This window comes from Pipistrellus hanaki, assembly GCF_964339955.1.
Source record: "Pipistrellus hanaki genome assembly, chromosome: 4".
NCBI classification, from domain to species: Eukaryota; Metazoa; Chordata; class Mammalia; order Chiroptera; family Vespertilionidae; genus Pipistrellus; species Pipistrellus hanaki.
The window spans coordinates 1,559,206-1,700,835 of NC_140506.1; the positions used below are offsets into that span (position 1 = coordinate 1,559,206).

The following is a 141,630-nucleotide window of genomic DNA, read 5'->3' on the forward strand; positions in this document are numbered from 1 at the left end:
TGCGAAGCAGCCCGTGTTCTAATGAACAAACTCGGGGAGTCACGCGTCTGATCATGATCCTGTCGCCATGCCCTCATGGAGCGGTGCTTGGAGCAGGACAGGTGCTGAGGACCTGTCCCTGGACAGCAAAGTCACTCAAGGACGGTCGAGAGAACTTGAACTTCAACACGCCCCTTCCCGTAGCCGGCCGGAGGCTGGGGTTTTACAGCATTGCACTGCTGTTCCTCACATGTGGTGAGTGTAATCACGGCCAAAACGCCACACCTTGGCACCCAAAACACACAGCCCGCAGCTCTTTCCTGCTTTCTTATCTGCCACTGACGAGCGCCACTTGCTAATCCTGACACACACACTGCAGGACTTTCCCTGGCTGTCTGCGTGCTCACCTGCTGACTAAGACCCCAGCATGACCGACCTGTGAGCTCCTGAGTGGCCTCTCGCTCACCCCAACACCCGCCCAGCCTCCCCAGGAAGCCAGCGGCCGGGGATGAGTGTCTGTCTGCTTCCTCCTGACTCACTGCAGTGTGAGGAGTGTTTGGGAGGCAGGAGAGTCTCTCCTTGGGGCACAGGGACTTCTGCTTTTATTGGGTGCCGGACAGGAAAAGGTCCCCCCCTTTTTGCTTAGAATTGGACAAATGAACAGGCTGCCTGCAGAACAAAAGAAATCCGAAGTTATGTTTTTCCAGAACAGGCGAAATTTTCAACTTTTAAGAAAGAAAGAGCTGGCTCCTGCTCCGCATTCATTTTAAGAGTGTGAAGGGTTCCTGAGACAAACCAGTTTGAGAACACCCGCTCTAAAATTCTTAGGAACTGCCCTGCCTTGGCCTAACTATGCTGGACCCCGCGTTCTGAGCAGGAAATAGCCAGATTAGGAGGGATTCCCAAAGTATTTATATATCCGATATAATAAAAGTGTCCGGTTGTCCAGTCGTCCGTTCAACCAATCAACACGTAATATGCTAAGGCCGTTCAACCGTTCCCTATGACGTGCACTGACCACCAGGGGGCAGACATTCTGACCAGTAGGTCAGCTTGCCTTTGGGGTCGAACTTATCCAGACTGAGTGAGACAGGCAGGACATGCCCTGGCGCTCTCCTGCGGGCCCTCCCCAGCTGGCCAACCCCCTGCATCCTCCCCGGTCCCTCAGCCTGGCCTGCACCCTCTCGCCATTGGGGCATGTCAGAGAGCTGGTTTCAACCTGATCGGCAGGCCAGGCCGAGGGACCCCACTGGTACATGAAAAATGGAAACAGATACACGTCCCAACATTTATGCGTTAATTCCATAAAATAACAATAAGGACATTAGATGTTAACATAAACACATATTTTATGTAACATAATTTTATTTCCCAAAATAAAACTATTCATGAGAAGAATTGCACTGTTTCAGAGTTTTGCCAATCTTTTAAAAAATTATTTATTTATTTGAGAGAGAGAGAGAGAGAGAAAGAGAGAGAGAGAAAGAGAGAGAGAGAGAGGGAAAGAGAGAGAGAGAGAGGAACACATTCATTTGTTGAACCCGTTATTTATGCACTCATTGGTTGCTTCCTATATGTATCCTGACTGGAGATTGAACCCAAAACCTTGACATATCTGGATGACACTGTAACCATTAAGCTATCCAGCCAGGGCCTGCCAATCTTTTTAATGTAAGTGCTTAGATGTTCACGTCTGCTTCTGCACTCAGTCTGTGTGATGTGTGGTTTCGGTGAGATTGTACCGATGAAGCTGGTAGGACACAGGTGTGCAGCGGGAGAAACAGGGCACAGCTGGATCTCCGCACCCACCCGCAGTCCTCAGGGTGTGCATGGCGTTCTCCATGGGGCTCAGTCACCAATCCCGTCCTGTGGTCTCAGTGACGCACCCCTCCCTCGGGGCGGAGTCCTCGCAGTGGCCCCGAGCGTGGGGACGTGGGCAGGGGGACGTGTCACAGACAGGAGAGCCCTGGCCGCAGTCAGGCTCCCGGAGGACCTCCGGCATCTGGCGTGTGCCAGTCCATCAGCCTATTGAGTGCCGTGACCGGCTCCCTGACCACGAGATCTGTCCCCTCACGTGGGGGTTGTTAACAGAAAAAAAACCATTGAAACCTGTAAAGAATTCTTTTATGAGTTTATTTGAGCCAAAACTGTCGACATATGCCGGGAAGCAGAATCTCAACGGATTGAGATAATGCTCCGAAGAATGGCGGGTTACATTTTTCTATTTATACACCGAAATCAAAGGAGGGACAGAGGTGGGTTACATGAAATTCATTGGCGATGGAGTAAGAAGGCGGGAGAAAGCAAAGCGGTGGGAAACCCCTGGGATTGGATAAAAAGTAAAATGATGGAGGTGTACTCAGGTGAGTGCAGGAACAATTAACATGATAACGAAGGAATTTGAGGCATCTGTCCTGGCGCCCACCACATCTGGTTGTGCCCCAGGGGCTCCGGAAAAAGGGAAGTTACACGTTACCCAGACATCTCACAGATATGTTATCTTAGAGGCAAAAAGGCAAACGGGCTCAGTAAAAAGATCAAAGTTGATCTTTGTCTGGGAAAACATCTGGGACATGACTACCTACTATAACCTGTTAGATATTTAATTTTCAAACCATCTTTTGTGGTTATCTTAGGTCTCTGGGTTTGCAAGACTGCCACGCAGGCCTTCCCTGAGCTGGTCAGGTCAGCATGTGGCTCTTTTCTTTCACAGGGTCCTCTGGAAACATCGCTTCACTGAGTGACACCGATCTTCCGATGGCCGACCCGCTCCACGGCACAGTATTAAATCTCCGCATCACGGCCCGTCTCACCAGGGAGTCTTTCCATCGAGGGAAACTGTCAAACTCACGCTGGCGGACACACATTTTCCAAATTCTCATTTCCATGGGAGACCTTGAACGGCAGCACTGGCCGCGCACAGGGTCTGTTGTTTTGCTTTAAAGGAAAATCCTGCTTTGTCTGTTGCTGAGAAACGCCGTCCAACACCTCACCGCGCTCTCCCTCACACTCAGAACACACCGCTGCCGATTGCTCCCGTCCACGGACTGAGCCCACACCCCCGAGGCTCACACTCCGAGTGGGCCCTGACCCGGCTCCACAGGCTCTCTCCCCGTTCACACCGCCGGACCCCACACTCGGGCCACATCCCCCTCCTCCTCCATCTCCCGCTCTTCTCCGCTAACCCCTTACCCGTTTCCATGCCCAGTCAGGCTTTCTCCTCCACCTCGGAAGTCTGCCTCCAGGCTCCCGAGGAATTTTACACCAGCTGCTGGACTTTGCTATCGCCTCTATCAGAACCAGTTTTTCTTCTTTCTTGGCTCCTGGCTCCCCTCCATCAGTAAAAACCTCTCTTTTGTTATATCAGGGTGTGGCATGCGTTTAATTATAGGTATAGTAGAGGCCTGTTGCCCGAAGTTCCTGCACTCGGGTGTGTGTGGGGGTCCCTAGCCTGGCCTGTGCCCTGTCACAGTGCGGGAGCCCACAGTTACTTACCCCAAAGAGGTAAGCCCCACCCACCCCTCCGGGCTCCTCGATGGATTGCCCCAAAGAGGTAGGCCAGAGCTGGGGGTCCCGTCTCCGCACTGCATGGAGCCGGGGGTGAGACCCAGAACCCCCAGGCAGGCTCCTTGTTGGGCACGCATCAAGCCCAGCCCCGCCCACCTGCACATGCCCGCTGTGCGCACAGCCATCTTGTGATGGCATGATGACCACGTAGGCTTTTATTAGGAAGGGTACTTGGCTCCTCAGTCAAATGCTGGATCTGAAATTTTAGGTGTTTGTGTCACAAGAGCTCACCCTGCACCTGGGAAATGAGTTCCTACTTCCTAACTGCGATGAGCTGTGTCCCGGGCCCCAGCCCTCTGCCTGGACCTGAGCGGTGGTGCCTGCGGACTTCCATATAAGTCCTGGGCCTGTGGAGGTGAGGTCACGGTGACTCCTCCGCCATCGCACCGTAAATCACACCGTAAATCACCGGAAGGCTGAGTGCCTCTCAGAACCCTGCGCCTGACTCACCGGCTCCGGGCGCCGGCAGAGTTGCATAACGTCCAACAGTGAGAGGAAGCCTCCACTCAAACACCAACGAAACAAACAGATGTCAGACCTGGCCCCGGGTCCCTGGACTTACCCGGCACCCCAGTGCCACTCAGCCTTGCTGGCACAGTAGCCAGGGGCACTGTCCTGTTGGCGCTGCTGTCCTCAGTGTGTGTGGCAGACATGCACCCCGGCTGCCCCATCTGCCCACAGGCCAGGCTGGGCTCCGATTCCCTCCCCCGGGCCCTGAGGCGTGGCCAGCCTCCCGGCCACGCGGATGTATCCCCCAAGCCGGGCCCTCAGCTCTTCTCCCCGGGGTTTGCATTCAAGGCCAGCGAGAGCAGAGTCCTTGCCGGCCACAGGGACTAGGGATCCGCGTTCACGTGGGCCACTTGCTTTAATGAGCATAGAAAACGCCAACCTGCGGCCGTTCAGACAAAACAGAGACGGGGAAACTGAGGCAGACGTGTGGAAGGGAGGGAGGAGGGAGAGAGGGGGAGGGAGGGAGCCCCACTTTTCTTTCTTTATGTTCTGCTTCCAGCCGTTTGTGGACCTGCTACCTTCTCCACCTTGCCTTCCAGAGATGCCTGTCTCCTCCTAATATTTCCCCTTTTTCTTTCCATCGGACGCAGGTTTCCGTTCCTTGCACGAGCGTGCCTTTCAGACGGGTGTGTTTCTCCTGCGGGAACCCTGGGGACAGGGAGCACACCTCACTGGGGTCTGCCACGCAGGACTGGCCCAGACTCCGGGCTCAGGGTGCTGGCTGCAGCGATGACTGAGCCTGCTGATTCCGCTCACAGCTGACATCCCCACTTCGCAGGAGGAGCCAGAGAGAAGTGTCCCTTACAGCAGGGAAAGCTCACGGAAGGGCGAGCAGTGTTCACATGGATTTTTAAAAATATATATCTTATAGATTTTTTTACAGAGAGGAAGGGAGAGGGATGGAGAGTTAGAAACATCCATGAGAGTGAAACATTGACCAGCTGCTTCCTGCACACCTCCTACTGGGGATGTGCCCAAAACCAAGGTGCATGCCCTTGACCGGAATCGAACCCGGGACCCTTGAATCCGCAGGCCGACACTCTATCCACTGAGCCACACCGGTTAGGACTCACCGGGGGTTTAGATGTTATTTCTGTGAGAAACGCGTCATGCGATGGATCAGCCAGCCTGAGGCTCTCTCTGCTTTCCTCCTGGGGAAAGCGTTCCCGGTTCTGTAGAGACCAGCCCTGCTTACCCCGGTCCTTAAACTGCCGAGGCCCAAGATGGCTCACGGGGAGGCTGCGAGGATGTCAGAGCACCCGAGGCGGGAGCACAGCCTGGCCAGGACATCAGCGGAGGCAGGGGCGGTCCCGCTGCGGGGCGGGGAGACCTGGCAGGAGCTCGCTCTGCTTCCCGGGCAGGCGCGCCTGCTCCATCTCCCCCTGCAGACCCACCTCCTCTCACCCTCACCTCCCCCTGCAGACCCACCTCCTCTCACCCTCACCTCCCCCTGCAGACCCACCTCCTCTCACCCTCACCTCCCCCTGCAGACCCACCTCCTCTCTCACCCTCACCTCCTCCTGCAGACCCACCTCCTCTCTCACCCTCACACCCTCTACAGACCCACCTCCTCTCACCCTCACTACCCCCTGCAGACCCACCTCCTCTCTCACCCTCACCTCCCCCTGCAGACCCACCTCCTCTCACCCTCACCTCCCCCTGCAGACCCACCTCCTCTCTCACCCTCACCTCCTCCTGCAGACCCACCTCCTCTCTCACCCTCACACCCTCTACAGACCCACCTCCTCTCACCCTCACCTCCCCCTGCAGACCCACCTCCTCACTCACCCTCACCTCCCCCTGCAGACCCACCTCCTCTCACCCTCACCTCCCCCTGCAGACCCACCTCCTCTCACCCTCACCTCCCCCTGCAGACCCACCTCCTCTCTCACCCTCACACCCTCTACAGACCCACCTCCTCTCACCCTCACCTCCCCCTGCAGACCCACCTCCTCTCTCACCCTCACCTCCCCCTGCAGACCCACCTCCCCTCTCACCCTCACCTCCCCCTGCAGACCCACCTCCTCTCTCACCCTCACACCCACTACAGACCCACCTCCTCTCTCACCCTCACCTCCCACTACAGACCCACCTCCTCTCTCACCCTCACCTCCTCCTGCAGACCCACCTCCTCTCTCACCCTCACACCCACTACAGACCCACCTCCTCTCTCACCCTCACACCCACTACAGACCCACCTCCCCTCTCACCCTCACCTCCCCCTACAGACCCACCTCCTCTCTCACCCTCACACCCACTACAGACCCACCTCCTCTCTCACCCTCACCTCCCCCTGCAGACCCACCTCCCCTCTCACCCTCACCTCCCCCTGCAGACCCACCTCCTCTCTCACCCTCACCTCCCCCTGCAGACACACCTCCTCTCACCCTCACCTCCCCCTGCAGACCCATCTCCTCTCACCCTCACCTCCCCCTGCAGACCCACCTCCTCTCACCCTCACCTCCCCCTGCAGACCCACCTCCTCTCACCCTCACCTCCCCCTGCAGACCCACCTCCTCTCACCCTCAACTCCCCCTGCAGACCCACCTCCTCTCTCACCCTCACCTCCCCCTGCAGACCCACCTCCTCTCACCCTCACCTACCCCTGCAGACCCACCTCCTCTCTCACCCTCACCTCCCCCTGCAGACCCACCTCCTCTCTCACCCTCACCTCCCCCTGCAGACCCACCTCCTCTCTCACCCTCACACCCACTACAGACCCACCTCCCCTCTCACCCTCACCTCCCCCTGCAGACCCACCTCCTCTCTCATCCTCACACCCACTACAGACCCACCTCCTCTCTCACCCTCACCTCCCACTACAGACCCACCTCCTCTCTCACCCTTACCTCCCCCTGCAGACCCACCTCCCCTCTCACCCTCACCTCCCCCTGCAGACCCACCTCCTCTCTCACCCTCACACCCACTACAGACCCACCTCCTCTCTCACCCTCACCTCCCCCTGCAGACCCACCTCCCCTCTCACCCTCACCTCCCCCTGCAGACCCACCTCCTCTCTCACCCTCACCTCCCCCTGCAGACCCACCTCCTCTCTCACCCTCACCTCCCCCTGCAGACCCACCTCCTCTCACCCTCACCTCCCCCTGCAGACCCACCTCCTCTCTCACCCTCACCTCCCCCTGCAGACCCACCTCCTCTCTCACCCTCACCTCCCCCTGCAGACCCACCTCCTCTCAGTCTCACCTCCCCCTGCAGACCCACCTCCTCTCTCACCCTCACCTCCCCCTGCAGACCCACCTCCTCTCTCACCCTCACGTCCCCCTGCAGACTCACCTCCTCTCTCACCCTCACCTCCTCCTGCAGACCCACCTCCTCTCTCACCCTCACCTTCCCCTGCAGACCCACCTCCTCTCTCACCCTCACCTCCCCCTGCAGACCCACCTCCTCTCTCACCCTCACCTCCCCCTGCAGACCCACCTCCTCTCTCACCCTCACCTCCCCCTGCAGACCCACCTCCTCTCTCACCCTCACCTCCCCCTGCAGACCCATCTCCTCTCTCACCCTCACCTCCCCCTGCAGACCCACCTCCTCTCTCACCCTCACCTCCCCCTGCAGACCCACCTCCTCTCTCACCCTCACCTCCCCCTGCAGACCCACCTCCTCTCTCACCCTCACCTCCTCCTGCAGACCCACCTCCTCTCTCACCCTCACCTCCCCCTGCAGACCCACCTCCTCTCACCCTCACCTCCCCCTGCAGACCCACCTCCTCTCACCCTCACCTCCCCCTGCAGACCCACCTCCTCTCACCCTCACCTCCCCCTGCAGACCCACCTCCTCTCTCACCCTCACCTCCTCCTGCAGACCCACCTCCTCTCACCCTCACCTCCTCCTGCAGACCCACCTCCTCTCACCCTCACCTCCCCCTGCAGACCCACCTCCTCTCACCCTCACCTTCCCCTGCAGACCCACCTCCTCTCACCCTCACCTTCCCCTGCAGACCCACCTCCTCTCTCACCCTCACCTCCCCCTGCAGACCCACCTCCTCTCTCACCCTCACCTCCCCCTGCAGACCCATCTCCTCTCTCACCCTCACCTCCCCCTGCAGACCCACCTCCTCTCACCCTCACCTCCCCCTGCAGACCCACCTCCTCTCACCCTCACCTCCCCCTGCAGACCCACCTCCTCTCACCCTCACCTCCCCCTGCAGACCCACCTCCTCTCACCCTCACCTCCCCCTGCAGACCCACCTCCTCTCACCCTCACCTCCCCCTGCAGACCCACCTCCTCTCTCACCCTCACCTCCCCCTGCAGACCCACCTCCTCTCTCACCCTCACCTCCCCCTGCAGACCCACCTCCTCTCACCCTCACCTCCCCCTGCAGACCCACCTCCTCTCACCCTCACCTCCCCCTGCAGACCCATCTCCTCTCACCCTCACCTCCCCCTGCAGACCCACCTCCTCTCTCACCCTCACCTCCCCCTGCAGACCCACCTCCTCTCACCCTCACCTCCCCCTGCAGACCCACCTCCTCTCACCCTCACCTCCCCCTGCAGACCCACCTCCTCTCTCACCCTCACCTCCCCCTGCAGACCCACCTCCTCTCACCCTCACCTCCCCCTGCAGACCCACCTCCTCTCTCACCCTCACCTCCCCCTGCAGACCCACCTCCTCTCACCCTCACCTCCCCCTGCAGACCCACCTCCTCTCTCACCCTCACCTCCCCCTGCAGACCCACCTCCTCTCACCCTCACCTCCCCCTGCAGACCCACCTCCTCTCACCCTCACCTCCCCCTGCAGACCCACCTCCTCTCACCCTCACCTCCCCCTGCAGACCCACCTCCTCTCTCACCCTCACCTCCCCCTGCAGACCCACCTCCTCTCTCACCCTCACCTCCCCCTGCAGACCCACCTCCTCTCTCACCCTCACCTCCCCCTGCAGACCCACCTCCTCTCACCCTCACCTCCCCCTGCAGACCCACCTCCTCTCACCCTCACCTCCCCCTGCAGACCCACCTCCTCTCACCCTCACCTCCCCCTGCAGACCCACCTCCTCTCACCCTCACCTCCCCCTGCAGACCCACCTCCTCTCTCACCCTCACCTCCCCCTGCAGACCCACCTCCTCTCTCACCCTCACCTCCCCCTGCAGACCCACCTCCTCTCACCCTCACCTCCCCCTGCAGACCCACCTCCTCTCACCCTCACCTCCCCCTGCAGACCCACCTCCTCTCACCCTCACCTCCCCCTGCAGACCCACCTCCTCTCTCACCCTCACCTCCCCCTGCAGACCCACCTCCTCTCTCACCCTCACCTCCCCCTGCAGACCCACCTCCTCTCACCCTCACCTCCCCCTGCAGACCCACCTCCTCTCTCACCCTCACCTCCTCCTGCAGACCCACCTCCTCTCTCACCCTCACACCCACTACAGACCCACCTCCTCTCTCACCCTCACACCCACTACAGACCCACCTCCCCTCTCACCCTCACCTCCCCCTACAGACCCACCTCCTCTCTCACCCTCACACCCACTACAGACCCACATCCTCTCTCACCCTCACCTCCCCCTGCAGACCCACCTCCCCTCTCACCCTCACCTCCCCCTGCAGACCCACCTCCTCTCTCACCCTCACCTCCCCCTGCAGACACACCTCCTCTCACCCTCACCTCCCCCTGCAGACCCATCTCCTCTCACCCTCACCTCCCCCTGCAGACCCACCTCCTCTCACCCTCACCTCCCCCTGCAGACCCACCTCCTCTCACCCTCACCTCCCCCTGCAGACCCACCTCCTCTCACCCTCACCTCCCCCTGCAGACCCACCTCCTCTCTCACCCTCACCTCCCCCTGCAGACCCACCTCCTCTCACCCTCACCTCCCCCTGCAGACCCACCTCCTCTCTCACCCTCACCTCCCCCTGCAGACCCACCTCCTCTCTCACCCTCACCTCCCCCTGCAGACCCACCTCCTCTCTCACCCTCACCTCCCCCTGCAGACCCACCTCCTCTCTCACCCTCACACCCACTACAGACCCACCTCCTCTCTCACCCTCACCTCCCACTACAGACCCACCTCCTCTCTCACCCTTACCTCCCCCTGCAGACCCACCTCCCCTCTCACCCTCACCTCCCCCTGCAGACCCACCTCCTCTCTCACCCTCACACCCACTACAGACCCACCTCCTCTCTCACCCTCACCTCCCCCTGCAGACCCACCTCCTCTCTCACCCTCACCTCCCCCTGCAGACCCACCTCCCCTCTCACCCTCACCTCCCCCTGCAGACCCACCTCCTCTCTCACCCTCACCTCCCCCTGCAGACCCACCTCCTCTCTCACCCTCACCTCCCCCTGCAGACCCACCTCCTCTCACCCTCACCTCCCCCTGCAGACCCACCTCCTCTCTCACCCTCACCTCCCCCTGCAGACCCACCTCCTCTCTCACCCTCACCTCCCCCTGCAGACCCACCTCCTCTCAGTCTCACCTCCCCCTGCAGACCCACCTCCTCTCTCACCCTCACCTCCCCCTGCAGACCCACCTCCTCTCTCACCCTCACGTCCCCCTGCAGACTCACCTCCTCTCTCACCCTCACCTCCTCCTGCAGACCCACCTCCTCTCTCACCCTCACCTTCCCCTGCAGACCCACCTCCTCTCTCACCCTCACCTCCCCCTGCAGACCCACCTCCTCTCTCACCCTCACCTCCCCCTGCAGACCCACCTCCTCTCTCACCCTCACCTCCCCCTGCAGACCCACCTCCTCTCTCACCCTCACCTCCCCCTGCAGACCCATCTCCTCTCTCACCCTCACCTCCCCCTGCAGACCCACCTCCTCTCTCACCCTCACCTCCCCCTGCAGACCCACCTCCTCTCTCACCCTCACCTCCCCCTGCAGACCCACCTCCTCTCTCACCCTCACCTCCTCCTGCAGACCCACCTCCTCTCTCACCCTCACCTCCCCCTGCAGACCCACCTCCTCTCACCCTCACCTCCCCCTGCAGACCCACCTCCTCTCACCCTCACCTCCCCCTGCAGACCCACCTCCTCTCACCCTCACCTCCCCCTGCAGACCCACCTCCTCTCTCACCCTCACCTCCTCCTGCAGACCCACCTCCTCTCACCCTCACCTCCTCCTGCAGACCCACCTCCTCTCACCCTCACCTCCCCCTGCAGACCCACCTCCTCTCACCCTCACCTTCCCCTGCAGACCCACCTCCTCTCACCCTCACCTTCCCCTGCAGACCCACCTCCTCTCTCACCCTCACCTCCCCCTGCAGACCCACCTCCTCTCTCACCCTCACCTCCCCCTGCAGACCCATCTCCTCTCTCACCCTCACCTCCCCCTGCAGACCCACCTCCTCTCACCCTCACCTCCCCCTGCAGACCCACCTCCTCTCACCCTCACCTCCCCCTGCAGACCCACCTCCTCTCACCCTCACCTCCCCCTGCAGACCCACCTCCTCTCACCCTCACCTCCCCCTGCAGACCCACCTCCTCTCACCCTCACCTCCCCCTGCAGACCCACCTCCTCTCTCACCCTCACCTCCCCCTGCAGACCCACCTCCTCTCTCACCCTCACCTCCCCCTGCAGACCCACCTCCTCTCTCACCCTCACCTCCCCCTGCAGACCCACCTCCTCTCTCACCCTCACCTCCTCCTGCAGACCCACCTCCTCTCTCACCCTCACCTCCCCCTGCAGACCCACCTCCTCTCACCCTCACCTCCCCCTGCAGACCCACCTCCTCTCACCCTCACCTCCCCCTGTAGACCCACCTCCTCTCACCCTCACCTCCCCCTGCAGACCCACCTCCTCTCTCACCCTCACCTCCTCCTGCAGACCCACCTCCTCTCACCCTCACCTCCTCCTGCAGACCCACCTCCTCTCACCCTCACCTCCCCCTGCAGACCCACCTCCTCTCACCCTCACCTTCCCCTGCAGACCCACCTCCTCTCACCCTCACCTTCCCCTGCAGACCCACCTCCTCTCTCACCCTCACCTCCCCCTGCAGACCCACCTCCTCTCTCACCCTCACCTCCCCCTGCAGACCCATCTCCTCTCTCACCCTCACCTCCCCCTGCAGACCCACCTCCTCTCACCCTCACCTCCCCCTGCAGACCCACCTCCTCTCACCCTCACCTCCCCCTGCAGACCCACCTCCTCTCACCCTCACCTCCCCCTGCAGACCCACCTCCTCTCACCCTCACCTCCCCCTGCAGACCCACCTCCTCTCACCCTCACCTCCCCCTGCAGACCCACCTCCTCTCTCACCCTCACCTCCCCCTGCAGACCCACCTCCTCTCTCACCCTCACCTCCCCCTGCAGACCCACCTCCTCTCACCCTCACCTCCCCCTGCAGACCCACCTCCTCTCACCCTCACCTCCCCCTGCAGACCCATCTCCTCTCACCCTCACCTCCCCCTGCAGACCCACCTCCTCTCTCACCCTCACCTCCCCCTGCAGACCCACCTCCTCTCACCCTCACCTCCCCCTGCAGACCCACCTCCTCTCACCCTCACCTCCCCCTGCAGACCCACCTCCTCTCTCACCCTCACCTCCCCCTGCAGACCCACCTCCTCTCACCCTCACCTCCCCCTGCAGACCCACCTCCTCTCTCACCCTCACCTCCCCCTGCAGACCCACCTCCTCTCACCCTCACCTCCCCCTGCAGACCCACCTCCTCTCTCACCCTCACCTCCCCCTGCAGACCCACCTCCTCTCACCCTCACCTCCCCCTGCAGACCCACCTCCTCTCACCCTCACCTCCCCCTGCAGACCCACCTCCTCTCACCCTCACCTCCCCCTGCAGACCCACCTCCTCTCTCACCCTCACCTCCCCCTGCAGACCCACCTCCTCTCTCACCCTCACCTCCCCCTGCAGACCCACCTCCTCTCTCACCCTCACCTCCCCCTGCAGACCCACCTCCTCTCACCCTCACCTCCCCCTGCAGACCCACCTCCTCTCACCCTCACCTCCCCCTGCAGACCCACCTCCTCTCACCCTCACCTCCCCCTGCAGACCCACCTCCTCTCACCCTCACCTCCCCCTGCAGACCCACCTCCTCTCACCCTCACCTCCCCCTGCAGACCCACCTCCTCTCTCACCCTCACCTCCCCCTGCAGACCCACCTCCTCTCACCCTCACCTCCCCCTGCAGACCCACCTCCTCTCTCACCCTCACCTCCCACTACAGACCCACCTCCTCTCTCACCCTCACCTCCCCCTGCGGACCCACCTCCTCTCTCACCCTCACCTCCCCCTGCAGACCCACCTCCTCTCACCCTCACCTCCCCCTGCAGACCCACCTCCTCTCACCCTCACCTCCCCCTGCAGACCCACCTCCTCTCACCCTCACCTCCCCCTGCAGACCCACCTCCTCTCACCCTCACCTCCCCCTGCAGACCCACCTCCTCTCTCACCCTCACCTCCCCCTGCAGACCCACCTCCTCTCACCCTCACCTCCCCCTGCAGACCCACCTCCTCTCACCCTCACCTCCCCCTGCAGACCCACCTCCTCTCTCACCCTCACCTCCCCCTGCAGACCCACCTCCTCTCTCACCCTCACCTCCCCCTGCAGACCCACCTCCTCTCTCACCCTCACCTCCCCCTGCAGACCCACCTCCTCTCACCCTCACCTCCCCCTGCAGACCCACCTCCTCTCACCCTCACCTCCCCTGCAGACCCACCTCCTCTCACCCTCACCTCCCCCTGCAGACCCACCTCCTCTCACCCTCACCTCCCCCTGCAGACCCACCTCCTCTCTCACCCTCACCTCCCCCTGCAGACCCACCTCCTCTCTCACCCTCACCTCCCCCTGCAGACCCACCTCCTCTCTCACCCTCACCTCCCCCTGCAGACCCACCTCCTCTCACCCTCACCTCCCCCTGCAGACCCACCTCCTCTCACCCTCACCTCCCCCTGCAGACCCACCTCCTCTCACCCTCACCTCCCCCTGCAGACCCACCTCCTCTCACCCTCACCTCCCCCTGCAGACCCACCTCCTCTCTCACCCTCACCTCCCCCTGCAGACCCACCTCCTCTCACCCTCACCTCCCCCTGCAGACCCACCTCCTCTCTCACCCTCACCTCCCCCTGCAGACCCACCTCCTCTCTCACCCTCACCTCCCCCTGCAGACCCACCTCCTCTCTCACCCTCACCTCCCCCTGCAGACCCACCTCCTCTCTCACCCTCACCTCCCCCTGCAGACCCACCTCCTCTCTCACCCTCACCTCCCACTACAGACCCACCTCCTCTCTCACCCTCACCTCCCCCTGCAGACCCACCTCCTCTCTCACCCTCACCTCCCCCTGCAGACCCACCTCCTCTCACCCTCACCTCCCCCTGCAGACCCACCTCCTCTCTCACCCTCACCTCCCCCTGCAGACCCATCTCCTCTCTCACCCTCACCTCCCCCTGCAGACCCATCTCCTCTCTCACCCTCACCTCCCCCTGCAGACCCACCTCCTCTCACCCTCACCTCCTCCTGCAGACCCACCTCCTCTCACCCTCACCTCCCCCTGCAGACCCACCTCCTCTCTCACCCTCACCTCCCCCTGCAGACCCACCTCCTCTCTCACCCTCACACCCGCCGCCCAAGAACCTCCCCCCGCAGGTGCCGCTTGTTCCAGGCCCTGCCTGGCGGGCAGGGAGGCAGCCTGGGCAGAGCAGGGCCCATGGGCCAGCTACAGGGCACCGAGCGGGAAGCCCAGGGTGCTGAGCAACTGGCAAAGCTGGAAAGACCGGGACTGGCCCCCAGGATGCTTTTCCTCCCGCAGCACATCCTGGGATGCACGGCTTAGCCCCCCACCCCCACCCCCCCACACACACTTTCCTGTCTCCGTGATGGGGTTTCACCCTCCCTGGCCTTTCCCCCCTGGCATGCTGCTGAGCTTGTGGGTTAGACCTTAGAGGGGAGCTATGGCGGGGGAGGAGGGGGAGGTTGGGAGGGGGAGGGTAGCCGCAGGCATTGAGCTCCCAGCACAGCGAGGTTCCGGCCTGCAGGGACTTCCTCAGTGTCAGCTCCAGGCCCAGAAAAGCAGCGGGACCGGACCAGGCTGCCATTGCTGCCTCGGGACCAGCTGCATTGACCTATGACGCCTGGCGCCTGCCAATCAGCAGAGATCACACCCTGGGGGCTGATGAAGCTTCTAGAAGTCCTCCCCTGGGGCCCCTCTGAGACCCCATCCTCACAGGCGCCAGGACAGAGGCCTGCAGGCCCAGGCTCCCCACACACCCCGCCTGCCTCCCCTCCCCTCTCCTGAGCCCTCCCCTCCCCTGAGCCCTCCCCTCCCCTGAGCCCTCCCCTCCCCTGAGCCCTCCCCTCCCCTGAGCCCTCCCCTCCCCTGCCGCTGAAACTGGTCGGGTGGCCCCTTTCTCCCTGCTCACTGCTGCCTCTGGGACGTCCATCTTTCAGAGCCTCAACCCAAGCCCCGAGGCCGGCTGCGCACCCCGGGCCGGGGACCCCTGCCGCCCACAGCTGGAGGCTCAGACTGCAGGCTGCTGGGCCCGGGAGTCTCCCCGCCACCAGGCCGCCCGCCCCGCAGAGCGAGAGGGAGTTCGGCGGGGAGGCCTGCTGCTCTGTGGGCCCTGAGATCTGCCTGCGGCTCCCCCTCCCCGGGAAGCCGGAGGCCACGGAGCGGTCACCGAAGTCACCACCTGACACCCGGAGCCCTGCTCCCCCTGACCCGGCTCGGTGACCACGTCTGCCTCAGAGTTTCCCCGCGTTCCGTCTGGGTTTTCCGGGTTTTTCCATTCCCGCCTCCTCCTTCCCCAGTGCCTGATTCCACGTGACACGCGTGGCTGGCTCCCGGCTCCGGCCCAGCTCGGGCCCAGCCAGTCCCAGAGCTTCTAAGTGTGAGATTGGAACCATGATCCGGGGGTGTTCTGTCCCAGGAGCAGCTTCAAGGGGCAGCCGGCATAGAATGAGGCGCACACAGAGAAGCTGTACAGTTTGATGTCTTCACATTTCATATTTACCCTTTGAAAAACTTTAAAATAATATGAAAAAATTTTTTTAAATCTTTAATGTTGCCCGGCTGACGTGGCTCAGGGTTGAGCGTCGACCTATGAACCAGGAGGTCACGGTTTGATTCCTGGTCAGGGCACAGGCCCGGGCTATGGGCTCGGTCCCCAGTGGGGGGGAGCGGGAGGCAGCTGGTCCGTGATTCTCTCTCATCTTCGATGTCTCTGTCCCTCCCTCCCCCTCCCCTCTGACACCAATGCTACAATAATAAAAGGGTAATATGCCAGTTGGACCGATCACCTTCCGGTGAAGCTCGGCTGTGCGGGAAGCCGGGGCCCAGCTCCCAGCGGGAAGACGGTGCTGGCAGAGGGAGAAGGCTTTCCCGGCTCCCACAGGGACCACGTCTGCTGGCCTGGAGCGGAAATCCACGGGCTGAGCAGGCCCACGTGCCGGCTCCCTGTCGGACGAGGACCTGTCCCTGTCTCGTGTGGACTCGGAAACACTGGAGTGCCCTGAAGATACGAGATGTGAAATGGTCCCCTGGGCCCTCCTAGGCTACGGTGACCAGACATCCCAATTTTTAACCATTTGTCCCACGTCCTGCGGCATTTTAAAAAAGTCCTGATTTTTGGAAAGAAAAATTGGGACTTTTTAAAATGCCGCAAGAAGTGGGACAAATTGTTAAAAATCGGGACTGTCCCGCCAAAAGCAGGATGTCTGATCACCTTATCCTAGGCCCTGCAGGCACGTGGAGAAGGGATGAGTTTTCACAAAGGCCTGTGGGAGGGGTGAGCGGCAGCCCACAGGCGACCAGAGCAGTCCGGACACAGCACACGGTCCAGGTGTGGGCGAGTGAGACGGACGCCGGCCTAGAGGCTGCTCTCCCTGCCCCGTCAGCGCCAGGCACGCGGGTCAGAGAGCAGCGCCCCCGCTTGCGGACATCATCGGACGTGATTTTGCAATGAACGCGGTGCCAGACGCTCGGGCATTCTTCACGTTCTCACCCCAGGAGCGGCTGTTCACGCGAGGCTCCCACGCTCACTCAGGGCTGGACACTTGTTTTTTGTTTTTTTAAATATATTTATTGATTTTTTACAGAGAGGAAGATAGAGGGATAGAGAGCTAGAAACATCTGTGAGAGAGAATCATCGATCAGCTGCCTCCTGCACACCCCCCACTGGGGATGTGCCCGCAACCAAGGCACATGCCCTTGACTGTGACTTTTCAGTCCACAGGCCAATGCTCTATCCACTGAGCCAACCTGGTTTCGGCCAGGGCTTGACATTTGTTAATTAAAAGGTTTCTTCTTCTAAAAAAAAACAAACAAACCGTGTAAATATGTTCAATTCTTGGCATGATTCTCTCTCATCTCAGCCGATGGGAAATATAGGACAACGATCATAGAAACACAGCCCCCTCCAGCTTGCCGCAAACCCCCGTTTCAAAGAGAGGAGAGACCAGGTAACAATGACGTGGGGTCCCGGAGTCCCACTCAGCGAGGAGAGGACCGAGCAGCGGCCCAGGCGGCGCGGGGTGGGTGTGGGGTGTGGGGTGTGGGGTGTGGGGTGGGTGTGGGGCGTGGGGTGTGGGGTGTGGGGCGTGGGGTGTGGGGTGTGGGGCGTGGGGCGTGGGGTGTGGGGTGTGGGGTGTGGGGGGGACTCCCGGCCGGCACATCATGCGAAATGAGAAGAAGCAGGTTCAAAAGGCCGCACATTTACGAACCCATTGACGTGAGCTTCTGGGAAAAGCACAGCGGGAGGGACAGAGGCAGCTCAGGGCGAGGCTGGGGTGAGGGCGGGAGGGAGGGAGCCGCAGGGCGGGAGGAGACGGGGACGCTGAGGAAATCCTTGAGGCCGCCACCCTGGGGGCTCTGCATGCTTCTCGGGACCCACGTGACGGCATCCGAAAAGGATGAACGTGGCTGTGTGTAAACCATGCCTCAGTCACCGTGACCCTAAACAGCATTAACTCCAGCCCGGCGGGCGTGGCTGAACGTGGCGAGGTTGCAGGCTCGATCCCCAGCAGGGAGCGAGCAGGAGGCAGCCGGTCAATGATTCTCTCTCATCATTGATGTTCCCATCTCTCTCCCTCTCCCTTCCTGTCTGAGGTCGGTAAAAACATATTTATAAATAAATAAATAATAACGTTAAATATAAACTTAAAAGGAAGTAGAATCTGGAGACAGGGCGGGGCGGGGTGGGGACTGGGCTGCAGGGAGGAGAGGGTGGCGTGGCCTGGTAGGAAGACCAAATGCTGGTAGGATGCCCCTGCCAGGCGTGCAGGGCAGGAAAGGAGGGAGACTGATTAGTCATGTGTGGCGGCTTTAAAAGGCACTTCCCAATGAGCCCGCTGGCTGCCGACTCCAGATGGAGGGGAGAGAACACCACCTGTGTGACAGCGGGCGGAGGTGAGGCCGGCCCGGAGGCCAGGCGCCTGGGGAGCGGGGGGCTCCAGGGAGAGAGGCACCCGGCTCCCGGTGGCTCTTCCTGCCCTGCGGCCACCGGCAGGTCCAGGAAGCCCGGGCAGTGCCCTCGAAGGCCCCTCACCAGCGTTTCTGGGGAGACTGTGCGTCTGGTCCCACCAGTACCTCCAGCCAGCTCCGCAGTGAAGAAGGTGGCTCTCATCTAAGCAGGCCCGCCCCCCACCCCCAGGGGGCGCCTCGGCTCAGGAAGCAGAGGGGGTCTCCTTGGGTCAGGAGGACTTGGGGGCCGGGCCCTGCATGGACTGGACTCTGCAGGTCTGGGACAGGGTGGGAGGGTAGAGGGGTGGGATTTGCTGGGTCACTGCAGTCAGGGTCGGGGCACTTCCTGCGAGCAGAGGACACAGGAAGCAGGGCCAGGCCTCAGAGACGGACACCTTTGATGACAGACAAGCGGCTGCAGCTCCTGTCCATGTCTTACAGGGAACTTTGTGTTTCTGATTAAGAACCCCAGACAGCCCAGCGGGTGTGGCTCCGTGGATAGAGCGGCAGGTGAGATGCCCCAGGGCACAGGCCCGGGCTGCAGGCTCCAAACCCAGTAGGGGATGTGCAGGAGGCAGCCGGTCAACGGTTCTCTCTCATCCTTGATGTTTCTATCTCTCTTCTCTCTTCCTCTCTGAAATCAATAAAAATATCCCTGCCGGCCCTTCTGGAGGAGAGCACTTCAGCTGCAGCCGGACACGCACGGAGCTCCTCTTCCCGCCCCGTGTCTGTGTTTCACCGCGGTCCCGGCGGCTCCCTGCGGAGGGTCGCTGTGAAAAGCTCTCGTTGGGGGGTGTGTGCGCGCAGGGAGATGGGTCCTATGCTTTTGTCTCACGTTTGTGAAAAGCTAGCCTGTGCCCAGGGAACACCAGAGACAGACTAACCACCCCCCGGCCCCCCGGCACCTAAGGAGTAAAATAAATAGATAAATAATAGATAATAAAACGCTGCAGCTGTGAAGGAAATACGAATCCCGAGTAGAACCCTCCAACTCAGAGTCCCAGAGACCACCCCTCCTCGGAGCCCTGTGGACGTGGAGGACAGAGGCTCACTCAGGGACGGAAAACTCCGCCGATGCCCAGGACCAGAGCCCCCCGGAGGCCCTGGCCCGGCCCGGCCCGGCCCCGCGCACAGGGCGCGGCACACAGCGTGTTCCACAGCGCCCGCTCGCTCAGCTCGCTCTAACGTTACCGGTGACCTCGCTGCGGCCCGGAGCCGGGGCCCAGAGCCTGGGTGAGATCGAGCTCCCTATGAGGGCTGGTCACCGCGCCGCCCGCTTTGTTCCCGAACTCGGTCACACCGCTTCCCACGGGTCCGTCTGCGGAGAGGCTGGTGGAAACGCGGTTTGTTGAGGCACGTCACACACTGAGCACCGGGCGGCCGTGGGGCTCGGCCGTGAGCCCTGACCCAGGGACCTGGACGTCGCCAGTTTGATTCCGGTCAGGGCACAGGCCCGGGCTGCGGGCTCGGTCCCCGTAGGGGGCGTGCAGGAGGCAGCCCCTGGGCGCTGTTCCACTTCCATCCACGTCCCTCTGTCTACCCCCTTCCCCTCCCCCGCTCTGAAGACGGACACAAACACCTTTAAGAATCTGGCAGGTGCTCGCGTGGTAGGCCATGCAGGCGTTTATTGTGTGAACACGCGTGTCGGGCAGTTCCCCACACGTGCTTCCCTGTGACACCGGGGCTACAGCCCTCACACCCCCGCCCAGGACAGCGTGCACCCAGGGCGGTCACACACGCACCACGTCCCCCGAGACCGACGCTTCCGACCAGGCGCTGTCCCACCCCGAGCGGGCGGGTCTCGGGACAGACACGGAGTGCTGGGGCGCGTGGGAACCGGTGCGGCGTGAGGCAGGCTGGGCTGCGGCTGCGGCGCAGTGAGACCCCCCGGGAGAGGGGGCTCAGCCACCTGCCGTGGAGGCGCCGTGTCCGCTGTGGGCTGGGACGGGGGTCCTGGGGCTCAGTCTTTCCGGAAGAGAATGTCCACATGAGACACAGAGCGTCTCCCTCCGCCTCCTGTGTCCTCTCTCCGGGCACGATGCTCGGCGGGCAGCCCCGGCCCCTGGCTCCGCCCCCGGTGCTGAGACCCCCCCTGCAAAGCCCAGGTCCCTGGGGGTGGGGGGAGGGGGTCCCCTGTCCGCTTGGCTGGCCGTGGAGGGAAGGGGGAGCGGCCCCCTCCTTCCCCTCCCTCCCCCCTGACAGACGGGAGGCCGGGGCGTCAGCAGGGCTGCTCGGGGGGACACCCGCCTTTGGCTGAGTCACGGGGCGGCCTGCCGTTAGCACCCAGTCCCCGCGGCCGTGCGGGGCAGCTGGAGTGACCACGAGTGTCCGTCCGCCCGGCCCCTGCGTTCCCGCCGCCGAGTCTTTCTTCACGAAGAGGCGGCCTGGCCGAGGCGGGTCAGACGCAGTCCCGGCTCTGAGTGTCCGGCCCCCGGTCACGGCCCTGATTTCACAGAGGGCTCCGGGGCTCCGCAGGGGCACGCCGCCCTCAGGGCTGCGGGGCACCGGGCTTTTCCTTCTGGCGTTTACCCAGGCTGGCTTTCCCGCCGGGCCGCCTGGCGCCGGGCGGATCTGTGCCTCCCGGGAGCCGGACATGAGGTTCGTGAGAGAGAGGGTCCACGTCAGCGCCACACAGGCTCGATCCTCAGGGCAGCGAGCGTCCGTTCTGTAACACACACCTCCGCCCACAGCGGCCCTTCCACAATCACACGGGGACGCTCAGAGATGGCATGGCCAGGAGCCCTGCTCGGGGAAGGCACTCGGCTCCCCGGAGCCGCTGAGGGAGGACGGGCACATGCTGACAACGAGGACCGTCCCTGCCGCTCCCGCTCCGAGGCCCGGCGGAGGCAGGAGAGCTTTCCTGGGGGCGGGGAGCTGGGTCACGTCCGCCTCACCCACCGGCTCCAGCCGCTCCCCTCCCCTCCCCGTCCCCCCAGGTCAGAGCACTCCGCTAGCATTGTACACACCGAGCCTTACCCACCGGCTCCAGCCGCTCCCCTCCCCTCCCCGTCCCCCCAGGTCAGAGCACTCTGCTAACATTGTTCACACCGAGCCTTACCCACCGGCTCCAGCCGCTCCCCTCCCCTCCCCGTCCCCCCAGGTCAGAGCACTCTGCTAACATTGTACACACCGAGCCTTACCCACCTGGCTCCAGCCGCTCCCCTCCCCTCCCCGTCCCCCCAGGTCAGAGCACTCTGTTAACACTGTACACACCGAGCCTTACCCACCGGCTCCAGCCGCTCCCCTCCCTGTCCCCCCAGGTCAGAGCACTCTGCTAACACTGTACACACCGAAATGGACGCCCAGGGAGCTGTGGGGACGGCGTCTGCCGGGCCTGAGATCAGTAGGTGAAGCATCATTGGAACTGTGATGATTGTGCTTGCATGTGTGTCTATGTACAACATGTCACGTCTCCATGACTGTCCGCCTGTCTGTCCGTCATCATCACGGAACCTCAGTAACAGGCCGACAGCGACATCACCAGGGCCTCCGAGAGCCGGAGGGCGTCCTGCGGGGACCTGGGCCGTGGCCACGGCGGGACCACCCAGAGCCCGGAAATGGGACAGTGACGCAGCCCTCCTTCCCTTCAGAGAGGGAGCTGATAAATGATTCACCGGAGGCACGGCTCGGCCAAGAAAGGGACTTCACAGCTCATTTCACAGGGAGCGGTCGTCCGCTCAGAAAAGGAAGTAGCTGCCATTGCCATGGCTAGGAAGTTAATAAATAGGCTAAAGTCCACCTGCTTTCCCTGTGAAAGAGCTTAAAACCACATGAAGGAGTGCAGTGCATTTCTCAGTCTCGGCTGCGCTGGGACGTTCGTGGCAGGCACGGGGATCCCGGGGCCTTGTCTGGGGCAGCGCCGGGCGCTCCAGGTGAACGCCGATGGAAATGATCAGACCTTCCTTCTGGGCGGCTCCTCTGCGTTCATCTCCTGCGCACTGCCCCTGGGTGCTCCGGAGGTATTCCGTATGGAATCTGTACCTGTGTGCCTGTGCGTGTGCACTCATACACACAAACACGCATGCACACGGAGACACACATACACCTCAACAAATGATCGCATTCGGGAAATGGGGCGCCAGGTCCATGAAATGTTCTACTTAAAGCCCAGAAGGGACAGGTGTCTGACCGGCCCAGCAGCCCGTTGTCTCTCTCCGGGAAGGCCCAGAGCCCCCCTCTCCACACGCCCTGGGCGTGCAGAGCGTGAGGCCTGAGGGTGCTCACTCCCGTGCGGGGGCCGCTCTCCGGCGTCTCAGGCCGGAGTCTCTCTGAGGATGCGTGAGCCCGGGTGGAGCTGCGGCGGGCTGTGCACCGGTGACGCTGAGCCCGAGCCCGAGCTTTCCCACCAAGAAGTCGCGTTGGGCGGGAGGGTGGTTCGGGCACCGGAGGGGAGGGATGGAGGAAACTCCCGAGCGGACAGCTCTGCAGCCACAGGCGGCGGGGGAGGCCAGCTCTCCGGTCCGGAGAGGCCTCCTGCCTTTCTCCCGGCTGCGGTGACCGTGGCCCTCCCTGGGGGCCTGGCTTTGACCTTGACCATCAGGATTGGAGAGGTCCATGTGGAGAGCCATGAGGCAGGCTGACCCCGAGCCCTCAGGTAACCCCACAGAAGTCAGTTTTAAAAATGGAACCCAGGCCGCTTCATGCCTCTGCTGATCGGAGAGAAGGGGGCCAGGCCTCTGCCGGGGCCGGGGCGGCAGTCGGAGGGAAGGAGGGGAGGCGGCGGAGGCCCAGCGCATGCTCCGGCGGTGGTTCCGGCCGCCCTGCACGCATCGTCCCTGTCCCAGACGGCAGCAGCCGGGAGCCCGGCCGGGGAGTCCACGCGGTGAGGCTCCCCGAGAGCAGCCGCTCACCCCACGGGGGACGGCCTCTCCGCGGGGGAGGATCGCCGGATCCCTCGCAGGCCTGTCTGGGTCCTGTGTGCGTGCGTGGGCCGCGCTGCAGGAGCCGGCGTCCCGGTGACAGCCAGGCTGCGGGCCGCCCTCGCAGGGTCCCGGGCTGCCCCCTGCGGGTCCCCGGCGAGCGTGGACAGGGAGGCCTTCAGAAACCAAGCTGGCATACTCCTCCGGGGGCCGCACCAGGAGTCCCCGGGCCCCTCAGGTGCGGAGCGAGGACCCGTGCCACGTCCCGCTCAGCATCCACGTCAGCGGGCCCCACGCACACGTGGCTTTCCACGAGGAACTGCGGCGGACGCGAGCCCGCGCTCAGGGAGGCGGTGTGTCTGGGCTCGGGAGCACCGGGGACACGCACTCCGCGGGGAGCTGGCGTGGAAGGGGGAGCTTTCGAGCTCGAGGCCAGAGGAGGCTGTTCGGTCGGAGCTCCGGGAGTCCGTGGGCGCGCTGGCTGTCCTCCTCCACTTCCCACGGACGGGATCTCCGCGCAATCGCACGCGTGTCCAAGCGCCCTGGACAGAGAACCTCCCAGGAGCTGGGTCCCAGACAAAGCCACGTCATGCGTGGTTCTCGGCGGCTTAATCCCAATTCGTCCACAACAGCCTCCACCGGGGAGATTCTCATCATCTGAATCAGGGGGAGGGATCTTCTTCAGTCAATTTCTTTCTCAGCATTTACCAGTGCTGACTCATGCTGATGCATATTGATGAGGAATCAATAAAAAAAGCTTAAATGTTCTGAACGTAAATGTTTCAATGATCATAAAAATATTTCTATGCATTTCTTAAATATTTTGGTGATTTCATATATAAACATATTTCTACAGGTTGTTCTTCATCTTCAAAAAACACTAATTTTGCTTAAATACTCAACAAAAATGAGTAATTATTTAAAAATACTTTTTATCATTTTATAAAATATATATATATATATATGGTATTGCTTCTGGATCTTGCTTGATCTCTTCATTTTCCAAGTGATTAACCCTGATGGATTATATAAACTTATGTGACTGTCTTTAATCATATTTATAAATTTCTTGTCACATATTTGAGGCAAACCTGAGGATAGATCATTGAATAGTTATTTTTTTCTCTTGTAAAATGTTTCATTTCTCCATTTTCTTCTTTAGTGGTCTTTTGAAGAATCCAATCTGTTGAGGAAACACCCAACATAACACAATTAATAACTTGAACTTAAGTAATAAAATACTAATCTCCTTGAGTAGAAATTAATTTAATACTATGTTAACAATTCTGGGCCTTCAAATAATTAAACATATTGAGAGGGCCTTTTTCTCACTGACCTATTGAGAAATACTGAATGCCACAAAACGAAGTCACATGACTAAGTCCTTGCTAACCTTCCAGTGGGTTACATCCATCACCATGTAACCTGAGTGGACAGCGAGTGAGCACAGTGCAGTCAGGAAGTGACCGGGGCTCAGGAGCATCTGGGCACCGTACGCTGCAGTGCGTGGGCCCGGTCTCCATCTGCCCTGCCTTCCCCCATGGACACGGCAGAGAAATTCCTCTAAAGCCACCCAGGCCCCTGCAGAGCCGGGAACCAGGGACACAGTGAGGGAACCGGGAGTAACCGGCTCTCTCCCTCCAGGAGTGTGTAAGCCAAGGAACCCCATTCCATGGCAAGTGTGACCATGACACCACTGAGCCGGGCCTTGGGCGCCACCTTGTGGCCACACCAGGCATTACATGCAGAGCAGGGCTGGATCTCTCTCTCTCTCTCTCTCTCTCTCACACACACACACACACACACACACACACACACACACGTTCCCTATAATCCCAACCATCCCAACCGCTGGAGCAGGGATGGGGAGCGTCCAGCCCGCGGGCCACAGAAGGCCTGAGAAATCACTGGGCCTGGCCCTGCCGGGTGAGTTAATTTCATGTTGGACATTGGATGGGCTAATGTGTAAGCTGATCCTTTGACCGGCCCCCGGGGGACGTCATGGCCATCCCCACGGCCCCTGGCAGAGAGGAGGTCCCTCCTGCTCCAAAGGGAGCCTCCGTGATGTTTGGAAACGGGACGTGAGACACACTCTTTCTCCTGCGCCCCGGCCGTGCTCCGGGGTCTCCCATGCCGCGTGGCACCACGGGGGCGGCCTCGGAGTGGGGGCCGCAGTGGGGGCGGGCGCTCACCTTCCACAGGCCCAGGATGAGCAGCAGCAGCAGCAGCAGCCCGGCGAAGGCGCTCAGCAGGATGACCCAGAGCGGCACGCGGCCTGGCACCCCATCCTTGGACACCTGGATGGCGAGCTGGAGGGGCGGCGCGGGTGTGGGCGCGGGGTGTGGGCACGGGTGTGGGCGCGGGGACCCTCCCGGACCCCCAGGCCGAGCCCCCGCGGTCCTTCCCCTCCGCAGGCGTGCTCCGCTCAGCTGGCGCGTTAATGGCACACGCCATGGCCCCTCCTGCCCCCTCCCCGCCCTCCCTACCCCCACTCACACTTAGGGCGGATCAAGTACAATTTGAAGCAATAGTGTCAGTCGCCTCCTGGGGGCAGGACTAGTCACTGACGGGCTCTGAGCAACCAGACCCCAGGCCCCCACGCTGGCGGGAGGACAGCGCCCAGCCCAGGCCCACCTCTCTCTGCCGGCTGCCGGGGCTCAGCACCAGCGACGCGTTCTCGCTCCGCAGCTCCGCCCGGACGGTGAGGTTCAGGCTGGAGAAGCCCATCTGCAAAGAGACGGGCTCCTTGCAACACACGTGTTACGCTCGTCGGGCTGGGGGTGCATGCCTACTTATTTAGGTATCGCTACAGACAGGGAGATGGCCTGATTTAATACAACCGATGTGTGGCCAGATTCTGGTGATCTCTGACTGGCCAGTTTATGGTGATCTCTCAACACATAATAATCTGGCCACTCAGCGTCTATCCTATAGAATAAAAGGCTAATATGCAAATTGTCCCCTCCACCGGGAGTTCGACCAGCAGGCAGGCCAGCCAACTGCCCATGTCCCCTCCTGCTGGCCAGGCTGGCTGGACCCCACCCATGCACGAATTCATGCATCTGGCCTCTAATACACACACACACACACACACACACACACACACACACATACATATACACACTGAGTGGCCAGATTATTATGCGTTCAGAGATCATAATAATCTGGCCGCTATGTTAGTGTATGTTAGCGCTATTCTTTGATAACATGTCAAGGACTGTCTCTCTAGAACCCTTTGACCTGAGCTGCGTTCTAAACTGCTGAGAAACGGTGCTACAAGGCGCTTGTCTTCTGAGATGCAGAGAAGGAGGATGAGGAGGTTGGGAAACGCATACAGGGACAGGGCCCTGCAGGAAGTCACAGACAGGAGAGCGAGGCCGGTGGCTGGTGAGCAGAGCCGGGCCGGGCCACGTGCTTAAACTCCCCACCTGAGGGCTTTCCACAGAAGCCCCGCGGTGCACACGCTAAGGGAGGCCCGCCGTGCACACGCTAAGGGAGGCCCACTGTGCACACTCTAAGGAAGCCCTGCGGTGCACACGCTAAGGGAGGCCCGCTGTGCACACTCTAAGGAAGCCCTGCGGTGCACACGCTAAGGGAGGCCCGCTGTGCACACGCTCAGGGAGGCCTGGGCGTTGTCAGCAGACAGTGTCAGGGCACAGTGGGGCTCACCTTGAGGAAGGTCGGCTTCCACAGGACCAGGGACACGTTGACCTGGCTCAGGTCCGCGGGCGCCAGGCTGCAGGTGACGGTGGCCAGCCTGCAGGTGCTGCAGTCCTGCGGGGACGGGGTGCGTCAGTGCTTGCACGTTGGGAAAGAGCCGGTGTGACAGCCGTCGGGCGGGGTTTTAGTGCCCACGGACCCTCTCCCGCGGGGCGGAGGGGGGCGGGGGGCGCCTGTCTGGTTTGCGGATTTACCTGCATCGTGCCTCGCTTGAAGTCTTCGGACGTGAGTGTGATGGTCCTCCTCCCAGAGCCGAGGCCGAGCGGGTCCTGGAGGTGCGCGGGCCTGCAGTTCGCGTTCTGGGGGAGGAAGACGGGCTTTGCGGGCACCGCGCGGGCGGAGGGACGCCCCGTCGCGCGGTGACACGCAGAGGCCGCGTGGCGGCCAGGGAGTCCCTGCGCACAGGCGGCGCCTCCCTCCAGTGCGGCCGCGGCGCTGTTTCCCAGCCGCTTCTGATTGTCACAGACGGCGGCCAGGACGCCACGGAAACGGCCGGTGCTGGCAGAACTACTGTTACATACGTCGGCGATTCTCAGCCGGGGTGCCACGGCACACCCGTGTGCTGCAAGAATCGTTAAAACGTACAATACCCGCCCGGCAGGCGTGGCTCCGAGGGCGAGTGTGGACCTAGGAACCGGGACACAGGCCCGGGTTCGGGCTCCATCCCCAGTGGGGCGTGCAGGAGGCAGCCGGTCCATGATTCCCTCTCATCATGGGTGTTCTCTCTCTCCCTCTCCCTTGCTCTCTGAACTCCAAAAAACACGTATATTTAAAAAGAAGTCTCTCTTTGCTTGAGCACCTCCAATAAATGAGAGGTGTGACGGACAGTCCAGGCCGCAGCGGAAGAGGCGTTGTCGGAAACCCTCTCTGACCCACTGGCCGGTGACCCCAGAAGACACGCCCGCCCCGGCCGCTGCACGCTGGGAGGTGACCTCCTGGGAACAGGCTGACGGGGTGAATAGTGACCTCAGCTGCCATCGCCTGGATTGGGGACCCCGAACCCGCCGGCGAGCGTGCTTGTGCGGAGACAGGGGAGGGAAGATGGGGCGGGGCCCCGGTTACGCCGCCACGGGGAGGGACGCCGGGGTCGGCAGCAGCGGCCAGCATCTAGGGGAGTCAGGAAGGACCCCCCACCCTGCCTTCGGGGAGAACCAACGCTGCCCACACCCCGATGGCAGAGCCAGGCCTCCCGTGCGGAGGGGACACGTTCTGCTGTCCTGAGCCCCCAGTTCAGGGCGGTCTGTCACCCCAGCAGCTGCTCACAGGGGGGCGGGGGGGAGTTACTGTTATTTAAAATGGCCCCAGTGCCCCCCTCGCTCCTCGGGAAAGCCCTCCGTCCCCGTCACTGTGGCCGTGGCCCGTGGGGCAGAGGGCGTGCACCCCGGGGAGGGCGGCAGCCAGGGCGCCCGCGGCCGGACTTACGTCGGAGGAGGCCCAGGCGCGTGGGTACAGCACGGGGTAGCCGTCGGCCGTCAGGTTGGGGAAGGAGATGGACAGCGTGAGTTCTGGCATGGGGAAGTGCCCGCTTCTCCGGACCTGCAGGGGGGCAGAGGCGTGACCTTCCCTCCCGCAGCGGGCACCCGGCCAGCCCCGCGGACGGCGCCCTCTCCCGGCCGCCGGGTGCGGTGCTGAGTCCCGGAAGGTAGGAAGGCGGTCGGTTATGACGCTGCACAGAGAACAGCATCCCTCAGCGTGCCCACAGCGGGCGCCCGATGGCCGGCGAGCTGTACGCCAGACACAGCCGCACTCTGTCCGCACCCTCCACGCCCCTAACAGGACCCGGACTCAAGGAAAGCCAGCATTCACTTTTCCTTTGTCCTTTTCCAAGGCTATGAACAACCCCTGAAGAGCATTGTTGAAATAGAGAACATAACTTACAGAGGTGTCAGTGAGAACATAAGTGACAGTATAATACATAAAAAGAGTAGCAATGAGCACACCGAGATAAACATTTATTTATTTGTTGCATAAATGGAAATACGACCAAGACAATGTCAAATAATCACTTTCTGAAATAGCTATGGTTATTTTTTAGAAAGTGCTTTACTCAGTCATAGTTTTAAAAAAAAGTAAATATTGGAGGTAGTATCTATTTGGTTTCATAGTCTATTTTTTTCTAGAAAGTCATTCTAATTAATTGTGTCTTATTATCAGAAAATTAAAGAGTTGGGTCTTTAACACTGCCTCAGCGATAATGATCAATTTGAGGAAAAGTATTTTAAAGCACTGAAATTATAAATAAAAGTATGTTGATATGTAGAAACAATGATATATAGAACATTTGGTGAACCAAAATGTTCCTGCGTGTCTGTCAATACTTGCATTTAATGTACAAATGTACAAGTAACTCCTGGAAACACTAATGGAGGCCGGCTTCTTACCACGTAGAAGATATTAACTTCACTTCCAACGTCCTCAGTAGAATTGACAACTTCGGGCACAGTCTCGTTGGCCGTGATGGAGATGTGGTACTCACTGGCTGAGCTGGAGGGAGGGAGTAGACACAGCGAAGGTTGGCTTCTATCTGGCCGCTTTCTGCCTCTTTCTCTGATCCGGGAACCTCACCAAAAATGGTTACTGACAGAGACTTCAACTCAGAGGCAAGCGCATTCGCCCCAAACCCCAAAACGGAATCTTTGAGGGGTCAGAAGGGTTATACTTACTCTAGTTCAAGAGTCACTGATACGTCAATGGCCTTAAAATGCTAAAAAAATGTCTACAGTGTTTCCAATCAAAATCTCGTTGTTACCAAATGAAACTTGTTCATGAATTCACTGATGGCACGTTCAGTGGCTAGCCAGGCTGAACCATGGTGTTTTTGGTGTTTTGTGACTTTTAAGTAGGTTTTAAAAAGATTCAAATTCTACATTCACTGCTAAGCTTAAACATGCGATGGTCTCCATGCAGCCTTTTCACGGTGAACGTAGGGTAAAGCATAATACAGAGCTGAAGTAGCATGTCCGTTTAAAGGAGACAAATAAAAAATATTTGCAAGTATTTGCCAACATTTGTTTTTAAATAAGTGGAAACATTCTTGGGAAAAGAGTCAGGTTCCCAAGAGAAGTGAATGCAGCAAAATAGGAAAATAGCCAATGACACATGAGGCTGAGAAACCAGCAGAGGCTCCTGGATACCTGCAGGCCCCCGTTTCTGTGGTCTGTACCAGCCAGACGGAAACGCCATAGAACGGAGAAGAATACAGCGATAAGGCTTTTAAACCACATTTCTCCCTGATTCTTACGCCCTCTGCATCGTCTGCTCAGCTCAGGAACGGAGGCCTGAAAGGCAGCCGGGAGCTGTGCTGGCTGAGACCCGCCTCGGCCAGGGGCCTGTCTCCCTCGCTCAGACCTGAGGCCGGTCTCGGTGCAGCCGGGCACTGGCACCTCCTGCTTTAGTGTGCTGGCTCTCAGCCCTCAGAGCCAGGCACCCTGGAGGCTGATGCAGGTAGATGTCTGGGCCCGCCCCGGGGTTCTGAGTGGGAAGGTCTGGGGTGGGATTGCGGGGGGGGGGGGGGGGGGGCATGTAAGTTTGCCTCTCTGTAGCTTACTAGGAGACCTGGGTCAGTAGATAGGCATCAACATAAAAAGGCAGTGCATCCGGCCAGTGTGGCTCAGTGGTGGAGCACGGACCAGGGACCAGGAGGTCACGGTTAGATTCCCGGTCAGGGCACAGGCCGGGTTTCGGGCTTGATCCCCTTGTGGGACGTGCGGGAGGCAGCCGACGGGTTATCCTCTCATGGTGGATGCCTCTCTGGCCCTCCCTCTCTGACCTCAGCTCACTGCACGTCACAAAGGCGGAGCCTCCCACCTGGAGAACTGGAGTCCCGCTTCGTACTTGACGGGGAGAGCGATGCTGGCCTCGTTGTCCCAGAGCGTCTCCGGGGGCTCCTCGCTGTCACTGGAAAACACGGCGCGTCAGACAGACCCCCCTCCGGCCCCCGCCCGCCGAGCGCCTGGGAGAGCAGCCGAGGCGGTCACAATGGAAGCATAGGAGCTCAATTCCCGAATTTCCAATGGGTGAGGAGGGGGCAGAGGGACCGCAGAGCAGCCGGGGTGACAGCCACCCTGGTTCGCCCGGCTTCTCACGCTCCCGGGAGGGAACCGGCCAGAACCTGGGTCAGTCCTTAGATTCGAGGTCAGGGGCCTCCCCCCTGGGAATACGGCTTCCTCGGGCCAAGTCGGGGCCCAGAACTGCTGTGTTCACAGGTGGTTCTTGTTTGTCAGAGATGAGGCCTCACAGAGCAAATCTAGAACCTGTCTACACTCATAGTCCTTCCACAGCAGCCTCGATGCTTGAATTATCTGCTAAAAGCTTATCATTCCCTGGATTTAGTTATCATGTCAATGACAGGCTAGGTAAACAAATGCAGACATGTGTGTACACACATGTACACACACATACACCTCACAACCCCCTGTATTAAAAAAGCAGGGGTGAGTGATTTCACAGTGCCCACCGCTGGCTCTGGGCTGGCTCCGTGGGACTGTTCTTGCACATGGACACACCCGGGGCAAGTCACTGACTCTGCGCCTGGGTTTGTTCACCTAGACTCGTGGTCGGCAAACTCATCAGTCCAGAGCCAAATATCAACAGCACAACAATTGAAGTGTCTTTTGAGAGCCACATTGTTAAACTTAAACTTCTTCTAACACCACTTCTTCAAAATAGACTCGCCCAAGCCGTGGTGTTTCGTGGAAGAGCCACACTCAAGGGGCCAAAGAGCCACATGTGGCTCGCGAGCAGCAGTTTGCCAACCACTAACCTATACGATGGAGATTTTATTAAACATTTTATTGATGACTGAGGAGTGACCAGTGTAAAGTTCTGATTTGGAGGAAATCTATTAAACTGAGGGAAGGGGCCATAAAAGGAGGGATTCCGTTGAAACCGGTTTGGCTCAGCGGATAGAGCATCGACCAGTGGACTGAAGGTCCCAGGTTCAATTCTGGTCAAGGGCATGTACCTTGGTTGCGGGCACATCCCCAGTAGGGGTTGTGCAAGAGGCAGCTGATTGATGATTCTCTCTCATCGATGTTTCTAACTCTCTATCTCTCTCCTTGCCTCTCTGTAAAAAATCAATAAAATATATTTAAAAAAAAAAAAAGGAGGGATTCCGTTGACTGTGACAGGCAGCCAGTAGGAGGTTAAGTGATGGAGCCCGTGGACTTGTAAGCAGATGTCGCCACAGTTGGGCAGAGGTGAGTGACGCGATGACACCATGTTTTGCTAAACAAACGGTTTGACCCAGTTAGAGGATTAAATTGTTCCTGCCAAATAAAAGTGCCCTTATTTACTTTTTTTAAAGCGGCCTTAGTCTGCACGCACACACACACACCAACCTTGTTGCACTTAAGTGCACGGTCACATTCTCCAGGAGATAGGTCGTGTTAAATTGAAATAGTATTTTGAAAGTTACCTATGAAATAAAAGATACATCTTCAGTTTAGGGCCAGATAAAGAAAGCGTTTACTTTGATTAGAGTATCCAGTTACATAAACGATATTACCTAAACACAAATCATGAAGCTACTTAAGATGTATTATCTTCCAAAATAAAAACACATCACACCTCAAAAAATGGAACAAGATATGATGTGCACGTACTTTCAACATGAAATGCAATGTGCTTTACCTGTTGATATTGACTTTAAGCGCTTTATTACAATTATATTAATAAATATAATGTATACCACCCATAAAGCATTATACCATGAAGGGACAGCCTATTTGTTTTACTATAGTACCATAGTCTACAAGATCACAATCACACACAATGGAATTATGAGATGATCACAATTAAAGTCTCTTCAATATAAATCTTCAAATATCAGCAATTACCTACGCATGCGTACTGTAAAACAGAGGGAAAGACACTTGGTTGCTGTAGTTCCATAGAGTAAAAAGGTTCTGACCCTTTAAGGGATAACAACAACAAGGGAAAACCGAATAAAAGACGTGGCAATTTAGAGTAAGCTATTAAAAACCAGTGAGTTGTGCTTTTAAAAGTTTGCAGTTAAAATATCACCTCAGGAAAAATGGAAAATGTCTTGCTACCTGACACTCAGAGAGAGGGACTTACTGTTAAAAAATTGTGCCTGCGCAAACGGATTATGTGATGCGTGATTCTTCATAAACACCAAAAGGAAGGACCAAAAGCTAGGTTTTTTGAAGACACATGTCAACAGCAGAGTTCCCCAAAATGTTAACATAGTGGCCATACAACCCAGCAATTCCACCCCTAGACTTACACCCAGGAGAATCAAAATCATGTGTCCACACCAAAACTGTACACAGCTATTCCCAGCAGCATTATTCATGGCAGCCAAAAACAGCAACAACCTCAATGCCATAAACAACGGAATATCATCCGATAGAATAAAAGCCTAACATGTGAGTCAACTGAACGGTGGAATGACCAGTCGCTATGACGTGCACTGACCAGCAGAGGGCAGACGCTCAACACAGGAGCTGCCCCAGCCCGCAGGCCCCGGGCCGGCAGAGGTGGGTGCCATCAGGGCCCCCCCAGTTGCCCCGCTGGTTGCCCTGCAGAGGGAGGTGACTCGTGCTGGTGGCAGCACCAGGATGGCCAAGGCGGGTGCTGGCGGAAGCCTCCCCACAACCCGATTGCCCTGCTGGTCTCCCCAAAGATTGGCCCTGATCACTGTCCAGGCCTAGGGACCCTACCCGTGCTCCAATTTCCTGCATCGGGCCTCTATTTGTAAATAAAAAGGAATGAACTGTTTCTCCCTCACATCAAAGGAGCTTGAAAACATTATGTAAGTGAAAGAAGCCAGTCACAAAAGACCACATTTATATAAAATGTCAGAATAGGCACATCCATAGAGAAAGAAAATAGATTAGTGGGTGCCCAGGTTTTGAGAAGGGCTGTTGAGGAAAAAAGAGTGGCAACAGGTAACGTGTACAGGGTTATTTTGTGTGTGTGTGTGTGTGTGTGTGTGTGTGCATGTGTGTGTTGCGGGGGGAGGGAGAGGGAATGTTCTAAGATGGATTGTGGTGATGGTTGCACAGTTGCAATCTGGGAATACCCTAAAAGCCGTTGACTTGTCCACTTGAACGGACTGAATCGTATGGTATATGAATTATGTCTCAATGAGGCCGTTATTAAAGAGAGAGAGGACAGAAGTGTTTCTGTATAAAGTTCTAAACCCCCCGTTGGAGAGATGACTGCTCCCACAGGTCAGGAAAGTCTGCTACACGGGACTGCAACCCGAGGGCTTTCTAGCTCCGTGGTGCCAGGCACGCCACCCCATACGTCTGTGGTTTATCCTGGTGAGTTTGACTGTGCCAATACTGCCATTGACCTCAAGAGCTCAACATGGGGACTCAGCCCTCATCGCCAGCACCCTGGGTGCCAGGAGCAGGAACCACCTATCCGCTGTGAGCGTGCTCTTCACATCCTGTTGCCACGTGCATTGGTACGATCTGCTTACCATCTCTCCTCTCCTCAGGAACGGGTAGCCCACCTTACACGTGAGGTTATGGTTGGACTCACAGCTGTCTTTCTGGATCGCCTGGGAAGAGAAGGGAACAGAATTAGAACAGACGCACAGGAGGAATTTTCCCAGCTGTCAGGTGGGATCAGTTATACTCTATCCCATCAAATATAAAATGTCATTCAATACGTGACATCAGTCTGCCGGTGCTGCTCAGTGGTTGAGCTTTGACCTATGAACCAGGAGGTCATGTTTTCATTCCTGGTCAGAGCACAAGCAGGCTCAGTTGGTTGGAGTGTCGTCTCATGCACCAAAAGGTTGCAGGTTCGATCCTGGTCAGGGCACCTACGGGAGGCAGCTGACTGAGGTTTCTCTCTCACATCACTGTCTCTCTCTCTCTCTCTCTCTCTCTCTCAAATCAATAAACGTACCCTTGGGCGAGGATAAAAAACAAAATCAGTTCAGCGGTATGAAAAGGGGGTTCAATAAGTCCGCCATTCTGAGAATCAGCGAACAAGGACGTGAGTGTTACCTCGATCCCCGAGAAGACGAGGTTCGGGGAGTAGTGCACCGTGGTCCGCGTGTTGTAGGCGCTGTCCCCCTGGTTTCGGACCGTGAGGCTGATGTTGAACTTGTCGCTGTGGGACCGGACGACCAGCAGGTCCTTCTCCAGCGTAGACACCTCCAGGGCCACGTCCGAGATGCACCTGTCCTTGTTCCCACAGTCCTTGGCGAAGGGGATCTGCAACGGCCACAGGGCGCCCTCAGAATCAGGGGCCCCGCCGGCTAAGGGGCGTGCCTGCTGACACCGCGGCCCGGCCCCCAGGCAGGCTCTCCGCAGGCCCGCAGCGTGTCTGCCGGTTCTAGAAGGCGCAGCGGGAGCGGGAGCTTCTGCTGTGGGTACCGAGGCCCCGCCCTTAGAAGCAGGCGGTGTTCGGACGGCTTCCCCGAACCGGCTGCAGTGGAAACATTTCAGAAAACCACGCCAGGTGCACCGAGGGCGAAGACTGAGAGCAGTGTCACACTCAGCTGCGGCCGGGAGTCTTGTTAGAAAGAACCATGTCTGGCCAAAACCGGTTTGGCTCAGTGGATAGAGCGTCAGCCTGCGGACTGAAGGGTCCCAGATTCCATACCCGTCAAGGGCACCTATGTTGCTTGCAGGCACATCCCCAATAGGGGGCGTGCAGGAGGCAGCTAGTGGATGTTTCTCTCTCATTGATGTTTTTAACTCTCTATCCCTCTCTCTTCCTCTCAATAAAAAAATCAATAAAATATATTTATTTAAAAAAGAAGAAGAAGGGACCGGTGTGGCTCAGTAGATAGAGCGTTGGCCTGTGGACTGAAAGGTCCTGGGTTCGATTCCGGTCAAGGGCATGTACCTTGGTTGTGGGCACATCCCCAGTAGGGGGTGTGCAGGAGGCAGCTGGTCAATGATTCTCTCTCATCGATGTTTCTAACTCTCTATCCCTCTCTCTTCCTCTCAATAAAATATATTTTAAAAATAAAAAAATAAAAAATAAATAAAAAAGAAGAAGAAGAACCACGTCCTTAGGAGATGACAGAGCCCAGTGGGGGTGGGCATTGGTCACGCCACATACGTGGGAGTCTCCTGACCCCACACAGCCCACCCTCGCTGTCCCGCATCACCGGGACGGCCCTTCCTGCCTCCGGCCGCCGGAGTCTGACCCCACCCACCCCGTCCCGGGGGCCAGCCTCATGTCCGCCCCGAACCAAACCAACAGCTCCCGACCGGTCTCCGCACCCCGAGTGGGGCACAAGGTGTGAGGACCCGGCTCCCCCTGCGTCTCCCACCTCCGCCCATGGCCTCCCCCGCCCTTCCTCTGCAGCTGCAGGTTGGGGCCGAGGTTAGTGTAGTTCCCTCGCTGCCCCAGGACCTCTGCACGTCCCTCTGCCCGGAGCACCGCTCCCTCACTCGCCTGGACAGACAGACATCCTGTCCCACAGCTCTGGCCCCCCAAAATTAGGCAGAAGTCCCCTCCATGGCACACACCCTGCTGACCCCGCCCCTCGTTTCTGAGCCTGGTGTGTGTGCGACATTCAGTCATCGATGTGGAGTGGGGAGAGTGAGGAGGACAGGAGGCCGGGAGGGCCAGGCCCTATCCCGTGTCTCTGCTCGGTCCCACGCGGACCCCTCTGCAGGCTCTTTCTCAGGGTGGGGCCGGGACGCTGGGTGTGGGGCAGGACTGGGGGGACACAGGTCCGCGCCTCCCGCCTCCTGAGAGTGTGCCCGTGGGAAGCACACTCTCAGCCTTAGCCTCTGTCCTGCACGGGCTAGGAGGGCCCAGGAGAAGGCAGCCATGGCTGAGCGGGGGGGACCCTCTGGTTACCGGGGCCTAAGTCTGTTCAGTAGGAGGACACCCATCAGACCAGAATGGTTTCAAAGAACCAGGGCCAAGTGTTTTAATGTTTATTGGTCATAAAGGGGAGACCCATCGGCCAACCCATGTCCTTCCAATTCGTCCCGGACTCAGGAGATAACACAGGTGCCACACAAACTCCCTCAGTCCCCAGCAAGAGGACGTTCTAAAGAGTTGGGAATAGTCTACAGCAGTGTAGATTTTAAGAACTATATAATTGACTTCGTGTGTGTGTGTGTGTGTGTGTGTGTGTGTAAGCACCTGCTGGAATGACGGAATACACCGTACCTTGCCATGCACACATACATGTAACCCTAAATCAAGTGTGTGTGTTTATGTCTTTCAAGTTTTCCTTAACATTCCCACCAATAGGTATTCCACATTTTTAAGAAACGACTTACAGATTCATGCACTGAGTTTGGCAGCGAGTCATCCAGAATGGGCCCGTTTTCCGGGTCGGAAAGGTTGAAGTCCACGGTGATCCTCACCGAGTCCCGGAAGTCATGCTTGTCCTGGAGAGCGAAACAGAACACAGTCACTGGCACCGAGCCTCCGGGGGGCCCTGGCCTCGGCGTGGCGGCTTCTCCGGTCCAGCCAGCCTGGCCACGTCCTCCTGCCCCCGCTCTGACATACAACCTCCTCACACTGCCTTTTTTTTTTTTTTTTTTTTTTTTTACAGAGAGAAAGGGAGAGGGATAGGGAGTTAGAAACATTGATGAGAGAAAAACACTGATCAGCTGCCTCCTACACGCCCCCCTACTGGGGATGTGCCCGCAACCAAGGTACATGCCCTTGATTAGAATTGAACCTGGGTCCCCTCAGTCCGCAGGCCGACGCTCTATCCACTGAGACACACCAGTCAGGGCCTCACATTGCTTTGCTGGAGACGGGTGCCCTCTCTCTGGACCAGGCCACAGTGGGCAGGCAGAGGCCTCGGGGTGACCAGCTGCTCCCCCACCCTCAGAGGGGCCTGCTGGCGTGTTGAACCTCACCATGTGGGGACCTACCCCTCGGAGCTACTTCATAGCAAGGCCATTCCTCTTGCGACCGTGAGCCAGAGGCCACTATGCAATGAGACTTGCAGGAAAGTCTCCCCGAACAGAGCGGCAAACCCCCGTGAGTCCCCGTGCACCCTGAGGTGTAGGATGGTGCAGTGTGACTGATCAATAACAGTGCTGATACGATCAATACCCCTGGGACTCCCGTCAGGAGCAGCAGCACTCACGGCCCGTCCACAATGGAGAGCGTGACGCGCACGGGCCAATAGTTTACAGAGGAAACACTGAACCTCGAGGGCACTCAACTGCTTTGCCCAAGTCACCGGATGCAAACCCCGTCCTGGCTGAGTGCAGAGCAATGTCCGAGCACCCGTGAGAGCCTCCAGAATTCCGGGGGCCAGGGAGCTAGTTCAGGCCGTTACCCCTGCTGGGCGCTCAGCTTCAGAGAAACACACACGCCTGCCTCTCAGAGGCTGGAGGCAGCGCCGGCCTCACGCCTCCCCCCTCGCACCCGGTCCCCGCCCCCAGCGCTCCGTCCTGGCGGCCTCCCACGGGCCAGGGGCGGCTTTCCGGCCAGGGGCGACCTTCGGACTGACAGGACACGCTTGTTTGATAAACGTCCTGGGAATATGGACGAGAAAGTCACGGAGAAAGTCTGTGTTTCAGTATCGGTTACTCCACACTGCGTTCTCATGGCATCCATCCGCACTGCTTGTTTGTGTTTTCAGAAAATATTTCGAAAACTCTTGCCCTTCGTTGGGCATGCTCCCTGCCCAGATGGCGACCCAATAAAACACATCTGAACCGGTTCACACTAGCTGGCCAGCTGTTTCTAGAGATGAATACTGAGCTCTCCATGGCCCCGCCCCTCCACTATGATAGACAGAGACCAGCAGCACCAAACCCTCCACTTCACGTCAGGGATGAACATCAGAGCTCGGGACAAGCAGGGACCTCAGAAAGTAATGGCCCGACCGTCCCCCGGGCACCCATCACTGCCATCCACATCCACAGACAAGGCCAGTGGAGGCACATGGTTTCCACGTGAAGGAAAGGAAGGAAGGAACAAAGGAAGGAGGAAGGGTGGGAGGGGGACAGGAGGGAAAAAGAGAGGGAAGGAGGGAAGGTGGGAAGGAGGGAGGGAAAGAAGGAAGAACGGAAGGAAGGAAAGAAGAAAGAAAAGAAGGGAGGGAAGGAGGGAGGGAAGGAGGGAAGAAGGAAGAGACAGGCCGCCTACTGTGCCTGTGCCTGCTCCGTGGGACATGGCCGCCGCCCGCCGGGGAAGAGGGAGGACGGCTTATGAAGGAATGGCCGTCAGCGGGTGTGCGGAGTGGACACCGGAGACAAGGCTGGCTCCCTGAGCTCTGAGGGGAGGGGGTGACGCGGGCGGACGCTTTGCTCTAGGATTTACTTGCCAACATGTAGAAGAAGTGCTGGGCGCACCGGGCCCCGCGCACACGCAGGCTCCTCTGCGTCCTCCGCTCCTGGGTGCCCGCGAAGAAGCTGCGGGACAGCTGCCGCTGCGAGTCCAGCGTGACGCGGTACTGCAGGTCTGCGGACAGGGGCGGGTTCCACAGGACGCTCCGGGGGGGGGGGGGCTGGCCTCCTTCAGGGGCACTGGGGGGGGGCCTGGCCTCCTGCAGGGGCCCTGGGGGGTGGGGGCCTGGCCTCCTGCAAGGGCACTGGGGGGGGGGGCTGGCCTCCTGCAGGGGCACTGGGGGGGGGGGCTGGCCTCCTGCAGGGGCACTGGGGGGGGGCTGGCCTCCCGCAGGGGCACTGGGGGTGGGGGCCTGGCCTCCTGCAAGGGCACTGGGGGGGGGGCTGGCCTCCTGCAGGGGCACTGGGGGGGGGGGGCTGGCCTCCTGCAGGGGCACTGGGGGGGGGGGGCTGGCCTCCCGCAGGGGCACTGGGGGGGGGGCCTGGACTCCTGCAGGGGCACTGGGGGGGGGGGGCTGGCCTCCTGCAGGGGCACTGGGGGGGGGGCTGGCCTCCCGCAGGGGCACTGGGGGGGGCCTGGACTCCTGCAGGGGCACTGGGGGGGGCCTGGACTCCTGCAGGGGCACTGGGGGGGGGGCTGGCCTCCTGCAGGGGCACTGGGGGGGGGCTGGCCTCCCGCAGGGGCACTGGGGGGGGGGCCTGGACTCCTGCAGGGGCACTGGGGGGGGGGCTGGCCTCCTGCAGGGGCACTGGGGGGGGGGCTGGCCTCCCGCAGGGGCACTGGGGGGGGCCTGGACTCCTGCAGGGGCACTGGGGGGGGCCTGGACTCCTGCAGGGGCACTGGGGGGGGGGGCTGGCCTCCTGCAGGGGCACTGGGGGGGGGCTGGCCTCCTGCAGGGGCCCTGGGGGGGGGCTGGCCTCCTGCAGGGGCACTGGGGGGGGGGACCCACACGTTCTCAGGGGCACACGGGCTGCACAGGCCCTGCCCAGGGGGACCCGCGGGAAGCCTTTGTGCTGGACAGGGCGCCGCCCCCCCTCCCCGTCCCGCCCCCCCCCGTCCTGCCCCCTCCCCCGCCGTGAGCGGCGCTCACCAGCCTCGTAGACGGAGTCCTCCTTGGACTTGAGCTTCGCCTGGAAACACACGGTCGCGTTGATGCACACGGTCTCCTTCCCCTCCATGCGGCAGTTTTTCTTCTGGATATTCACTTTGTTCGGCTCAAAGTTCATGGTCACTTTCACCACAGCCACGTCTCGGGCCCTGGACAGACAGACCGCGGTGATCACCCCCACGGCCTCCCTGGTCCACACGCGGGGACTCAGAAACGCCCCACGGCCCCGTCTCCCTGGAGAACCTAGTCCAGACCAGGCGGCTGGTGCTCCGAGGACATGGGTGGCTTGGGAACCGCCTTGGGCCTTTGTCTGCCAAGGGCAGCAGAGATGCCAGCCCGACATGACCTTGGGGGTTCAGGGCGCGCCACCCAGACATCCTGTGACTCGTGGGTTCCTGGAGCTGCCGGCCCGGAAACAGCACCGCAGGCGGCTTCCCGACCCCCTGCCTGAGCCACTCCTCAGAGACCCCTCCCGGAGGCCCCAGCAGGAGCAGGGACTTCCCGGGAGAGGGGACAGGGCACCCAGCATGACCAGGGAGCCCTGCCCCAAACACCCAGGCCCTCTGCCTCCCCTTCCTCCGGAGGGCCAACTCCCCCTGCCGCCGGGCACTGCGCCGGACTCTGAACCCGGGGTGCCTCATCTTCCGGGTCCCCAGCTCCACGGGCTGACACGTCCCCTTAACCCAGCACTGACAGGTCAGCGAGAACAAATGCATGTTCTCTCTGCCCCCAGCTGGGGACTCCCGGCTTCAGGGCGGCGGCCCAAGGCACACCTCTGGGGGCCCAGCCAGCGCCCCAGGCTACCCTGGTTATACATCGAGTGGCCAGACATGCTGATCTCTGAATGCACCAAAATCTGGCCACGCAGTCTGTATCACTGTCACCTGCATACAGCGAGGTGCTTCACATCTGTGCACAGAGCTGTGTGTGACACCCATGCATAGTTCTATGTGTAACACCTGTATATAGTCCTATGTACAATTATACAGAGTTCTATGTACAACAACTGTACATAGTTCTATGTATTATAACAACTGTAAGTAGCTCCATGGATAGCACCTGTACATAGTTCTATGTGTAACAACTGTACATAGCTCTAGGGCTAGCACCTGTATACAGTTATACATATAGTAACTGCATATGTAGTAACATGTATAGCTAAAACACTTCTTACATAATGGTTATTATCTGTGTGTGATTTAGCATACACTTTTTATTTGACCACTAGTTGTATCTTAAATTACGACAAACTCATCGATGTTTAGGTCTCCATCCGCACTGGGTCTCTCTCGGTTTTCTTTGCTGCTCTTCCAGGCACATTCTGGGGAAATGGCCATTGAGGATTGCTTTCACCTGAATTACATTAAGCCAGGGGCCAATTTGGAAGCATCAACATGTGAACTTTCCAGCAAGGCTCATATCCTAAGTATAATTTTATTCATTAAATCTTTTCTTTATATTTCTTAATAAAGTCTTTTTAAAAAAGGTTCATACAAAATTCTCATTAATGTTATTCTTCATATATTTTAACCAGGTGTTGTTGTTTTTTTGTTTGTTTGTTTTTGTTTTCAAATAGAGCCCTTTTTGAAATTGTTTTTAACTAATTAAAACTAGGGTTATTGATGCTATTGGTAAGTTATTTTAGTAATAAACAAATACAATGACCCTATTATATGTATTTGACCATAAGCCAGAATGCATAGTTAATTAAAATTCTATAGTTAATTGGGGACGAAGGTGTTCTAAAGGCTGAGCAAATCAAGGCTGGTTCTCCTTGTTCCTTTACTGTGACTCATTGACTTCTCCAGCCACCAAACCGCGTGCTTTTTACCGGAGCAATGGCGCAGGAGGAGACAAACACTTGGTCGGATACGCCCGACCACCTCGGCTCTGGAAGGCGGTGACACGCGGACTCCGTGTGTGCGGTCCGCATACGCACCAGAAGAGGGCGGCGCCGCCGAGGCCGCCGATGGTCACGTCGGTGAGGCCGTCGCCGTTGAGGTCCATCTCCCCGTGGATGGACTGGCCGAAGAACTTCAGGGTCTCGCCGTCCCCGCCCGACGGGATGCGCTGCAGAAAGCCGGTGAGAGGCGATGTCAGAGGAGCCTCTTCAGAGCATTTGGAACACGCGGAGGACATGGCCGGGCGGACACACTCCCGCTGCGGGACCTGCGGGGACCCGCCCGCGGCCCCTCGTGGGCGCAGAGCCCTCTCTCCGCGCCCCCGAAGGACGCTCTGTCCATGGCAGGCACCTCGGGCTCCTGACACCGGAGGAGGGAAAGCCACAGGGCGTCGCCTTGTCCAGCAGCGGGGACACCTGCCATGGGGCTGCTTCCCAGCTGCTGCCAGTCCCGGGCCCGGGGAGCGGAGAGGCGCTGGGCACCGTGAAAACACGGCTCGCTCAGGCAGGAGGGAGTGGGACCCGGTCTCGGGGTCGGTCTGTTCACTAAACTTGGGGCTGGAGGCCAAGGACACATGCTCACTGTGCCACCTCCGTCTCAGCAGCTCATGTCCACTCCCGGGTGCCCACAGGGGGCGGCGCGGGGGGGGGGGGGGGGCGGACGAATGTGGGGAGTTCTCCGAGGCCGGCTGTGTGCGTCCCCACATAACACTGGCCGTGTGGACCCCCTGACTTAGCTCTGGTGGAACCCGGTGGAAGGTGACAGGACAGGCAGACCCTCCCTAACGTGGGGTCTCCTCGTCCTCCCGTTTCCTACGGAAAACCCACCAGCACCATTCTCTCCTCCGGGGACAGGCACCCTGCAGCTGCCAAGCAGCTCTGCAAAGAGGACTCGTCTGCACAGCCTGTGTGGCTCCGGGGTTGAGCACCAACCCATGAACCAAGAGGACACGGGTCCGATTCCCAGTCAGAGCACACATCAGGGTTGTGGGTTCGATCCCCGGTGGCGGGCATGCAGGAGGCAGCCAGCCGATCTCTCTCACAGTGTTCTATCTCTCCATCCCACTCCCTTCTCCTCTCTCTCAAATCAACAAAAACATGTATTTTTAAAAAGTGCTCTTTCGTTTTGTTAGTGCCGTTTTTGTTTTGTTTTGTACCATTTAAAAGATCAGGTTATGGAGACTGGCAAATAACAACAACAAAAACCAGGTAAAAGAACGAAATACAGAGTAATTCTGCTATAAAGGCAACTTAGAGGCCCCCGGCCGGCATGGCTCAGGGGTTGAGTGTCGACCTAGGAACCAGGAGGTCACGGTCCGAGTCCCGGTCAGGGCACCTGCCCGGGGGGCGGGCTCGCTCCCCAGTGTGGGGCGTGCAGGAGGCAGCCGGTCCCTGATTCCCTCCCATCATGGATGCTCTCTCTCCCTCTCCCTGCCTCTCTGAAGTCAACAACAACAGCACAAAGACAGCTGGGAAGAGAAGAGAACCCTGTCTCCGGCTCAGAAGGCAGAGATGGAGCAGTGCTGGCGGGGCAGGCGAGGCGGGGCCGGCCCCGCGGGAGAGGGCGGCGGGCGGGCCCACCTGCGCGGGCTGCCTGTGCAGCGACCGGCCGCGGCCGTGGAAGATGTACACGGCGCCCGCGTGGTCGTCCTCCAGGGGCGCCCCGACCACCACGTCGTGGAAGCCGTCCAGGTTGAGGTCGCGGACGGCGGCGATGGCCGTGCCGAAGCGGGCGCCGCACGGCTCGCGCTTGTTCCTCTTGGTGCAGGCGGCGTGCTTCCGGGCCGAGCAGCAGACCTGCGCCTCGGGCTCCAGGCTCATCTGGAACTCAAACCTGGTCTGGCGGGAGACAGGACAGGAGGTGTCTGCAGGGACCCCGGGCTGGGGGGAGGAGGGGGACTGCGAAAGGGGGTGGAGGTGGGGGGCTGCACAGGGAAGTGCCACTAGGAACACCATGTGTGCATCCCCCGTGCAGGTTGTAACATCCCTTAAACCCAGGCCGGAGAGCCGAGTGGAGGTGTCTGAGACCAGCGTGTTCAGATAGATATAGAGATAGATGGTAAATGGATAGATAGATATAGATGATAGATGATAGATAGATAGATAGATATAGATGATAGATGGATAGACAGACAGACTGACGGTGGAGAAGAAGCCGGCTGGGGTGTGAGTGGGTCCTCTCTCAATGCCTCAGGGTGAGGGGACTGCCCAATGTGTGTTCTTAAAGCAAAAGAACTGACTTTTGAAACCCTCCATCCATGTCTCCATCCCTCCTCCCCCCAATACTGTGCTCCTGTGAAAAGTCCCCGTAGAGTTCCCTCACAGAGGACCCTCTGTTCAAAAGCAAGCTTTCCCCCAGCCTCTCCGGAGAGAAGCAGCCAAAACCTCAGTACCGGCCCAGGGTGCGAGCGACAAAGAACAGAGAGGAGCATGCGTTCTTGGGGAAAAGGGGAAAACAGTGGAGGATCCCAAAATGTTGGGAGGACAAGGAAAAGAAAAAAATGGTAGAAAGGAAAATAAATCATTTGTGAATTAAATAATTAATACGGGGAGACTGAAAATCAAAAAACAAATAAATACCGACTTTGCTGTAAGCAGCAAGAAACAACAAAAACTAAAAACCAACTCTTCTGATGAATCAATCAATAGTTATTTCACCTACAAATAATGTCTAAAGTCAGAATCTCACTCCAGCCCAGTGAGGTTTTCCACAAACCACAAGTGCCGTTTGCTGCAAAGATCTGGTGTCATTGACTGCAATTCCTGACACCCTCCCCCACCCCACCCCGAAGCGACCCACACCCCAGGCCACCCACACCCCAGGCCACCCACACCCCAGGCCACCCACACCCCAGGCCACCCACACCCCAGGCCACCCACACCCCAGGCCACCCACACCTCCGGCCAGAGCTCCTGAATGGCTGGCTGTGAGCTGTATGTTTATCTTTATCCTACGTGTTCTGTTTGAAAGGAATGGTTCACGTGTTCGAAGCAGAAAACACCCAGCAGTTTGAACAGCGTCGTCGGAATTGCAGCCTCATGCAGAGAAGAGGTGGCAGCGGCCCGCACACTGTTTCTGCTCCTTTCCCCCCAGTGAGTGCGGAAGGGGAGCCACACGATCAGTTTGGGATGAACGGGAAGGAAGAGGTTGTTCATTGTTGGTTTGGGATGAACAGGAAGGAGGAGGTTGTTCATTGTTGGTTTGGGATGAACAGGAAGGAAGAGGTTGTTCATTGTTGGTTTGGGATGAACAGGAAGGAGGAGGTTGTTCATTGTTGGTTTGAGATGAGCGGGAAGGAGAAGCTGTTCATGTTGGTTTGGGATGAAGGAAGGAAGACGCTGCCCCGGCCGCCCCTTTCCTCGTCCCCGTTACCTGGTTCAGGGCGTACACGTACACCTTGCCCTGCTCCTCCTTCTCGGGCCCCATGAACATGGGCGCCCCGACCAGGAGCAGGTCCGTGTGGGAGTCTTGGTCGACGTCCACGGTGGTGAGCACGCTGCCGAAGTAGGAGCCGATCTGGGACACAGCACAGGGCAGAGCGCCGTCAGAGGAGCCTGGGCACGGGAAGCCGAGCGCCTGCCTGGCAGTGGGCACACCACCCGGCCTGGCCGGGCTCACACCAGCGCGAGGCGTGGGCGAGGCCAGAGGGCAGGGGCTGAGCTGCAGAAACGGCTCACTCAGCCCCCGGCTCTGCCCAGGCTGCTGACTAGCAGCCCCCCACCACCACCACCACCACCCCCCCCCCCGTAGCTTTCTCCCAACCTCGTTCCTCTCCACCACGTTCCTCTCCACCAGTCAGAAGAGACCAGTGATACTGCAGAGGTTACTTTTACAGAAAGAAAGGCAGCGATGGGAGCGCACACACTGAGGTACCTCTGAGGAGCTGACTGGGCAGGATTCGGGGCAGCGATTTTACCCGAGAGTCTCCACACGGGTGCAGGGACCACCCCGGCCAAACTCAGCCCTTCCAGGCCCCCGAGCGCCCAGCACAGGCCCGGCCCAGCCGCGGGGCCGAGGAGGCTCTGTTCCTGAGCTGCTGACAGCCGGCGGCTGAGTGGGACCTGCACCGAGTACGGACGGGGCCCTGCGGCCATAGCTCACCTGCTCCCCACGCAGCGCCTGCAGGATCCGGACGTCCCCGCCCTCCATCCGGTACACGAGGACCTGCCCCGTGTGGTTGTAGCGCGGCTGGCCCGCGATGTACAGCACGTCGCCCCCGGGCACCGTGGCCGAGTTCACCGTGTAGCCTGCAGAGGAGAGGCCGCAGGCATGCTCCCCTCGACTGGCACCGGCCCCCTGAGACCCCGCTCCGAGGGGAGCAGCATTTTCTTTCTTTTTTTAAATATATTTTATTGATTTTTTTTGCCCCCCCTCCCTTCCAAACATCCCCTCCCTCCCCAGAGTTTTGTGTCCATTGGTTGTACTTATATGCATGTATACAAGTCCTTCGGTTGTTCTATTATCTCCCCCAGATCTCCCTCCCCTCCCCGCTGTAATTTGACAGTCTGCTTGTTGCTTTACTGTCTCTACCAATCAGAAAGGACATATGCACCCCTATGTTCATAGCAGCACAATCTACAATAGCCAGAATTTGGAAACAGCCTAGGTGCCCGTCAGATGATTGGATCCAAAAACTATGGTACATTTACACAATGGAATACTACGCTGCCATAAAAAAGAAGGAATTCTCATCATTTGCAGCCACCTGGATGGAATTGGAGAACATCATGCTGAGTGAAATAAGCCAATCAATGAAAGAGAAACACCACATGACCTCACTCATTTGTGGATAAAAAAGAACATTATAAACTGGGAGCAGCCTTTCCACATTGCACGTGGACTCACAGAGTCAGCTTTCGTACGTGCCTGAAAGGAGATGCCAGGGCCTGCCAGGGAACACCCTGCTCCCCTCTCCCTGAAACAGGAGGAAAGGAGGAGAGAGGGACAGACTGCCTCCAGGACAGAAGGCGGCAGGAAGGAATGCCAGCGTGCTGACCTAGGAGCCCCGTGAGGCCTCCCTGCTCTTCGCCCAGCAGCCCAGCCCCGGGAGGCAGGCCTTGGACGACAGAGGGCTTCCAAGACGTGCTGAGTGCTAGGGGCTGGGAAGCACACCCCGGGGCCCTTCCCCTCCCGGGCCCTCCAGCCGTGACTGAGATGATATGACAGATAGGGGCATTCCCAGACGCCCCGGGACAGCCCTCCTGGTACTGATCTGGGGAAAGGTGGCATCAGACACGCTCCTTCTCATTCCAGACACGCCTCTGGGGAAGAGCGGATGCTGATCACTGGGTCTAAGTCCCATGTTCCTCTCACTGAACAGAGCTGTGAAAGAGGAAGCTGCATGACCAAGCAAATTAAACGTCTCTTCTCCAAAACCAGGGCCCATAGAAAGACTAAGGGTAGGAGATATCTAAGAGACTATGAGTAGTCAACAATAATAAACACTTAGAAATCGCCTAACCCAGTCAGTGTGGCTCGGGGGTTGAGTATCAACCCATGAACCAAGAGGCTACTGGTTTGATCCCCAGAGAGGGCACATGCCAGGCTGCGGGCTGGGTCCCCAGGAGGGGTCGTGCAGGAGGCAGCTGATGGATGCTTCTCTCTCATCGATGTTTCTGTCTCTCTCTCCCTCTTCCTTCCTCTCTCTCTCCCTCTATTAAAAAAACTATAAGAACATTAAAAAAAAAAAAAAAAAGGCTAAAGGAGTAAGTGGTGAGTGGTTTTTCTCACAATAAAATTAAGTAGGAGTCTGATCTGAGGGATATCAGCTGGGTTACAGTGTCTCTTTCTTGCCTCATTTCCGGTCCGCCAGGTCCCAAGGTCCTCTTGAGGTTAAAGAGTGGCAGACACAGGGAGACCTCGGAAAGCGCACACACATGGGCCGAACCCATCCCAGCCTCGCCAGCCCTCCGAGGACGCATGCCTTCCTCGTTCCGTGTTCCTGCGAGGGCCGCTCAGAGCCCGGGAACTCCCCCGGGCCCCGTCCAATAGGGACCTTGGCCGTGACCTCCGCATAGCTGTCAGGGAGCTACAGACACATCGGCAGACGATGCTAACGACGAGACACAGAAACACGACTGAAAGCCATCCCATCCTGCCAGCGACACCCCACTCACCCAGGTAGGAGGCCAGGGGCTCGTTCTTCCTGGAGGACTCCACGTTGAAGGTGGTGTTCCCGGGGATGAGGATCTGAGTGCCCTTCTGCATGACCACCGTGCCGTTCCAGTCGTAGGCGCCCACGGCCCCCAGCATGACCCAGTCCTGGCGCCGGAGGGAAAACGGGCCGGTTCACAGGAGCGGACACGCAGTCCGCAGTGCGGCGGGCACCCTCCACGGGCGTCCCACCGTGGACCCCGGGGCCTCACAGTGCCCGGGCCCTCAGTGCCCGGGGCCTCACAGTGCCCGGGCCCTCACAGTGCCCGGGGCCTCACAGTGCCCGGGGCCCTCAGTGCCCGGGGCCTCACAGTGCCCGGGGCCCTCACAGTGCCCGGGGCCCTCACAGTGCCCGGTCCCTCAGTGCCCGGGCCCTCACAGTGCCCGGGGCCCTCACAGTGCCCGGGGCCCTCACAGTGCCCGGGGCCTCACAGTGCCCGTGGCCTCACAGTGCCCGGGGCCTCACAGTGCCCGGGGCCCTCACAGTGCCCGGGGCCCTCACAGTGCCCGGGGCCTCAGAGTGCCCGGGGCCTCACAGTGCCCGTGGCCTCACAGTGCCCGGGGCCTCACAGTGCCCGGGGCCTCACAGTGCCCGGGGCCCTCAGTGCCCGGGCCCTCACAGTGCCCGTGGCCTCACAGTGCCTGGGGCCTCACAGTGCCCGGGGCCTCACAGTGCCCGGGGCCCTCAGTGCCCGGGGCCCTCAGTGCCCGGGGCCCTCAGTGCCCGGGGCCCTCAGTGCCCGGGGCCCGGCCGCCCGGAGCACCGTCTCCATTCCCAGGATCGGGGATGGCCCAGATTGGCTCTATGGCACACGGCACACAGGAGTGCCAGCCTGCCTGTCCGGGCCGCGCTGCCTCCTCCTCCATCAGCTGCAAACGATGCCATTTCTGATGCTGTGTTCTCGGTGCCAAGAACCCTGGGCCTTGAAGTGGAGCCCTGGCAGAGCCCTGGAGTGTCTAACACCGAGAGAAAGGCCCCTCCCACAGCATCGGCAGCTCTTCCAAATCAGCACTTCCCACAGCCCGATGCAGGGCCACCAAGGGGGCGCTCACGTCACGGAGTCACAGCGACCGTGCTGTGAGTGCCCTCCCTGTGGGTTAGAAATGCCACCAGGGCGTGGCGAACGGCTCAGCCACCAACCGCACCGGTGCCTGTGGCGCCCACGCTGGGTGTTGGTTTGGGAGGAAAACCTCAAAAAAACTCACGCTCTTGAACTATGACCTTGAATTGCCTTTCCCTTTCCTGGAAGGAGAGAGCCGTCCAGGGAGCCGTACCTGGGAGTAGTGCGCGCTGAAGCCGGTCTGCGACATCTCCATCTCGAAGGAGGCGGCGGCCTGGTCGGCGGTGGCTGCAGGGAGAGAGCCCTTAGCACCTCGGACAGAGGGCGCCCGGCCCAAAGTCACCGCCCTCAGGGCAGTGCCCGCCGTTTCCCCATCGGAGTGCCAACGCCGGGCGGGCAGGGCACGCTGGCAGAGGCCGGGCTCCCGTCCTGGCGTGTGGTGTGGTGGCATCGCCACACGTGCCGAGTCCTCCACACCCGCCGCTGACAGGCCTCACCGGCTCTGTCCACAGGCTGCAGCCGGAGACCTGCATGGGGGCCTCTGGCCGGCCTCTCGCCGGGATTTCTGCTGAGGTACGGACCCCACGCCCCGTGCCTTCCAGACTGAGAAAACGGCACTCCCACCCACCCCCACGTCTGGCTGAGACCCTCCCGAACCCCGTGCTGGGTGAGGCGGCAGGCATGCTGCGTCTGTATTTGCTCTGATCTCCGGCTGTGGGTGTCACTCACAGACCAGGAGGGGCTTTTAATTTAATTAAAATATATATATATATTTTATTGATTTTTTACAGAGAGGAAGGGAGAGGGATAGAGAGTTAGAAACATCGATGAAAGAGAAACATCGATCAGCTGCCTCCTGCACACCACCCACTGGGGATGTGCCCGCAACCAAGGTACATGCCCTTGACCGGAATCAAACCTGGGACCTTTCAGTCCACAGGCCGACGCTCTACCGCTGAGCCAAACCGGTTAGGGTGGAGGGGAGTTTTTGACAGGCTCTGGGCCATGTGCCATTCAATCATACATGCACACACACACGCACACACGCACGCACATGCACACACACATGCACACAGCATCCTGGGCCCAGTGCAGAGCGCCCTGTGGGAATGTGCTCCTCTCGAACCCGCACCAGCCCTGAGCCACAGCCGCGGGGCACGGAGGGGACGCTGACTCACTGGCTTCCCGGGGGGAGCTGCTGCTCTATTGGCCTCGCAGGGACGTAAAAATAGAGCAGATGTTCAGAATGTCAGCCTGCCCTCTCACGGAGGCATGGGAACAATCCCATCTGTGAATCACACTTATCTCCTCGTTATTTCCTGGCATACATGTTCACAAGTCCACCAGCAATGCCTTTTTATATGCCGGATTCGATGGGACATCCACCAAGAACCCAAATCGATCGCTTCGATCTCACCCATGACCCTCTGCTAACTGACCGAGATGCCCTGTGACCCTCACCGAGCCCCCGGCACTCAGGTGCTTTCCCCTCTCCCTTTGCCCGGTCAGCGACGGGAACGGCAGCGGAGACCTGCCGGCCCCCGCACTGCTGCTCTGCGTGGATCTGAGGACAGAGCAGGAGGCGCTGTGCCTCCCTGACTCTCGCCGCCAGCGCCTCCCTGGCTGCCAGGTGCGCGGTGACCGCTCTAACCTCCGTGGGCCTCTGGTTGGGGGATTCTGGGCGTCTCCAAGGTCCGATGGGAACGGGCCCTGAGACCACATTCTGATTTCACCGGGCACGGTGCCGGCACCCGCCCCCACCAGGTGGCGCTGTCCCAGCACGCAGGGACCTCGGAATTGCTATGGTAGTGACTGCGGAAAGGTGAATGTCACAGGGAATGCGGACTTCCCAGGTGACCGAGGACACGAAGCCCTTTCCATCTCACGATGAAAGGGAATCAGAGGGAGGGTGCCCAAACCCTCTTCTGGTTAGCCCACAGGGGGCGGCATTGTTACCCTGAGGAGCTCCTTGTAAAGTGATTTCTCTCTTAAACACAGGCCTCCGGGGTGTCTGAGCGCTCCCACGCGCGGCCTTGGAGGGGGCACCCAGGCCAGAAGCCACCTGGAAAGGTCACTCAGGAGAGGGGCCCCTCCGCCCCCCGTCTCTGGTGCGGCTTCATTCCTGTGAGCCTTGGGCCGCGGTCACTGACTCGAGGTGAGAAACAGGACTGCCCTGTGCTCTGCTCCCGCCTGCAGCTCAGGGTTTTCCTCCTAAACGCTCTTCCCGGCCTGCTCCCATCGCTCCGGATGCACGTTCGTGCGATGGCAGGCCCACCGGGACCTGGAGGGCCTCCCGGCTCCCGGGAGGAGCGCTACGCTCAGCGGCCGGGGGTCAGGGTGGCTGGTCCCGGAGCGGGGGCAGGGCGGCCTGGCTGCCCGGCCAGCGTTCTCCCGCCTCCTCTCCCCAAGGCCGCTCTGTGCCCAGCCAGTGGCCGTGAAAGAGCCAAGAAAGAACCGGAGAGAAGTGACGTCACTGCCACACACGCGTGAGGGGGGAGGGGGGAGGGGGGAGGGAGGGGGGAGGAGGGTGGGGCTGGGTGGGGGGGAGGGGGGGAAGGGAATGAACAGGGAGCAGCCGCCTGCGGACAGGCCCCTCGCTGGGAAACAAACCCGAGAAACACACCCGCCAGCGGCCCCCTCTCAGCCCGGGCCCGGGAGAGGAACAGACGCGCGGGCACATATTTGCTCCTGAACGTCCCCACGGCCACCGTCCTCATGGGCTCTCACGCCCCCACGTGTCCCCACACAGCCAGCCCCGCCCTGGGCCACGGACACGCCACACAGCGGGTCAGACTCACAGGAAGGACCACCGAGCACAGTGACGCCACCCAGCCACTGACCCACCCACAGTGACCCCCCCTCCAGCCACAGACCCCCCCACACTGACCCCCCAGCCACGGACCCCCCACAGTGACCCCCAGCCACTGACCCACCCACAGTGACCCCCAGCCACGGACCCCCCACAGTGACCCCCAGCACGGACCCCCCACAGTGACCCCCCAGCCACGGACCCCCCACAGTGACCCCCCAGCCTCGGACCCCCCACAGTGACCGCCCCGCCTCGGACCCGCCCACACTGACCCCCCAGCCTCGGACCCCCCCACACTGCCCCCCCAGCCTCGGACCCCCCACAGTGACCCCCCCTCCAGCCACGGACCCCCCACACTGACCCCCCCAGCCACGGACCCCCCACACTGACCCCCCCAGCCACGGACCCCCCCACCTTCCAGGGCGAAGATGCGCTCGCCCAGCGCCTCCACGATGGTGACCAGGGCCAGCTCGTCCGACACGTTGAAGAAGTGCTTCTCGGTGGGCGTGCTGGCGATGGACTTGATCTCCTCCACGAACTTCTCGGTGCTCCGGTTCCCGCGGTTGTAGCTGCCGAGGATCTGAGGACAGAGGAGGGGAGGGGCCTCACACGCTGTGCGGACAGGCCCCAGGCCCCGGGGGACGGACCCAGGCCCCGGGGGGACAGGCCCCAGGCCCCGGGGGACGGACCCGGGCCCCGCCAGGACCGAAGGCGGTGCGGCGTTGGGGCCAGGCGGTTCCGTGAGCGTCACCTGCTCGGAGAGGAGCGGCCGGACACGGAGGCTCCCTAAGGGAGCTGTCCCACGCCGCCATCGGGCGGGGAGATGGGTGTAGGGGCGGGCGGCGGTGCAGGGACGGTCCCTGTGCTGCGCCTGCCGGCCCCTGAGGTGACGCTGGCCGGGGCTGCCCCGCCGGCTGGCCAAGCAGGGGGGCTGCTTGACGGTGAACCCGTGGTTCTTTCCGAAAACCCTGCCCAGGGGCAGGCCCACCCACCTGCATTCTATGTGTTCATTTCTTTATTAAATATGCTTTATTGATTTTACAGAGAGAAAGGGAAAAGGATAGAGTTAGAAACATCGATGAGAGAGAAACATTGGTCAGCTGCCTCCTGCACACCCCCTACTGGGGATGTGCCCGCAACCAATGTACATGCCCTTGATCAGAATTGAACCTGGGACCCTTCAGTCCCTGGGGCCATGCTCTGCCCACTGCGCCAAAGCGGCTAGGGCTGCATGTACATTTTATTTTTTTAAATTTATTTAATTTTTTAAATTGATTTTTTAGAGAGGGAGAGGTAGAGAGAGGAGCATCAGTGATGAGAGTCATGGATCGGCTGCCCCCTGCATACTCCCTACTGGGGATCAAGCCCAAAACCCAGGCATGTGCCCTTGGCCAGAATCAAACCTGGGACCCTTCAGTCCACAGACCAATGTTCTACCCACTGGTCCACACCGGCCAGGGCTGTATGTCCATTTCAAACAGATATTGGACCGGGAGCTCTCTCACTTGGAAGTGTGGGAAATAAACAATTAGGACTTCCCGTTTGAAACCAAAGGCCCAGGCCGGGGACATTCTTTCTCTGAGAAGCGGCGGGGCTGGCGGTGTTGTGAACTGTAATTGTTTAGATGTTCCAGGAGGTGTTCTTGGACATGTGGTTCCCTTTTAAGAGAAGGGTTTATGGGTGTAATTCATAGGCGGTAAAAACCACTCTCTTTAGGTGGACAATCTGGGTTCTATGCCATCAGCCCCCCCTCCCCACGTGGAGCCATGGAATGTTCCTGTTGCCCCCAGCTCCCTCTGGCTCCTTGGTCGCCCCCCCCAACATCCACCCCCCAGCCCCTCGGGGACACGGGTCTGCCTCTGCCCTCCCAGCGGCGCTCCAGGACGTCAGCGGCCAGGCATCAGCGGGATGCGCCGCGGGCCTGGCTCCTCTCACTCTGCGTGAGGCTCTGACAGCCCTCAGGCCGCCCGCCGCGGGGGCAGCCGGTCCTTCCCGCCCGCAGCCTCCCGGCTGGGGCCCGAGGGGCGATGGCGGGGGGCGCCTGGCTGCTCCCAGGTCCCAGCGACAACGAGGGAGCTGCTAGGACAGCCAGCCAGGCCTCTGTGCACACGCTCCCTTCCTCCCGAGGGCAGACCGGGAGTGGCCGCGCCGGGGGACTCCGGTCTGTTTGGTGTCAGCAGGAATTGCCAGCCGGGCCGGCGTGGCTCAGGCCTGTGACCCAGGGGGTCAGGGTCCGGTTCCCGCTCAGGGCACAGGCCGGGGTTGCAGGCTCCATCTCCAGTAGGGGGCGTGCAGGGGGCAGCCGATCCATGATTCTCTCTATCCCTCTCCCTTCCTCTCCGACATCAATAAAAACATATATTTTTTTAAATAAGAAGAAGCTGGAGCTCACAGGGTTGAGTAACTGGCCGCTGTCAGAGGCGGGATTCAAACAAAGGTCTTTCTGACTCCAAGTCAGTGTCCTCTGCCCTCCCCGCCCGCCCTCCTCTCACCGCTCCGGGGAAGAGCCCGGACTTTCTGCTCGGATGGTGACCAGCTGTGTCTCTAGGCTGGTGTCTCTGTGCCCTGCACAGGTGTGGGGGGCGGGGAAGATGGGGGGGGGGCTCTCCTTTGGGAAGCTGTGAGGTGAGTGGCCAGTGAGAAACCGGGGCCTGGGAAGGAGAGCAGGGACAGTCGGTCATCTGATGCGTCAGGGGTGAGGGGGCCGCAGAGTCTGGAGACATGGAGACTGGGCCTGCCGCCCACAGCCATGGGCCTGCCGCCCGGGGCTCCCGTTCAGAGCGTGGGGAAAGGCCAGCTGCCCTCCTCTGGGGGCACCAGAGGGCAGGGGGCTGTGGACGCAGTATGAAAAGCTGTTGTGTGTGACAGCGTGCAGGTAAGGTCACTTCAGCGACTGTCCTGTTTGCAAAGCCTCACGTTCTGACGTCCCTCTCCACGGGGGCACCGGGACCAGCTCACTGCACGGAGCTGCTGGGGGTTAGAATGAGTCACAGGAGGAGGTGTGAGTGCTCAGGGCTCTGGCGGCCTGGGGGAGGCATGTGCTGTGTGTGTGTGTGTGTGCAGTGACTGCTCTGCATGGCCACAGTGTGCTCACAGGAGCTCTGGCCTGGGGGAGGCATGTGCTGTGTGTGTGTGTGTGTGTGTGTGTGTGTGTGTGTGCAGTGACTGCTCTGCATGGCCACAGTGTGCTCACAGGAGCGCGGGCCTGGGGGAGGCATGTGCTGTGTGTGTGTGTGTGTGTGTGTGTGTGTGTGCAGTGACTGCTCTGCATGGCCACAGTGTGCTCACAGGAGCGCGGGCCTGGGGGAGGCATGTGCTGTGTGTGCGGTGACTTCTCTGCATGGCCACAGTGTGCTCACGGGAGCGCGGGCTCTGCAGGTAACATCCCATCATCACTGCGGGCCAGAGGTTTCCCGGGAACCGAGGGACTGTCCCTGCTCCGGTCCTGGCCCCTGCCGGCCGGAGTGCGCTAACGGGGACATTTCCGTAGCTGCGGGCGCCCCTTGGCCGGGCCGTGGGGGTGTGAGTGGCCGGGCTCTACACCCGGGCCCCGGCCAGGGGGCGCCCCTCCGATGCCCGCCCTCCCGCCGCGCCGGGGAGGCAGAGCAGCCCAGGGCCACGGCGGAGAGCCCGCCCAGGCCGGCACGCACCGCGATGGAGAAGCGCTGGATGCCGTCGCCCTCGCAGTCCTGGATGACCTCGGGCAGCAGGTGGTTGTCGTGCGACTCCCCGTCCGTCACGATCACCATCACCTTCTTGACGCCCCTGCGGGCGCCGCGGGCCTCCATGAACGCCTCCTTCCTGAGGGCGGAGGAGAGCAGTGAGAGGACTAAGGGCCGGCAGGAGGCGAGGGGCCCCAGGGAGCCCCAGGTGCCGCCTCCCTCCCGGTCACGGGGGGCTGGGGTTCTCCAGCAGGGAGCGGGGACCAGGGGGGTGCGGGAGGGATGGAGGGATCTGGCCGGGGATCTTTCCTGGAAAAGGGCTGGGGCAAGCCCGACAGCTACCTCCTCCTACCTTCATGCCGCTCAGGGCACACAGAGCACTCCGCTGCACTTACACTTTCACAGTAAATTTTTCTTAAAATGTACAAGAAGAAGAAGGAGGAGGAGGAGGGGGAGAAGGAGGTGGAGGAGGAGGAGAAGGAGGAGGAAGAAGAGGAGGAGGAAGAGGAGGAAGAGAAGGAGGAGGAGGAGGAGGAGGAAGAAGAGGAAGAGGAGGAGGAGGAGGAGGAGGAGGAGAAGGAGGAGGAAGAAGAGGAGGAGGAGGAAGAGGAGGAAGAGGAGGAGGAGGAGGGGAAGGAGGAGGAAGAGGAGGAGGAGAAGGAGAAGGAGGAGGAAGAAGAGGAGGAGGAGGAGGAGGAGGAAGAAGAGAAGGAGGAGGAGGAGGAGGAGGAGAAGGAGAAGGAAGAAGAGGAGGAGGAGGAGGAGGAGGAAGAAGAGAAGGAAAAGGAGGAGGAGGAGGAGAAGGAGGAGGAGAAGAAAACACCGGCCATCGGGGAAATGCGTGCTCTGCCGGCTACGCTGGGCCGTCGGTTTTCTGGCTTCTCCCCGTGCACGAGCAGAGGGGAAACGGGTGCGAGAGGCTGGTACGTAAGCGAAGCTCATGGCCTTCTCCGGAGCCCAGCCTCCGTACAGCCCTACGCCGGAGGGTCACCACGCTGCCCACTGCCCGAGGGCAGACCCCGCCGAGGGGTGACGGCAGCCCTTCCCTGGAGCCCGCCGGGCGGTCTGAGACCAGTGGCTCCGGGTGACGGAGGAGTAGCCGCAGGCTGGCTGCCGCGGCACCTTCTCTCCGGCACCGTCAGCACGGCGCCCTGGACCCCCCGAGACTCGTCCCAGGTTCTTTCTGTAAATTAAGCCCTGACTCCCTGCATGCCTGCAAACATGGAAACATCTCAGGATCCTCTCCTTGGCATAGGACAGTGGTCAGCAAACTGCGGCTCACGAGCCACAGGTGGCTCTTTGGCCCCTTGAGTGTGGCTCTTCCACACAATACCACGGCCTGGGCGAGTCTGTGTTGAAGAAGTGGCGTTAGAAGAAGTCTAAGTTAAAAAAATTTGGCTCTCCAAAGACATTTCAATCGTTGTCCTGTTGATGTTTGGCTCTGTGGACTGATGAGTTTGCTGACCACTGGGACAGGAGGATCCAGGCCTTGTGACTAGACATGTGAGCTTACCGCGAAGGAAGGAAGCTTGGGGCAGGGATAGGAGACACACGCATTTAGAACTGGGAGACACTGGACAGGCACGTAAAGGGTTCTTACAAAACCAGAGCAGAGTCTGGCTCTGGCCCTGCCTGAGAGCCGTGACCGGCCGTCAACACACGCTCAGATGCAGCGCCGCCAGGTGGACGCGCACGGCGCTGGCATGGCCGCCGCAGACGCGGGCTGGCGGGTCTGGGTCGAGTACCTGGCCGTGTCAATGCCCAGGGCGGTCCTGGTCTGGCGGCCGCCCCGCTGGACGATCCTGTTGGCAGCCAGGAGCACGTCCTCGGTGGAGGCGTAGGTGTTGAGGTTGAACTCGTGGGTCACGTTCGCTCCGTACTGCACGATCCCCACCTGGAAGAGCAAGCCCGAGAGTCGTCCGTCAGCCACGCGCCCCAGCCCCACCTAGGGGGCAGAGACACGTGTGCTTCAACCTGTGCATCAGAGGCGGGCCCTCTGCGTCCCAGCCGAGCGTAAGCATCTATGAGAACACACACCCTGCCATTTCGACAGCAGCAGTGTCTCTGTGTACGGGCAGCCTGAGCCCAGAGGACAACGAAGGTTATTAAACTTCTCAGATGATCCGTCTGTCCCTTCGGCAGTTTCCACTGCAGACTCGAGTGGGCCCGGGGCGGGGGGGACACTGGGGACTCCCCACCCTCCGCCTCAGGCTTTGCCTTTGCTCCCACGGAGCGTATAGGCTACAAGACGGAGACCCATCACACCACCGCTCAGACACACGCCCGACTGCCAACCAGGCCCAGGCCTGGAACGCAAAAGCTGTCATTAGCGAGCTCATGAGTTAAAATGGGGCTCGGGGCAGAAAGCTCACAGGGGAGAGACCTCACTGGTGCTGTGGGGCCAGAGGCTCAGGGAGAGACCTCACTGGGTGCTGTGGGGCCAGAGGCTCAGGGAGAGACCTCACTGGGTGCTGTGGGGCCAGAGGCTCAGGGAGAGACCTCACTGGGTGCTGTGGGGCCAGAGGCTCAGGGAGAGACCTCACTGGGTGCTGTGGGGCCAGAGGCTCAGGGGGAGACCTCAGTGGTGCTGTGGGGCCAGAGGCTCAGGGAGAGACCTCACTGGGTGCTGTGGGGCCAGAGGCCGGTCCGGGGTGGAGGCTGGGAGGGAGGGCCCTTGGGAATCAGCGGGGGATGCTCTCCTGTCTTCCTCTCCAGGAATGTACAGGCGCACAGAGCGACCGGGAGTTTAAAGAAGACGGTGCTTTGTCTTCCTCATGCAGAGGGCCATCTAAGAAGGCCCCCAGCCCCGGGCTGGGCGGGAGGAGGCCGAGGCAGAGCCTCGGGCACAGAGCTGTGTACTCAGAGAACGGGCAGGAGGCTGCGGGAAGACAGGCGGGCACAGGGAGGCAGCGGGTGACGGTGACAAGAGCCTTCGGGGCCCCTGAGAGCGCGGACGCCATTCGGCAGGCAGTCACAGCGGGTCTTCATCCAGGGCAAGGCCAGGAGGTGAACGTCACTGTCTCCGTGGACAGGGAGCTCCGGGGAGTGGCCGCGGGGGAGGGCCGGAGGGAGGCGGCCCAGGGCAGGGCTAGGCTGCAGACTCACAGGATGAATCGGGCCTTGTTCCGGAGGCCTCTGGGAAGCGGCCATGGAGTGTGCAGGGAAAGACAGACCAATGGCAGTCCCGGAGTGAAATGGCGTCTCTCCCTCGCCCTGCCTGGCTCCGTGGCCTCCACCTCTGGGTGGGGGCGCCCCACACGGTCCCGTTAGCACAGTTCACTCTCACATCCGCCTCCGGAGTCACGGCCCTGTTCAGGGCAACGCACTGACGTGGCGCACTTATGTCACCCTCGTCTGTCCGGAGAGCGTGCCGGGGCGGGTACTGGGGGTCCATCCGACCCCCATCACGCTTACGCCGCCGTATTGTCCATGGCAAGCTCGGAGCGCCTGGGTTCGCCTCGGTGGAAGGCAGTTTTATGGCCTTCTCTCTGCCGTGGGTTAAAACTGGTTTACAGAAATTCCCCGACTGTTTGTAGAAGTTTTAATGGGACCACACAGAGACTCGGAGGAGACTCTGAGTAACCATGGCTGCCCCTCCTTTTCCAGGGGGACACGTCCCAGACCCCCATGGATGCTTCTCCTTCACGTACACACCGCTGGGAAGTTTATCGGTTAGGCATGGCAGGAGATTGACAATACTAACGACACAGAGCGATTAAAACAGTTTACGTCAGGAGAGTTACGTGAACGCGGCCTCTCCCCAAATACCGCCGTGTGAGAAGCGGGACAAAGCGGTGATTCACGCCCCGGGAGGGAGGGACGGAGCAGGACGGGCAGATTTTATCTCTCTGCCCAGAACGGCTCGCACTTTACAATTTATGGGATTTTCTGTTTATTTCTGGGATTTTCCATTTAATATTTCGGACCATGGCTGACCACGGTTACTGAAGCCACAGGAATCGAAATGCAGATAAGGGGGGGCTACTGCCTTCAGAATGCACGTTCCTGTCCCTGGCGCTGCACCCCAAAATGTGCACTGACCGTCCTGCCGAAGCCTCTGTGCTCGCTGGCCTGCCGCCTCCCTCCCTCCCTCCTCCCTCCCCCCTTCCCTCCTTCCCGCCTTCCCTGCTGGGGGACAGGCAGGTGCAGGGATGCCCCACCCCATGGAGCGGCCTGGCCTGTGGGGACCTGCGTCACTAAGGGACATGCTGACGGCAGAGCAGAGGCCACGGAGCCCAATTCGTCCTGCATGAATTCGTGCACCTGCCTCTAGTGTGGTAACACTGCACTAGTCAGTGCTTCTCCCACGTCAGCCTGGGCGAGAACTCCGAGGCTGCTTTTCTTAAGATGCAGGCCCGCGCTCACCCTCGGAGCTCCTGGTGCTGGAGGTTGGGGTACGGCCCAGCACTGGGCTCTGAGGAACAGTGCGGGAGTCCTGGCGGGGAAACACAGCATCACAGGTGAGCAAACCATTCTCTGTGATCGCCCGGGCCACCCAGCACGGTGGGGGGGGACCCTTGGGGAAAACAGAACGAATGCCACAGGGCAGCTGAGTTCCCGGGAGGCAGACCCCGCGGCACACACAGAGCCCTGCTCTCCAGGGAGAGGCGCCTGGGTGAACGGTGGGTGTCGAGGGCCCCGGGGTCTCCCTCCCTGTGGAAAGGGGCCAGGAGCCCGAGACTGTGACCTCACTGTCTGCCCAGGGGTCAGCCCATCAGCCCGGCCCCGCCTCGCCGGTGGCACCCCGGTCCCTGTGAATGAAGGCGTTGTTCCCTCAGGAAAGACGGGTCCAGAGCCCACCCTGGCGCTGGAATTCCTCCGAGGAGCAGAATGGCTCCTCTGTGCGTCTCTGCCGACAGGCACGCTCACTGCCTGACCGCTAGGAACAGGGACCGCACAGGCTGAGCCCGGAGACTGGGGCTGTGTGTCCCTCTGCACGGCCCGCCCTGTCCGCCCTGTCCCGCAGAGGGACCCACAGCTCCGAGCCCGTGGGCTTGCCCCCGGAGGTGGGGGAGCGGCTGCCAAGGGGGCTCAGCCCACTGGCTCTGGCACAGAGCTGCCCACAGACACGTGTTTCACAGTAAAATAGATAAGGGGATGTCAATGCCAAGTCCAATGTCCCAATGACCCAAAACATTAGGAATTTAAGTGTCTCAAGAGCCACCGGCCACCCCCCGAGGAGGCTCAGCAGCCTCTCCCAGCTCAATGCCGAGGAGAAACCTGCTGCATCCGGGAGAAGGAACGCTTTTTTATGTGAAAATGCCATTTTCTTCTTCTTTTTTTAATTGATGTTAGAGAGGAAGGGAGAGGGAGAGGCAGAGAGAGAGAAACATCAATGATGAGAGGGAGTCATGGATCGGCTGCCTCCTGAACGCCCCCTCCTGGGGACCGAGCCCACAACCGGGGCCTGTGCCCTGACCAGGAACCCAACCGTGACCTCCTGGTTCATAGGTCAACACTAAACCACTGAGCCACTCCGGCCAACCAAAATGCCACTTGCTTTGAGTGACTTCACCGAGCTCGAGCTCTCCCTTCTCCTGAAGGGCACACAGGCCCTCCCTCACCCAGCCCCGGGCACCTGCTCGCTGGGGACAGCCAGGTGGCGTCCCTGGGAGGGCTGAGGCCAGCTCGCAATCCTCCGCCTCCATTAGTTTGGGGCCATGTGTGTTTCATGCGTGTTTCATGTGTGTTGATGCATGTGGGTGGGTGCACACGCCCGGCCGCACCTGCGTCTGCTTGGGGCCGATGTCCATGCGCTCCAGTAGGTTGTTGAGGAAGGCGGTGACGCTGTCCCAGGGGTAGATGCTGTTGGAGCCGTCCAGCACGATGACGATGTCCAGCTGTGTGCCGCACTCTGCAAGACAGCAGCACCGGCCTCAGGCGGGGGGCTCTGGTGCAGGGAGGCTCCTGCCTGGGGCGCCCCAGCCCTCACCGACGGTGCACAGAGCGGAGGCGAGGCTCTCAGACCAGAAACAACAGTGAGGAGAAGCAGGAGGGACGCCCACTGCATTCCGGCACCGCGGGGTCAGAGTCTGACCGGGCAAAGCTCCTCTCCCCCTCAGGTCACTAACCCCCCCCCGGTCCCCCTGAGCCTGCCCCGGGGGGAGCGTCCCAGGCCGGTGCCCTTCCGGGCGGGTCTCACAGGAGGCCCAGCCCCCACAGGCTCAGCCTTTACATAAACCAGTGACAGCTCTCCCGGTGCTGAAACACCGCTCTGTGGAGCGTTATGTACACTAATATCAGCTCCAAAAATAGCCGCGGTTCGGCTATATGTTGGCAAAGCCAACCTTTCCCTAAATTGGCCATGCGGGTAGCGGAGCAGGCGGCTCGGGCTCTCAGGCACGCTCCTGCAGGCACCTGTCCCGCCAGCCCGGGCCGTCAGACGGGGAGCGCGGCCCGGCGGTACCTTGCACGGGGGCGATGGAGTTCACCACCTGGAACGCGGGGCTGACGTCAGCGCAGATGCCCGTCGTGTAGTGCAGGTGCCCGCACCGGTAGGCATAGAGGGGCCCGCACGCCTGGAGAAACGAAAAGGGGAAGAGCAGAGGTCACGCGGTGTCCACAGATGTGACGGCACAGGGCAGCCTCCTGGCCCAGTGGTCGGCAAACGCATCCGTCCACAGAGTCAGATATCAACAGCACAACGATTGAGATTTCTTTTCAGAGCCAAATTGTTAAACTTAAACTTCTTCTAACGCCACTTCTTTAACATAGTCTTGCCCAGGCTGTGGTATTTTGTGGAAGAGCCACACTCAAGGGGCCAAAGAGCCACACGTGGCTCGGGAGCCTCGGTTTGCCGACCACGGTCCTAGTCCGTTGACTACCACCCCTCGGGCTCTCTTACCAGGAAGCCCCCCTTGGGATTGGTGACCAGCGTGGCTCCGAAGGTCATGTTCTCCTTCACCTCCGTGACGTTGGGGATGGACGTGTTGACTGGGAACGGAACAGAAGCGGGTGAAGGAGGGAAACACAAACACGGCTTCTCATGCAGACATCCTCCGTGCCCCGCCTGTCCGAGCACCTTCTCTTCGCTCAGCGAACAGTCTCCACCGCCATCGGGGACACCGTGAGCGCGAAGGCCCCGAACTGGCTCCGTCCCAGAAGCGTTATGGGGACATTGCCCCAGTGTCTGTCTAACCCTGTGGCTGTTCTCCAGTGGATGTCTACCGCCAACGCGGGCGGAGGGGTCAGCATGCCTGTGACTGGACGCTGCCGGGGAAGAAGGATGTGGGGGGGTTGGAATACTTCTCGGGCTGCTGACATTTGTTTTCAGTGAGAACACGGGGACCGGGCCTCACCATCGGACCTTACGTACCGGGCAGGTCCAGCTTGACGCAGGGCAGGGCCTCCCCGCGGCCCACGGGGCACTTGTAGACGTCACCGGTCCTGTTCCTGGGCTGGCCCACCAGCGGGGAGCCGATGAGCACCCTGGAAGGGAAGCAGCTCGGTGAACCTTCCGGCAATAAGAATCTCTGTATGTCAGTTGTCCTGAGACTCTTCTGAGACAGTGGTCGGCAAACTCCTCAGTCCACAGAGCCAAATATCAGCAGTACCACGATTGAAATTTCTTTGGAGAGCCAAATTTTTTAAACTTCAACTTCTTCTAACACCACTTCTTCCAAATAGACTCACCCAGGCCGTGGTATTTTGTGGAAGAGCCACACTCAAGGGACCAAGGAGCCGCAGTTTGCCGACCACTGTCCTAAGACACCCGAGAGCAGTTCCCACAGATACCACCAGAGAGCGCTCTGCAAGGGTCAATGCCCTGTTACCCAGGTGAGCAGAGTGTCTTCTCCCAGCTGCAGGCCGATCTGAGTCACATGACCCAGAAAGTGTGCAGGCGAGAGGGCTCAGAATATTTCATTTTAGTGGATATGACTTAGCATACTTTTCATGGGGGCGGAAATGGTAAGTACTGGTCCAGCCTGCTGCTGTGTCAGTTTTTAAAAAGCACAAGGAAGCGCAGACGAGCTTTTTCTCACTGGGACTGAGAACCTAATGGACGGTAGGAACCACAGATCTTGGCCCCGCACAGATGTCATAGCAGCCGGTGCGGTGAGTGAGTCCTTAGAAAACAAGGACAGCTAGGAGACCCGGGCAAAGTCATTTATGTCTTTATAGGTGATGAAAAGATCATTCAGATAAAAATTAATGGACACAATATAATAAGGTGACCAGACGGTCCCGATTTTTAACAATTTGTCCCACGTCCTGCAGAATTTTAAAAAAGTCCAAAAGAGTTAAAAGATTCTTTCCAAATATCAGGACTTTTTAAAAACACCGTAGGACACGGGACAAATTGTTAAAAATCGGGACTGTCCTGCCAAAAGCGGGACATCTGGTCACCTTACAATATAATCATGATGCGCTTTAGCCCCAGCAAGCCGTGACCTGTCTCCTGAGATGTGTTCAGAAACGGGACGGGTGAATGTGGCCGATTGTGAGGCCCGGGGGGACCTCCCAGCTGCGGATTCTTTGCTGGTGACAATCTGCCCACAGACGCTGACTGTCGGGGACCCTGTCCGGGCCAACGGCTGCGCTCGGGGGCCTCGGCCCGTGTCTCTGCTCGGGTCTGAACGAAGACTCAGAAAGCACAGAGCACCTTCAAGGACATCAATATGCCCCCGCGGGCTCTCGGAAGTATCGCCACTTCCTGGGAGAAGAGACTTAAACAAACCGGTTAACAATGATGTGGAAACCGATGTCAGTAACTCCGCTGACCTGGACTCTGTCCCCGCCATCTGCACAGGATGTGGGAAACCGGACTGGGCCGTTCCTGAGAAAATACCCGAGGGGGTTCCGCTGACAGAGAGAGCCCGTGGGCCAGCGCCCAGCGCGTCCTTCAGGCCAAGACTGTGAGTGTGGCCGGAGGCTGCGCGGCGGGAAATAGATGCCCGGGCGGGCGGGCGGGCGGTGGAGGAGGCGATAACCGGCCTGCTCTCGGCCGGGAACCTCCGAGCTCACAGGCCGGAGCCACGGAATGTCCGGGGACTCGGTGACTCCGACGGCTGCAGGCCGGGAACCAGACCAGACCAGAGAGGCTGGCAGGAGTGGGTTTTCGCGGGGGGGAGGGGGGGGGGCGCGGGTGTTCAGCACCAAGAAAGAATGGCTAAAGGGGACCTGAGAGGGCTTATGGGGGGCGGGTGGATAAGGCACACATTTTAAATAATTTAAGTATTTGAAAGTCTATCATATTGAAAAGGGATGGACGTGTTTTGCATGGGCCTCTGGGAGAAGCTGGTATGAATGGAAAGACGTTTAATAACAACTGGAAAGACTGAATTGTTGACCAGACTCCATAAAACATCGTTATGACATAAGGCCTTTGCAAAGGCACTTCTGATAAGAATAAATAATCATAACAATGTTCAAGCCCTTTAACACATAATTCTTACTTCTGGGGATTTCTCCTTTAAAAAAATGACCTACATGAAGGGGGAACGTGTAATGCATAAAGATAAGGCCCCAAGTGTTATCTATAATTAAAAATAAAAGACTAAAGTAACCAACAGCCACAGTGAATTAATTACTGCAGGGTTATTCTATAGGACATTGTGCAGTCATAAAAAATAATGGGTAATAAGCCTTAGCCAGTGTAGCTCAGTGGATAGAGCATTGGCCTGCGGACGGAAGGGTCCAGAGCTCGATTCCGGTCAAGGGCACATATCTGGTTGCAGGCTCTTCCCTGGCCCAAGTCCTGGATGGGGCATGTGCAGGAGGCAACCAATCGATGTGTTTCTTTCACATCGATATCTCTCTGTCTTTCTTCCACTCTCTCGGGAAATCACAGGAAAAATATCCTCAGGTGAGGATTAAAAAATAATAATAATGGGTAATAAGATAGGTTGGTGGGATCAAAAGTTCCTTTTGACCTAATGTAAAGTAAGCCTACCTCGTTTAGTGACAACCTAAGACTTAAAGTGAAGTGTAACAAATTACATTCATTATAACAGCAATGTTGATCATTGCTAGCATTTAATGACTTCATGGCCCGGCCCAGACACTGGTCTAAGTGTTTTCTATGTAGGATGTAACATGACACATCACATTATACAGAGAGTATGTAGTATGCACATAGGAAATAAGCAGGAGCCTCGATGCTGGACTTTCTGAGTTCAAACCATAGCTTTCCCATGTGCTCAGCTGTGTGGTTTAGGACAAGTGAATTTCCTCCGGTGACTCGTTTACTTCACCTGTGAAATGGGAACAATCAGAGTAGCTACCTCGCAGGCTCCCCTTGGAAAGAAAATGCTAATGCATGTAAAATGCCTAGAAAAGTGTTTGGCTCGCAGGATGTGCTGTCTACATGTTAGTTCTTTATTGTTATTATAATCTTTTTTTTTCTTTTTCCAAATGATGGAACAGCCACCTCTATGTAAAACATAGATTGGAAGGAAGCTCACGAAAAGCATAAATTACATCAAAAAGGTTATGGTTAGGTTTTATCCTGCCCTCCCCAATCCCCCCCAATGCTTTCCAAGCCTTTGATAATGTGATTGATGACATCACTTTTACAGTGAAAAAGTCTCTACGTCGAGGCTATCAGAGATGGATTAGTGTTTATGAAGAACATTCGACAGGCTCGGCATCTTGCCAGGCCCTGGGGATAGAAAATGGATAAAACTCGATGTTCAGGCTGTCTAAGATTAGAGGGGAAGCAGAACTATACACACACCACACGGCACTGACGAGGCCTGAACTTTGGCAAAGTCTCAGAAGCGAGAAAGAACAGGGCTCTTTGGACAAGTTCAAGGAGCTCCTGTAGCTGGAGCTGGTTCTGATGCTGCGTGTTCTGATGCTGAGGGTCTGATGCTGTGGGTCTGATGCTGGTTCTATAGTCTAAGAGCTTGAGTTCCTCATGGAGACGGCGTGGTTACCGCTGAAGCTCTCCAAGGGGGATGCGACATGATCAACTCTGACTTACTATAATATTTCGTCAGCATATTAAGATTGCAGAATGTTTTCTAGAGAAGCACCCAATGAGTTCAGAAGTGAGCAGAGCATCTCCACATGGAGCTCCACGCATACTAAGCGGTGGTAACGGAGAATGTGGGTGATCATAGTGTCATTGTGACCATTCTGTTTACTCGCAGAGAAGCAGGTCTCTGACTCCCGCGATGCACGTCTGTGGTTCCTTTCTCTGTAAAAACCAGATCCTGGAGGTTGTGGCCTCGTGTTCACATTATTTCCGGACACTCTTCTCCCTAACCCTCTCCAGATGGCCACACCGTCACTGCCCGCGGCCCAGCACCCGGCTGCCGGGTGTTATCGAGTAATGAGGCGGATGGCCCTCCGGGCGGAGCCGGGCAGTGGGCTGCTAGCTGCTGTGCTCCGGACACAGTCACGGTCACGGTCATGGCAGGCAGAGTTGGGGAGGTGAGCCAAAGGAGTGACAAGCTTGGCAAAGAGAACCTGTCAACTCTGAAAGGTGTTGCAAGCATAGATGGGCGCTGTGCTCACATGTGAGCGCATTGGCCAGACGCTGAGAAGTCTTTAGCGCTGGCCGCAGGGGCTCGGCTGCGTGTGGTCCAGTGCACTGGAGGGTCTTGGGTTCGATTTCCAGTCAGAGCAATGCCCAGCTTGCGGGTTCGATTCCTGGTTGGGGTGCATACGGGAGGCAGCCAATAGCTGTTTCTTGCTCACATTTGTTTCTTTTTCTCTCCCTCTCTTTTCCTTTCTCTCTAAAAGTCAATAAAACATACCCTCAGGTGAGGATTAGAGAGAAATAAAAAAGAAAAGTCTTTGTGCCCGGAGCCGGGTTGGGCTTTGTTTAAAACATGGGCTCCTGGGACCAGGACAAGTCACTGGGCCCTCAGGGCCTTACCTGGCTGGCAGCAGGCCTGTGGGGGAGGCAGGGTCTGAGAGGGACTAGGACTGCATTTGAGCCATGAAAACCTGCCTTTAGCATCCAGGCCAAGAGGTCACTGGGCCTCAGGGGGGGGCTGTGGGTGCGGCAACGAGAAGAGGGGTGCACCTGCTGGGGGCGCGGAGCGAGAGCAACGGAGGGAGAGCCCACAGCACCCTGGCTGCCTGGCGACCGGACCTGGTTCCCCGAACCCGGAGGCTTCCAGTGCAACACACTTCAGTTTCTTCTTGTCAGAGCACGGGATTGGCCAGCCCTGCTCTCCGGGGCTTTCCTCTGCCCGCATCAGCTCTCCTCCCCTCGAAGAGCCACAGCTGGTCCCCATCGGAGGTGGAGGCGCAGCCAGTTCTGAGCCGAGAAGCGGGTCCCGAGCCAGAGGCAGGAGGGAAGTCACACTCCCATCAACTCCCCTGGGAACAGGCGCCGGCCGCCTCCCTGCTACCTTCTAGTTCTTTCTAAATGATTGAAGCGAGGCTTCGCTCACACGCAGACCACAGGCCTGGGCCGCGAGGCCTCCTGCTCCGGCCGATGCGGCCACGACGGGAGACGGGTCAGGAGGCCTTAAAAAGCTAGAGGCTGGTGACCGTCCAGAACGTGCACAGCAACAGGATTTACAAAGGCCCCACCTCCGGAGAGAAGTCACAGAGTCCGTGTCTCCCAAGCCTGCCAGCTGTCCCACAGGCTGTATAGGCTCCGGCAGGACACCCAAACACGCTTCTGAAACGTGTGTGCTTTGTGTTACCGCCCGTGCCCGGCCTCTTTGGAACGACATGCGGCCACCACGGCACCCCTGGAGGCCGGGCACGGAAGTCTGCAGTTGGCTCGCTGTTCCGTTCACTGCCCACAGTGTTGTTGCTGCCCTGGCGTCTCACGCCTTTCCCCACAAAACCAGTGTGAGCATGGGATGTCCGCGTGGAATCACGTGTCTGACGCCCGCACACAGCCACATGCTCACAAGCCTCATGCACACCCATAGGAGCGTGTGATTGTGCAAAGGCAGCGCTGTCAACTGTCACTTCTCAATAAAGTTCTGGCAGAGGAAGGGCGTCCGCTGGGTGTGGAGACTTTTCCGTTCTGGCCCTTAGTGACTACATTTCCCCGGGGGAGCCACTTTTTTTTTATTAGAAGCACTTCATTGAAATAATAATAAATATACAAAGCTTGTTATAGGACCTTGTTAAAGTGATGTCACTTTCAGGTGTGCAGCATCATATCCTTAACGTACATGTACCACTGGATGAGCTTGGAGATAAAACCATTGCAGTCTATGCCATAAACATGTCCGTCCCCTCTAAAGGTTTCCTCCTGCCCTCTTTAGTTATTATTATTATTCATTGTTATTATTATTATTATGTAGCTAGAGGCCTAGTGCATGAAAATGCATGCACTTGAGGGGTGAGGGGGTCCCTCAGTCCAGCCTGCAATCTCTCGCAGTCCGAGACCCCTCGGGGGATGTCCACCTGCCGGCTTAGGACTGCTTCCTGGGGGATCAGGCCTAAGCTGGCAGTCAGACATCCCTCTGGCAGCCTGGGAGCCCTCAGGGGAGCAGGCCTAAGCCACAGTAGGACATCCTCAGTGCTATGGAGGAGGCCCGAGAGGCTCCTGCCACCACTACTGCACTCACAGCTGTCAGCCCAGCTTCTGGTTGAGTGGAGCTCCCCTGTGGGAGCGCACAGACCACCTGGGGGGCTGCTCCTGCATTGAGTGTCTGCTCCCTGGTGGTCAGTGCATGTCATAGCGACCAGTCGTTCCTAGTCATTCCGCCATTTGCATATTACCCTTTCATTATATAGGATAAGAGCAGGACAAAGAGAACATTTCTGTGTTTACTAGAGGGGAAGAGCGTTTGGGGTGGGGAAAGGGGTGAGAGGTCAACTGCATGGCCATGGACGGTAACTAGACTTTTGGAGGCTATCATTTTTTTTTTTTTTTTTCCATTTTAGAGAGAGAAGGAGAGAGCGGGAGAGAGAGAGAAATGTCCTTTCGAGTGTGCAACATCCATGGGATGCCTTCAGCAAGCTCTCCCACCGGGGATCCAGCCCTCACCCTGGGTCTGGGCCCAGATCTGGAATGGAACGGGAACCTCCCGGTGCAGGGACAACACCTAACGCCCTGAGCCACACCGGCTGGGAGAGGCGACCATTCTGTGGTGTCTACAGATGTTGCACTATGATGCTGCACACCTGAAAGTGACATCACTTTAACAAGGTCCTACAAATCATACCTGCAGTGAATGCCACCAATCTCACGGTGCTTAAAAGCATGTGATAGAAATCCAGGAAGGCTCATTACAATTAGACTGAACTCAGCAGTTCCGCAAAGCACCCAAAACATGGGCCCGATGTTCTATCGTGGAAACAACCTTCACCTCCAAGGACATCACCTCCTCTGCCTCCAGGTCTCTCTGCTGGGTGCCAACACCTCTAAAAGAGGACAGTGGAAGTGTAGCCCCATCGTTACATGACTAAGATTGTTTCAGACAAGGACCTGTCCGGATGTCAACCCAGTTGCGTTTTCTCCCTCTCTCTCTAAGAAGGAAAAAAGAAAAAAGATCCCCCTCACTTCCTTTAATGTCGCCAATAATCATTTTCTTGCTTCACTTTGTCAGTTTCCATTACCAATCGACTCGACTGCATTTCTGGCTGTGAGCGATGCATCTGCTCAACTCTCAGTCATTAAACTGCTGAGAACCGACTCCAGCATGTAATAATTTCAAAGAGTTTTACCAAAAGGTTGGTGAAGCTAGGTGGCTCAACAAGGGTGAGCCACATGTAGTTTACCTGTTGGAAATGGCTAAATGGCACTTCCCCCAAACCTGAATAGGATTGTGAACTGCCAGATGGCTCAGGGAATTTGTTGGCCAAGCACCTGAACAGCTGTAGGCTATTCCCCAATCTGACAACGCTTCTGTATTCTACCCTTTGATACAGTACCCTTTGAAGTGTATATCTCCCCCTTACCTCGGGAAAAATTATGTTTAATAAAAGCACGGGTCCTTGGTCAAGGGAGAGTTCTTCAGCTCCCTTTAGCCTGATCCCCAATGCCTTTCAAAATTAATCTTTCGCCTTTGGACTCCTTATTGAATCTATCTTTCTCCAGAACGCTGAGCCCTTTGTAAGGCTGGGAAAAGAACCTGACATTATGACGCCCGAACGAGGGGCACCGACAAAACTGGAGCCCAGTGACGGTTCTCCTGACCTTGTTGGGAAACTCCACCACAGCAACACACCGCGCCCGGCTTACCATTTTCCTTCCTCATTTTCATACTGCTGCACAGTGTAGCCGAACAGGTCCTCCACGGGGCCGCTGAAGGTCATCGAATTCTTCACGTCCACGTTGAAGGACAGGCAGAGGCGGAGGACAACTGTGGGAGGGAAGAGAGTCAGGTGACACAGGGTTAACTGGGACCCTCTCGTTTCGAGTCACAGAAGGGCTCTTAGGAATGAGAGCCATGGCGCTCAAGATCGAGGGGCCAAGGAAGGTCTGTGAGCCTGGCCTGTGTGGCTCAGGGGTGAGTGCCTCCCTAGGAACCAGGAGGTGACAGCTCCATTCCCCATCAGGGCACATGCTGGGGTTGCAGGCTCGATCCCCAGTGGGGGGATGTGCAGGAGGCAACCCATCCCTGATGCTCTCTCATCACTGATGTTTCTGTCTCCCTCTCCCTTCCTCTCTGAAACCAATTTTAAAAAATACATATATGGAAAAGGAAAGGCCTATGATGTGAACTGTACTACTGACCAGAGGTCAATGTAATGGCTGTGAAGAGTACGCCCACCGACATTCGAGCACAGCCCCACAGTAAGGTAGCGTCTGATCACGCCCAGAGGGTGGGATTTCACTACGCGAGGGAAGCGAGCAGAAACGCGGCTCACAGTGGGCTACTCCGGGGACAGGGGGCTTCCGAAGAGCGAACCCCAGCAACCCAGGGCACCAGGGCGATGCGCACAGCTCCACGTGCCCTCCTGGCACCGGGGAGGCACGAATCACCAGCTAACACCCGGAGAGGAAGCGTTCCCGAGGGACAGCCGGCGATCCCACCGGAGGTGGCCCCTGCCCAGGCCTGCGGCTTGCCGGGTCCTTCTCCCGGCGACGCCGTGGGGGACGCTCAGCAGGTGCACCAGGCTCCTCACGTGGGGGCTGGGTGCCCACGGCCGCGGTGGAGATGACAGGTGGTTCATCTAGGCAACCTGAGCACTCTAGGCGGGCACCGAGGGCGGAGCCTCCCCCAGGCCCTGTAGTTCAGGTAAGGAAACCCTTTATGAGTGAGATTCTCTCCACAGGGTTCTGCATGGTGTTGGCCCTTTCAGTGTCTGTGAAGCGGCAGAGGACTCGGCCCTGTGTAGCTCGGAATGCTTTCCAAGAGCCTCCCTCGGAGTCAGAGCATCTGGCTCAGCCGGCGGTCACTGCACACGGCTTTGCTGAAAGCATGATGAGCTTACAGACGCCCCAGGCCTGGCTGCCGTGAGCAGCACAAAGCTGCGCTGCTCACAGAGCATGCTCCGCACACGCTTACACGTTCCACGGGCAAATCCAAGGCGCCAGCGTACCAGACGGCGGCCCAGTTTCATTGTGGGAGAGGGTTCCCCCATTCTGAGGGCTTTCGGATCTTAAACCGCGACACAGAAGTGTGATGTCAGCGGGTTCGAGGACTCATTTCCACAGCACATGTCCCGCTCCTACAGCGGCCACAACCGTGTGTATGAAGAAGGTCTGATGTGTATGAAATAGGTCTGAGGTGTATGAAGGCCTGAGATGTATGAAGGCCTGAGGTGTATGAAGGTCTGAGGTGTATGAAGGTTTGACGTGTATGAAGGTCTGACATGTATGAAGGCCTGACATGTATGAAGAAGGTCTGAAGTGTATGAAGGTCTGATGTGTATGAAGGTCTGAGGTGTATGAAGGTTTGACATATATGAAGGTCTGAGGTGTATGAAGGTCTGAGGTGTATGAAAAAGGTCTGATGTGCATGAAGGTCTCATGTATGAAGGTCTGACATGTATGAAGGTCTGACATGTGTGAAGAAGGTCTGAGGTGAGGCCCAGTTCTTGTGGCCACAGGCCTGGAGTCCCACCGCATGCCCTGAGAGCGATGCATGTTTATGATACCATCTCAGTGCTCTGGTCATAGCGAGTCCAGGCTGCTTCCCCCCCTCCCCCTAGGGACCATCTAACGATCTAAGTCTGGTCCAAGGACAGGATGCCCGCCTGCAGTGGCCCTTCCAGACTCTTCTATGTCCAGGCCTCACTAACAGGGTCACCGTCCTCAGCCACCTGAGAGTCAGAGAGTGCGCCTGGGCAGTGACCCCAAGCTGGGGAGCCCCCCAGGTGGGCCCGTGTCCCCAGACCTGGGAGAGCCCGCCCCCTGCAGCATGGAGGGAGAGAAATGCCCAGTCACCCGTGTGTGCACTATCATTGCATATTGCGATGCATCCGGTATTCCAGACTGGAGGTAAGAAAAGGTCTGGCTCCGTCACTCTCACCGTCCACAGTTCTGACCTCCACCAGCAAGTCCAGGAAAGCCAACAGTAACTCCACATTTACTGTTCTCTCCTGGGACTTCGGTGAGGCACATTTACCTCGGAGGAGCTGGAAGAAACACGCTTTGATGATGGGAGCTGTGCACGTCGGAAGCACGTTCCCTCCCTCCCCTCGTCACACGTGAGGAAGCCCTTAGAGCAGCGGCCTGCGGGCCTGGAGTCCCCATTGGCTGGAGGACTCTTACTAGGCTGAGTGGGATCTCGTGTCTGCCTTCACGGATAAAATCTGAACAAAAGCGTAACGGAATCTGGCCAAGAACACGGCGGGACGGCGGCATTCTTGTTGACTGGAGTTCCCAGATGATTATTTTACCAGAACTGCGAGCCGGAGCCGGAGAAGCCGGAGGACTGCAGCGGGGGACGCGGGAATAAACACAGGAGGGAGGGGAGACCATGCAGAGCCCGGAGCGAGGAGCCCGAGGCAGCACCGCGTTGGAAATGACATCACCACCCCCTCAGGCGTTCTCACTTTCTGGGAAAAGCACCACCCAGGCTGGGTCTCCTGCAAACAATGGGCGCTTCCCCTCTGCCCGGCCCTTATGTAAGGAGCAGCCGGCTCCATCCCTCTCGCCTTGCGGGCCTTTCATCCGCAGTGACGTCATGTGTCAGCGAGCTATCGGCCTCCGCCAGCAGGTCCGGGCAGCCAACCCAAATAAACACCTCGGGGTGCCAGGGTCCCGCCTGGGCCCGGCGCTGTCACCCGGCCCGCGGCGTGCGGGAGCCCGCTGTGTGGACTGCCAATGCCGATGCCCCGGCCCGGCTCTCACAAACGGAAGTTCACCGGGAGGGCGCCCCTGGGGGTACCTGGCGCCGGGGGCAGGGAAGGGGCCGGGACCCTGGTTCCTCGCACACAGCAGGTGCTGAATACAAGTCTGCGCTCTGGGCCAGGAGGGAACAAGCAGGGAAATGAAGGTCTCAGCATGGAGGTCACCCTGGCTGTAAGAACGTGCCCCCGGCTGGAGCTGCCCAGACACCAAACCCAAAGGCGTGTTTCCCAAACACCCTTCGTGCAAACCCCCTGGACGCGCTCTGCACCAGCGGCCCTGCCAGCCTCTATCTTCCCCTGTGGTTTCCCACATTCTCCCCCAGAGATCTCTGCCGGCCCGGCCGCTCGCTCGGACCCCTCTCCTGAGAATCCTGGTCTCAGAGCCCAGGCACCACCCCCGTTTTACAGGACGGAACAGCTGAGAACCGCAGGGTCCCGGGCTCCCACCGCGGGAAGCACGCCTGTGTGTTTGTGCAGCAACACGAGCTCAGAGCTGCTCCCCGCGGCTGGCATCCGGGCTCTGAGCTCACCAACCTCTGCGCGGCCGCCGGGCGGCACTGGAGGGCGAGAGGCCCTTTCCAGGGAGCAGGCCTGCGCCCCCCTGGGTTTCCGGGCACCCGGACACGCTGTCCTTGGTGGATGCGGCTCTAATGAAAGCTGTATTGTTGTTTTGTTTGTTTTAATTTATTATTATTTTTTTTAAATTTTTTTATTGATTTCAGAGAGGAAGGGAGAGGAAGAGAGATGGAAATATCAGTGATGAGAGAATCTTTGATCAGCTGCCTCCCACTGGGGATGGAGCCCACAGCCCAGGCATGTGCCCTGACCGGGAATCGAACCATGACCTCCTGGTTCATAGCTTGATGCTCAACCACTGAGCCATGCTGGCCAGGCAAAAGCTGTATTGTTGTTCATACAAATGTTTCCATGAGGTTTATTGGTTTACATGTGATCTCTGCTCGGTGAGACAGGAGACACTGACCGTGTTAGGGATATTTCTGTGAGCAGGCACACAGGACCTAGGAGGCCAGGAAACCAAAGACACGGCAGGCGACGGAAACAGGCGATTTCCAATCTACCCATGGCCTTCACGGCCATTTCCAGTTCCTAGCACTAGGAGACTCCATTCTTGAAGCTCTTACACTGGTTAGTAAACCATGTTTCTGTGTGGCTTGAGCGTCAGAGTTTGAAGGCCACACACGTGTCCAAGTGCAGGAGACATGGCTGCTACCTGGCGCTTCCCCGGCTCTTTGGACCTGGGGATCCAGCCAATCAGGACTGAGTAAAACGGGCCAGACACGCCCTGGAGCCCTCCTGTGGTCCTTCCTCAGCTGGCCAACTTCCCACGTCCCTCCCGGCCCTGATCATACACCAGTGGAGCCCCTCAGCCTGGCGTGCACCCTGCCGGCCCTGCTTCCTTTCTGTTGGTCGGCTGGTGGCCATGTTGAGTGCGCCCAATGCGAATAAGGACATTGGAAAGCTTTCCTATCGCTGTGTGTGGCTCTCTGCTTTCCTGGGAATGACCTGCTGTGCACACTGAAGAGAGAACCTCAGGACGGGCAACCTGCTACCCTACCCCTCCTCTATGTCACTGCGGAGAAATTACATGTAAATTTGTAAGTTAACTGACAAGACTGTTACTGAAGGTACCGCTTTTTATTCAGGTCCTTCACTGTAAGACACCAACAGACAGAGTGCATACGGCAGCTGGCCGGGATTTCACTCTGAGATTGAACCACTGGCATCTCAAAAAGGGGAGAAAAGGGATTTTCTAGTACCTACTGTACCAATAGTACAAAAGGAGCCCTTAGCCATTCTCATTGTAAAATTTGGAGTTAAAATTGTTTACGTGATATTACCCTTAGGTGTAACAAAAAAATAAATGGAAATTTAAAAAATCATAAAAATTCCAAATATGTATTTTACTTGAAACTAGAGGTCCAGTGCTCGAAATTTGTGCACTTGGGGGATGGTGGTCCCTCAGGATTGCAAGAGGTGCAGGCCAGGCTGAGGGGCTCCACTGGTGTATGATCAGGGCTGGGAGGGACACGGGAAGTTGGCCAGCTGGGGAGGGACCACAGGAGGGCTCCAGGGCGTGTCTGGCCCATTTTGCTCAGTCCTGATTGGCTGGATCCCAGCAGCAAGCTAAACTACTAGAGTGTCTTCCCCCTGGTGGTCAGTACACATCATAGTGAGCAGTTGAGCGGCCTTAGCATATCATTAGCATATTATTCTTTGATTGGTTGACTGGACGACTGGACACTTAGTATATTAGGCCTTTATTACATAGGACCATTTAATTATTGAAATTTGAGGAGTAAAAGTTTAAAGCTTTTAAAAATGTGGTCCTGTGTACTGAACTATATCACCTATAAAATATATTAGATATTCCTCCCTTAGTGAAATTCCAACAAGTGAAAAAGATATCTGTTAAATTAGGTTGTGATTATTCAGATTGAAAATGGTTGCTATCATTTTGAGTCAGCTACAGTATTTTTGCAAAGAGGGATGTGCCTAGACATTTGTTAATGTAATGATTTGTAGGCAAGGGCTTAGAAACACAATAAAATATAATAAAATGCTATTATGCAAATTGACCAAATGGCAGAATGACCAGTTGCTATGTTGTGCACTGACCACCAAGGGGCAGACACTCAACAAAGGAGCTGCCCCCTGGTGTCAGTGCACTCCAATGGGGAGAATGTCGCTCAGCCAGAAGCTGGACCCACGGCCGGTGAGTGCAGCGGCGGTGGTGAGAGCCTCTCCTGCCTCTGTGGCAGTGCTAAGGAGTCCGACTGCCGGCTTAGGCCACATGGGGAGATCCCCCAAGGGTTCCCAGACTGAGAGGGCACAGGCCAGGCTGAGGGACCCCCACCACTCTGAGTGCACGATTTTGTGCACCAGGCCTCTAGTCAACCCATACAATGAAGTCCGCCTACATTTTATTTTGCCATGGACCTTAAAGAGATAGTTGATTCACTGGGCCTTGACCTTTCTCTCTTTTATTTTTATTTGCCAGATAGCTCAGAAGCCGGAGGCAAAATATACAGACTTATAACATTCCTTTTGGATGATATATGATTATCTAAATACTTTCCGGTTTAACATGCAAGTGGTCGATCATTAACATTAGAACCACAAGGACTTCATGAAGCTTACAAAATTAAATACTGTGCCAACCGCAACCAAAAACAAAACCTGTAACAAATCTGCTCATCCTAGAGTTACCCCTGGCTTTAACTGGACATTTCAAGTGGTGCCACTATTGATTCCCCTAGACCAGTGGCCGGCAAACTCATTAGTCAACAGAGCCAAATGCCAACAGTACAACGAATGACATTTCTTTTAAGAGCCACATTTTTTTTTAAAACTTAAACTACATTGTTATTAACTTAATTAGGGTCCTCCTAATTTTGTGGAAGAGCCATACTCAAGGGGCCAAAGAGCTGCATGTGACTTGCGAGCCGCAGTTTGCTGACCAGGGCCCTATACCATAACATTCATCAGGCTAATCTTTCTGGATGGCTTAGTACTGCCCCTAATAATACACTGCCACTTAAGAATGACTTTTGTATAAGTACTTCTCCCTGCCTAGCTACTGGTGGTAGAAATTTTCCATTGCCTCATTCACTACCAAACATTCTCCTCACTCCAAAACTCTGGTGCCTCTGCCCAGTTTAAAACTTGTCCAGTTTATCAAGAGGAAGCAATGTTCCTAAATGAATATGATTTGTTATTCACAGGGAGAAAAAACATTGGAAAATAAATCAGAAAGTGTTTTAGAGGACATTGGGGTTTGTTTATAAGAGATGCAGAAAAATCTCAGTAGCCTGGAATGTTGAAATGTCTCCGAAGGCAGGGGTCAGAGCACGCTTGTTTTCCTTTCTGGGTGAGGAGACGGTCTCTGAGGCTCTCTTTCTGCTTGGGGGGAGCTCTGAACTCTGTTTCCTGAGCTCTCACGGCCGCTAAGGCCATTCTGGTCTCCTCGTGCTTAGAACAGAAGTTGGGCAGGGATGTCCTTGGCTCCGCACTGCATTTCTCTCCGGTAGCAGCATCTTTTGCATTCTTTCCGTTAGTCTACGAGGGTATCTTGAAATGGAAGTACATACAGATGTTATAGTTAATATCCCCCACACTGGCAGCCAATGTTTTTCTTAAATGGAAGCATTCTTGTACTGAACAAGTACCCTAGTGACAAAGTGCTTGTCGAAGACAAGGATCTTAAGACCCAGGCAGAGGTTACCTCAGGACTGTGGGCGAGGGAGGGAAGGTGATCGGTCCCAGAAGGAGATTTAGAAAGTGTGGCTTTAACTCTGTAAGCTTTTGGAGGACCAAGCTCCTTCCTGGTCCTGCTGCTCCCTGACGGGGGGGGGGGGGGGGGGGGGGGGCCTGCGTGCTGAAACACGCCTTGCTCTTTTCTCTCTCTGCCCTGATTTCACACTTGACCTATTGGCCAGATGAGGAGAAGCTGTGGAGCCGCCTGGTCTTCTCTCTCACTCACTTTCTCTTGGGGGCTTCTGAGCAGGTGCTGGGGAGCAAGTCAGGCCCACCCTGGGGTCAACAGGGGGAGTGTCCGTGGTCACCTGTGCTCCAGGATGGTTTTGTCATTTCCCAGCTGGTTCTGACCACAAGAGAGGGGGAAATTTGCTCATTATTTGGCTTTCTCAATAATCCTCATGGTGTTTTCTTTCTTATGAAAAAGAAACAATTGTGGGGAAATGTTTAGACTTCAGAAAACTGAGTATTGGACACATTCATGTTTGCTTTGTAGTTCCTTTAATGTTCTCGTTAGCTTGAAGTTTTTCATGATGAAAGAGATTAAATGGGTTATTTAATTATTACTATACTAGTAGCCCAGGGCACAAAATCTGTGCACGGGTTGGGGGAGGTTCCCTCAGCCCAGCCTGCACCCTCTCCAATTGGGGATCCCTTGGGGGATGTCTAATTGCCGGTTTATGCCCGATCCCAGACATTCCTCTCACAATATGAGACTGTTGGCTCCTAATTGCTCACCTGCCTGCCTGATTTCCCCTAACTGCCTCTGCCTGCCTGCCTGATCGCCCCAACTGCTCTCCCCTGCTGGCTTGATCACTCCTAACTGCCTCTGCCTCTGGCCCCACCACCAAGGCTTTGTCTGGAAGGAAGTTGGACATCCAGAAGATGGCCAGTCTACCTGGTCTAATTAGCATATTACCCTTTTATTAGTATAGATAGATTATATTGGATAAGATTGCTTAAATGGGGGAGAGAACCTTTTTCAGCAGGAGACGCTTTTGGCAGACAAAAATACATAATCCCTATATGTGGTCTGATAGCCAGCCATACACACTATACTGACAAACTGGTCAATAAAAAATTGAACCACTTTCTTACACCTTACACCAAAGAGCTGTTGCCCTTAAAACCCCTCCTCAGCCCCCATATTATGTTCTGCCTTCGCAGATTATGTTCTGATTAGTCGGTTTCTATGCTAGTCAGTGTCAAAAGGTCTGCCTCCTAGGAAGCCATTGGCTCCTCGCAGTTCACCCAGATTTGGTTCCGGTTAGTCAGTTTCTATGCCAGTCACCATCTCCAGGCCTATCTCTGGGCCTGATCAGAGAGGCACAGCTGATCAGCAGCCCCCACAGCTGCTGGGGAGGCCTGGAGAGACAGAGAGGCAAGGGATGATCAACAGCTGCCACGGAGGAAGCAGATAATACCCTGCTTCTCTCTCTGGGCCTCTCTCCAGGTCTGATCTGCAGGACTGATTTCCATTCGGTCATTTTGGACATTATGGACCCTGGCTCGTTATATGTATAAAGATGTTTGAAAATGAATGGACATGCTATAACTTGTGGAATTCTTTTTAATTTCATTAAATGCTTGCACTATTTTTATAATCCTCCACTAGCATGTTAGAGCACACACCATGCTGGGAGGCACAGAGTAAAAGAACAGCTGGGATGATCTTCGCCCCCTTCCTATGGACTACAGTCCTCTGACTTTCACTGACATTGAGAGCAAGGGGTAGGGTCAGCAGGGGATAAGGAAGCAGACTCAGACGAGGGGGAGATCTGATGATTTCCGGGCAGGCAATGTGAACAGCCTGGTGGAGACCTTTGCTACAGGGGCTGCAATCTCAGACTTGCACTCGGGTCAGCGTCACAAAGGGTGAACTCAAAGGGCAAAAATGACAAAGGGCAAAAATTTTGGAAATAAGATTAACACCACCATTAGCCAAGGATCACAATTTGCTTAAACAAATATACTGGCCTGAAAATTTACTGCCTGCTAGAATTTCCACTAGTTCCTTCCCATAATTTCCGCTGCCAAAACCAAGCCAAATCACATTTTAACTTCTTGTTTCATATCTCAGGGCTGTGCTATGTATATGGGTGGGTCAGTGCCTCTTTGAAGAAGAGCAGACAATCCGAAGCATGGAACGCAGTTACATTAAGAAAGAGGGAGCCCAGCAGGCGTGGCTCAGTGGTTGAGTGTCAACCTATGAACCAGGAGGTCACGGTTCGATTCCCAATCAGGGCACATGACTGGGTTGTGGGCTCGATTCTCAGTAGACAGTTGATCAATGATTCTCTCTCATCATTGCTGTTTCTATCTCTCTCTCTCTTTTCCTCTCTGAAATCAATAAAAATATATTGAAAGAGCCCACATTTAATTAATTATGACTTCCCAGTATTTCACTGGTGTAAGAATAAGTCACCAGATCTCAGAGCGGGAAGGTCTAGGCTAGGCCCGCTCACCTGGGGTGTGGTCGGGCCCTCCCCTCTCACCGGGGGTCAACCACTCCCTGTTGGCACCCGCCTCACTCTACTTTTCAGAAGGTGCCCCGGGATTTTCGTGTCCCTGCCACTGAGGTGGGCGAGCTGAGCAGACAGACAGAATGCTGACTTGGCTCAATGTTCCCCTCTTTTGTCCCCCGACAAAGTTGAGAAAGACAGTACGTAAGAAAGGAAAATGGAGCAGGCCTGCAGTGTATGTAATTTACCAGTACGTACATGAGTGTCTACATGTGACAGCACTATGAATGCGTGGTGCTGATTCAGCACAGACTAGCAGAAGTCCACCCATGGGAAGAGCCATGAAGACTGACAGGTGAGATCAACACCAGGCCTCCCTCAAAGAGCTCAGTCACTGCTGAGCCGCAAGTGCAACCGAAGAACTACTCCACGAGATGAACGAACAAGCAAATGCTCAAGGACCATGGCCGATGCCTGTCACTGCGATTGCTGTCACCTGGACGTCCGCCTCCCGGACCCACACCGTCCTAGGTTCCCCTCTCCGGGTTAAGCCCTGGAAGCCCTGGGCTACAGGGAACACGAGGAGATCGTGGGGAGAGTGGGACACAGCGTGGTGCCCTCTATGCGCCAGGAAGAGGGGGACACTGCTTTCAGCTCAGGGAGAGTACATACTTTTTAAACCTCCGAGAGGACTCTGCCTGCCAGCTGGGCAAGGCTTTCCCAATGCTGTCTGTGGGGAGCACGGCCAGGGCGAGGAGGAGCAGACCCAGGAATGACAGTCGCTGTCCCAGCGGGTCAGACGCTGGCCTCTGCCATGTGCAAGGGGAGCCTCGGCCGGGTCCTGCCGAGCGGGGGCCGGGGTGAGCCAGCGGGAGCAAGGGGCTCTGTGGCCGCTGGCCTGGGAGGACACAGGGCTGACCCCGGCTGGCAGCCCACCGGCCACGGTGACCCCTGCCTGGCGCCTGGGTGGGGTGTGTGCTCTGCCCCCCTCCACAGCCTGCCCCGGGGCGGCTCCTCCGGGCCCTGGGCGGCTCCCCGGGCCCTGGGGCGGCTGCTATTTTGACCCACGAGGGTGAAAGACCAGGACGGCGACCTGGGTGGCCTTTACGACTTGAAAGGTATCAAAAGAGCGTTGTGGACATTTTCACAACTTGGGTTTCCTTATGTGCAACCTTTACCAACCAGTCATGATTTTCCGGGTAAAGTCCGACCAACTGAAAAATGACTATTAGATTAAAAACAAAAAAATAGCCGTCAAATAAGGAAAAACAAAACCTTTAAAGGTGTGCTCCCTGGTGGAAATCAGGACTTATTTTAAACCTTCCTACAATCGTGCATGCGGAAGCTTCCAGACTTTAAAGACGTGTGGAGCAGTGGGGACAGTCGGAGGATGTGGTGAATCAAAGCCTTGTCGTCTGCTCCTTCACAGCGCTGTCCAGGAAGGAGCAGAGGAAAGAAGGTTCCAGAATAGCACCAGTGTCTAGAAAACTGGCTTCTAAGCTTCCCGTCTGAATGAGGCCATTGTGCGGGCGCCTCAGTCTGTATGTGCTCACAGGGAGACAGCTTTTCACCGGGCGGCTACTCCCTGCTGCCTCTTTATATTTAGGAGCTCAGAGGACTTGATTTAATATGCTGAGTTAAATGTCACTCCGGAGAAGAAAGGGCACTTCATTTGCATGTTTACTCCGCCAATGCATGGAATGATATCCCGGCAGAACTGGCGGTGAGCTCCCAGTCACCGAACACCCAGAGGCGCGGGGCCGAGTGTCAGGTACAACAGTCCTTCTCGCCCCTGGGTTCTGGCCCAGGCCGGCCCCGGCCAAACTTAGGCCTCAGGGGCCAAAGGATGGGAACCTCGGCTCCCAGCTGAGGGGAGAGCAGAAACAAGAGCTCGTCACGGGAACTGTGTGAGGAAAAGTGCTTCCTGGACATTTTCATAGAGTCCTCTTTGCGGCAATAAAAACAAACAAACAATGAAAAAAACCACCAAACTCTTTACACCACCATCAGGACCCCCCACGTCTAGAAAAAGAACATTTCCAGCAAACGGAGGCCCCCGGTGGGCACGTCTCCTTTTAAAATAAGAAGAAACTCAACAACAAAGAGGCCAACAACCCAAATAAAGAGTGGGCAAAGGATTGCAACGGACATTTCTCCAAATAAGTTACACCAGTGGCCAATAAACGCATAAGAAGATGCTCAGCGCCACTAATTATTAGGAAAAAGTAAATCAAACCGCAATGAGATGCCGCCTCACACCCAGTGGGAGGGATAGAATCAGAAAAGGAAAAGAAACCGAACTGTGGTGAGGATCTGTGGTGACGGGACCGCACTCATGGCTGATGGCATTCCCGTGGTATAGCCACTGTGGGAACCAGCCTGGCGGTTCCTGAGAAGTTAAACAGATCTCCAGTCCATGTGGTCAGAGGTTAGAGCACTGAACTGCGAACCAAAGTGTCTCGGGTTTGATTCTCAGTCAAGGGCATATACCTGGGTTGCAGGTCCAAACACAATCGATCAATGTGTTTCTCTCACCTCTGTGTTTTTCTCTCTCTCTGTCTGCCCTCCTCCCTCCCTCCCTTCCTCTCTCAAAACCAATGGGAAAAATAGGCTCAGGTGAGGATCACCAACAACAACAACAACAAGTTAAACACAGAGCTACTGCGTGACCCCATAACTCCTCCTACAGAGACTACAATTCCCCAACCATTTGAAAACACAGGTTCACATAAAAATGTGTACTTGATTGTTCACAGCACTGTCCACTGAGCCCCAAGGGGAAACAGCCCCAAAGTCCATCCATTGGTGAATGGACAGACAAAACGGGGCACAGCCACACAGAGGAATATTATGCAGCGGTAAAAAGGAATGAAGGACGGCTACATGCCACAGCATGAACGAACGTGGAAGCATAATGCTACGTGACACAAATTGGCCTATTGCAGGATCCCATCGCTATGAAGTGTAAAGAGCCGCATGTTTATGGACACGGAAAGCAGCCTGTGGTCTCCAGCCTGCGGGCAAGAGGAGTGGAAGTGATTGCTTCATGGCTGTGGTTTGTATTGAGGGTGGTGAAAATTTCATTCTGAACTAGGTGGTTGCACAACACTGTGCATGTACTTAGTGCCACCGAATTGCAACTTTAAAATGGTTAACTGGTAAAAATAAAATAAAATAAAATAAAAAATTTAAATATATATTTCAAAGACGAAGGAGGAGGGAGAGACAGAAACATCAATGATGAGAGTCAGTGATCAGCTGCCTCCTGTATGTCCCCCACTGAGGATGGAGCCCACAACACAGTTATGTGCCCTGACTAGAATTTGAACTGTAAGCTCCTGGTTCATAGGTCAATGCTCAACCACTGAGCCACACTGGCCAAACAAATGGAAACATTTTAATGTATATTTTGCCACAATGAAAAATACAAAACATGAATTACTCTAATCATTCAATAATATGCTTTTTAAAAATTAAACTTTTTATTTTGAGGCACGTTTAGATTCCCATGTAGTCCTCACTTTATTCTACTTAAAACAGTAAAATAAAAAATGCACAAACAAACACCTGGCCCTCGTGGCTAGTATAGGACTGTGTATCAGGGCTTCCCGTCACCAACACTGGGTAACAGGCAGCATGCTGTACTGGGTTACTCATCAGCCCATTGAGAGAACAACCTTCCCAAGTATTTTATCGTTAGTGGGCTATAAAAGGAAACACACATAAGGCAAGACATTGAAGTCTGGATAATGCATGTACATACTCAAATTAATTTTGATAAGTGATGTCATATATATAAAGAATACACCCTGGCTGGTTTGGCTCAGTGGATAAAGCACCGGCCTGCAGACTGAAGGGTCCCAGGTCAAGGGCACAGGCCCGGGTTGTGGGCTTGATCCCCAGTAGGGGGAATGCAGGAGGCAGCCAATCAATGATTCTCTCTCATCACTGATGATCTATCTCTCTCTCTCTCCCTCTCCCTTCCTCTCTGACATCAATAAATATATATTAAAAATAAATAAAAATAAATAAAGAACATAAATATGTTTGAGACCAGTTCTAATTGTTTTCGATGAATACTGGAGAAGATAATGATTTTCAAAATTAGTGAGAAAGTCTATAATATTCATATTACTATCAAGATCAATGCTTGATTAAAGATATTTAATCACAACATTTAAATGTATGTGTTCTAGTGAATGACTTTGAAGGCTATATATATATTCATTTATTTATTTTAACCCGTAGCACAGGCATGGTCAGGGCTGAAAGAAATTCAGTCACAGGCCATTAAGTTGGAGGCCATAAAGCAAACAGCACTTTTAAGTTAGGGGACACGTCCTTCAAATAGCTGGCCTCCAGTCTCTCCGGGGTGCAGAACATGCTAACGATACTGTTTTCCATGTGAAATAACCCGCACGTGCTGACGATATGTTCCGTGTGTTTGAAAGGCTCCTTCAGGCATATAAGAACTTACTCTCTTTTCCAAATGTGTGAGAAACATTAAAAGGAAAGGTTTAAGGCGCCATCCACCCCTTTCCTCTTCCTTTTTCCTGATTTTCTCCTCGTTTCCAAAGACCTGTTGTCTCCGCCCATGTTTCACCACTCTGTGCTGCTCTGTCTCCACGGGGACATGAAATGCCCAACCGCAGGCTAAACATTGACCAAATAAATAAACATGGAACTGGCGTGGGCTCTGCCTCCAGCGGGATCATGGGATCAGACTCCCAGGAGGAGAGAGCTCAGGAGGAGGCACCTCCAGCCCTGCGGGCATAAAGAGCTGGAAGGATCAGAGCCCTCGCTGTCCCTCCCCGGAAACACACCCAATCAAATGTCTGCGATGGAGTATCTTCAATCACGCACTGAACTTGATAGCAATGGAATATCATGGGCTTCCTCACTAATTTTGAAAATGATCATCTTCTCCACTATTTCATTCATCAGGAAGAATGAGAACTGGTCTCAAACCTGTTTATGTTCTGTATTAATAGCCCTGCCCCTTCCCCAGCTCTGGCAATGCCTTTAAGAATGCACGACCGTTTAAAATGCTAAGTACTTCGCAGGAATGGGGCTCCCATTTCCATCCTTCAGACTGCGTGCAGCCCTGGGAGCGCCCCTCCCCCCCACACACACCACCTACAGCTCCTGCAGCGGCTCCTGGGCCCCGGAGACCCCAGGAGCCCCAGGAGGCCACAGCCGGACAAGGCCAAAGCCAGGGGCCAGCCAGTTCTGAGCGGGAACCCGCTCACCAGCGATGCTCCGACACCCACCGAGCAGAGGACCCTTAGCCAGGCGAGGCCACGGTGCCCAGGGGTGGCCGTGAGGGGTGGGGATGCCACAAGCCGGTCAAACGTGAATGTGATGAACGGGACATTGCTTCAGAAGAGGTGCGCCCCATTCCCTGCCCCCGCCCCCTGAAGCTTGGAGGGGCCACCTGAGGAAGGCCGAGAGAAGCTGCTCTGCGTCCCACAGTGTGAGCCGCGGCTTATGTGAAACTCGGGGTCCCTGTGAGAGAGCGGGCACCCCCTGGGCGGGTCCTTCTAAATGCCGTGGCCGCCCTGCCCTGCTCAGCCTGCCCACCGGACGCCTGCGTGGTCTCCAGCTCTCCTCCGGCTGCATGGAAACACAAGGTTGAGCGCTGGCAGGTGTGGCTCAGTGGACAGAGCATCAGCCGATGGGTTGAAGGGTCTGGGATTTGATTCTAATCAAGGGCACAAGCCAAGGTTGCAGGGTCCTCCCCAGTGTGTGTGTGCAGGAGGCAGCCAATCAATGATTCACTCTCATCATCGAGGTTTCTCTCTCTCTCCCCCTCTCCCTTCCTCTCTGAAATCAATTAAACTATATTAAAACAACAACAACGTTTCCGCCAAGGCCCGGTGTGTGCGGGGCAGTGCACACCACCTTCCTCTCTCCCGGCTTCTCCGTCCTTCCAGAAGCAAAGGTCAGCTGGGGATAGCAGAGGTCAGAGGCCGGGGGCCAGGCGACTCAGGAAGACCCCACCCCCGCCCTTCCCTCAGCTCAGCTCCCGGGGACCCTGGCTCCCTGGAGGGCGGGGGTCCCAGGGGGGTAGAGCCGAGCGTCTCAGTGAGCCCCTCTGACCAGCTCCCAGCAGGCCGCCCTGCAGCTCTGGGCGGCCAATCAGACCCGTCCCAGTCTCTGGCCCTGAGGTGAGGACTCAGAAAAGAAAGTCAAGCACAAGGAAAAGGTACTGATGTCACGCGTTTACCGGACATGGTCGGGCACCTGTTTCCACAGCCGCAGGAAGCCTGAGAAGGCAGCGGGGGCAGGTGCTCCTGACCGACGGCAGCCCTGCTCCGAGGAGAAACGGGAGCTGAACACGGCCCCCTGGAGGGAGGCCCTGCGCCGCTGGGCCCACAGCGGCTTCTCCCAGGGGCGATGGAGCTCCTGGGCGCAGGGGGCGGAGGCGGCGGGGGCACATGGGGTGGGGGACAGGGGGGCGGAGGCAGCTGAGGCTGCTGCGCTGGGACCCGTCGGGCTGAGCCTCGGTGAGGCCGGCCCTGCCCGCGGGCACCTCCGGCCTCCTGCGTGGCCTCGCCGGGCAGCGTGGGCAGAGGCGTCTGAACAGGAGAGTGACCGCCCCGCCCCAGAGGGCGCCCTGACCCGCAAACCCTGTGACCTCAGAGGTAAGGGCTCCGGCTGCACAGCGGGGAGAGGACGAGGCCCCTCACAGCGGCCAAGGCTGAGGAGGGGCGTTTTGCTGAGCCCGGGCAGCACTGAGACCCTGTTACACCTGCTTTTACCCCTGTTTCCTATGCGCCCTCTGCCCAGACGCACCCTGCAGAGCGGGATGCCAGAGGTGTCTCCTGCCTCTTCCCATCCCCCTCCCTCCCCTCCCTCAGAGATGGTGCCAGAACGGGGCGAGGGCCCATCCCGGAGTGCCCCTCAGCCCATTCCTCTCCCCACACCAGACAGCTGCCGGGCACTGAGGCCAGAGAGCGCCGGGGCCCCTGGTCCCCTGGGCGCTGGGTGCTGGGTGCTGGGTGCTGGCGCTGGGCCTCACTGGCTGCAGCCCCCCTCTGCCCACGCACGGTGCCCGGCCCTCCCAGGGCGCTCACTTGCTTGGCAGTGGGCCCAGGCATGGTTTCGGTGTGATGCATGGGTTGAGAGCCGCTGCCTAAGTTGAAAGAACATTCTAGAAAAAGTAAAGACCTAAAGACCGGTGCTGTCCGCTTGCCTGCTTCTTTGGGACTGCAAGCCAGGTCCCTAGGGGAGGGAGGGGGCAGGCCCTGACCTTGGCCCTCCTGTGGAATGTGGCCAAGTATTCACTGCCCGGCTGTGGGGTCTCCGGCTCCTGGCACCCCCGCCAGAGCCAGAGCGGCGTGAAGGGCCTCCCCCACGCCCACGTGTGGAGGTCGCCAACCCCGCTGAGACATGGCAGGACCTGGCCCGGCACTCCACACACATGACCTCCCGTGGAATGCGCCCCGCCCCGCCCCTCCCCTCCCCTCCCTCCCCTCCCCCGCGGCCCGGCCAGCCCGGAGGCTCGGCAGCGGAGGGGCCGGTGCAAAACAGATTCCTTTTCAAACCGCGTCACCGTCACCGCTGGTTATTCTGCAGGGAAGACACGGCTTCTAAAACAGCAGGCCTGGCTGCTACCGCGCGGCATGGAGGAGGGCAGAGGGACGGGGTAAAGGCCAGGCTGTCCGAGCGTCCTGAGGAAGGAATGCGGCCCAGAGGCTGACATGCCTCCCAGCCTGGGGGGGGGGGCCGGGGGCCGCTCTCCTGCTCTCCTGGCCCGCCCAGGCCTCACGTCTGCCTCCCGGCCACAGCGGCCTCGGAGAACAGCCCCCACGGCTCCTCCCTGGTGCCCACCTGTCCCCCACATGCCATGTCCTTGCCAGGCTTATGGGAGCCTCCGGAACCGCAGCGAGCGGCTCGGTGGCACATTTAGTGTGGGGTGCACCGACCGTGCCAGCCTCAGACACACTGTGCCTCATCCTCTGACCCCAATAACGGCAGTGGCTGAAGCGCCTACGAACGTGATTGAGCTTCCCGCCACCCACACCTGCGGCCTGCGTGTCCCTGGGCGGCTCCACTGCCCGCGCCACCGGCTGCCAGGAGCGGAGAAGGCGAGAAAGGACTCGGACCCTGAGCCCCAGGCAGGCGCCCAGCGAGGGTTCAGGTGCTCACAGGTTCACCGTGAAAAGCCAAACACACACCCAGCTCACTGAATGACAACAGCCGTAGCCTCCGCTCCTCCTGCGCCCACATTCCACAGGCCCTCCTCCCCTCACTCAGGCTGAGGAGACCGTGCGCCCCACAGGGAATCCTCCCAGAAAAGACATGTCCCCTCCCCTCTGCAGAGTCCTTCCCGCCCCGCCCCACCCCGCCCCGCCCCGCCCTGGCTGCACTGCAGCACCCGGAGCGGTCCTGCTCAGTGAGCCTGTCCCCTCCCCACTGGGCACTCCCCCTCCCCAATGGGTGCTCCCCTCCCCAGTGGGCACTCCCCCTCCAAAATGGGTGCTCCCCTCCCCAGTGGGCGCTCCCCCTCCCCAGTGGGTGCTCCCCCTCCCCAATGGGTGCTCCCCTCCCCAGTGGGCGCTCCCCTCCCCAGTGGGTGCTCCCCCTCCCCAGTGGGCACTCCCCCTCCGCAATGGGTGCTCCCCTCCCCAATGGGCACTCCCCCTCCCCAATGGGTGCTCCCCTCCCCAATGGGCGCTCCCCTCCCCAGTGGGTGCTCTCCTCCCAGTGGGCGCTCCCCCTCCCCAGTGGGTGCTCCCCCTCCCCAATGGGTGCTCCCCCTCCCCAGTGGGCGCTCCCCCTCCCCAATGGGTGCTCCCCTCCCCAATGGGTGCTCCCCTCCCCAATGGGCGCTCCCCTCCCCAATGAGTGCTCCCCTCCCCAGTGGGCGCTTCCTCACACTGAGGTGTCCCACCTCTACCCTGGCGTCCTCGTTTCCAAGGATGCAATGGAGGAGGACACCACGTCCCTAACCCTCCCTCTCACTGCGACTTCCTCGCTCTCTTTCCTCGTTTGTTTTGCTGTTTGTCATGAGAGGGAAACTGGGGTTACCAAAATAGGAAGGTTCCAGAATCTTCCAGCCACCCCTGGACCACATTTCTATTCCACTGAAGCTTTGTATCGGGGCAGAGGCGGGGGCCATGTGCTCGCCCTCCTCCCTGAGGTCCTCCTCCTCAGGATGCTGGCTCTCCCTGTGGACAGGGGCACCCGCTGAGGGCTGCCGGCCCAGGCGCAGAGCAAGGAGCCACCGAGTCACGTGGGGCTGCAGGGACTGCTCAGCCCCGGGCCTCTGCCCTGCAGAGAGAGGGGGGCAGATGCTCCCACTGCCTCAGCCCCCAGGGCCCGGCAGCCCTCCCCTCCCCCTGGTCCCGTGGCTGCGTGCCCGCCCGCCCGTGGCCTTCTCCGTCCCCTGTGCGTGGCAGTGCGGGCACGGCGCAGCCCTGGCAGTGGCTGTCGGGGGAGTGGAGGCCGGAGGCGGGCTTTTGGGGCAGAAGAGAGACTCTCCTCCGAGGAAGGCGGCCACAGCTGGGCTCGGCCTCAGGGAAGGTTTAGGGTCCCCGCTGGCTCCCGATGTCCCTGTCCTCCCCCCCCCCCCACTGTGCCCTGGGTGAGAAAGTGGGTAAGAAGCCCGGGGGGTGGGTCAGATGGGAAAGTGGCCCTCCCGCCGGGCCCCGTGTGCGCCCCGGGAAGAGGGTCACACGCTCTGTGAGGCCCCGGCAGCTCCGTCCTGCTGGTCCAGTGACCAGCCTCGGGGGCCGTGTCTCTCAGACTCCCCCCTCCGCCCGGACCAGCAGCGATGCGCCACAGCCACGGTCCCTCCCTCGGGAGGGAGAAAAAGTACAAGGAGGGTCACAAGAGCAGCGAGCCGCAGCTCAGACTAAGATGTTTTCTGTCCGCAGAGCGATTCATCACCGCGACGTCAGACAGAACGTTCCCGTGGATGTTTACAGGAGGGCTCGGCGAAAAATCCCAGACGGGAAGCTTCTGGAACTCAGACTGGAACTCAGAGGACCTGCCACCTCCGAGAAAAACTCGCCCGGGGTTTTTTTCCTTAAAGAGAATTCCTGTTGCAGCGATGATCGAGTTCCCCCCCGGGGAGGCCAGGAACCGGCCGTCGGCAGCTGTCCCTCCAGCACGGCAGCTGAAGAGTGATCGCAGTAGCACTGCTTTTTGTTTGTTTTTAAATATATTTTGATTGATTTCAGAGAGGAAGAAAGAGGGAGAGAGAGAACCATCAATGATGAGAGAGCATCATGGATCCGCTGCCTCCTGCACGCCCCACACTGGGGATCTACCCTCGCCCTGGGCATGTGCCCTGACTGGGTTGTGGGCTCCATCCCAGTGCGGGGCATGCGGAGGCAGGCCATCAGTGGTCCCCTCTCACCACTGATGTTTCTCTCTCTTCCCCACCCCCCCGCTTCCTCTCCGAAATCAATAAAAACCTATTAAAAATAAATAAATAAGTACTGCTCCATAAACGGGCTGGCTGTCTTACAAGTCATTATACTGGGCAGTCTATAAAGAACCCTCTAGAACGTGGGTGAGGATGAGGAGAGACTCTGCGGAACATGCCCAGACGAGGAAGACTAAAGAAAATGCTGAGTGCGATGCCATCACCCCCGAGGCTGCTCCCTAAGTGCCTCCGGCCAAGGCTTTCTCACCGCCTCTCAGGCCTGAGACCTTCCCCAACTTGGATGGTGCCTTTTTAGGTCTAGCTGGTTTACCAGCTACTTGCTGGCTATGTTAGGTAACGCCTCTGATTGTTTTTCTTGCTGAATTCCAAGACCAGAGCATAGATCTTATCTGCCAAACTCCTCATTAGCTGCATTGCTGCCTTCTGAGTCTTTCCTAATGAGGCACCTTCACACACAAAACCCTGTACTTGCATCTCAGCTCCTGAGAGACCACGTGGGCTGGTCAGAAACACATTCAGACATCTAAACTGTCAATCTGTCAGCAACCCACACAGCCCACACAGCCCACACAGCCCCCCAGAACCCAGAACGGCCCGTTTCCCAAACACAAAACCTCTGGGGACACGCAGGCTGAATGGCAGCGCAGAGAGGCAGGAGACTCGCATCAGCGTGAAGGAAAGTATTTTTCGAGGGTTTGAAACCCTTGATCTGCAGCCTCGGTGCCTTTTTTAGCTGCCCTTCCCTACCGGGGAACTCATCTACTAAAAAATGTGCATCAACAAGGCTACGGCTGATCCAGATCAACTTATCAAACGAACATAAATAGAGCTTTGCAGAACTTATGCCAGGATTCTGAGACTTGTGGTCTGCAGGGAGGGAAAGCGGAAGTGGTGAGGGCCATGAGGGAGGCCGGAGGGGAGTGGGGGGAGGGGGGGCAGGGAGCAGGAGGCTGAGGTGCCAGCGCCAGGAACCCTGGGAATGAGTGAGACTCCTGACTATGGGAGCCCTGAGGACATTCCCTAATAAATTCAGCCATCACCCCTAATATGCCTATTTTTTTTTAACTGGAACGCTTCACACACTAAATTGGTAAATGTGCACGTATGTTAAGACCCACATTAAAAACCACATACAAAAGTAATTTGGAGTTTGCTCCAAAAGCTAGAAATTTTTTTATCCTAACAACTTTTAAAAGTTCAACTTCTAGGCAGTCGCTATTTTCACTTTTTTACATGTGTACCTCTGGCGCCCTGGGGATCTGTAAAGAATAAGTACCCAGCTGTGTTCATTGCTGAGCTACAGAAACACGCCCGCGGTGAGCGATTATAATACCGACAATGGAGTCACGTTGTATTTACAGGGACCGCGTACTCCCCTTCCCTTCCCTCCGCTCTGGGCCTGGCCCTTCCTGTCTAGTCCTACTAATTCTGGTGGATCCTTTCCCCTCCGGACCTCAGTTCTACTTATGTGCGAGCAGCTCTTGTATCATCATCCTCAGCTTGTTCCTGAACTTCAATCTGCAAGCTCAGTGCCTAAGGGACCTTCTCCTATGGATTTATTCATCCTGCCCAACGGTTTTTTGAGCATCTGTTCCGAGCTGGGAATTAATTCTCAGAGCCAGGAACCTGACAGGCCACCGTCTCCACTCTCTGCGTATGTTACAGAGACGCAAACCACCAAGATCACAGGTTAAGCTGAGGCCGGGGAAGGGCTCCTGGGAGAAGGGACACTGTCCTAAAGCTGCTTTGGGAAGGCCGCACGGAGAAGAGGACACGTGAGCACAGCCTGGAGGGAGGGAGGCAGGGAGGACACGAGGTCTGCTGGAGACCTCAAACCAGAGGCTACACGGAGGCCGTTTTCCTTGCAAGCCAGCTCTCCTGTTTCCCGTCTCCGAAGGGTGCCTCATCTATCCCAGCATCCAAATAAATAACTAACAATAAATCAAGATCCCTACACTGGATGTTGGAAGCAGCCCACTGCCTTCTCTAGCACAGAGGTGTGGACAAGGAAGCCGGAAGGCTGGTCAGCCTTGAAGCTCTGAGAGATCAGAGCCATGCACCCACAGTCTAGTGGAGACAATGGCAGCTGAAGCAGCCTCCACCTGTCAGTCTTATGTCAATCCTTGCTGATTGGCTGTTACTGGGATTGCCTGCCTAGAGGCTGTGGGTGGATCCCACAGTCTTAATAAAAGGGATGGCAAGGCCAGAGCGGGGTGGAGTCCTTCCCCTTGAGTTGGGCTCCAGCCTGGCCTCCAATATTTCCAAGTTAATATTTCCTAGTCTCTTTCATTTGCGTGCAGCCTCCTCCAGAACCCAAACCTTGAACCTGAACTCTGAACCACGCAGTACATGGGGGAGGGGGCACCCGCAACTGGACTCTTTCAGTGACTAACACTCCGCGGCCCAGGCGCCTCTGACCCCCTGGTGCCCTCTTCATCCCCACCGAGGACGGCAGTCCCTGTCTTTGTTAGGGCACCACCGCACCCTGGATCGCTCTAGCGGGCACTCCGGAGCCAACTTCCTGCCTCCAGCCCGCCCCCTGCAGCCAGGCTGGGAGGCTGTGAGGTGCAGTTTATCGCCTCCTCATGCTCCAATTCCCCTGGTTCTCCCGACGGCCAAACCCACACACTCCATCCCACAACTGCATACACCGTTTCATCTGTGGACTTTTTTTTTTTTTTTAATATATTTTATTGATTTTGTACAGAGAGGAAGGGAGAGAGATAGAAAGCTAGAAACATCGATGAGAGAGTGTGATCGATCAGCTGCCTCTTGCACACCCCCAACTGGGGATATGCCCGCAACCAAGGTACATGCCCTTGACCGGAATCGAACCCGGGTCCCTTCAGTCCCCAAGCCGACGCTCTATCCATTGAGCCAAACTGGTCTCAGCTGATCTGTGGACTTTCATTGTTAGCAACCAAGAGGGTTTCAGTTCCAGAATACCTGAACTGCAGAAACGATGACTCGTGTCTGGTACAGAGAACCTGGGGCGGACAGAACTGGGCAGAGGCGTAGAAAAGGAAACGCCCCGGAGAGGAGGAAGGTCCGACTGTCTCTAATGGAGTAATGGGAGTGACACCCAGATTTCAACCAAAACATAGCATTTCTAGTGGTGAAAGGTCCAGTCTGGGTACTGAGTTTCTGAAACTCCCAAGCAGCTAAATTTGAGAAGCTGTGGCCCAAGATGGACCGGTTAGATCCGTGGTGGGCAACCCAGGCATGAAATGAGAAAAACGTCTAACACTTAATAGCCGGCCAGGAACAGCAAAATGCCATCTGACACGTGTCAGACCCAGTGAGATGAAACAAACTTGGCAGCGCCTCACTGCTGTGCCCAGTGGGGTTCCCAATCCTCCTTCGCAGGAGCCCGTGGCCAGTGGAAATGGACAGAGCACGCGCTGTGTGGAGAGGTATGTCACCGCAGGGCTTCCATCTGCTCCACGTGGTCTTTCCCCATTCATGAGCAGCAGATGGAATTAGACTACAGAGCAGTTTCCAAAGAATTATGGTCCATTCTGCTCTTCAGAATATGATTTTAAAATTAAGCTTTTTATTTTCTATGCTCCTATCACTATTTTGACATTTCTACCTACGCATCTAGGAAAACTCATATCCTTTGGTAACGGTATAAAATGCAGCTTTTTTAAAAATAGGAATCCTTATGGATATTTTAAGTACTTTATAGACATAAAAACATGCTTTCTTTTAAAGAAGTTTTATAGTTACATATAGTAATCAACTGGAGATAGCCTTAAACTGGACTGCAATTCAGTAGAGGTAGGTGTAGGTAGAGACCTGGATTCTAATTTCTGGAACTTCCTCAGCAGATGCAGCTGGCCCATGGACCACACTTGAATATAAGGTCTGAGTCAGTGGTTCTTAGCCCTGAGGTCTATTGGAATCACTTGGAAAGCTTTAAAAAAAAAAAAAAAAAAAAAAAAAAAAAAAAAAAACCCAACCAAAACATAGCATTTCTAGTGGTGAAAGGTCCAGTCTGGGTACTGAGTTTCTGACTCCCAAGCAGCTAAATTTGAGAAGCTGTGGCCCAAGATGGACCAGTTAGATCCATGGTCGGCAAACTGTGGCTCATGAGCCACATGTGGCTCTTTGGCGCCTTGAGTATGGCTCTTCCACAAAATACCACGGCCTGGGTGAGTCTATTTTGAAGAAGTGGCATTAGAAGTTTAAAAAATTTGGCTCTCCAAAGAAATTCTAATCTCCCGTTGATATTTGGCTCTGTTGACTAATGAATTTGCCGACCACTGGGTTAGATTACCAGCAGGCTTTCTTTTCCCTGACTTCTATTTCTGGGGAGAAGAGCTCAGAATGAGCATTCTGCATAGATTATGAGAGTAACAGGTGCCCCAAATCTCCAAAACCTGAGAGTATGACTCATTGTCAGTCGAGTTTTTAAATTCATAATCTGGGTGTCTTCATTTACATACCTCTATCACAGGTCTTAAAAACGTCTTTTAAAGTTAAATATTCATGGAATTGTAATGAAACGACAATCTGATTTATTTTAAAGGAGGACGTAGGTGTGTAAAAATGTGAATTTAAAGCCTATGGAGATATCTATTCCTAATTACAAATAAAAAGCTCAGATTAGCTGGGAAGTTTTAGGAAATGATTCCCAAACCCGGTCCTCACACCAGCAGGAAGACACAGGCTCAGGAAGGAGGATGAAAGAGTTTACTTAGTGTCAGTCCCTACTTGAGGTAGGCACGTTGATCCTGGGTTACAAATGAATTATCACTTTCCTCATAAGGCTTTTCCTCGTTATTGCTAAACTGAGGATTATAAAGGGTCAAGCGATAAATTCAACAAGGCTCCCTCCTTAGTGATTAGAATTGCACATTAAAAAAAAAAAAGAAGTGACAGGATGTAGAGGAAGTCCAGTAATAATGTGAAAACACACAGACACAGCGTTAAGTGTCACTATGACAGGCCAAAAAGACAGTGTGGCAGTGCAAGCAAACGGGTCCAGCCTGGGGGGCTCCTTCCTATCGCCACTCATTGGCCATCGCCGGCCAATCAGACCCGCAGTCTCATGTGGAAAAGAGGGCGCCTGGACAGATGACCGAGAGGCCCCAGCAGACCACGCTTCGTGCGCATAAAGAACTGGTTCAGAGGCCCTCTGAAGCGACTACAATGAGCCCTAACTAAGAGACTTGTTAAGCCAATCATGTTGAAACAACTCTGGGGTTTTCTTTAAGGAAAAAAAACATGTTAAATCTGCCTTCAAAAAGGTCTACCATTTGGCTATCATTGGAAATAGCCATTTTTTTTAAAAAAGGACGGTCGGGCAAGTGGGGAGGGAGCAATCCTACACACAGGGAGCGGGACCACCGGCAGAAGCCGAATACAGAGCGTGAGTGAGGATAACGAAGCATGAGGAGCGTTTCCCGAGGAAAAGATTTCCAGGCAGGAAGCATGGGGCTTCACGATCCACCCAAGGACACACAGGATTCTTATAAATACACACAGCGTTTCCCAGTACAGCCAACAACTCAGGATTCCGAGGTCAATCATCCTCATCAATGAAAGCGGCAGTGCGTGGAGATCATTCCCTTTTAATTTATTGTTCCGCTTTAAATACCCGTCCCGCCAGCCACAGACCGCCTCGCGGGACCGGTGCGTGACCGGCCCGCGGGCACCGCACAGGCTGCTCCGCGGCTTCTGCTCCGGGGAGGTGCCGGGCAGGTGCCGGGCAGGGGGCACAGGGCTATCGAGTGCCAGCCTGCCGTCAATCCTCCTCGGAGCTGGAGTCCTCCGGGTCCGAGAGCTCGGGGACAGGGAAGCGGAGCACGGCGGCCACGCCGGTGAGCTGGCTGAGCTGCTCGCCGGACACGTGCAGGCTGGAGAAGATGCGCACGGTGCCCGCGCCCTCCCGCACGCTGTCCACCAGCCGCACGTAGCGGCCGCGGGTGGCCACGTCCTGGTGCCGGAAGAGCTCGTCGCTGATGAGCAGCGTGTCGATGGCCAGCGCCTCGTTGGCCTTCTCCACGTGCCTGAGGCCGTAGCAGGCGCGGTCGGGCTCGTGCTGCAGCATCTTGTAGAAGTCGTCCAGGGCCTTCACCTCCCCGGCGGCCTTGGTGTCCGCCAGGCGGCTGGCCACCGCGGGGTCGCACAGCGCCTCTTTCAGGGAGTACTTGTGGCCGGAGGAGGCGTGCACCTGCAACCGCAAGGACGTCAGACAGAGGCCCCCCGCAGCCATCCGCAGCCCGCGGCCGCTCTACACGCTCAGGGCCCTGGGCCTCGGTGACCGGGCACATTTGCCAGCTGTTTTCTGTCTCACTTACATCCCCGTCAATCAAAGCCTCTCTCCCCTGACACTTGCCCCAGGTCTAAAGCTTCAGGAATAGTTTCTTTGTTGTTATTATTTATTTTAATCCTCACCAGAAGATACTGTCTCCATTTTTTTTTTTTTTTTTAAGAAAGAGTGGGAGAGGGAGAGACAGAGAGAAACACCGATGTGAGAGGCACATGGATTGGCTGCCTCTCCTGGTACCTGCCCTTGATTGACGGGAATGGAACCTGGGACCCTTCGGTCCGCAGGCCGACGCTCTACCCACTGAAGCACACAGGCCGGTGCCCCAGAACAGTTCCTACCTACACCCCCTGACCTACCCCCGCTGCGCACGCTCAGCCCCCGGAGGAGGGCTCACCTGCAGGAACTTGGCCCGGTTCTCCAGCAGCACCTTGTTGTCCGTCTTCACCGCCTGCTGGAACATGTAGTCGCAGAACTGCTCGCGCACGAAGCCCGGGCTGGCCACCAGGACGCACTTGACCACGTCGAAGTGGACGTGGCGCTGGATGGCCTGCACCACCTGGTCGTAGAAGCGCTCCAGCGCGCGGTCGTGCTGGCCGCAGTGGCCGCGGCGCTTGCGCGGGATGGTGACCTCCACCTTGGCGCGCGTGAGCGTCATGCTGGGCGTGACCAGGCACACGTGCGCCAGCCCCTCCTGCATGACCACGGCCGCCACGTCGGCGCTCCAGGCCGGGTCGCAGGCCTGCTCGATGCGCTCCAGCACCACGCTGTCCCACTGCTTCTTGGCCAGCGTGAACTGGCGGTTGGGCTCCAGCTCGATGGTGTGGTAGGCGCCCATCTTGACGTACTCGTTCTCCTGCAGGTTGGTGCCCTTCACGCGCAGCTGGCAGGCCTGCGAGTCGAAGTCCACGGCCTCCACGCACAGCGTGAGCGTGGTGCGCACGCGGCTGCTGCCCACGCTGCCCGTGGCCGACTCGGTCTGCACCTTGCGGATGGTGGAGGCGCGCAGGCTGTCGCCCACCTGCACCAGGTTGTAGGTGTGCCACATGTCCTCCGGCTCCTCGGGCACCAGCGTCACCTGGCCCGCGTTGTCCTTCTCGATGTCCTTCCGCAGCAGCTTCATGGCGCGGGGTCCCCGCGCGGAGGGCGCCGCCGGCCCGCGGCCCCGCGGGACGGGGAGGGGGCGGGCCCGCCTAGGGCTCCGCGGGCGCCGCGGCGGGCAGGGAGGCCGGCGCGGGCTCGGGCGCGGGCACACTCACTCCGGCCCCGCCATCCTCGGTCCGGGCGCCGCCACCCCCGGCGCGAGAGGCCCCCCAGGAACACGGCCCGTGCGCGTCCCGGCCGCGCCGCCGCCCAGGGCTGATGCAATGAGGGCGCATGCGCAGCCGCGCCGCCCGCCGCCCCGCCCCCGCGCACGTCTGACGTCCGCCGGGGGGCGGGGCCTCAGCTGGCGGCGCGCGCAGGCGCAGTGCGCGGGCAGGCGCAGCGGCCGGGGAGCCTCCGGGACCGGCGGACGCAGTGCTTTCCCGCGAGTCCTTGGTTTTCAGGCTCCAGCGGCCCTTCCCACGCCCCCCCTCTTCCCGTTTGCGGGGAGTCTGGGGGCGCGAGGGGGAGTGGGCGCCGGTTAAAGCGGCGTGAGCTGCGGCGCTCCGTCTGCTCCCGGCGATGCCTCCCGTCAAAGCTTTCCTAAAGCGGAAAGGGGTCTCAGCGTGCGGACTGGCCCTGCGCTCGCCTCACTTGGGATGCTGCCCTGCACGCCGCCGGGGCCTGATCAGCCCGGGGTCAGAGCAGGTCCCGGGACGGAGGGGACCCCAGGACCCAGCACAAAGCACCCGGAGCCCAGAGTTCCAGAACCTGGAGCCCGGGTCCCAGCACCAGGGACCCAGCATCCAGGGTCCCGGTACCCGAAGCCCAGGGACCCAGCACCCAGGTTCCCGGAACCCAGGATCCCGGCACCCGGAGCCCAGGGACCAGGGACCCAGCACCCAGGATCCCGGCACCCGGAGCCCAGGGACTAGGGACCCAGCACTCAGGGTCCCGGCACCCAGAGCCAGGTGGCGGCCTCAGCCTGCTGCTCTGCGCGGGTGAGGGCTTTCGGGTGGGGGTTGGGTCACCGCCGAGAGCCCAGGTTTGGGAAGTGAGAAACCAGATCCACCAGGACCTGGATCTGACAGCTACAGAATTGGTTTTAAAGTGAACCCTTAAGTCCCTCAACCTTTGCTGGGGGTGGGGCGGCTGGAGAGTTGGGGATCGCCTCTTAGAAAGCCCAGCGAGTGGAAAACGCCCCGAAAGCTCCCCCTGAGTTAAGGGAGGGGCGGGGGGGGGGGGGCGTCCAGTGCACACACCCCTCAGCACCCTCCCCAACATCCTCCAGCCTGGCTTATGGCGAGTGGCACTGCCACCTGACCCTGGGAGGCAGGGCTGAAAGGAGGACTGCCTTGGGCACACATCTTAGTTCACAAGTCTCAGCGACCTTCCAAGTGTGTTTGTTTTATTCAACTCTGAGTGGATCCCCCCAGGGGCCCTGGCAGAGTCCCTGCACACAGCGGGCACTCCTGTCTGGATGCCAGAATGACAAGCTGAGCGGATCAGAGGTCACCGAGGCAGCTCTATGGCAATGCGATAAGGCACAGGCAATGCGATAAGGCACCGATATTTTCTCAACTATGGTTCATTTAATTTAACAATTTAGCCTAAAAAGTAATTCCTTTTCCTTTAAAACTGCTATAATTCTATAGCAGTCTGTGGTATGCTCATTCTTTACTGAAGTCAGCAAAAACGTGAGGACACGAGGAAAAGACCGCGATTTGGCTCTGTTCCTTTAAATTCTAATTTTACAGTAATTTATTGGCTCTTTGAAAACCTTTACGTCAGTAACTTTATATCTATTTTTTCTATAATATCTTATTTCTGTTAATCCCTCCAGAGGAAAAAACATTAGTGGTGTTATTACCTCCAAAAGTTTTCAATTTGTTGCTGTTGATACATACTTCTAGTGTCTCAAACAATAAAAAATAAATAGAATAAAAAATACGAGCTAGAAGTCAAGCTTCCTGGGTTGGAATTCTAACCCTGTCAGTTGTTTTCCTGTTTTCCTGTAACTTCTGGCAGTGCTCAGTCTCTTTGGAACTCGGCTTCTTTTCCTTAAGAGTTGAGGGGACTGAATTCAATAACTAACAACTGTTTTAATTGTAAAAACGTATGCTGCAACAGTATTTAAGAAAGTAGCACAATAGCCATAACCTCACCCTAACATTTATTTTCAGTCCTGCATGTTACCTTTTGAATTGCATTCTTGCTAAGGCCCACGGGAGCTGTAAAACACCGGTACTGAGTTTAATACTTGCACACCAAGAGTCGGCAGACCTGAGTTCTGGTCTTTTTGAGTTCGATTCCAGCAACTTGAGGTCAATTCTCCTAACCTCTGCAAACCGGATGTTTTTCACTCAAAAGTGTAAATAGGGTTATCGGTCCTGCCTTCCTCATTTGACACTTCTTTGGGGTCCTGATGAGAGGAGCCCCTGGGAACACTGCAGCGCTCTGTACCGCGGAAGGTGCCATGCCGAGTCTCTCAGCGCCTGGCTTGGAGCTAGATACCCGGATTAGGCATAGCAAGGGGTGAGTGCTCCCTCTAATGCGGCATCACCCTTCGGCTGTGGAAAACGTGGCTCAGCAAAGCTGGTGGGTGGCAGTGTGCTGGTACATTCGTTTACACCAGCCCCTCTCCTCCAGGCGGCCTGAGGCCAGTGCTGCTGCACAAAGGGGCACACACATGGGGTTACCCTCCTGCTTCCTGTACAACGGGCTCCGCGTGGCCTGTGTGACAGCAGCAGGGCGCGGGCTCCGGAGTGTGGAACTCCTGTCCAGACACCTAGGGCTTCGCACAGGCGGGGCTGCGTGCGTGTTCTGGGCTGTCCCTGGTCTGTTTCTGCACCGCTTCCCCCGCTGCACTAGACTCACCTTCCCCTCTCAGAGCACCTGGAAGGCCAGCCCCCAGAGCTTCCTTGCTCCTCTGTGGCTTCTCTCCTTTTAAGGGCACAGAGCGCCTCTGTTCATCTCTGTGCTCCTGAAGCCCAGCGAAGCACACACCTCACCGTTATGGCATGAGGCATGAAAGGACGGGTGGGTGTTAGCTGCCTCTGGTTCAGAGCTGCTAGCCTGTGGGCCACAGACATCTTACAACTAGGAAGTCACAGGCTGCTTTACAAAGTTACTTTTTGAAAAGATTACTCTTAAGGAAGGTAAGTTTCTATAAACCTGTTGCAATGTTTGAGAGACCCATGGTCAGACAAGTGAAATGATTATTTTAAACATCTTACTGAAGGGAAGCCCTTTAAAATCTCTCAGAGCGGTGTGTAACAATGGTTGCTTTTATGATACACGATTGGAAAGTGGTCTTTACAGCCAGAGCTCTGGTCATGAAAACCCAGCAGCGAGTGCCATCGCTTAACGTCAGACGGTAAGAAGGTGCCCGTGCGGCCCCCACAGCCACGCTCAGGGGCGATGGCAGTATTATTCGGCAAATTCAGTCCGAGGGGAAAGGGAAAGGGAAAGTTTACTTTGTTTAAGGAACGTGTGCTCACTGCCTACACTTCCTGCGGTTAACAATACGGACGTGCAGTTGTCACCAGACAGTACAAAGCCTCCTACCAAATAAATAAAACCGTACCCACAAGCCATGGGTCTCCTTTCCCTGGAATAGCTGGCTTTTCAGTTCATATTTCTCACTTGCTCTGTTGATGGAGATCTACTCTTTAGATAAAGCCATATTAATGTTTTAGCACTAAAGTGAATTTTTAAAAATAAATTACTTTATCGATTTCAGAGAGGAAGGGGAGAGAGAGATAGACACATCAATGATGAGAGAGAATCAGGAATCTGCCGCCTCCTGCGCGCCCCGCTTACTGGGATGGAGCCAGCAACCCAGGCCTGTGCCCTTGACCAGAATCCAGCTGTGACCTCCTGGTTCACAGGTTGACGTTCAACCGCTGAGCCATGCCAGCTGGGCTAAAGGGAACTAACACCCAGCAGCACACACTTTCTCCTCCTCCTCAGACTTCGCCGACTTCCAGTCGTCCTTGTGAATGAGAGAGGACGTTGGGTGAGAACCAGATCCCTTCGCAGGGCCCTCTGACCCTCCACCAGGACAGAAAGTCGGGGTTTGGTTATTTTCCATCCCCTCTCCCCCGGGGCTTCCTTCTGCAGGGACTGAGAGGAAGCTCTGTCAGGATCTGCTGAGGCTGCTGTGCCAGAGGAGCAATGAGCCCCGAGGCACAGACTAGCCTGGCTCCGGGGAGAACGGAGAGGACAGTGCTCACATCTGAGCGTCCAGAAGCAATGCCGTTTGTATCCAGACAGACTGTGCTTCAACCTTACCGCCGCCCTTTCTGGACACAGAGAAGAGGGCCACGCAGCCTCTGTGTGTTATTGACTGTGATGATCAGATGCACAGCCCCTGGAACCGGGGGACTCGGACCGCCTGGCAGCTCTGCCCTTCCTCAGTGGTGGTTAAACGATGGCGCATTATTCAATTGACTTTCCATTCAATTAGGTATAAATAGGGTGGGGATATAATTAAAGGAGACGATGTGATTCCTTAAGTATTTTATGAGTTTGTCTACATTCTTTCATGAATCATTCACCACGTTATTCTTAGAGGCTAAGGCTAATTAACAGAGATCCTGCCCTCACAGAACACACAGCCAGCTGGGGAGACAACCAGAGGTCCTAGGTAATGAAAGCCTAACATGCAAATCAACCGAACGGCGGAACAGCCGGCGGAACGACAGGTCGCTATGACGTGCACTGACCACCAAGGGGCAGACGCTCAAAGCAAGAGCTGCCCCCAGCCCGCAGGCCCTGGACGGGCAGAGGCGGCGGCAGAAGGCGGGGCCGGCAAGTGGGCAGCGCCAGGCCAGCCAAGGCGGGCGCCAGCAGGGGGCCCCTGGATCACCCCGCTGGTTGCCCAGCAGATTGGCCCTGATCACCAGCCAGGCCTAGGGACCCTACCCATGCACGAGAACCCTACCCTCCGTGCACCAGGCCTCTCATCTAATTATAACATGCGTGATGTGTTTCAGAAGCAAGGCCCATGGTCTCTGGGGGGGGGGGGGGGGGTGTGCAATTTAGTCCAGTGGGTTTCTTGGAAATGACATTCCCATGGGGCTTGAGCCTCACTGCAGTGTGAGTGGCTCTACACAAAGGCCCAGCGGCTTCGGAGACACCAGCACAAGCCAGGAGCAGAAAGAAGCTCAGTATCTCACCGACGGGAATATATTCGGCTCATTTCTTTATATTGATGTCAGAGAAGGAGAGAGAGAGAGAGGAGAGAGAGGGGAGAGAGAGAGAGAGAGAGAGAGAGAGAGAGAGAGAGAGAGGAGAAAGAGAGACATCAATGATGAGAGAGAATCACTGATCTGCTGCCTCTTGCACGGCCTCCCTAATGGGGATCGAGCCCGCAACCCGGGCCTGTGCCCTGACCAGGAATCAAAATGTGATTGACCTCCTGGTCCATAGGTCAACGCCCAACCACTGGCCGGGCTATTCGGCTCCTTGCCCTGTCTCGATTCTGCACTTGCTTTGAGAGCGAATACAATTCTCCAGTCAGACGCTCTGAATGGGCAGTGTATTCTGACAGTAGCATTGTGGCTACAACGCCAAATAGCTTTCTTAAGGTTTTAACGCGAATTCAAATACTCTATTTGGTGTTTCATACAACAGAAGAACAGTGTCGGGGGGGGGGGGGGAGAAGCATTTTGATCCTCAATTTTCTGAATATACAGGGTGGGGCAAAAGTGGGTTTACAGTTGTTCCTATGGGAACTAGCAGCACAAACCCTGTGAGTTTACCGCTGTCTTTACAGATGTTACAATGACTGAAAAGGCTCCCGTCTTCTGTGACTCCCCGCCGTCCACTGTGAGCCAAGGGAGCCGCCTGCTTGCTCCAGGCGATGGCTGACTTCCTCCTGTGCAGCCACCGCCCTCTGGCTTCATTCTGAACAGGAGAGCTGGCCCGGAGGACAATTCCAGAAGAAAACCTTCCCTCAGGCTCACGGAACTCTTCTGGGAAGGGGAGGCCTGTAACCTCCCGAGGGGCCACCCTAGAGTCCAGTGGTCGGCAAACTCATTAGTCATCAGATCCAAATATCAACAGGACAACGATTGACATTTCTTTGGAGAGCCACATTTTTTAAAACTTAAACTTCTTCTAACACCACTTCTTCAAAACAGACTCGCTCAGGCCGTGGTATTTTGTGGAAGAGCCACACTCAAGGGGCCAAAGAGCCGCATGTGGCTCGAGAGCCGCAGTTTGCCGACCACGGCTATAGTCATATCCTTAATGACCGGAGAGAGCACTCTCGTTGGCTTATACTCAGCGGAGGGCAAGAGGAAGACATCCTCTGAAGTCACCATGACCCTGGAAGCATGAGGACAGACTCACTCAGTCATCACTCAGATCCTTATCAGTCTTTCCCAGATTCCCATTCTGACACGTGGAGGCTGAGCGGGAAGGAGAAGGACTGACAGTCAGAGGCGGATGGCAGGTTTCTGGGCAGGAGCTGCGAGGCAGAGACCTGAGCGGAGCGCAGGACTTGCCCTTTAAACTTGTGTGACTTTGGATAAACTAATTTAACCTCTTCTGGTTCCTTCGTGTCTAAAGTATGGGTAAGAGTTCCGCGTGTTTCCCGTTTCGTAAGACTGAAATGAAGTCATACCTGCCAAGTTCCTGGTGCGGGGGCTCACGCATAACGTGCCAGTGAATATGTGCTTTGCATCTGAGGTTGTGTTATTTCTTCTCCGGTGTATGCTGGACCTTTGACCTCCGGGAGGTTGAAGTCTATTGGGCCATGGCCGGTGGGAGGGGTGGGCACAAACAGAGGGAGTGGGAGGAAAGGGGGTACTCCCTGTCCGGCCCCCGCTGTGTGCCTCCTCCCAGGGCCACAGCTCCTGTCCGGGACCCCTCCCAGAGCTGGAGTTCCAGGTGGGGCGGACAGGGAGCCGGCCTCAGGCCTGGAAGGCAGTGGCTCTTCTTGCCACCATTGTCCATCCTCGGGGGCTCCCCATCTCCTCAGTGTCTCTGTCAACAGTCCCGCTAATCAACTCCCTTCTGCTGAACCCTTCCTGCGTGCCGCCGGCCTTAGGCCGGGACTGACATACGTGAAATAACCGTGAAGACTTTACTTGGACACAAGGGAGGACATCTTTCCAAATGAATCGTTTTTCAGTGCTGGAAACTGCCAGTGCGAGGCGGTTCTAAACCCAAAGGAAACTCTCGTATCAGGATGGTGGCAGCTGGCTGTGATGGAGCCGGGCTGGGAAGGCTGGGGAGGGGGCGTGCTCAGAGGGCAGCGGCGGTGGGAGAAAGGGCGGAGTGCTTTTCTAGACGCGTACAAGGAGGCCACAGCCACGGGAGCAGCACGAGCAGGAGGGTCCTGGGGAAGTAAGGAAACGGGGCTGCTGCCGTGGGAAGTGGATGTTCAGGGTTGGTTGGTTTTTAAAAGAATTGATTTTTAGAGAGTGAAAGGAGAGAGAGAAAGAGAGAGAGAGAGAGAGAGAGAGATCCATTGGTTGCTTCCCACACGTGCCCTATTAAGGGTCAACCAGGGGATTGAACTGGCAGCCTGGGTATGTGCCCTGACCGGAGTAGAGCCCGCCACCTGGGGCCTGGGGCCTACAGGACAGGACGAGGCTCCGACCAGCTGAGCCACACCTGGCTGGGCTCTGTCAGAGATTTTAACATGCAAAACAATGCCCCAAAGATGCCATGTCCGATCCTGGGAGCCTGAGAATGTTTCCGCACAGGGCAAGAGGGACTGCAGATGTGACTCCGAGGAGCACCTTGGGATGGGAGAGGACCTGGGCCATCGGGGCCGAGGCACTGAGGAGGGGCCCGTGGGAAGGGCAATAGCTTCAGAGGGGAGGAAAGATCTGACGCGGCCACTCTGCCGGCTTGGGAGGAGGTGGAGGGGCCAGAAGCCCGGCCTGCAGGGGCCCCACAGAGGGACACAGATGCCCCTGGAGCCTCCGACCAATCACCACTGGGCTGAGCCTGGTCCCGGCCCAGGGACGGCTGACCTGCAGAGCTGGAAGGTGGGGCATGTGTCTTGTCTAAACCATCAAACCCGCGGCACTCTGTCCCAGCAGCAGCAGGAGACCGATGGGGTGGAAGGGGCTACAGGGAGCTAGGTGAGGCCACACCTGCATGGCCAGTCGAGAACGTTCTACTTTATCTGAAGACGACAAGGAACCATCTGAGCGTTCTGGCTAAACACGGAGGTATAATGAGAATTGTGAGCAGGATGGGGTAGAGGCTGGGTTAGACTGGAGACAGGAAGTGGGCCCTGCAGAAGTGCGTGCTGCGGGGAGGGGGCTGGGGCTGGGACCCAGGTTGGATGTGGACTCCATGCCTGGATGAGAAGTTTCCAAGCAACCTGACAACCTGAGGACTGATAACCTGAGGACTGACAACCTGAGGACTGACAACCTGAGGACTGACAGCCTGAGGACTGACAGCCTGAGGACTGACAACCTGAGGACTGACAGCCTGAGGTCTGACAGCCTGAGGACTGACAGCCTGAGGACTGACAGCCTGAGGACTGACAACCTGAGGACTGACGAGAAGCCAGGACAGAAAAGGAAGGAAAGTCCAACTTCAGGTCCCTGCCTTGGGAAACGGGCGTCACTATGGCCCATGCCGAAGCTGCTGATTCAGACACAGAAACTTTTCACATCCTACATTCCAATGTGACTGAGGAGCAAGTAGATGTATGCACACACACACACACACACACACACACAAAGGGAAGTAAATGTAATTATGAAATTGGAAACATCTATGCACCATTTCCCTTTCAGTCCCCTTTTGGACTTAGCCGGGCCCGTTATCCCAACAACTGCGCAACCTGCGGCTCGAGGCGGAGAGAGAAAAGCAGCGGAACCCAAAATGCTTCTCTAGGCAGCTGGATGCAGACATAGTTATCCGCATAAGTAATAAAGTTACACATCAATGAAGCTACACACAGATGAGACTGTACCGTCTTAGCCAATTTTTTCTCAAGTCCTGTCCTTGTCTTTTCGGAGGCTATGCAATATCCGCGGGCCGTTCCTGCCTCGGTGGCTGCTCGCTGGGTGACGGGAAAGGCACTATGTGAACAGTCAGTAAGCAGTTCTGATTTTGCACAACGAACATAAGCCAGTCACCCCCGAACAATCTGAGTCGGAAAAAGCACCAGAGGCCACAGTATAAAGGACAGTGACAGGAGCCGATAAGTTAAACCCTCCACCGGCTCCTAAGCGGCCAGAAGCTGCCGCTGGTGGTTTCTGTGTGGGTTGCGGACGTTTCCTGAGGAGCGGAGACCGTTCAGAGGAACCACAGCAGCTCATCCTAACTCTGCACCAGCCTCTGTGGCAAAGAGGAAGCTCTGCTCGCTGGTCCCCCGTTTCCAAGGGAACTGCATGCAGGCTAGTCCCCGGCCCTCCACCCAGGCCGCAGGGCCGGCCCCCCGTTTTGCGTGGGAAAATGCTATGGGCCCGGGCTGGGAGGACGCTGGACAACTGAACTCTGAGGATATGCCAAAGCCAGCCGGTCACTAAGCCCTTCAGCAGGTCATTTTAAAAAACACGCAAAACTGCTCCATCTGCCGTCCCGTCTTGACCATTGCTACTTTCCCTCTCCAGTCAGTCACTGGTAACGAAAAAAGAAAGCAAGAAAGCTCTGACCTCGGGTTAATCTTGGGGAAATCTGGGGAAATACGAGCGGTCCGCTTTCCCTAAGTTGGAGGGCACCTGGCATTCCCTGAGCTTGCTGAGTCCCTCCTCGGAGTCCCTCCTCAGAGCGCCCCTTTCTGCACCGCCCACTGCGCACCCCACGCCGGTGTGTGGGCGCCCCTGGGCCCCTGGCAGCCGGCCCGGGGCCGCAGGAGGGCGCGATCGGGGCGAGCCGCCTGCCCCCGCGCTCCCGGTCCCGGCGCCCGGGAAGCCGCCCGCTCGGCGGCGGGAGGAGGCGCCGCGCCGCCCGGAGCATCCCGAGGGCGGGCTCCCGGCGGCGGGCGCCCTCCGGTTACCTCCGCCGGAGGGGGCGGCGGCCCGCGCTCCGCGCCAACACACCGGGCCCGAGCGGCTCCCGCCCGAACCGCCTGCGAAGCCCACGGCCGGGCGCCAACTCCCTCCGCCCGCCCTCCAGCCGCCCGGTCCCGGCCCCGCGCCTCCCCCTCCCTCCCCGCCCGCCGCGCAGGGCGCACTCACCGCACAGCAGCCCGCAGCGCGGGACGCCGAGCCCCGGGCGCCGGGGGGCCATGGCCCGGCGCGGGCCGCGGGCAGGAGCCGCGGGACCCGGAGGAGCGGGAGCCGCGCGCAGGGCACCCCGCCGCCGCCTCCCTCCGCGCGGGGCCCGGCCGCTGTCGGTCTGTCGGTCCTGGCGGCTGTGGGTCTGTCCCGGCGGCTGTGGGTCTGTCCCGGCGGCTGTGGGTCTGTCCCGGCGGCTGTCGGTCTGTCCCGGTGGCTGTCGGTCTGCCCCGGCGGCTGTGGGTCTGTCCCGGTGGCTGTCGGTCTGTCCCGGCGGCTGTCGGTCTGTCCCGGTGGCTGTCGGTCTGCCCCGGCGGCTGTGGGTCTGTCCCGGCGGCTGTCGGTCTGTCCCGGCGGCTGTCGGTCTGTCCCGGTGGCTGTCGGTCTGCCCCGGCGGCTGTGGGTCTGTCCCGGTGGCTGTCGGTCTGTCCCGGTGGCTGTCGGTCTGCCCCGGCGGGGGTCGGTCTGTCCGGGCGGCTGTGGGTCTGTCCCGGCGGCTGTGGGTCTGTCCCGGTGGCTGTCGGTCTGTCCCGGCGGCTGTGGGTCTGTCCCGGCGGCTGTGGGTCTGTCCCGGTGGCTGTCGGTCTGTCCCGGCGGCTGTGGGTCTGTCCCGGCGGCTGTCTGAGCCGCAGAGGGTCCCCCGCGCGTCCCGGGAGGAGGCTGCCGTGCGCCCCACGCGTGTCGCTCGCAGCGCCGCCCCTCGCCCGGCCCGGAGCCTGGCGGCCGCCCAGCGGCCAGACGTGGACAAATAAAGCCAAACGGCCGCGGGGCTGAAGTCCGGGCGGACCTTAAAGGGACATCTGCTCCCGAGGGGATCCCGCCGCCCGGGGGCCGGGAGGGGCGAGGCCGGCGGAGGACGCGCCCCCGGAGGCTCCGCCTTCGCACGGCCCCGGGGCCGGGCCGGGGGTGGAGGAGGGTGGGGGGGACCGGCTGCCTTCCGGGGTCCGGCGGCTGCGGGGCCGGCGGGCTGGGCGGGGGCGGGCGGGCTCGGACCCGGCGCCCGGCGCGCACTTGGACTTGGCCGCCGCCACGGGGCGGGCGGCGGGGGCGCAACCCAGACACGCCCCCGGGCCCCGCTTCCACCCCGCGGGGCTCGCGGTGCTCCTGGAGGTGCGGGGTGACAGGGGCTCGCTCTCCGGGGGAGGACGGGGTGACGGGGAGGAGAGGAGAGAGGGGACGGGGGCAGGAGGGGGAGGAGGGGGACGGGGAGGGGGAGGAGGAGGGGGAGGGGGAGGGGGAGGAGGAGGAGGGGGAGGAGGAGGGAGAGGAGGTGAAGGAGGCAGCCCCTGGAGAGGGATGTGCTGGGCTCTGGGAGCGGGGCTGGCTGGGGGGACGCGGACAGGGAGCTGATACAGAACTCGGGGCGCCGGGCTGGGTTGGTCCTCCTCTGGACTGTCCTAAGGGAGGGCGCATGCAGCCACGTTCCTGTCCCTGTCCCTGCCCCGGTCCCCCGCGCCCCCTGCTCTGGGACCGGTCCTGGGCTGGGTCCTGCCTCCCCGGAGACGGGCACCCGGTCTGGCGGGCGGGACAACCTCCCGGAGGAGCCCGGAGCCCCGGGCAGGTGCTGGCGTCACGGAAACTGCTCTTCTTGAAGCCGCGGAGTCTGTGTTTTCTAGAATTTCAAAGAAAGGGAAGGCGTGGGTGCGTGGATAGTGTTTACAGGCGGCGGAGGTCACGGCTGCGTTCAGCTCCCTTCAGTCAGTCCCCCTCCTCCCAGAACCCAGCCTGCTGGCAGGGCCTGGCTGGCAGGGCGAGGGCGCCACCCGCAGGCGGACGGTGGCCAGAGGAATTCAGGTGCGGGTGCAGGTGACGCAGGAGGGAAGGGGAGGCCCGCCGGGAGGACTGGGCACAGGGCCCAGGTCAGGGGGTTCGGGCAACCAGAAGTGCGGGTGGAGGGGGTGGGGTGAGAGAGGAAGAGGGGGGTGCTGGGGGGAGAGGCTGAGGCCATCAGATCGCAGCTGTACCTGTGGAGGTGACTCACTCGGGGAAGCATGTCCAGAGTCCTCTTTCCCGGTCTCCAGCGTCCATTTCCTTTTCACTTCTTAGCACCGCCTTCAGAAACGCACAGAGAAGCCTCTAGAAAAGCCGCAGGTGCCGCTCACCGTTCCATGCCTCAGCTTCCCCTGGTCCCGCCGCCGCACGGCCTCCGGCGTCTCTGTCTGCAGCCAGTGCCCGGACCCAGCTTGGTTTTCCAGCCCGGCATCCTCTCTACCTCGGTGTCACCACCTGCCTCCTGCCGTGCCCGTTGGGAAGGCTTCGGGGAAGGCCTTCCTTGGGCACATCTCACCTCCCCGTCTACAGCCTCCCGCGTTCCGGGCCTCTCAGTGCGCCCCTCGGGGCTCTGCACAACCCGATATAATAAAAGCCTAAATGCAAAGTGACCGACCCCCAGAACTACCAGTCACCATGACGCACACTGACCACCAGGGGCAGACGCTCAACACAGGAGCTTCCCCCAGCCACCTGACTGGCCCATGGCGGTGGGGAGGGGGTGGGGGGGGGTGGGGAGAGGAGCCGGCAAGCGGGAGGCGCCAGGCCAGCCAAGACAGCTGCTAGTGGAGGCTCCCCCGATCACCCCACCAGTTACCCCACAGTCAGCCCTGGTCACCGGCCAGGCCTAGGGGCCCTACCCACGCAGAATTTCGTGCACCAGGCCTCTAGTCTATATATGAAAGCCAAAGCCATGGAGCTGCCAGTAGCCCAGTTGCTATGACGTGCACTGATCCCCAGGGGGCAGATGCTCACGGTGGTCAGTGCGCTGCCACAGGGGAGCACCGCTCCCTTGACCGATGGCAACAGACACTGGGCTCGCGGCTGGCAAGCACAGCTGCTGCTGCGGGGGCCTCCCCTGCCTCTGCGGCAGCACTACCGCAGCGGGCCGCGATGGGCGGGAGAGGTGCCAGGCCCTGGCTCGGGCTCCGCCCCGGCCGCCTGCCACTCCGCGCACTGCTACATCCCCCGAAGGGGTCCCGGACTGCGAGAGGCACAGGCCAGGCTGGGGGCCCCACCGGTGCACACACCCGTGCTCTGGGCCTCTAGGAGTTAACCACTTACCCTTCCAGACAGCATGGGGCGCCTGGAGAGTATCATGCTGAGTGAAGTAAGCCAGTCAGAGAAAGACAAGGATCACATGGTCTCACTCCTACTAGTATGTGGAACCTAATGAACAACATAAACTGATAAGCCAAACAGATCCTGAGACACAGAAGCATGGGGCAGACGGAGGAATCGAAGAGGGAAGGCGGGGGTGGGAGGGTGGGTGGGAAGAGATCCACCAAAGACCTTGTATGCACATATGCATCACCCACGGACACAGACAATGGGGTGATGAGGGCCGGGGCTGGGGGTGGAGGTAGGGGGCGGGGACAGGCTAGAAGGGGTCAATGGGGAAAAAAGGGGGACATATGAAATGCTTTCAACAATCAAGATTAAAAAAATAAGAATTGATTAACTGACTAATGCTTAGACATTTAAAATTATAACAAATATTTGATTCTAAATTATTGTTTTTTATTCCAGAGAAATTTATCTAATTTGCTGTTTTCAAAACAGATATTAGTGTGCATGTATGTGTGTGTGTGTATTTACACAAGCATATACCTACGTGGGCTTGTAGAAAATTGCAATATATTGAAGGAAATAGTAAAAGAGACATGGTAAAGTTATATCTTATTGAAATACAGTAGGGTTAAAACACACTTATACTATGATCAAGACTTTAGTTATTGGGTATTTTCCCTTTTTTTTGGGGGGGGGTTAATAAATATTTTACCTCCTCTGCGACTTACAAACTAATGCTGGCCACTACGCCGGCTAACGTTAATCTGCAGGTGGGATATGAATCCTGTGGCAACATTTATTGATCTTCATGTCAAATTGAGGCAAATGCATGGGACTGCAGGGACAAAACGAATAGGACAGTTGATTTTCTCCTGGAAGTCTGCTGCCCATTAGTTTCTTTCACGTGAAGGTAGGACCAGAAAACAGCGGCTTTGTGCACACGTCCGGCACCGGCGTTCGGTGGGCCGCCCAGGGACAGCACCCGCTCCTCGCACTGCGGGCACCTCAGGCTGCTGCTTCCATAACCAGAGCACAGGCACCAGATGTGGAGCCTAAGCTTCGCCACCGGCCGACGTTTTAAAAAGCATCATTGCGTAATGTCCCTGTGAGTGTTTTTTCACTTAGAAAGTCAAATAGGTGTTCCTCCGCCCTGTTTCCTGAGCAGGTCTGTGCCAGAGCCTGGTCCGGAGACGTCTGGGCAACGGGCACTGAGGACAAAAATGAACTTCGAGTCCTGGCGAGGCGCCGTGTAACGGTGCAGGAGACTTCCCAAAGCTCTGGGCAGACTCCGGCGCGGGGGACACGCTCGGGCCCCGTGGGGAGGCGGCCGGGGTGGGGGTGCCTGGCTAGGCTGCTCCAGGCGTGGCACTGCCTGACTCAGAGGAGCCACCACGCACGTCAAATGGGAATGAATTCTGCAGTAGCGGTCAGGCGGTTCTAGGGCAATTGGGCAGGTTGGTTTAGTTATTTTTTTTTTTTAACCCAGCGGTTGGCAAACTCATTAGTCCACAGAGGCAAATATCAACAGTACGAGAAATTTCTTTTGAGAGCCAATTTTTTTAAACTTAAACTTCTTCTAATGCCGCTTCTTCAAAATATAGTCGTCCAGGCCGTAGTGTTTTGTGGAGGAGCCACATTCAAGGGGCCAAAGACCCGCATGTGGCTTGCGAGCCACAGTTTGCTGACCTCGGTCCCAGGGATTCGGAGATGTTGATGTGCTTGACCCGGTCCATGAGGACATGAGGAGCTACCCAGAGACAGGCAGGGATGGTCTTTCTAGTCGGGACTGACGATCCATAGACAAGAAGGCAAAGTCAGCAGGAGAAAAGCAGCACATTCCATAGAGGTGGTGGCGCTGGAATTTAGCTCACGGGATGTGGACACGGCAGAGGAAAAGGGTGCCGGGCATTCTAGGCAGAGCAGCAGGGCGGGGATGCGTAGGAGGGGATGGAGTGAGGGTAGGCAAGTGGAGTTGGGGCCGGATTTGGAAGGAGGATGCCAAGGAATGTGGACTCCTCAGAAGCATAGAATCCTAATATATAAAGAGCCAGGGTCCGTCATGACCTAAATGACTGGATGGACAACCGAATAGCAGGCTATGCAGGCCATAGTCAGTCCTGGGTCCCAGTCGCAGTGGTGGCAGGAGTCAGTCCTGGGTCCATCACCAGTTAGAAGGCACCTCAGGGTGAGGACCATCACTACAGCCAGAACTCAAGATGGACACCTGGCCTGGCCTGGCCCCTCCTCAGAGGCAGCCCCTGTCCTCCATGAACACTGCAGAGGACAGACATAATAAAGCCACTTGCTGCGATGCCCACAGAAAGTTTAGATTCTCCAGTTGGACACCACACAACAGGTATTTAAAAATTAGTCAAGGCCTGGCCCTATGGCTCTGTTGGTTGAGCTTCATCCCATGCACTGAGAGGTCTCTGGTTCAGTTCCCAGTCAGGGCACATGCCCAGGCTCAGTCCCCAGTAAAGGGTGTGTAGGAGGCCGGCCATTGAGGTTTCTCTCTCTCATCAGTGTTTCTCTCTCTCTTTCTCTCTCTCTCTCTCTCTCTCTCTCTCTCTCTCTCTCTCTCTCTCTCTTCCTCTCTCTCTCAAGTCAGTACAAACATATTAAAAATTAGTAAAGATATATGATCAATATTGGACACTGTAAGCGTTTGGACCCCAAAGTGGATTCCTAGAGTGAAGGAGGCCATGAGCTCACAGTCCTCCAAGTCCGCTGTGTGGGCCGGAGCCACTAACAGGGGGCCTTGGGTTTTTTGTGGGACAGGCCACGGCTGGCTGCTCCCACTCCTGGGCAGGGACATGCGGCAGCTGAGAGGAGAGCCAGAGATTGCTAGGTAAAGGCCCCCCTGGGTGCCGGGTGCCAAGAAGGCGAAGCCCTGGGTGAGCAGGCAGTGGCAATGAGAGCACTGTGGACCAAGGTGTGAAATTCAGAACCATGGCCCCAAATACCAGGCTCTGACTGGGGTTTTGTTCCAGTGGCTCCGACGGGCCTCAGAGGAATAAGAGGAGAGTTTTATGGACCTCCCATGGAGCTCTGGCTAGATTTACCCCAGCCATGAAAAGTAACATGACAAGTAATTATAATATCAAGTGCATTAGTAAGGCTAATAAAATGGAAATATTAAACAATCGTGTTTCCATAGCAGGGAAGAATTTCACAGCCACGAAAGTGAGAAAGGAGGCTGTTCTTCTGAGAACACGTTTCTCTCTCAAGGCCCGGGTCTACTGTGCTGAGCGTTAACTTAGTGTTCCCCCTTCCCTTTCCTTTCTCTGAGCTTGACTTTATTTTTGTTTCCCCCCTCCCCTTTTACCTTAAATCCTGCTGAGAAGAAAAAGGAAAATGGAAGAAAATATGACCATGAGAATGAGTTTTCCTTTTCAAAGAGCTACAGAAAGTACAATAGTTGGACTCCTTGGATGATAAAGAATCTTAAAAGTGATAAGAATGGGGATCCTAAGCTTGGGTGGGTCCAGACCTAGAGAGACTGCGGGATGAAGGTGGAGAGCATCCAGAAACCAGCACGTACTGGCACCCACAGCTGGCCCAGAGCCTGTTCAGTGCCTGCCTTCATTCACAGGCCCACCAGATGCTTTGTGTAAGTAGAGAGTATCACCGTGGGAGGACGCAGTGACATAAAGTCCCCCATCGGCGTGGCCAGATGCTGCACTGTCCTGGTCATGGCTTGAGTCACTGCACCCTTGAAGACAACATAACTGTCAAGAATCTAGCCCAAACTGGTTTGGCTCAGTGATAGAGCGTCGGTCTGTGGACTGAAAGGTCCCAGGTTCGATTCCGGTCAAGGGCATGTACATTGTTTGCGGGCACATCCCTGGTAGGGGGTGTGCAAGAGGCAGCTGATGGATGTTTCTCTCTCATTGACGTTTCTAGCTCTCTATCCCTCTCTCCTCCTCTCTGTAAAAAATCAATAAAAAATATTAAAAAAAAAAAAAAAAGAATCTAGGCACTTACAGCACCCTAAGGTAGGCTCTGCATCCCTGGAGGAGAGGTAGTCATGTCGGAAGAAAAACAGCTTTGCATCCATCACACCTGGCCTTCTGGGGGGCTGACTGGAAGGAGATTAAATTCTTATTTGAGTTGGGACATAAAAAATGCATCCCTTAGACCAGTGTTTCCCAACCTTCTCTCATGATGAGAATCACCTGGTGGAGTTGTTAAAACACAGATTCCTGAATCCCAACTAAGAAATGCTAAACTAGGATTTTTGAGAACATATAGGTAAAATTGCATACCTAACTTAGTGCTCTGTATATAACATCTGTCTTAGAGCACTAGTTAAGTATACAATTTTACCTATATGTTCCCAAAAATTCTAGTCTAGCACTTCTTAGTTGGGATTCAGGAATCTGTGTTTTAACAACTCCACCAGGTGATTCTCATCATGAGAGAAGGTTGGGAAACACTGCCTTAGACTAATAAAAGAGAAATATGCAAATTGATTTTACCTCTGTGACACCCACCAGCCAATCAGGAGTGGGGATGCAAATTAACCCAACAAAGGTGGTGGGCTATTTTGCATTTGCAGGTGCAGAGTGGCTGGGGTGGGGTGGCCACTTGCGTGTGGGCCGGCACCAAGTGGCCTGTGTCCGGGGACAGGTGTCCTCAGGACCCAGGGGCTCTGAGCCTGTAGGCCCTCACATAGGCCTGGAGTGGATCCCCACATGCAGGCACAGAGCAGCTGGGGGCAGGGTGGGAACGTCCACCACATCGCCATGATGTTCCCACCCCACATGTGGGACAGGCGTCCTCTGGAGCCAGGCCGCTCTGAGCCTGTATGCCTGCGAGTAGGCTCAGAGCTGAGGGGCCCCACCTGCCAGAGGGATCCCGCTCATTTCACAGATGCCCTTCAAGCCCTTCAAGGTGCGGCTGGTCCAGGAGGGATCTCGGGAGGTTGGCTCCAGGGCATGTCTGGCCTGTCTTGCCCAGTTCCACCCTGCCGCCCACCTTCTAATTAATTTCCTTTCAGTGTGCACGAATCCGTGCACCAGGCCTCTAGTACATTTATGAAAACTAAGTTATATTAAGTTAGTCTAGGAATCATCATCAGTGCTTAGCAAAATGAGACATTAAGGTGCTTGGAAGGTGATGAAGGGATTAAGCAAAGAAGAACGTCTCGGTGATTGCCAGAGGGAAGGGGGCGTGTGGAGGAGGTGAGAGGGTAAAGGGGGCACATGAGGAGGGCAGGAGACTTGACTTGGGGCATGAACACACAATACGATGTACAGATGACGTAGTATGGACTGGACACCTGGAACCCATGTAATTTCATTGACCAATGTGTCACTCCAATAAACCCAATAAAAAACATACATTCCATCTAGCTAGAGTACAAATATTTAGATTTTTCTTATTATCTCCACAATACTTAGTGTTGAGATTGTTTCATATTTTATATTTCTAAGAGTTAGGGGAGGTGAATTAGAATTTTCTGCTTTCTGGCAATCAAAGTTAACTCTTCTGAGTAAATGTGGCAATTTTTTTCTGAAATGTGTTAACAAAGACTCATTTTGGCCCTAACGGGTGTGGCTCAGTGGATAGAGCATCGGCCTGTGGACCAAGGTCCTGGGTTCGATTCTGGTCCAGGGCATGTGCCTTGGTTGCAGGCTCCTCCCTGGTGTGGGCTGTGGTCAGGGCTTGTGCAGGAGCAACCAATCTATGTGTCTTTCTCACATTGATGTTTCTCTCTGTCTCTCCCTGTCTCTTCCACTCTCTCTAAAAATCAATGGAAAAAGATCCTCAGGTGAGGATTAACAAAAGAAAAAGAAAAAGAAAAAAGAAAAGAAAAGAAAGATTCGTTTTGTGTGGATGACAATAATAGGCATGCTTTGCGTTATTAAAATAAACGAGAGGGGCGAAGTATTCCTGGGATTACGAAGGAAATACCTGAAAACTTGGGTCCTCCAAAAAGCCATGAGAACATTGGCAAATGTTTGCCAGAACCAGCCCTTTCACAACGCTGGGATTAAACAGGGAGTTGTAAACATTATTTTTTAAAGTTAAAAAAACAAAACAACACAAAACCACAGCTGAATCTCAACAAACTGGCCTTGTGATCTGCTCTATTTCCACCCCTTCCTCTTAACTCTGTGCTACCTGGAGACCAAAGCGCATCGCACAGTGGGCAGTGACCACAGTGCCAGGCAGCCACTGCAGAGGGCACAGGTCCCAGAGCTTCCCACCTCCCGGGTCCTCGTCCCTGGGACTCATCGCTCCCTGTCCTGACTGGCAGCTCCCTGAAACACTCCCTTCTCAAGGTTTCTCTTTATTTGGGCTGAGTCAGAGCTAGGAGCCCTGTGCAAGCAGCCCTTTTCCAAGAACATCTGTAAAGAAACTAGAAATCCCTGGCCACTGTGTAGCACAACAGCCTGAGGTGAAGCGAACCAAAACCACGCCCCAGGAGCACACTGGACAGTCAGATGCCGCAGGAAACCTGGGAAGGTCCCACACGTTCAGGAGAATCCAGCAGGACGTGTGCATGTGCAGGGCTGTGTGCATTCTCTGAGAAGCCCTGGGAAGACCCCATCTCTCACCTCTGGCCGACCTTGAAGCAGTCAGGAAGTCAAGGCGAAGGCAGAGGTTAAGCTGCCTGCTGGCCTGAGAGGAGCCCGCCCAGGCAGAGAGAGCCCATGGCCAAGGCTGGGAGGCTTGGTGTTTCAAGGCATTAAAAAAAAAAAAATCTTTGTTTAATCATTAAGTGACCATTAAGCTAATCATTCAGAGACTCCAGCAGCCATAACAAGTAAAGCATAAAGGCTTCACAGCATTAGGCCAGGAAGCCACTTACTAAGCCTGTAGCAGCAGAAGCAGCAGCAAAGCAGACAGCCGTGCCTGCAAACCTCAGGGAGTGTGGAATCTGACTTACAGATTTGTCACCTTATATTTTAAATATCCAGTTTCAACATGAAAAAGACACAGAGAAATAAGGAAAAGTGTAGCCTAACTACAAGAACACAGCAGCAGGAAAACTGTCCCCCAGGAATCCGAAATGGCCAGCTTACTAGAGAAAACTTTAAATCAATAATAAATATATTCAAAGAACTAAAATTATATCCAAAGAACTAAAAAAAAAAAAAAAAAAAAAAAAAAAAAAAAAAGTATGAGATGGTGCCTAACCAAGTACAGAATGTCAATCAAGGATATATATCAGTAAAAAATAGGAATTATAATGCTGGGAAATACAACAGCTGAAATAAAAATTCACCAGGAGGGGCTCAACAGCAGATGTGAGCTGGCAGAAGAGAGTCAGTGAACTCAAAGAGGTTGTCCTGTCTGAGGGACAGAACAGTAACAGACAACAAAAACACAGAAGCCTCGGAGACCTGGGGACACCACCACACATACCACCGTGTGCACGGTGGATGTCCCAGGAAGCACATTTGAAGAAATAATGTCTGAACATCCCCAGGGTTGTCAAGTTACTCACTTTCAGCTTAAATCTTCGTTTAAATGTTCATACCCAAGAAGCTTAATGACTAACGGGAAAAACAAAAATCTGAAGAGAGCCACGCCTGGACTCATCATAGTCCATCTGTTGAATGAAGAAAACAGAAGCGCAGAGAGAATAATGAAAGCCCTCACCATGTACAAGGGATTCCTCATATGACGTACTGTTGGCTCCTCTGCAGAAATCAAAAACACCAGAATGGAGTAGGATGACATTTACATTTTTAAAAATATATTTTTTACTGATCTCAGAGAGGAAAACCGGGCATGTGCCCTGAATGGAATCCTGATCTCCTGGTTTATAAGCTGACACTCAACTGCTGAGCCACACCCGCAGGGCAGAGTTTTGAAAGAAATTGGCTATTAATTATACCCAGCAAAGCTCTTTTTGAAAAGAGAAAGAGAGATGTATACATTCCCACATACAGAGTTAAGTCATTGCTAGCAGACCAGCCTTACAAAAAACAAATACCAAAGCAGTCCTTGATTCTGAAATGAAGACACTAGACAGTAACTCAAATTCACATGAAGAGATAAAGAACAGCCTTGGCTGGGGCTCAGTTGGTTGGAGTGTTGTTCTGTACACCTAAAGGTTGCAGGTGTGATGGTTTGATTCCTGGTCAGGGCACATACCTAGGTTGTGGGTTTGATCCTTAGTTGTGATGAGTATGCAAGGCAACCAATTAACATTTCTCTCTCTCTCTCTCTCTCTCTCTCTCTCCTTCTCTCTCTCTCTCCAAACCAATGCAAAACATTTTCAGGTGAAGGTTTAAAAAAGAAAAGAATTAAAGAACACCAATGAAGGTAACTATGTATATAACTGGGGGATCTTTCATGTGGATTTTGTTTCTTTTCTTTGATCATATTTAAAAGTAACTGCATTGCACAGAACAATAGTTATAAAACTATGTTGGTGAGCTTCTAATTATTAAGGTGTCATTTGCATAACAATAATAATACAAAAAAGGGGGCTGGAATTGGGCAACATTGGAGCAAAATTTTTATATACGATTAAAATTAATTCCAACCAGATTGTTTTAAGTTAACTATAACCCTCAGGGTAACTATAAAGAAAATAACTTAAAAAATTTATGTAAAAGAAATAACAAGGGAACAAGTGGAAAATAATACATCCTGTGTCAGTTCTCAAGTTGATGCGAGTGAAAATTCTGGAGAATAACGTACAGTACCATCCCGACAGTAATTACAAAAACACACACAAACCCCCAGATTCCTTTGAGATGAATGTGGGCCATTTAAATGGTCGTCGCTGGCCGAGGCACTGATTCAATAGTAGCTACTAAATAGGAGAAAGTGTGAGACAGTAAAATTTCACCCAGAATATCTCTGCTCATCACCAAACTGTGAGGCACCTGCATGAAACAGATAAGAAAGACCTAGAAGTCCATTCAGCGGGAAAGACCAGAGAGCAACTTGGACCTAGGGCCACGTGGCACAGGAGAGCTCCCATGGCTTCCAGTCTGCCACCCAATCGCCATGACAACTCTCCCAATAAATCAGATGTCCCGACAGTGCGAACAGGAAGACACACTGGAAATAAAACCCCGCAGGTAAGCAACTGCCAGGGGTCTGCACTTGACTCCAGTGGCTGATTTTAAGAATTAGCCTAACTCTTCTTTACAAACCACATAGAGGCCTGGTGCATGAAATTCATGCACTGGGGGGGAGGGTATCCCTCAGCCAGCCTGCACCCACTCTAATCTAGGATCCCTTGGGGGACATCCCTCTCACAATCCGAGACTGCTGGCTCCCAACCACTTGCCTGCCTGCATGCCTGCCAGATCACCCCTAACCACTCCCCTGCCAACCTGATCAACGCCTAACTGCTCCCCTGCCATCCCAGTCACCTCCAACTGCCCTCCCGTGCAGGCCTGCTCCCCCCCCCACAACTGCCCTCCCCTGCAGGTCTGATTTCCCACAACTACTCTCCCCTGCCAGACATCTTGTGGTGGCCATCTTCTACCATGTGGGGGTGGCCATCTTGTGCAATGGTATGAGAGTCAATTTGCATATTACCTCTTTATTACATAGGATGAAATGGAATTAAAAGCGGACAAAACAGAGACTTGAAATGACTATATTCCAGGGCAATCTTACGACTTTATTGCAATAACTTAAAAAAATAGAAGGCTTGACTGTTCTTCTGTCAAAAACTAATGAAGTCAGAAAATTGAGTCTGGTTGGGTCTTAACATTGAAAACACATGTAGGATCTGTGAGCCTGCTTACAAGCCCTTACACACACACACACACACACACACACACACACACTCACATACACACAGATCCCAGAACATCATCCACACTATGACACTGGCAACACAGAGACCCAGGCCAGGGTGAGGACTGCCCCACCACGTAGCCGTGTGGGTAGCTCTTTGCGGTATTCCACCCTTTCGCTTCCTCTTTTGCCCTTGCATTAGAGCTTCACCGTGACCTTGTCTTTCACCGTTGTTTGCAAAGATGTAGTGTTTTTCCAAACTTAAGAGGAGTTCAACATTCCTTTCACTTCGTAACTATTCGCAGAAGGACACTGTAGTAAGTGTTATTTGCATGACCTTTTATAATCCTGGAGGATTGTTTCGTTATCATTGCATTTGATTCCACACGTTCCCCAGCAGGGAGGCCGGGCAGGTATCTCTAATTTCCTTGGTTTGCGGGAATTCAGAGCCACCACTGCACGGCTGCCAGGACTGGCCCGGGAACCGAACTCTGGAGGGTGTGGCCTTTGTTTTAAAGCTCTGTGTGCCCACAGTCCGGGAACACTGTCAGGAGAATTTGCTTTACGTTAGGCTTGTGTTTTCATTTGTGTCTGCTTGTGGTAAATATACACAAAATATTAGGAAACAAATCTCTAGGACACATCTGTTTCCTGCTCATTGTGCGCATCAGGTAGCGGCTCGGGAATGAAATTGGCTTTTGAAAACCTCAAGAAATGACAATAGCAGCCGCGAGGATGTTTGTCTCGGCGCTGGGGCTGTGGGCCGGTTATCCCTCTCAAAGCTCCCACAGAATAAAGCCAACCTTGGAGTGTCATCAGGGAGGAAGGCGACCTGGAAATGGCACGCTTTCCAAGGGAAACAAATAAGGGCGCAGCAAAGGGCGCAGCGACTTTTAAATACCAGCAGCTCGCAGGGCCTCACCCAGCGGAGCTGGCTCACGCAGGCCGCTCTCCCGGCGATGCCGGCTGTGTGCAGGGCGCGGGCTCTGCGTTCCGGCCACACCTGTGCCGGGAGGCCACGGCCGCTACCTGCCCGGGCTCAGAGCGGAGTGGGCGGTCAGGTGGCTCACTTTCGGCTGGAAAGATGTACTGACGTTTGCCCTTTGTTTTTAACTTGCTAGATTAAGAAATCTTCGTTTAAATCTTAAAGAATCTTAACGGAGGGTTTGAGAGTGAGAATTCCTTTGGTGAAAGCAGCGTGCCTGCCTCCGTTTTCTCTGCTCCAGGATCTGTGGGTGACAGCAGGCGGGAGGAAACCATTGTATTCAGGCGGAGAACACGCTGCCTCTGTCTCATTTCCTCCCCTCCCTTCTCTCCTCACTTCCCTGGAGGGAGAGTGTCTGCAGCTTTTAGGTCATTGTTTCTGTAGAAGTCCAAGTTCCCTCACTAGGAACGAGACTTCTTGAGTCATACGCATACACATATATGTGCATGTATGTTTGCAAGTGTGCATGCATTTGCCTCCTGGTTTGTCAGCCATGACCCAGAATGTAATAGACGTTACCAGCAGCCTGGCTTTGGGACAGAATCCAGGCAAGGGGCCGATGGGGAGCCTGTGCGTGTTCCAGGCATGTGTTACATAAGAGGGAAGCGTGACCCGTGTGCTGCGTGAAGATAACGCCAGAGCGAAGCCGTGACCTGGCGGCGGAGCGCGGGGCAGCCGCCCAACAGGCCAGAGCAGCCGTAAACAGGGCCTGGAAGTCCGCTCCCGGGGCCCTCCACCCCCTTCCTGTCACACAGGATGCCGGCCTGTGCCGGAATGCGGGTGACAATGAGGGGCTGGCCGGGGCTGGCTGTGCTGGCGGTGTGGTCGCCGTGGGCTCCGTTGACAGGAAATCCAGGGACCGGTTGGAGGTAGGACGTGTTGATGTCAGAGGAGAACATTTTCGGTTTCGTTAGGAACACACCCAGCACAGAGATGAATAGCTCATAGGTGCCAGGAGCAGCTTGATTGAAAAAAATAAAACATATTCACTGGGTAGGTGTGCAGTCCACCGCTTTCTCTGACATGCTCGTATGCCATGGGAAATGGCATACCCATGACTTTCAATGACTCTGTTTCACGGCACAGACTTGCCTTACCCTCTTGCATTGGCCGCTGAAGTCACCTCCAATCTTGGTTATTATACACAATGTCTTTACACACCTGTGGAGGGCAAGGCGGCAATAGCAGCACACGTGACGCACACATGGCGGGGGCAGGAGGCCAGGGAAGGCTCGTCAGCAGCGGAAACCTCGGGGCTGACACCTGCCCGCTGAGACCCGAGGAGCCCAGCTGTAGGCGATGGCGAGAGATAAGACCCACAGCGAACACCCCGGTCTTCTCCTTAATCTCCTTTAATCAGTAACCCCGCAGAACATTCTTGAAATGCCTTCCTCTGCTCACCGATCCTCAGGGTTCCGATACGATGGCTTTCCTCTGCCTTTGCTCCAGTCCCTGCCAGAGGAGTAACCGTGTACAGCCAGCACCGTCCTCCTATTTACAGGACATCACTGAGCGACCTGGTTATCCAGCCGCGTTCTCTGGGTGTGCCTGTGACAGTGGTTCCTCCTGGTCAGGCCCCGCCAGGTCCTCCTTCCTGGGTGAGGCTGCCCTCAGATGGGCACCGATGCCCACAGGGTCCTTTCAGGAACGTGGGCAGCTCTGGGAGCCCGGTGCCCAGGCGGCGTGACCGGTGAGGGGAAACCACTTCCTGTGGCCCGGGGCCTGCGCGTTCGGGCCAATCTTGAAAACAGCAAAGTCAGCGCACATTAGCTCCCGCTTCTCTCATCTTACTCTTCACCGCCCTCCCGTCCTCTTCCAGGGTCCCCTACTCCCAGGCTCTCAAGCTGTGCTCGTGGGCGAGGCGAGTTTTAACCGGGCCCCCTGAGCGGGGCCGGGGAGTTAGGGGAACCGTGGAATAGTGAACATGAGGCAAAGAGTAAAGAAGTTCACGGGATGAGAATGAAACATCATGCTTTTCTTTTCTTTTCTTTTTTTCTTTAAAGTATACTTGATTTTCTTACAGAGAGGAAGGGAGAGGGACAGAGAGTTAGAAACATCGATGAGAGAGAAACGTTGATCAGCTGCCTCCTGCACACCCCCTACTGGGAATGTGCCCGCAACCAAGGTACATGCCCTTGACCAGAATCGAACCTGGTACCCTTCAGTCTGAAGGCCGACGCTCTATCCACTGAGCCAAACTGGTTTCGGCAAAGCATTATGTTTAAGCTCGTGCCAGGAAGACACGTGAAGCACGAGACAGAATCCAGTTTGGAAGGTAAATGTCTCCACGAGACAGGGCTGTGGATAGAGCCCACACCACTAGCCAGAGGAGATACAAAAAGAGCGGATTCCCAGGTCACACAGAGCAACATGCCAGCTGAGCTGCTTAAAACCGGTGTCTCTGCCTGGTGTCACTTCAGCGATGAATCAAACAGGGATTGTGGGCACCGCCGCACTGACATCGGTTGGCGTAGGTCCCTCGGATGCAAGACTGGCTTGGAGCAGTGATAGGAAGCTACTGGCCTCTGAGGCAGCACTCTGCTGCTTCTGTTTCAGGTGAACAAGGACACAGCCTGCAAGAAACTGGCCCACACGCTTGGGGGAAACAAGAGGAGTAGAGGCTGTAAAGAAATACTCTTAACATTTTTATTTTTTATTTTTATTGATTTCAGAGAGGAAGGGAGAGGGAGAAAGAGATGGAAATGTCAACGATGAGAGGGAATCATTGATCAGCTGCCCCCTGCACAGCCCCTTCTGGGGAACTAGCCCACAATTCAGGCATGTGTCCTGACCGGGAATCCAACCGTTAACCTCCTGGTTCATATGTTCATATGTTGATGCTCAGCCACTGAGCCACCCTGGCCGGGCTGTAAAGAAATATTCTCAGTTAGATCGGCTGTGGCCACCTGCCTCCCAGTGCAGACGGTCTGAAGGCTTTAGCAATGTTGTAAGAATGGGACCATGAAGTAAGTGTTTGCCAGCAAAGCTTGGAACATTGGTTTACTTCTTTGAGATGGAGCATGGTAATGAGACCAAATATGATTTCAACGGTGTGTTCACACGTTCCCCCAAAATGTGAGCGCCCTGTGTCCAAGTTATCAGGCGAGGCTTGCTAGGAGTTTGCCAAGGTGGGTTCAATCCACGGGAGGACAAAGGGAGTGACCGACAGTAGAAACGGTGCACACTCGTGGCTATACTTGCAGGGTAGGTAGGAATTCCAAGCAGGACCCGGGCAATCTGCTTATTTCTCTTCTGTCAGCTGGAGAAGAGGTGAACACATGCTGAAGAGATCAAACTGCCTGTTGATATCACAATGTTGAGTGAGAGAGCTGTGGAACCAATTTGTCAGACCCCTCAGATCATAGCTCAGGGGCTCCTGGCTAATATTAGAAAGTGACAGCAGAGATTAACCCATCGCAAGGGAAAAACCAAACTAGACAAGGAGGGCCCCTCTGTCTCTGAGGAAGTGAGATATTCTGACTCGGACTGAGCTCGGGAGCTGAGTGAATGGAGACTCAGTTCCTGTTTTCCACCTACTTCCAAGGTTGGTAACGCCATGGAATGCCCATACTGTCGGTCTGTTGGTATAAATAGGAGTCCAGATTTACAGGAAGTGCTCAAGTTCCAGAAAACACGGATCCCCATTAAGTCCTGGCAGCAACCTCTGGGAGATCAGCCCACTATCTTCCTGGGTCACCTCAGGTCTGGCCGCCCGCGTGCCTCAGTCTCCCAGGAATGGGCAAGGCTAGGAGGGAGCTTTTCTTCACAGGCTGCCCCCCACCATTCTCCCCCTGGAGTTCTGGACTGGCCCATGTGTCTAAAAATCAATGAAATAGGAGGCTGTGACAAAACTGGGCAAAAACCAGCAGAAACTACTGAATACACCACCTGAAGTCATAGTTGATGGTGGTTACCTGGATTCTGAATTAGGATGAGCCCTAAGAAAAGTTCTGTGACTATTTAAAAAAAATGCTAGCACTGCATTCTCATTATTTGTTCATGACTGATGAACATAATAAAAGGTTAATATGCTAAGTGTCCAGTCGTCCATTCAACCAATCAAAGGTTGATACGCTAATGATATGCTAAGGCCACTCAACTTCTCACTATGATGTGCACTCACCACCAGGGACAGATGCTCCAACTGGTAGATTAGCTTGCTGCTGGGATCCAGCCAATTGGGACTGGATGGGCCAGACACACCCTGGAGCCCTCTGCAGTCCCTCCCGGCCCTGGCTGTGCACTGGTGGGGTCCCTGGGCCTGGCCTGTGCCCTCTTGCAATCCAATGCTGCTAGGAGGATGTCAGAGAGCCAGTTTCAGCCCAATCCTGCGTGCCAGGCTGAGGGCCCCCACTGGCGCATGAATTTGTGCACTAGGCCTCTAGTACCATATATTTTAAAAAATTGATTAAACCATGTTTGGGTTACTTTGGCAAGTTTTCCTCATTTATTGTCTTACCCTTTACCAATATTATCACTTTGAGACTCATGCAACCACCATGGGGACTTCTGGTTTCATGAACAACCCAGGGAGGCCACGGGGGACAATGGAGCTGCTGAGCAGAAGGCAGTTCCCTGAAATGTAAAATACGTAAATAAATCTCTTTTGATTATAATGTAATTTAATTTAGGCTGATGCACATATTTTGCAATGGAACAACCCCTTTTCTCATTGCCCACTTCTACCTGGCTATTCTCATAAAATAAGAAAATTTGAAATGTTACAAATATAACAATGCACATCGTATACAACCCCAATCCGAAGTCTGGTGAGTGAGAAGCCAGGCCCCCTCAGGGCCTGGAGGTCTCCAGGTCGCAGGGCCCGTGGGCACGTGCCCAGGAATGTCACAAAGGCTGACGCCTCTGCCAAGAAGGGTTTGGAGCTATTTCCGCGAACGTGAAGTTTACACGGGTTTGTGTGTGCCTGCGAGGTGGGTAGGCGGTGAGCAAGGGAGTTTCTGAGACATGAGGCCTGACACATAGGCCCACCTTGGTGTGCAGCCGGAGCACTAACTGTTCTTCAGGAGCCACGCAAACAGGAAGCCGTGGCTTTCAGTGACTGTCGCCGCAGTGAGCTGGTAACCATGACTATGAAACAGACCACACAAACGCCAACACAGCATGGGCTGGAGTTGGAAAGAAAGCCATCTTAAGTTGTTTGCACACCCATCATGTGCACATTAAAACACATACAGGAGCATGCTTTCTTTCCACAAAATGAATGTGATTCTTCTCACTGAAAACCATTCCTTACCATGTCAGTGTATTTATTTACTTTCTCACTTTGATGGCGACATGGGGGCTGAGAGAGATTTTAGGACAATAAAATAAAAACACACGTAAAACCAGACAGCAGAGGGACACGGCCATTGCTGGCGAACAGGGCGGAGAGAATGGGGGAACAGGAGATGCTAGGTCCTGTACCGAGGGAACGGTCGCTACCTGATCCAGGTGGTGGCTGTCATCCAAGGTGTGGGCCTCGGGTAGCAATAGCTTCCCGTGTTTTAAAGGAATCCAGAAATCTGCAATTTTATCAAACTGGAAATCATCTAATTTTTATACGTTGGCCCTCTCCTCTCTCCCAAATTCCTCAAGGAAGCCCCGTGTGGAGGTTGGGAAGAGTTCAAGGTTCTTTGACCTGTGACCACGTTTGAGAGAGAATTAGGTAGACATCTCTCCTTCTCTGTATGTTTCTGAGTCATTCTGTGACTTTAATTTTAAGACATCGGGACTTACACAGGGATTTAAACATGAGCTTGTTTGGAGGATAGAGAGGGAGGTGGTGCCAGGGAACTTCCACCCCACGCAGCCGGCAGATGCTCGAGTAGCTCATTCCCACACCACAAAATAAACACTGGGAGCTTGAACAAGGTGGATGGAATCCTTGAGGCATGAAATGAGGAAGAAAGAGGTAAGTAGAAAACAGTTATAAGTCAGCTAGCCTTGTCACTCGCTACGTGAGCCTGGGCACGTCTTTTGGGTTCAAATTGCCAAATCTGTGGATTTAAGGGACTCTACCAGAAGTTGTCAAACTTGTAAGACAGGGAGACCCTGTAGCTCAAATCCTGGTTTTCAGACCCACACGTGTCTAGGGGAACCATGGAAACACAATCTTCAGATTGACTGACAGGAGGGGAAGTGGCAGCGTAGAAAATGCGGTCACACAGGCACAAGAGAGTCAGCGCCATCTGGGTGCGCCCAGGACAAACCCAGCTGCTGCAGAAAACCTTCCTGGACTGTTTCCTTTGATCTGTTTGCTTCTGACTGACTAGTTTTTGATGTCTGTTACTACTCATCAGTTGACAAACGAGCACAATACCAATACCTTAAGAGAAATTTGTTAGAGAAAAAAAAATTATTTGAGAAAATTATTGTTATTAACTTCCCGTTTCTGCAAATGGGAAAGAACATTGCATTTTCAGTGTTATGGTGGGGAATCTTGGTCTCCCTGTTGTGGGAATGTCGTTTTGACCCCTGGTGTGGGTTCTCAGCGGCCCATCCAGCTGTAACATTCCTTGCTTCTACATTTTTCAAGTGCGGCCAAGCCAGATCCATGCTTCTCAGCTGAGAGAAATTCTCTTAAAAACAATACTTAGCTGTGGGCCAACTTAGGAATCAAAACTGGAAAACTGCATTTGAAGACAAGTAAATTAGCTAAAATGCCTGCAAACTCTGTCCCAACAATAAACCTTTGGAGGTTTACCAGCTTCTCTTTAATCACATCTCCATCCTGAAAGTTTCAATAGTTCATTGTATTAATTTATTGCAGTGGCCACTGCCTGCTGGGAAATTCTCCGTGTGTTGTGAATACAACAATGAACAAATCAAAAGAAGCATATTAGTGAAGCTTTTATTAATGGAGAGGTTTAGGAAATTAGAACAGATAGTGAAATAATATGTTAGATGGTGTAAGTTTTATGGGAAGGATAGAGCTGAGGAGGAGGAAGTGGGGGGCAGGAGTTTGAGTGGTGAATTGGAGGAAGGGAACCCGGAAAGGCCTTCTGTGAGGCCCACGTGAAGCAAAGGCGGGAGGCAGGTGTGTGCTGGAATGCAGGGTCAGAGGTCAGCTGGAAGGCTCGGAGGCCGGAGCATTCTGGAAGGTTCAGGGTGGAGAAGGCGAGGTCAGATCGTCCGGAGACAGGTTGTATCGCCCTGTCAGAGGACCTGGCTGTTATCCAGAGATGGAAGCCAGTGATGGGTTTTGAGCAGAGTGGCATCATCGGACTTATCTCTTTAGAGAATCTCTTTGTTCGCTCTTCTGAGATAAAATTGTAATGGGGACAAGAGGAAAGCGAGGAAAATTGCAATAATCCAAGTGTGAGGAAAGAGTGGTTCAGACCAATGGTGGTGATGAGAGATGGTGAGACTCTGGATGTATTTTATTTTACTTTAATTATTATTATTATTATTATCATCATCATCATCATTATTATTTGTTCATCCTCACCGAGGATGTTTTTCCATTGATTTTTAGGGAGAGTGGAAGAGAAAGGGAAAGTCAGAGGGAAACATCAACGTGAGAGAAACACAGCAATTGGTTGCCTCCTGCACGCGCCCTGACCACGGGCCCAGGCCAGGGAGGAGCCTGCAACCAAAGTACGTGCCCTTTGACTGGAATCAAACTCAGGACCCTTCAATCCGCAGGCTGATGCTCTATCCAGCGAGCCACACCGGCTAGAGTGACTCTAGATATTTTAAAAATAGAGCCAAGAGCATTGCTGAAGAGGTCAGGTGAGCAATGTGAGAGAAAGAGAGGAGTCAAGTGTGAACACAAGGTCACCACAGGCAAGCTCTTCCTCACTTGCAAACACTCCCTATCCCAACCCCAATGGCTTGTTAAACCCGTTGATTATTACACACTCCTTAGGGCTTATTGGCAATGGTGCATTTCTTCCCTCCCTTCAGAGGACTCCACCATCATAATCTGGCCACTCAGTGTGCATGTATGTAACCCCCTTGCTGGTACGGTCGCCCCAATGCACCTGCTTTTTCAGTTGTTTGGTCGTCCCTCACTAATCCCCTTGCAGGCCTGGTGGCCCCACTCAGCCTAGTGAGGCCCAGCGCATGAATTTGTGCATGGGTGGGGTCTGGCCAGCCTGGCCAGGGGGAGGGGACATTGGTGGTTGGCCGGCCTGCCTGCTGGTTGAACTCCTGGCCGAGGGAACACTTTGCATATTAGCCTTTTATTATATAGGATATACTCCAAGTGGCCAGATTATTATGCATCCAGAGATCATCATAATCTGGCTGCTCAGTGTACATGTGTTTGGCTGGTACAACTCAGAATTTTTCAAATGACCTTTGCCTGAACTTAAAAAAACAAATGCACACTTTAAAGGAAACGCATATTTTGGTCTATTTTTGCTTGTTCTTCCAGCTTTTGGTTTGAAGAGGACTGTGGTATCTGAAAAATCTTTGGGGATTTTCAAATGAGGGTTAACACGAGTTTTCCTGTCCGCCATAGGAAGTTAGGTTTAGGTCATGGGCAAGTGGTCACAAAATCCCCAATGTTTTAGGCTGCCTTCAAAGCTCAGTTTCGCCAAGTTAGAGTGGGTGTCAGACTTGGCAAGGGAAGTTTCATTCATGGACCTCGTCCATTAATGAGCTATTTTCAAAGAGAAAGAGAAGTGTGGGGAGATTTACAGTAACAGCATTTAACTGGGAGTTATTGTGCAAGCAGAGTGCCTGCCAGGGAATCGCGGAAGCTGGGCGAGTGGGCCGCCGGCTGTCCAGGGAGGTGGTGTGGCGCGCTGGTGAGACTACCCGCTGGAGCCGGCCCACATCAGGGCTCAGTCTGGAACCTTCCAGGACTTTGGAGAGCAGCACAACCACATAATCACTGCCAGTGCATCACTTCCCATGACCTTCCTGCTCTGACCACCACGGAAGGCCTCCGCTTGCTCAAAACTTGCCAATCAATACTCTGAGACATCCAGGTATGGCGCTCTCAACATTGTGCTAGATGGTATTTGGCCAATACCTGATCCAAAAACTAGCAATAAGATATGTAATGAACAACATAAACTGATGAGCTAAAGTAGATCCAGAGACATAGAAGCTTTGAACAGACCATCAACTTCAGGGGAAGGGTGGTGGGGAGAGGTCAACCAAAGGACTTGTGTGCATGCAGATAGCCTAACCCTGGACACAGTCAGTAGCAGGGGTGAGGGCAGTGCGGGGTGGGGACCGGTGGATGAGCGGGGAGAAGTCAATGGGGGCAGAAAAGGATTCACATGCAATACTTTAAACAATAAAGAATTTTAAAAAGGGGGAAAAAAGTGATCCTATACATTGCAATCTTGTCTTGGAGCCTGTACTATTGCAAAAATGTTCACAAAGTTATGCCTCAATTACACAACTTCTCATGACACCTATAAATAGGCCAGTAAACTGATGCTCAGTTTATCAGAAATAATACCTAGATGTAGGATCATGTGCAACTGACTCCTATATCAGAGGTCTTTTTAATTGAATATGCTGTTGCCTACTTTTCCTTGAGTTTGCATTTAAAACTACAGTAAATGTTACTTGGATTATAGTGCCGGAAACCAACCACTGTTTCACCAAAAGAGAGATGTGGACAGGAAGCCGGGAAGGCTGGTCAACAACCTTACTTGCTCTAACCACTCATGGTCTAGTTGAGGTGTTGCGAGCTGAAGCAGCTCCACCTCTGTCTTATGTAAATTCCGTCATTTCCTGCCGAAGGGACATGGTGTTCCCTCAGCCTCAATAAAAGGATAGCAAGGCCAGAGCAGTCAGTAGTTGTCCCACTAGATGTGGGCTCCCAACTGGCCCCCAATATCGCCAAATTAATGCTTTTCTATTCTCTTTTCATTTGTGTGCGGTCTTCTCCAGACCCCGAACCCTGAACCGGAACCCTGAACCACGCGGGACGTGAGAGGGCATGCGAGCGGGAAGCAGGAGTCTGAGCCCCTGGGCCTGCCCGTGAGCAGGCAGCTGTGTCTCAGGTCCATCCCGGGCACCTGGCCATCGGCTGCTGAAAGCATTTGCTGTTTTCATCTCCAACCTTTCTGACAAATCCTATCCCTGGGAACACGCTGCTCCTCCATAAAAACGGACTCTCCGGCTGCTGGTGAGCATTCCTCATGGTGCCCTTGTGTGTCCACCTTCAACCAGAACACTAACGTTTTCTCACTCACCTGTCTGATCTACTCTGAGGTGTCAACAGCCTTCCGGACAACGTGGGTCTCTCCCGGGCCCCTGGTGCTTATTTGTATTAGAACCAGTGGGCGCTTTTCTGATTTTCATGCGAGTCCCCACTCTGTGCTAGTTTTTCCCTTTAATTATAAATTCTCCTTCATAGGAATTGCAAATTCCAGGGCGTGCATTTCAGGGAAGTTATTGCAGTTCATTTGAGGATAAAACCATTGGCCTCTGACCTCTTGTTGCCATTGCAGACTGCTAAGGCTTCTCAGAAATGTATTGCCTTGTCAGGCCTTCTCGCTAAAGACAGCTTCCTGTAAACTTCTCGAAGGCAGAGCGGCCAAGCAGCAGTTATTGACGGGTAAGAATTAGTGTATTTCCTTGGAGTCTTGGACATGAGCGCTGCCGTCATCAACCTCCGGGGATGGTGCAGAGTAGAGCGATGGGTGCGATGGGGGAAGAGCCTTTCTCTACTGCCGACCTCAGCCTGACCATCAGCTCCTGTCTTCCGGGCTCAGGAGGAGTGATCTACTGCCCTGCAGACCTGAGACTGGCCTCCGGGGCACTCAGCCCCCCCAGAACTGGGCGCTCGGATCAGATCGTTCGCATTACCATGCAGCATCATGCCCATCACAGATGCCACCCTTGACCCGGGAGGGTGGCCCTGTCCCGAGGAGCAGCTCCCTCGCCACAGGGCACGTTCTAGGTCTCCCTGGAGGGCCCGGGACCAGCGGGGCAGCGGGGCCCTTACGGAGGGTCCCCGAGCCTGAGCAGGGAGTGGCTATGTTTGCTCACAGGCCTGGTGCTCTGTCTGACCCTTGACCAAAGCGTCAGCAGGACAGAGTGTGGCCAGGCCCACCGAGGCTAGCCAGCTCCTGGCCAGCTCGGAGGTTCTGCCTCATTCCTCTGGCCTCTGTTATGCCGACAAATAACCTACTGTGAGGTTCACTGTCAGTGTCTCCAGGGAAGCACACTTGTTCCCCTGCTGGCTTTTAAGATCATCTGCCTCGATCACTATGATGTTTTCAAGTATAGATTTATTTTATTTATATATTTAAAAAAAATATATTTTATTGATTTTTTACAGAGAGGAAGGGAGAGAGATAGAGAGCTAGAAACATCGATGAGAGAGAAACATCGACCAGCTGCCTCTTGCACACCCCCTACTGGGGATGTGCCCACAACCAGCGTACATGCCCCTGACCAGAATCGAACCTGGGACCTTTCAGTCTGCAGACCAATGCTCAACCACTGAGCCAAACCGATTTCGGCTCAAGTATAGACTTATTTTCATCTAATCCCCCTACACCTAATCCTTCTGTGATTCTGGAAACGTCTCAATAATTAGTTCTTTAAATATTGCATTTCCACTACTCTTTTTCTTCTTCTTCAAGAACTCCTGTTTTGTAAATTTGGAATATCTCAGTCTACTTAACTTCTTTGCTGTGTTTTCTGATTCATCTTTGTCTCATCATACTACAATTCTTCAGTTCTCTGTTTTGCTCATTCGTTTTTGGGTTTTTTTGCCTGGAAATTTGCTATTGCATTTTCAAATTCATTACTTATTTTCCACTTCCAAGATTTGTATTTGGCATGCCTATTTATCATCTATCTACCTATCTACCTGTCTCTGATCTTACTATGTTTTTGCACAACAATGTTTCTATTTCTATTCTATTTAAATAAAAACCACATCTTCAGTTATCTCTTTGACATTCTAGACATTGAAAAACATGTCCTTGTCTGAGTGCTCTATAAAATAAGTATCATATGGAAGAATTCTGCTAGCTGATTGTTTCTTTTGTCGATCTTTTCTTCACATTAGCTTCTTTCATATGGCTTTTAACTTTTTTAGGCTGGTTAACCTTGATGAGAAGACCTCTCTGTCTGTCTGTCTGTCTCTCTTTCTCTCACATACACACTCCTCATACACATACTCTAGGCCTCCGCCACCCTCCACTGCTCACCCTCTTGTTCGGCCGGTTTGCAGTCGCCTCTGCACACTTTGGATCTCCAGGATGGGCTAGGTTTTATAATCAGTGTGAAGCTCCTGCCTCGTGGGCCAGTTGGGAGCAGGACAGGACCAGCTGAAGCCGGAGGCAGCATGGTGAGCTCAGAGCACAAACCTGGGTCCCCTCTCCCAGTGCCTCCTCCGCCCACAATTGCTCCACACCCTCGGCTCTGTTCAGCGAGCTGGGCGCTCTCACAGCCTTGCTCCTTCTGCAAGTGGCGGGGTTCCCCAAATCACAGCTGGAGCATGGTGGCTCCAGCCTCCATCACTGCTTTGTCAACCACATAGGTATTTCTAGTGTATTTGAGTGCAGTGTGTGTGTGTGTGTGTGTGTGTATGTGTCTGTTTTTATGAGTGTGTGTGTGAATGTGTGTGAGTTTGTGTGTGTATGTGTGTGAGTGAGTGTGTGAGTGTATGTGTGGAACACCTCACCCTCATTGCTACATGTCGGAAAGGTTTGAAGCAGGGGTCTTCAAACTACGGCCCTCGGGCCACATGCGGCCCGCAGAGGAGTCTGATCCGGCCCTCCAGCTCTCTGAGGGACCGTGATCTGGCCCCCACTTTAAAAAGTTTGAGGACCCCTGGTTTGAAGCATACATTCTCAGCAGCCTGTTGGTCTGGAAGCCCCTTTCTCTTCAAGCTTCTTGTAAAAGTGCCGTTTTCAGTGTCTTCCTCAGACTGAGACCATCCTGCCTCAATCAGTGTCTGCCCCGGGGCAGCAGTGAGCCTGCTCTGGCCAAAGTCAAGATGCCCTGTATCTCGGGAAGACGTCCAGCCTTCCTTTCTTTTCTGCTTAATTACATTTATCGGGGGCTGCACAGGTTATTAAAATAATCTAGATTTGGATGTATAATTCTACCATCCATCCCTCATCTGTAGATGGCATTGCATTTCTCCATATTTGTTGACAGAGCGTTCCCTTACTTTCATGCTTATTCTTATAATACACTCTCTTTTCTAACCCAAGTGCACTGCTGTTCCTTGCAACCTAACCCCTGGTGGACACGAAACTGTAAGGAACGGGCTCCTGAGATTTAAGGGAAATGCAGGCATGACTTGCATTTCCTGGATGCTGTGGCGACTTGCAATCTCAGGCCCACTGAGATAAAAGCTGGAACCTTGCAGCTCCTCCCCTCCACCAGGCGCCCCTGCAAACTTCGACCCAGGCTCACCTCGCACCCAGCTCGCGGGCCTGCCTCTCTGCAACTGCCGCTCCCTGCTTGGCCCGAGACGGCCTCCTGCTCTCACCCAGGCCTCCTGCAAACACCTAACCTACCCCAGCAGCCCGCCCACCCCCTGACGTGCTCCTCTAGGAATGCCTTCACCCCCGCATTCAACTACACGAAAAGATGCCAATGGACAGCTACCATCCCGAGAATCCAGAATTTACTGGGCGAGAACAGACATGCTCTGCCCCCGGATGGAGCTTCCGTACGCATGGAGGAGACAGACATTACACAGTGGCCGCTGGATAAACGGGAACGTGCATCCGTGGTATCACTTCTACCGAAGACAGGGTCGCAGTGCGGGGTGAGCCTGCGGTGAGGACATCCAACCTCGGGGCGGAGATTCCCCTGACATTTCCACAGAATTAAATATTTACTCCTTCAGTGTGGTATATGTGTTCTGTTATTACAATGACCAGAGAGAATGTAAATTTCCATGTTTATATGTCTACTAGAGGCCTGGTGCATGAAATTTGTGCAAGGAGCTCGGCCCTCGCAGCCCTGGCTTCGTCTGGAAGGTCGTCCAGAAGGACGCTCGGATGTCCCGTCTAATTAGCATATTACGCTTTTATTATTATAGATCTCCATCTAAGCTGTGGGGTGCTTTCTGAATCTCTTGTGTTGAGCAGATTATCTGGAAGATAGTGGGAATGTTTTAAATATAAAAAAATAATGAACTATTTTCCGTTTGAGTTAAAGTTTCACTTCGGTGGTGGGCCATAGGGAGACGTATAGAGACATTATGTTTTTATTCCTATTATTTACTTCCTCCAGAACAAGACGTTCCGTGTCTAGCTCTTCCCCTAAACAGTGCCATTCTCTAATGATTATAAGCTTCTTAGAATTCTTTCTCATAGGTCACAGACTATTCCAGCAGTTGCCTGCTAGCTCTGAGGTTGGAAAATGAGGGAGCAGCATTCACTAGTTCAATTATGAATTATTTCAAAGGTCATTGCTGAGAGCTCAAACTACACTGGTGCCTTTCAGAGGCTGGAAAGCGATGAATGTGGAACATGTGTTTGATGAAGTAAATATTGTAAACGAGGAGAGCAAAAATAACCTCTACCAGTAGAGCAAACATGTCTGGAATCAACAGGAAATGACAGGGCAGTGGGAAATTCGTTCCTATGATTTTCTGATCTTGTACATTTTAAAAGACTGTGGCAGGAAAAAAGATTAAAAAATAATAATAATAAATTTTTTAAAAAGTGACAGAAAGGATCAGAGAAGGGACTCTGCATAGAAACGAGCCCATTTCTTTCCATAAAATGAAGCCCATTGAGCCAGCCAGGAGGACCCAGGGCTATTTTCGGGCCTCCTCGCCCCACCCTCTTCCTCTGTGAAACTGGGTCAGAGAGAGAAGTTGCACTTTGGGCCTCGCTTCCCGCTCCCTTCCCTCGTGTTCCTGCGCCAAGTGCTTCCCCAGGCAGCTGCTCGCCGGGCTGCACACCCGGCGCTGTGAGCAGGCAGGCTGGCGGGATGCGTGCTTCGTGCTGACACGCTGGGCACAGGGGCCTGGCCCAGGGATGTCCCAGAGGCGTCCATAAGACAAAGGATGAGACAGATCTCCCACCCTCTTTGTATCTTCTGTTCCCTGGACAGCCGAAGAGCTCAATCCTCTCCCAGCTGAGGCTAATGGCTGTTATCCTCTATTTGGGTCATGGCCATCCTAGTGGATATAACGCAGCATCTCACTGTGTAGGTTCTGATTTGGCTTTTCCCGATGATTAAAGATGGTGAGCATCATCGAATTGTGTGCTCCATGGTCACCGGTATACCTAGTTTAGAGAAATGTCTCTTTGAATGCTTTGCCCATCTTTAAATTTTTAAAAATCTTATTATTGTTGAGCTGTAAGAATTTTGGATAGGATATACACTGAGTGGCCAGATTATGATGATCTCTGAACACATAATAATCTGGCCATTCAGTGTATATATATATATATATATATATATATATATATATATATATATATATATATATATGTTAGAGGCCCAGTGCATGAATTCGTGCATGGAAGGGGTTCAGCCAGCCTGTCCAGGGGGAGGGGACTTGGCTGGTTGGCTGGCCTGCCTGCTGGTTGAACTCCTGGTTGAGGGGACAATTTGCATACTAGCCTTTTATTATATAGGATATACATTGAGTGGCCAGATTATTATGCATTTAGAGATCATAATAATCTGGCCACTCAGTGTATATTCAGAATAATAGACCTTATCATATATATGATTTGCAATTATTTTTCCCATTTGATGAGTTGTCTTTTCACTTTTTTGATAATATCCTTTGAAGTGCAAACCTTTGCAGTTTTGATGAAGAACAATTTTAAAAAAATTTTTTATTTGCCTTTGGTTGTTGGGCTTTTAGTGGCATTTATAAGAAAATGCTAACCCAAGGTCATGTAAATTTACAACTGTGCTTTATTCTAAGAGTCTTATTACTTTAAATCTTACATCTGGGTCTCTGATCTATTTTGAGTTAATTTCTGTATGTGGTATGAGTCGGGGCCCAAGTTTATTCTTTCAAAGATGGATGTTCAATTCTCCCAGCACTGTTTGTTGAAAAGACTATTCTTTCCCCATTCAACTTGCACTTTTGTTGAAAATCAATTGTCCACAGATGTCTGGGTCTTTTTTGAACTCTCGATTTCATTTCACTGGTCTGTCCTATTCCACCTTGATTACTGTAGTCTTGTAGTAAGTTCAAAAATCAGGACATTTCTCACAACTCCTCCACCCGTGTTCTTTTTCAGGATTAGTTCAGCTATCCAAGATCCCTGTCTTTTCACATTAATTTTAGGATCAGCCTGCTCATTTATGTTAAAAAAAATCAGTTGAATTTGGTACAAATTACTGCATTTGTAGGTCAATTTGAATAATATTGCCATTTGAACAATAGGAAGCCTTCCAATTCATCAACACAGGATGTCTCTCCATTTAAAAAAAAAAATTTTTTTTTATTAGATCTTCTCTAATTACTTTCAACAATGCTCTGTGGTTTCTCTCTATTCTTCATTACCACAGTCCAGGTGGCCAACCTCAGAGCCTGCCGCTTTGTCCTGGGGTTGGGTGTAGTAATGAGTGTTGGGGTCTAGAAGTAGAGGTGGAAGAGTGCAGGCATCGAGGGGTTGATCAGAGGAATGGTAAAAGAAAAAAAAAAGAAAAAAAATTTCAGGTAAAAACCAAGGGATAGAAAAAGAAATTCCATTTATGGTGGATGGAACTTAACTAGTTCATGAACCAATAACACATGAAAAGGTCAAGCACTTGAAAGTAACCTGGTTTTTGAAACAATAACCACTTTTTTTTTTTTTTTCAAAATTACGCTTGAAAATTAAAATCAATGATGATCCCCACCATTCCTCAAATAATTGATAAACCTGTTGCATCTGGGATCGTGGCAGAGTCCTAAGAATGTTCGCGTGGTGCTGGTGTCTTTTGAAGATCATTGCTACACTATTAAAAGAAGGGAGATGCGATTTTAATGTAATAAAGGTGCTTTCTGGAAATTGAAAATTGATGTAGTGACAATTTACTGAAATATCTGTAAAGAATTTTTGTGAGTTTATTTGAGCTAAATTGTCGACATATGCTGAGAAGCAGAACTTCAGTGAATTGAGTTAATGCTCCGGAGAATGGCGGGTTACATCTATATTTATACATTGCAATCAAAGGAAAGGGACGTAGGTGAGTTACATGAAATTCATTGGCGATAGATTAGGGAGGGGGGACAGAGCAAAGTGGGGAAACCTCTGGGATAGGGTAAAAGGTGAAATGATGGACAGGAGCTTCTTTTACAGAGATGGATACAGGATACTCTAACATAATTAACAGTTGACAATTAACTTGATAACAATGAGGGAATGTCCAGGTGCCATTTGTTGTGCCCAGAGGGGTCCGTAAAAAGGAAGTTATAAGTTACCCAGACACCTCACAGATATGTTATCTTAGAGGCAAAAAGGCAAATGGGCTCAGGAAATATCTGAGTTGATCTTTGTCAGGGAAAATATCGGCCTAGGACATGACTGCCCACTATAACCTGTTTGTAGTTAGATATTTAATTTCCAAACCATCCTTTTTGGTGACTTTAGGTCTGAGTTTGCAAGACTGCCACGCAGGCCTCCCCTGAGCTGTCGGGTTGCATGTGGCTCTTTCCGTCCACATATTAATGAATGGTTAGTTTTAGAGGTATATTTTCCTTCCAAGTTCCTAGAGAGTAGTTAGTCTCTTTCTTCCTTTTTCTTAGGGAAAACTATTGTTTCTTCATCGAACAAGTTTTCCTGTAGGCAGACTCTCTTCCTAGCTTTGGAATGTTTATATTTTAATGACATTAAAGGTTGCTGGCTGTGAAGAGGCAGAAAGAAAAACTAGAAGGACTCAAAGTAACAAGTGACCCCAGACTAGGGAATGAAATAAAACCTTAGATTTTTGGGGGGCTGGGGGGAGAAAAGGGGGGAGGCGGCAAGGAGGATGTAGGACCCACAATCTGCTCCCTGAAGTGACACAGGGAATTGGCTAAGTCCTCTCTGATAATTCTTTTTATCATTCTGGCCGTGGAAAGCTACCTCATCTGTCCACACCTCACCCTCAGGGCGCCCACAGAGGACAGCGGCAGGTCAGAGCAAGACCCTGCCCTTCCTCACCGGCTCAAGACTTGCCTGCTCAACCTGCTGAGTTCTGTTATCTCCTCACAGACTCTTCAGGGTCTTGGGTTTCTTCATTTTTCTTTTTTCCAATTCCAGTTGAGATTTGGTGTGTGCAGTGGTTAGACCATCACATACTTTTACCAATTGTCCCCCTGATATTCCCTGTGCCCAGCGGGCAGCATACACGGTTATTACATATCATTGGCTCTATTCCCTGCGCTGCACTTTACATCCCCGGGACTATTCTGTAACTGCCACTCTGTATTTCTCAATCCCTTCACCTTTTCACCCAGTTCTCCAGCTCCCTTCCCTCTGGCAACCGTCAGTCTGTTCTCGGTATCTTCCAGTTCCTTTCTGCTTTGTTTGTTCATTCATGTTGCTCCTTAGGTTTCACACGTAAGTGGAGGCACATGGTACTTGTCTCTCTCGGTCTGACTCACCTCACTGAGCATACTAGCCCTGGGCCCGTCCATTGTGTGGAGTGCCTTCGCTTTCCCGTTTTGCTCCATGTAGCAGCGTGAGACCCTCTCCGATGCTGTGGCCTCTGCGGTGTGAGTGGATTCTGTGCTGCTGGCCTCTCTGCCTTTCCCAATGGACCCGATTCAGAAGTTTGCATTTTTCCAGCTGAGAGCGCTGTTGTTCAGTTGACAGGTACCCACTCAGCTAGCTTTGGTCCGCCAGGTCTGACCCACAGTCAGGGTGGACCTCTGCGTGACCATCACAACCAGACATATTCATTTGCCCAGCCCTACCACCCACCCTACTGTATTGTCTGTTTATTTCCAATGAAACTTTGGGAATTTATAATAAAATGTACAAAAGCCATAGAATTTTCTACTAGGGACAGAATGGGGGATTATGATTCCAGAAAAGAGACTAGAGAAGCAATTTCTCTGCTGTAGATTGACTTGTGTCCCCCAAATTCATATGTCCTCCGTTAAATAAGAATGAGATCTTATTTGGAAATAGGGTTCTTATAGATGTGATGCATTAAGATGAGT

At 55.8% G+C, this 141,630-nt stretch overlaps 3 protein-coding genes across 3 annotated transcripts; 1 reads left to right on the forward strand and 2 right to left on the reverse strand.

Moving 5' to 3' along the window:
• The first annotated feature begins 20,022 nt into the window (after positions 1–20,022).
• Positions 20,023–24,048, forward strand: LOC311621197 (uncharacterized protein). The gene is made up of 2 exons (XM_084881018.1): positions 20,023–21,362; positions 21,687–24,048. Exon 2 carries the CDS (start codon positions 23,048–23,050, stop codon positions 24,020–24,022), a length of 975 nt encoding a protein of 324 aa, XP_084737144.1. The 5' UTR covers positions 20,023–21,362; positions 21,687–23,047; the 3' UTR covers positions 24,023–24,048.
• Positions 24,049–24,197: 149 nt separating this feature from the next.
• ITGA1 (integrin subunit alpha 1) lies at positions 24,198–109,683 on the reverse strand. The gene is made up of 29 exons (XM_084881001.1): positions 108,782–109,683; positions 71,073–71,193; positions 63,282–63,394; positions 62,811–62,899; positions 62,373–62,484; positions 61,693–61,820; positions 57,712–57,860; positions 55,955–56,105; positions 52,719–52,884; positions 49,710–49,783; positions 48,398–48,542; positions 46,383–46,528; positions 45,654–45,797; positions 43,862–44,119; positions 42,320–42,450; positions 40,363–40,529; positions 39,250–39,386; positions 37,238–37,348; positions 34,991–35,200; positions 34,456–34,536; positions 32,345–32,421; positions 30,813–30,902; positions 29,387–29,489; positions 28,428–28,541; positions 27,200–27,304; positions 26,955–27,059; positions 25,920–26,012; positions 25,478–25,594; positions 24,198–24,468 (listed from the first exon to the last, which is right to left on the reverse strand). Exons 1-29 carry the CDS (start codon positions 108,831–108,833, stop codon positions 24,424–24,426), a joined length of 3,534 nt encoding a protein of 1,177 aa, XP_084737127.1. The 5' UTR covers positions 108,834–109,683; the 3' UTR covers positions 24,198–24,423.
• PELO (pelota mRNA surveillance and ribosome rescue factor) lies at positions 93,951–98,919 on the reverse strand. The gene is made up of 2 exons (XM_084881013.1): positions 97,936–98,919; positions 93,951–97,442 (listed from the first exon to the last, which is right to left on the reverse strand). The coding sequence occupies exons 1-2, from the start codon at positions 98,659–98,661 to the stop codon at positions 97,014–97,016; spliced, it is 1,155 nt and encodes a 384-aa protein (XP_084737139.1). The 5' UTR covers positions 98,662–98,919; the 3' UTR covers positions 93,951–97,013.
• Positions 109,684–141,630: the final 31,947 nt, after the last annotated feature.

Bases quoted from the DNA above. Each gene is read 5' to 3' on its own strand.
- LOC311621197 (XM_084881018.1), top strand. From the start codon at position 23,048: ATGGAACCCAGGCCGCTTCATGCCTCTGCTGATCGGAGAGAAGGGGGC.
- ITGA1 (XM_084881001.1), bottom strand. From the start codon at position 108,833: ATGGCCCCCCGGCGCCCGGGGCTCGGCGTCCCGCGCTGCGGGCTGCTG. The intron at 61,821-62,372 runs GTACCGCCGGGC...GCTGTCTTGCAG, and splicing joins CTCCATCGCCCCCGTGCAAG to AGTGCGGCACACAGCTGGAC. The intron at 30,903-32,344 runs GTTGGTGTGTGT...CGTGTTTTCCAG, and splicing joins GTGCACTTAAGTGCAACAAG to TGACAGCGAGGAGCCCCCGG.
- PELO (XM_084881013.1), bottom strand. From the start codon at position 98,661: ATGAAGCTGCTGCGGAAGGACATCGAGAAGGACAACGCGGGCCAGGTG. The intron at 97,443-97,935 runs GTGAGCCCTCCT...TTGCGGTTGCAG, and splicing joins ACCGGGCCAAGTTCCTGCAG to GTGCACGCCTCCTCCGGCCA.